Raw genomic sequence first — 144,179 nt, 5'->3', positions numbered from 1 at the left:
CGAGAGACCCGCATGGCAAGGAACTGACCAACTTCTGAGAAACCGATGCCTCAGCTGGACAACCTGCAAGGAGCTTGGTTCTGCGAGGACCCAGGGTGTGAGCTTGAGAGCAAGGTGTTTGCAGCACTGGTCACACCCTGACTGAGGTCCTGAAGAGGTCTCACTGCAGAGACATTGAGCCTGGCTGCATGGGACACTTGACCTGCAGAAGCAGGAAGATAACCAATGTTGTTTTAAATTGCCAGTTACAGGGAATAATGCTGGTACCCAGCAAAAAATAATTAATGCAAGAGAGCTTCTTGCAAAAATCTTTACCAGATTTCAAACACTTTGGCATATAACAGGGTATCTTGGTCATAGGGATTTCCACTCCCGTGGAACATACTATTTCTTGATATTTCAATAAAATATTACTGTGCAGTATAGAAGTGGGCATATTAGGGTTTAAACTAACTATGAGGTAAATGTAACACAAGACACAGATTAGATGATTAATAAACAGTAGAGCAAAATTAACAAATAGACCAAGGGTAACCAAGAGCCTTAAAGATGGAAAATGAAATTTCAAGGGGCTGGAGTTTTCAATCTTAGCAGGAACCAGAATCCCTTGGAGGCGGGGTGGGGTCATGTTTGAGCCACAGAATGCTGGGTTCATCTTTGCAGTTTCTCACTGAGTAGAACTGGGCTGAAAAGAGAGGATTTGGGTTCCAAGACATTTCCAGGCAGTGCTGATGCGGTGGTCCAGGGGCCGCCCTGGAAACCACTGTACTCAGTCACTTTCTGTAGCTTTGTGTCTCGGGAGTGACACAGGAACGGGGCTTCCAGAGCATGCACTGGTGCAGGAGGAAAAGACAGACATGCAGAGGGAGACAGACACACACCAATCGTGAGTCTCCTGGTGAGTAATTAGTGCTGGGGATCCAGGAGCTCCATGGCCAAAGGAAATCAAACAAGAACAGTTGAAGGGGCTGCTGATGTCACCAGTTCTCCTCTCGAAACTGCAATTTGAACAGTTGCTCTAGCTGGAGAGGGAGAATATAAAGTCACTGTCATTCCTAAGAAACAGCCGCCCAGCAAGGATCCCTGGGTATCTGCAAGTGAGATAAAGCACCGTTCAGCGCGGCTCCTCCGTGTCAGGTGCCCTGGGCTCCCTCCGATGCTGTCATTAATTCCACCCACTCTGCTCACCTGATAGAATTCGCTCTGGGTTTCCAGATGGCCCCGGTTTCCTCCTGGTTCATCAGCTGGAGGTCCTGAGAGTCACGCAACCTGTCAGATTTGTGCCTGGTCTGATTAATGGTACAGTTTTCTCTATGAGCATCCGTCTATGACTTCTAAGTCAAAAATGACACAAGTAGTCGAAAGACTATGTGATTGTATTTATTCTTGGTTTTGAATGCATTTATTTCTTTGATGTTTTAGAGGTGGTGATACTAATATAGTACTTTCCAAAACACCCAAGCACGTGGGGATGACCGTTTCCAGGTTTGTAGAATGCTTTAGCAGAAGTCATAAGCAACGGTAGTGTGGTAGTAAACAGAGAAAGCCTTTTAATCTGCACCTTGGCGTGCTCCCTTAAAGACTTGGTTACTTTTACATTTTCTTTGTAATTCCTTGCTAATTGTTCTCACGTAACTAGGATAATATCCAAATGACAATTTCAGACACCAGTTTATTTTTGCTGCCTGGGCCCTGGCTGCCTTTCCACAATTTTTAGTTCCCGTCCAATAGTTAGTTATAGGACCAGTGGCATCAAAGCACTTTTCATTTATTCATGGTTTGTTTGCAAGAAAAAGAGGGGGTAATGCACATGGAGGGTTAAGATGGCAGAAATTTACCCCAAGACGTTTCCAGTCCAGTCGGGTGGTGCATGCCTGTAATCCCTGCACTTGGGAGGCTAAAGGCAGGAAGATCACTTCGAGTTTGAGGCCAGCATTGGTTGCATAGTGAGTGCAGGCCGGCCTGGATTCCATACACAGTGAGACCTTGTCTCAAAAGAAATTTAAAAGAAGCTTCCAGTCTAGCAGAGAGAGAAGCATCTGTAAACCACCAAACAGGTGGGATGGCCTAAGGTTTCAGGGCTAAAATATGGCATCCCAAATAGAAAAATCATACAATTTTATTACTTTTTTTAAAAAATGCAATTATCTTAATTCATTTCCAGGATTATCAGTAGATGCGTGACAGAGATGAATAGACACCAAGTCTGAAAGGTAAGCAGGCAGCAAAGCGTTTTCTGCTTCCCTATCCTTCACTGACCCACCAGGCTTTTCCTGGAGCAAACACTTAACAAGCAAGTGCGCTGGCTGCCCTCCATCCCCGCTCTCCAGGCTTGGTGGTTCCTCTGTCCCTCCCCGAAGTGCTGTTGGAGTCTGATTGCCTGAGTGGGTGACAGCCTTCGTGGGTGCCGCCTTCCCGCTGGCTCTGTGACCTGGGGGTGAGTGCTTGGAGGGCTCCTGATGAAAGGAAAGGAGGAGCTGGCCAGTTTCCTCCCCAGGAGCCTCCCTACCTCACTGCCACTGTGACTTGGCACACCGTCAGCTTCCCAGGACACCAGAACAGCCACCCTAGGAACTTCCCTTCTTTATAAAACATGCTGTCCATCGTGTTCTGTTACAGCCGTGAAGACAAGGGAGAGGGTTCCAAGCGTCTATAATACAGGTTTTGTATGGTGAGCAAATCCACATACACAGATACAGCAACTACAATCTTCGTTCTGTTTTTCACCTTTTAAAATAAAACCTCTCATCCGGCACCAATGGGTACACTTTTAAGCTGAACTAAACTACTCTTTTAAATTTCAGTTTAAAACCCTTTTAGGCCTACACGATGGAAGGGGGTTCACTGGCAGAAGTGCCCTAGAGTAAAGGGTATTTTCGTCCCTCCATGCTGCTGCAGAGCTAATCCTGTGTTTCCTTTCTCTCTGCGTGGTCAGGATGAACCTGCTCTGGCTGTGTGGACTTGTTGTATCTGGGCCTACATTCTCTGCACGATGAAAAGGTTACAAACATGAAGATTCCAGCCAGGCGTGGGGATACACGCCTGTAATCCCAGGGCTCGGCAGGCTGAGGCAGGAGGATTGCCATAAGTTTGAGGCCTGCCTGGGCTACAAGGTGAGTTCAAGACCAGCCTAAACTGCATGGCAAGATCCTGTCTCAACAAAACAAAACAAAACAAACAAACAAACGGGGGTTCGTGCATCTGTGCAATATGATGTCTTTAATTCTTTTGGGAAGATACTTAGGAGGGGGGATGACTGAGTTGAATGAAATTCCCAGTCTTAGTTTTTTGAGAAATCTCCACATTGATCTCCACAGTGGTTGTACGAGCCTACATTCCCAGCAATGTATGTAAAAGGGTTCCTTTTCCTTGCCAGCATCTGCTATTGGTTGATTTCTTAATGACAGTCTTTTTTTCTGGAGTAAGATGGAATATCAATGTTGTTTTAATTTGCATCTCTTTAAGGGCCAGAAATATTGAACATTTTTCATGTGTTCGTTGGCCATGTGTACTTTTGCAAAGAAGTGCCTGTTCACTGTAGTTGCCTATTTTTTGGGGGGGGGGGAGAGGTTATATATTCTAGATATTAGTCTAGCTAAATCATGAAAGTGGTTATATGTCTATCAACAGCTGAATGGAAAATGAAAATGTATTTGTACACAGCAGAGTACTATTCTGCCATAACAAGGACAAACCTGAGTCATTTGTAGGAAAGTAAATGCCTTGAAAACCATAGTGTTATATAAAATAAATCAGACACGTGAGATTAAACATTGCGTGATTTCTCTTATATGAGAAGCTCAAAATATAAATAAAAAGCAAAGTAATAGGACAGGTAAGAGGAAATGGGGAGAAACAGCTTTTATAAATGGGCAGGGGATCAACAGATGGAGGAGTGGAGAGGTTAAGGGAAGAAAGGGGACAAAAAGTGAATTAAGATGTGTTCTGTACATGGGCCAAGCACCAACTAGGAATGTAATCATTTTGTACTGCAAGCATAATCTAATAAAACATACATATGAAAAAAGGTAATGTTTACAAACTGACAAACACCTTGCAAAGGCCTGGATTTCCCCGGGTCTTTTAGCTGTGTCCTGGGTCCACTTCCTCACACTCAGTCAGCCCTGGCGGTCCTGACCGTCAGGCTGTTTACAGCTGCGCGGAAGGTCTTCTCAGGGAGCCGTTTCCCTGACCCACCCTACAGTTTCCTCTGGCTTCTTACTTGGCAGACTTTCCAGATAATTGGCCTAAGTCGTTTTGCTTCCTTCCTACAAAGGCCTCTTGCTGCTACTGCCAGCCTCTTTCGGAAAGCTGCCGTTGTTTTGAGCAAGATTCTGAGGCTGAGGTTTGTGCAGCTTAAACTCTGCTGTGTGGTCCCAAATCAGGCTCAGAGTAAAAGCTTGTTATGAGCTACTTATTGGGAAATGGTGGCGGAAATAAATTACAAATTTAGCTACCATAGTGTAACATAATCAACGCACTTAGAATACTGAGATTTACAGCTAACAAAACATTTCAAGGAAATGGGCCTTCTGGGTCTGCTAGGATCAACAAGTAAACATCATTCATTTTGGTCAGTGTACCTCTTGTGTTTGGTTTTGTTTTTGTTTTTGTTTTTGTTTTTTTTTGGTTCCCGGGGATTGAACTCAATACCTCGAGTTTGCCAAGCAGGCACTTATGCTGCTGAGCTAAATCCCCAGCCCCATTTGGTTTGGTTTTTTGGCACCAGGAATCGAACTCACACCTCATGCTCACCAGCCAGGTGCTTATGCTGCTGGGCTAAGTCCTCAGCCTGTACCACTTGTTTCTGTGAAGAGTTTACTCTCTAACGTAGTTTCATTGTTTCTCTCTGACAACTCCTTTCAGTCAACTATTTAATAAATCTTATTCTCATCAAATGTGCAAAAGCAAAGTCAAATTAGTGGAGTCCCCACAGTAGTGAATTCCGAATCTGAGGGTCGGAACAAAGGAGATGGGATCTTACCGTAGGCTGTATTGCTGTGCTGCCTCATTGTCCTGACTCAATTCAAAAGATTTCTCTTTCGTGATCATTTTGACTTGGAGAAGAAACAGAACTTGCAGAGCCAAATCCAGTGACTAAGATGAGGACACACCCCAATGCTTTTACAGCTCTGTCTTTCTGTCGGATGGCACTTGCCAGCAGATTTCACTAGATTTTCTGGCACACCTCACAAAGACACTCACAAAAGAGGACTTCCAAAGCTGCTGCAGAAAGTGGGAAAGAAAATGAAATGTGTGTTTGAAGTACGGGAGAATATTTTCAGAGAGATTAATGTCATTGTGCCTTTTACCTTAATAAATTTTTAAACCTTTACCATATAGTTTTATCACACCTTGTATTCTGGCTCTGTCCAGGATCACCAAAGGCTTCCCAATCTCTCACTCCTAAGGCAAATCTAAAGCAATTTTTCCATATGTCATGACTCCTCTCTCTGGGCTCTAGCATTTATGATATTACTCACCATTTGCCCTTTTTGCCCCTGGGAATTCCCTAATGTTTAGTGCTTCTTTGTACCTTAACTGAGTTGGCTTCTCAAGTTAAGCTTGCTGAAGAATTTCCCAAATGTGAAAAAGGCACTGAGAAGTGTTTCAAAACTGGCAGATGAAACAAACCTTGGGAAATCACCGCCAGCTCTCCGAGCCAGGTCTCGTAAGGACCAGGCATGAATTTGGTAGATGACTGGATAATCTGAGATGCAATCTGGGCTAATAGACTAGAGTGCTAGGTCCTAAATGTCCAAACTGCCCACTATTCATACTTTCTGTCCCTGCTAATAATAGAAATACAAACTATTAGAGCCACTTTTGAGCTGTATGACAATAGGGTCTCAGCATGTGCTGAATGTCCTGAGATACGGCGATAGCCCTTGGTTCACCACTAATTATAATCTATATTACAGATCTATTTAGTGGAGTGGTTTTTTATGTCGGTTTGGTTTGATTTTTTTGTTTGTTTGGTGTTCTTTTTTTTTTTTTTTTTTTGGTCTTTTTCTTTTTTTATTGGTACCGGGGATCGAACTCACGACTGCACACTTGCAAGGCAGACACTTATGCCACTGAGCTAAACCCCCAGCCCCTGGTTTGGTTTTTTTAGACAGTGTCTTGCTATGTAGTTCAGACTGGCCTTGATTACTTTGTAGCCCAGGCTTACCTTGAATTCATGATGATTCTCCTGCCCCAGTTTACTGAGTGCTGGGACTACAGATATGGGCCACTATGACAGTTTATTCAGTGGAATGGTTTTATAAGTTATTGGAACTTTTTCAAAATCAGGTATGGGTGAAAAAGGATTAATTCTGCCAATTGTTATTCCCTCAGTAAGGGAATATTAAAAGTCATACTCCTTTTAATTTTGAAAACATTTATGTTTTGATGTACCTTGTATTGAAATGCAAATATTCCTTGAGGGTATTACACCAATCTTTATCAGTTATCAAAATGAATTATATTTACAAAATTGCTTTTGCTTGCCAATAGCCCTGTTGACTCTCTCTGGATCAAGCTTAGTGAACAAAAATCAAACTTCTCAGTTTAGATAACAAACAACATGCTTACCAGCTCCTTGCCTTAAGCCCTGGCATGTTTCTCTGCCACCCGTTGGTAAACAGATCCACATGTGCTTGGCTTTCACACAGCGGTCAGCATCCAGCTGAAATTTTTCACCTAGGACTTTCATTTATTGTACACAGAGAAGTACAAAACAAAACCCTGCTTACTTTTCTCTTTTCATAAGTATTGCTGGGGCTGGGGATTTAGCTCAGCGGCATAAGCGCCTGCCTTGCAAGCAGGCAGTCATGAGTTCAATCCCTGGTACCGATAAAAAGGAGAAAGACAAAAACAAAACAAAAAAAAAAAAGTATTGCTAAGACCAAAACTATCCCTAATGCTAGAATTGATAAACAGCTTCATTTTGGAAATGACAAAAGATAAGAAACTCTATTTTAAATTTTCTTCTTGGTAGTACAAAACGTCTAGCCCTACCACTAACTGAATTAACAGACAATGTGAATCCTAAAAGCTGAATTGATACAAAAAAAGTTATAAATACCAACTGTGACTCTGTGGTCAATTACAGAAACACAAGCTAAGCGGCCACCCATATTTTCTTCCTGATAATATCCAATGCCCCTGTTTGTTACTATTTCATCTAAGATGTGCTGGTGGTGGTTAATTTTAGAGTTTAATTATTAGGTTACAGCCTATCCAGGGGAGATTGTCTTTAAACTAGAATAATGCATTAAGCAGGGTCTAAGAAAGAACCTAAGGAAAGGGAACTTTTAAATTCTTCTGTTTCCATTGCTTTTATCATATTGTATCTTATTGGATTTTATTATATGTGATAGTATAAACAAAATTTTTTATAGGCCAAGAGATAATATAGATACCATTTTTTGTTTTCTATTAGCTGGTTCTAAATACCCTGTAATACTTTCATCCTCTTGAATGGTTTCACACTGTCTTGATATGTTTGATGTTATAGTACATGAAGTTATACTCAAATATTTCAAGGAAAGAGACACTATGGTAACTACTATTAAGTCGAGTTATCTTGTGGTGAAACACTATGTTGCTTAAATTGTTCTGTTCTGACCTGTATTGTTACATTGTTATGTCCTCTTTTATCTCAATCTCCCCCCTTTTTAAAAAATTTATTTATTTTATTTTTTTTAATTAAGGGAAAAAATTTTAAAAATTAGCAGGATATATTATAGTAACTTTTTTGATTTCCTATTAACTTAATTTGAAGCCCTGCATTGCTCTCACCATCTTGTTTTGACTGATTTTATTGTGTTCTGTTTGATAGTATCAAGTTTGAGGGTATAGGCAACTACTTTGAAGGCAATAAGATTGACCATGATGCCCATTCTGGTTTGACTATTATCTTCTTTTGAAGTTCAGTAATGTCTCCAATGTTTATGTTTTATTGGTTTTGTTCTGTACTGTTTTGTTCAATTTTATTATACCTGATGATATAGGCAATTCTTTTTAAGGTAGCAAGAGGCATTATGGTAATCATTGTTGATCACCTTGTATTCTGCTTTTACATCATGTACTATGTCCATCCTTTGTTTTGACTGACTGCTTTGTTTTGTTACATGTGGTTTTATTCTCTTTCAAAAAAAAAGTAATAAGAACTATGGGAGTAATAAAACCCAAAATGTGCAAATGTTATTGTAAAAAAATAGGAAAAGAAAGTGCTCTAAAGAACACAACTGCAAGTGTGTTTAGGTATGTAAGATAGATGACCAATTACTAAGTTTTTGTTGGATCATTGAACACAACTGTTTGCAGTCTCACTGTTTGAATGTTCTCTTTGTATGCTTAATTTTGTAACTTTAACAACTATTTCTAAGATGACAATATGTAATCTATTAATTAGTGATTTCTCACTGTTTACTTTTTTTTTCAAAATCTGTATTACCTGTATCCTTTTACTGTTTTGTTTTGTTTTTTCTTTAAATAAAAAAAATTCCACCTTTTGGAGTGATACTCAGAATGTTTTAATTTGCACAAAGGATCACTGCATTTTTTTAAAAGTAGAAGCATGTTTGGATTGCAACCATTTAGAAATAAAAGTACAGGTTAAAGGGGTGGACTGTGAGAGCTTTGATATTGCTCTTAGCACATATTCCAAACTCCTTCTAGAAGATCCTGTACTGCAGAAGCTGAAGAGTTAAACAGCACATTTCTGACTTCCTGACTTCTCAGTTAAGACAGTGGATTGAATATACACACCTAGCTTTGCTTCCTCATGAAAATTTTAATAGATTTTTTAAAAAAATAAACCTTTGGGACTGAAATCAGTAGATGAGAGCAATACTTTGTAAACTTCCCAGTGGCAGCAAAGAAAGAAACAAATTAGTTTACATTACAGAATTTTTTGTGGGTACCAGGGATCAAACTCATAACCTTGCACTCACCAGGCAGGTACTTATGCTGCTGAGCTAAATCCTTGGCCCACATTACAGAATTTTTTTTAAATTTTAAGAATTAATGGTACAGGCATTTAGCTCAGTGGCATAAGCACCTACCTGGCAAGTGTGAGGTCCTGAGTTTGATCCCTGGTACCAAAAAAAAAAAAAAAAAAAAAAAAAAGAATTAATGGCACTAAAAATAATGATACTGTACCAGGTAACACTGGGGCCAGGTAAAGGAAATATAATGCCAACAGAGAAAATAATTAATAAAAAACATTTGAGAAGCAGTGAGATCCTTCAAGCTACTTCCCCACTTCAGACTCCTGGGAAGCTGCCCCCTTCCATCCCAGCATAGTCCGTGGTCTGGTCCTTATGGATAGGAAAGAAAGCATAAGAACTTGGGGATGTTAGGTTCTGTACTAACACGTGGTCCACCCAAGTGTCCCAAACTTAAGTTTAAAGTTGATAATTAATTTCCACTATCTCAGCATCTCAAGTGTTTTTATCCTTCACTTTTAGTTTTGTAAAGTATTATCTTCCTGCTCAAAATTCCAGTGTTACCCTTCATTATTTGTTCTAGGTTTTTAAAAGTGTGGTTCTTTTTAAAGGTAACGCATAGACTCTAAGTGTACAGATCGAGCAGTTTTGACCAAGGCCACACCCATATAATTCACACCCCTATCAGGACTCAGAACTTTTCTGAGACTCCAGAGAATTAGTTTGATACCTATTTTTATTTATTTTATTTTATTTTATTTTATTTTATTTTATTTTTTGAGACAGAGTCTTGTTTTATAGTCCAGGGCAGCCTGAAACTTGCTAGGTATCCAAGCCTAATCTCAGACACACAATTTTCTCCCAAATACTGAAAGTACAGGTACTCCATGATACTCAGCTGGTCCCTTACTTGAAATCATGAACAGACACCCAAGATTTCCAGATATCTAAAGAGAGATCCTAACATGGAAGATAAAGATCACATAAACACAAAAAGCAGCTTAGAGGAAACAGTCTCCTCAGGAAAATAAGCCATATGTTACATATAATTTTATTAATATCTTCAGGAAGATACCATATTCCACATATTACTGCTATTTAAAAAATCAAGAAACAAGGAAGAGCTCTTAGAAATTAAAAAACAATCTGTCAGATTAAGAAGAACCTGGGTCCTACCTATCTGCAGGACACCAAGCATAAATGTTCCTGCTAGAAAAGCCTGAAGCTAAGCCCTATGGTAACTGTTATGGTTGATACATTGTGTCAACTTGAGCAGTTTAGAAGTCTAAGAGACTCAGCAGGGAGCAGGGTTCTTACTTTGTAAACATTCTCATCCTGTGCAGCAGGGCAAGGAGATTTTGTGAGTGCTACACCCTCTCTGGAGGTGGAGTGGTGGCCGGTGTACAATATAAGCCAGGAAAAGAGGCTTGTTTCCCTCTTTTGCTCTGGCTGCTGCCTTGAAGTTCCAGTGCCATGCCACCTTGCCTGGAAGCCAGATGATTATGGGCTGAAACCTCCAAAACTATCAGATAAATAAACCTTTCCTTCCCTAATTTTGGGTGTCAGGTATTTTGTCCCAGCAACGAGAGAAAAGCAACCAAGACAGAGACCCATATTCAGGCTTCCCTGGCATCCACAGTACCTTATATGCAGTGAATCTGCACATGAGCAATAAAGATGAGGTATTAAAAGAAGCTATTTCTAACACAAATGGTACACTGAGGCCTGGGGTAACTGTATATTTTGGCAAGACTTTCATAACTTCATACACCATAGTGAAAAACAAAACCTAAAAACCTCACCAAGGAAGAGCAATTCTCCTATAGTTAATTTATGTGTTCACAGAAGTGCAGGGTTAATGTAAGTGTGTATGCACGTATGTCTACATGTTTGCATATACACAGAATACCTCTGGATGGGTATAGAAGGGAGATATACTACTTTCTGTTTTTCTTTCTTTCTTTTATTTCTGGTACTGGAATAGTTCCACAGTTCTTCACGTGTTAAGACAAGTGCTTTACCATTAAGCTACACTCTAAAGCCTTTTAATTTCCTTTTATTCATTTTTTAACTCTGTGCTTGTGTTAGCTATTCAAAAAATGAATTACTGACTAAAACATTTTTTAAATGGTGAACAACATGCCCACCATCTGAGAAATTTTAGTTTTAGGAATTTATTCTATTCTATCTGCACACATGTGAAGCTATCTAAATAAAAGTCCACTCATGGCAACATTGTGTCACTGCAAAGGACTGAGAGCTGCCTGATGTCCCCTGGGAGGGACACGGTAAGATGAAATATGCACACTAAACTATGGGATAATTTGCAATCATTTTTAAAAAAGAACGCAGATTTCATTATGTATTATGTGACATGATATCTAAGATACACAATATCTAAGAATGAAAAAGGCAAGGCGTAGAAGAGAGTGTACTTTATTATAAAAGCAGAGAAGGGTGAATAATTAAAATGACTTTGAAAGAGAACAAAGTTGGAGGACTTGTATTTTCTGACTTCATAATTTACCACACAGCTACACTAATTGAAACAATATGCTTTGGCCACAAAAACAGCTATAAATACTAGTAAAGTATAATACAAAGTTCTGATGGAAACCCTCATCCATATGCTAAAATGACTGTGAAAAGGTGCTAGGACTATCCAGTGGGAACACTATGGGGGGCAGTGATGATCCTGAATGGGGTGTTTTTTATTTTTTGTTTTGTCTTTTTCCTTTTTATCGGTACCGGGGATCGAACTCATGACCGCCTGCTTGCAAGGCAGGTACTTATGCCGCTGAGCTAAATCTCCAGCCCCTGAATGTGGTGTTTTTTCCATTGTTTGCAATGTGAATTTGACAGCAAGTGAGCAACAGAAGTGAGATACAGGAAAACACAGCTTTGAGTACCACCGAGCACACATCTGATACACGCTTTGTTAGAGGTGGCTTTTTTATATTTATATTTTTATTTAATCTAGTAGCATTTTTGTACAGCGTTTAGAGGGAGATTATTGACGGATAAAAGGACGATTGACTGAGAAGTCACAGCCTTTTGAAAATGCAGCCACACAAATGTACCATTTCCTGGCAGAGAACAAACAGCAGCAAACATCCAGCTCTGAGTTTTCTGGGATTTACTCTACATTAGAGTGAGACAGAATTGCTTTGACTCTGGGCTTATTAAAGCCTAGTTGGAGCCTTGCAACTCTTGACCATACGTGAATTATCCACTTGGCAGATTAATGTTTATTTGAAATTCAGCCAGTGTAACCCTAAGTGACCTGTTCTGCCAGTTATATTTAGAAAATACTAACATATTTAAATACTAGACTATGCCTAAATTTAGGAAGTGAATATGTCTGAGATTTAAGAAATATATACGTACATTTTTAAAACTAAAGGGAAGTAGAAATGGATGATGCAAAGTTTAGGAATTAAAATTATTTAGAGCTGGCAAGTCCTTAAAACCCTTTTGCCCAATTGCTTCATTTTATAACTAAGAAAACGGGCACAGTGAGGGTTACTGACTTTTCAAGCCTAATGGTTCATTATGAAATTAATGATTTAAGACTTAGCTTCCCTTCCTGCACATGGGGAGTTTTTGGAAATATTTTAAGACGTGTCTGTGATTTAGGGGAAAGATCCCAAGCCAGACCCAGACTCTCTAAAAGCAGAGCTGGACCCCAGGGACAATGGGCTGATGTGTGGGAGAAGTGGCCAGAGACAGAGCCCGCCAGTTGCCCCTTTACCCATCTTTGTTAACCAGGGCTCCCAGAAAGTTTGGGGATCTGGCCTCTTTGTATTTGATGTTGTAATGGAGGTGTAATTGTCAGATGATATCGCTCTCCTGCAAGTACACCTCCGTTGTCTTTTGTGAACCATGGGCTCTCGGAAAAGAGCTGGACCCATAAGGAAGCTAGAGAGAACTCAGGCTCAGAGCAGGTGCCGGGGCTGCTGGAGGAGACGGGAGGGTAGGCCTCACTGTGTATACCCTGTGCTTCCGAGGGGCTAAATACCACGGGGCTGCTCAGTGTGGCTATGGGGCCCTGCTAAGAACCAGCTGGAGACCAGCAGAGGAGGAAGAGTTATGAAGCCCTCAAACAACAACCCAGAAGCTTGTCCCAGATCACTGGCTTTGTTTTCGGCCTGACACTTATTTTGAAGACTGGTATTTATTTGCAGTTGCATGTAGATTTTAAAAATATGTGCCACCTCATACTCATTAAGATGGGTAAAAATATCAAAACCAAACACAAACAAACAAAAAACCCAACAGAACAGAACAAGTGTTAGCAAGTATGTAGAGAAATTTTAACCTGCACTGCTATGGAATAAAATGGTGCTGCTCTTATGGAAAAAAGTTTGGCAGTTACTCAAGAAATTAAAAATAGAGCTATCATAGAATCCAGCAATTCCACTTTTGGGAATAGGCCCAAAATAATTGAAAGCAGGATCTCAAATAGCTACCCATACACTCATGTTCATGGCAATGTTATTCACAAAGCCAAAAGGTAGAAAAAAATCCAGTGTCCATCAACAGATGAGTGAATAAGATGTAGTGGGTACACACGATATAATGTTATTCAGCCTTAAAAAGGAACAAAATTCTGATACATTCTACTACAGGGACAACCCTTGTGGATACTATGCCAAGTAAAATAAATCAGTCACAAAAGAGGTTAGTGATGTATGATTCCACTGATACGAAGCACCTACAGTGGGGAAAATCACAGAAAACACGTAGAATAATGTATGCCAGGGCTGATGGAAGGAAGGAATCGGGAGCTGGGATTTTGGTTTTGGTTTTAGTTTTATTTGTTTATTTATTTTGAGACAGGGTCTCACCATGTAGCCTAGGCTGCCCTTGAACTCATGGGTGATCGATTCATTTCTCCCTTTGGTTCTTCCTTCCTTTCTTCCCCTTTTTCTTCTTCCGTCCTTCCAACAAATATCTGTCATCTACCTAATACATGCCAAATGCCACGTGAAACCCTGAAGAATATCCAATAAAAGGTACCAAGTCCAGCAGGGAGGTAAACAGGCGTGGTCATCTGAGATCTCACCAGCTTTAAATCCCGTGAGGCAACGCATTCTGCTTCTCATGGGCACCTGCAGAGGGACACCTAAGGCAGCCTTGGGGACCAAGGGAAAGTTGCTGAATTTAGGATGCGCAAATGAAGTCCTAAATGAAGGGCGGACAAAGGTCAGCAAGCTAAGGAAGGAAAGCTCTGAACTATCATGGTATCTTCTGTATAATAACTCTTACAGTGATAAAGTTGCAGGCCATGTATTCTTCATCAAGCAATACTTATTAAATTCTAGATTCTAAGTGCTAGAAATGGAGGTGAATAAGAAAGCCTTCCACCTGTGAAGCTTGGGGAAAACCATCAATATGTACACATACCAGTAAGCACTCAGTAGTATCCAGTTGTGGAGAAGAAGAGCTAGAGGGAGAGAAAAGGGGGGTTTTAGGCGAGAAAGAGGAGGTCTCGTGGACTCTCGTGGTGGCTGGGAAAGGTCTTGTTTCCAGAAGTTTCCGCAGGGGGAGAAAGGCAGAGAGGGAGAGAAGCCTGGAGAAAGAGGTAGTGTTCTCACATGGGAGTGTCAGGGCCCGAGGACTGTATGGTGGCAGTCAGAGAGGGTGGGAGAGGAAGTGGGTGAGGACGAAGGCAAGGCTCCCCTCAAATGGGGTCCATCTGAGGCCGTAGGGAGACACTGTCATGTATTATTTGTGAGACAGAAACCACTAGTTTTGAAGATAGGAATGACATAACCTGATTTGGATGTTTTGCTCTGTTTTGATATTGGGGATTGAAACTGAAAGCGTCACACTGAGTTACATCCACTGCCCTTTTTTATTTTGAATCAGAGTATCCCTAAGTTTCTAAATTGCCCAGTTGAGGCTTAAACTTATGATCCTCCTGCCTCAGCCTCCCAGAGAACTGGGATTACAGGCATGTGCCACTGCACCTAGCTGATTTGAGGGGTTTTGTTTTTGTTCTTTTTTGTTTTTTGTTTTTTTGAGACAGGGTTTCACTATGTAGTTCAGGCTGGCCTTGAACTCACTTTGTAGCCCAGACTGTCCTTGGACTCAAAGCAATCCTCCTGCCTCAGCCTCCAAAGAGCTGGGATTATAGGCATGCACTACCACAGTCAGCTGATTTGAGTCTTAAAGAGAACTTTTTTCCTGCTGTGTTCAGAAGACTGGAAGGGGCAAAGATGAATACAATGTCACCTATAGAAAGAATATTTCAATAATCTGGGGAAAGTCGGTGGTGGATTGGACTAGATATGAGGTTGTAGTATTCTAGATGTATATTAAAGTTGGAGCCAATAGGATTTCCTGATAGACTGGGTAGTAAATGTGGGCCACTTGCCTGCTCCCTGTCTGTCTTTTTAATGTTAAAATAACAAACATTGTTTTAAAAGTTTTGTTACTAATCTACATTAACTAAATGCTTTCTACATGGCCCAAGATAATTCTCCTTTCTTCAGGACAGCCCAGGCAAACCAAGAGTTTAGACGCGTCCAGCTGAAAGCCTAAATTAGAGGTTCCCTGCTTACCGTCCTTCAAAGTCATGCGGAGGAGCCCCCTGCAGGAGGAAATGCTAACAGATGATGTCACAGGGCTGAGCCTTAAGTACCTGGGCCACTTCAGTCCTCAAAGGTTAGGGAGAAGTGCAAATAGGAGAAGAGAAAAGACTGAGAAAGAACAGCCACAAACGTGAAAGGAGAACCAGGCAAGTCCTCAAAACCAAGAGCAGAAAGGTGCATCTGAGGAGGGCGTGTCCACCGCGTTGGGCTGAGACAGCCCGAACTGCATGCGCGGTGAAGGCTGGGACTGGGGCCCTGAGCCTGGCAGCACGAGGGTGGGGTCGGCGGTGACCTCTCAGAGCCGCTTCTGTGCAGGCGTAGGGCAGGTACCTGGGAGATGCTGCTGAGAGAAAATGCTTCCTAACTATTTGAATTTTCTAAGCTAGATCTCCTTATTATCAAATTATACCTTTCTCATAGAGTTTTAAAAATTAAAGGAAGTAACATACCTGAAGTGACTAGTAAAGTTTCAATACATGGAAAATCCTTCATCAGTATTAGTGATTTTTATGGTTTATAGTATTAGTTTTGTATTTTAACCATGGCGGGGAAATTGACATTATTTATCTATATTTAAGTTAATCACTTTTCAAAAGCTCAGAAAAGAACTGCCATGCTTAATCAGTTTGTTATATATTTCTTTCAATAAAGAAATAAAATGAAGGTCTATAGACAAATGCAAACAAACAAAAAAATGAGCCGGACATGGTGGCACATGCCTGTAATCCCAGCACTCAGGAGGCTGAGGCAGGAGGATTGTTGCAAGTTCAAGACCAGCCTGGGCTGCAAAGTGAGCTCAAGGCAGCCTGAACTGCTTAGCAAGACCCCCTCTCAAAAACACATATGAGGGGCTGGAGATTTAGCTCAGCGGCATAAGCACCTGCCTTGCAAGCAGGCAGTCGTGAGTTCGATCCCCAGTACCAATAAAAAAAGAAAAAAAAAGAAAAAAGAAATAAATAAAAAAACATATAAAAAAAGGGGAGAGATGAAAGAAAGAGATAAGACTGTTTTAAAAGGGATCAGAAGAATTGGGTATTGTTGGATGTATTTTTTGAAAGATGAGATAAATAACAATACATGGTATACAAAGTGACTCAGTCAAGAGACAAAAAAATGAATGCACAAGTTAGGAAAGGGGTGTGACTGACAGGGAAGAGGGGTGGAATCCGTGTCCACGTGTAGAAGTGGGCCTGGGGGATGCAGCCCATTTACCTCTGACCAAGGCAGGAGTGCAGAGGCACTGGGCGGGAGGTCCAGTAGCGGGCTTGTGTAGAATTTCTTATATTTGTTTTTCGTTTTTTCTTTTTTTGTACCAGGGATCGAACTCATAATCTTGCACTCACCAGGCAGGCACTTACAGCACTGAGCTAAATCCCCGGCCCTGGGATTTCTTATAAAGCAAGACCCTCAGCTGAGGGTGAGGAGGGTGAGAGGGGCTGGAGAAGTGAGGAAAGATGGCCAGGGTGGCCCAGTCATCAAGAAGAAGTCTACAAAGTGAGTGTGGACGTGTACTCAGCAGCTCTGCAGGGCGAGGTCAGCGGTGTTAGAAGGTGAGACCAGCAGGCGCGGTTTTCCAGGCGTGTTTACCCGTGTGGTTGGCTGTTCAGAAGAGGCGGACAGTTGGCATTGTGAGACCTGTTTTATCAGGCAAGCACGAGGTAAGGCAGGTGTACAAAGGGCGACCATAGAAAAGTGCCGTGCATGGCTCAGTAGGAAAGGGAGGAAGCGAGGCTGTGGGGAGGGATGGGGAACGGTGGATTCCCGCCAGGGCCGCGGAGGGGGGCCTGGGAAAGTCCGGAGGCGGGTCAGAGAGCGGGGCACAGGACACTGAGAGCAGAGAGAGGCGCCCTGGCTGCTGGGAATGACACGCCGTGGCTAAAGGCGTGGGTGGCCGTGGGGGGAGACACGGAGGTCAAGACTCCAGTAGCAGGTGTCATTTGATGTCATAGGAATTACCCGGAGTGAAGACAGGGCTGTCTTTGGAGAAAGTGACAGTGAGACAGGAGGCGACCTCTTCCAGGCATGCAAAGAGTAGTCCAAGATCTGCAGATGGCTGCAAGACATTCGCATTCAGTGGAGTGGACGGGGCTGGGGATCGAGACAGGGCGAGCTGAGGCGTGGGCAGTGGCCTGGATGTGGGACAGGTGGGGAAACAGCCACCACGGCCACAGAAGATGCCTGGTGCTCTGTCCAGCCAGAAGAAGGGCAGGTATCCTGCAGAGCAAGTTACTCCATTTCTATAAGCTGATTGCTACAGGGAGGGACAGCTGCCTCTTGTTAATGTGCCTGTGAGGTAGAGGTGAAATATGTACTTGGGAAGCGAGAGTCATGGTGAAGATTCTGGGCACTGGGAAGAGCAGAGTCTGAGCGCCATGGAGTGCTCGGTGCACCTGCGTGGTGAGGCCCGTCCGCCTTCCAGAGCAGAGGTCACTCTCACAGCTGTCTGAATCCTCCCCAGTCTCACCTGGGCTGGGAACACAGTCAGTGGCTCAGATCTGCCACCTGCCTGTGACCAGGAAAGCGCTTCCAAACCTTCACCTTCCTCAAAACACATGACTATAGACAGGGCGGGGAGAGCTGGGATTCAGTCCTGTCCGATAGCGATTTTTACTGAATGCCCATTAAAGTCTTCTCTGGTTAAGAAGAACGTGAGACAGGCTCTGGGACTTCGCCAGCTGCTTCACACGTGCCCACCACTGGCAAGGCCATTACTCCCTGTAGAATTTGGACCAAAGGTGGCAAGAAGAGCTGGACCAAGATGTCAGGGCTAATGTATTATTAGATTCTTCAGTTTACCAACGTTCACCTTACAAAACTAGACAGAACCAAAGCTTGTGGCCAGAGCCTGCCCATTGTTAAAAGAAAAACTTTAGAAAAATTAAACTTGGCAGAGTTTAATTGTGCAAAGAACATTCTGTGAGTAAAACAGAGCTAAAGCTGGGTGTGATGGCTCACACCTGTAATCTCAGCACTGGGAGGGCTGAGGCAGGAGGATCGCTGCAAAATCGAGCCCAGCCTGGGCTATAAATTGAGCTCAAGGACAGCCTGAACCACATAGCAAGATCTTTTCTCAAAAAGACAAAAAAAAAAAATTTTAAATGGAGCTGAGCTCAGAACAGCCCAGTGGTTGTAGCTTGTCACCTGCATTCCTGGAGACAGCTGACCATCTGGTCACTCAAGAGTGATGAACCCAGATACTGCATGTGGCCGGCTGTGACTGAACTCTCCTCACTGGAGTGCACTTGTAACTGGCTGTGAAGTCCTTTGTGTACTGTTAGGCTGCCATTCATCACCGAGGGGCTTTACAGAGGCCTCCTCAGGTCAAGTTTAGCTTCGCACTGTCAGATGGCCTCAGCAGTAACTCACATACCACAAGCTGTTAGCAAACCTGCGCATCTAGGGAGCACTTACGAAAGTCATCAAAAATGAAGTCTGCTTTCCAAACTCTGGAAATACGGGTGTAGCATTGAAGCTGGCAGGATCTTAGCGGTTAGCTACCATGGGATTTAAAACTTTATCCCGTATCTCTAACCAAGCATTTGTACTGGGGACCTCCCTGCATTTCTGGAAGAAGGGCCGTACCCCATGTTTCCTTCTCACTACCTCAGTGTTCATGTGATGGCTTCGGCACTGGCACTCAGCCTCCTGCTGGGATGTCACTATTGTAAAGAAAAAAGGAAGAATACTGAAGGAACACTCTGAAGTGGTGATTGATACGGATGGTATACGGACTAGACAGATGTACGAGTCTATCAAAGCTCTTGAGTGATACACTAAAAATCTGTGAATTCCCTTGTATGAAAATGTATCCAAATAAACTGTAAAAAATATGTTGAACTCCAATAAGTTACAGTCTTGCAAAAGTACAGACTATGAAACATGTTGATATCAGAAATATATCAAAACTATCATATGGACTGATGGGTGACAGAGGGATTGATAGATGGCCCATTATGTGAGTGACAATTATGATTTAATATTAATTGCAGAATCTGTATGTTCCCTATAAAATTCTTGTGATTTTCCTGAACATATAAATACTAAATTTAAATGATTTATAATGAATTATATATGATAAATGTCAGTACAAATAATATATATTTTTACCTAGTAACCAATAAAACATTTAAAAGTTTTCATAATAAAATACTGGAGGACAGAACAGTTCTCCTAGGCCAAATGCATCATTTCACAGATGAGGAAGCCAATGCTCAGAGAGTGTGTCTGATCCTGTTATTCCACTGCTGAAGGTCCCTGAAGGCTGCCAGTGCCCTTCCTAAGAGCAGTCCGGCTCCCTAGCTCTGCACACAAAGCCACTTGGTGGCCTGTGCTCTGACCCCTGCGCTGAGTACATCTCCAAGCCGCCAAGCAGAAGAGCAGAGCTGGAATGAGACCCAGGCAAATGAGCAGGCTCATAACTTGATGCCCTTTCAATATGATTTTATTTTTAACTAATTGTTTACTTACTAAAGGATCATATGCACATGTAAAAGAGCCGACCGTGCCAAAAAGCTTGGAACAAAAGCAACAGTATTTTTATGGAGCGGAACCCCCACCCTATCATCCTATTATATCCAAGGAGAGTTACTTCCAGCTTTTTAAACTATCTCTACTTGCTTCCAGGTTTTTGGGTTGGTGATTCTCTCTTCGAGTCAGACATTAGCTGTTGATTTCCTCTTATTGACTCTTACCCTTCCCTTGCTCCTTCCTGTATTTTTCTAACATGGTTGTGCCCATATTTTATTAATCCTAAAATCCAGTGTTAATACAACTGTAAACATTGTTTGCTGATGATCAAGAAGCGTGTTGTGATTATCTCTTATTCACTTTATTTTTCTCATGTAGAAGCCCTGTGTTGTAGCTACAGCTAGAGCCTGAGGCCTCTGGACAGAGACTCCGGTGTGGACTTTTACAAGATGGTCTGTCTGCAAATTCCTACTGGGAGACTTGGTGAACACAGTCTCTTTCCAGAGGTCAGGGGTTTGGCAGCTGGATGTCTTGGAGATGATATCAATGGTGGCCTTCGTGAAGCTTCCCAGAGGAGCTGTGCAGCCCCTGGCAGAGGTATGGCAGGCTTCAGTGCAGCCATCAGAGAGGCAGCCTGGGCATGGGGCTTAGATGCTGACAGAGACATAGCAGCCCCTCATCTTGCAAGGCACAGTACGGGGCTTGCTGGTCTTGTTCCCCCCGCAGCTTCTCTGCAAACAGACAATGGAGAGCTCAGCTAGAATCACTGCCCTTCAGAGGCCAGTGGCTACCTCTTTGGAGCACTTTACACCCAGACCAGCATGACCATTGGGGACCCTAGGAGAAACAAACACCTTGAGCCTGGTCTGCTGTCCAGCACAAATTTGATTCTGCAGGACTGGGATCATCTTTGAGGATGTAGCCAGGAAAAAATCAATAGTCTCAGACTCCTTGATGGGCAAGGTGAAAAGATAAATCTCCTCCAGAGACATATCTTCATAGTCTTGACTGGCCAGCCCTACTTGGTGGTGGGGATCCACTCTGTCCTGGACCTTTCCACCTCAAATTCACAGGCCCGGCCCCTAGTGCACCCACAACCTCGAGGCTGATGCTGAAGTCTCCAGAGACGCTCCTCTAGTGTCCCATGCCTGGCTCTCAGGTCCCTCCTGGGGCACTGGTGATATCCCCATACGGTATTTTCCTGAGGAAGATACGTAAGTTTCTTTCTTCTGTATCTTTTAGTTTCTCTTGAGATTGATAATTGTCTCTGAATTTTTCATTTGCTTAGATTTCATTAAACCAATTGTTAGTTTTCCACACTCATTAACAGCTCTGTACAATACTTCTCCTTAAAGATGTTCACATGAGCAAATCAACTTTTGCTCTTGCTGTTTTAGGGCAGAACCACCTTGACTCTGACATCTCATAAATGGAAGTCTTCCAAAAGGATCTTCTGTATGATTTGTTTAAGAAGTTTCTAGAAGAGATGTTTGAGCACTGTGTGGAGAAAGAGTGGAGCAAAGGACCACCATGGAAGAGAAGCCGAGCCCCTCCAATTCCCAAGTTGCTGTGTGTTCTCTGGCTTAACGTAGCTTTGGCCAGAAGGAAAAAGACTGGCTTGGTAACCAAGCTACTGAAACAACAAGACTGGGTCTCAAGGAAGGAGGCACACAGTCCCGTCAGGAGTCTCTCTGGAGACCCCCTGTTCTCCAGGTGGAGGAGGAACTTAGCTGCCACCTCGTCAGAGAGAAGAAAACCATTGTCATGCTGCCAGCGGAAGAAATAACCAGGGCAAGTGTTTCGGCTGACCCAGTTTACATCATGCTCCCACCACGGCGGCCTAGGAAGCTCCATTTGGACTACAAAGGTTACCACGTGGAATTCCCTAAAAGAAAGGAAAGGAGGTGTCACAGGGCACCATGGGTGTCCTGCACACTTACTTCATTAACTGCCAGCTCGGCACCACTGTACTTCTCCTTGGATGAGAGGGCTAGCAAGCATAATGTCACTCACTTCCCAGACACCAAAGCGCACCTGCTGTGCGCCACTGGGTACTGGGAATTTAAAGAAGAAGACCTAGTCCCTGACCTCTGGGAGCTCACAGTCTAATTGTCAAGAAAGCCTAGTAATACACAATTGCAGTTCAGTATTCTGAGAGCCAGACACTCCAGACAGAGAAAGAAGGCTATGCTTTCCTCTGTGGAAAGTGTTTTGGAGTGGTGATGCAACCTGGATCTTGACAAACACAAATATTAATTCATCAGGCAAATAAGAACTGGGGAGTATTCTAAACAAGAGATGAGAGGCTGCAACATCTCAATGTTTTCATTTGTTTACAAAAATTACTGAGCACACTAGACACTTTACCTTAAGGATGCACCAAGGATGCAGTTCTGAACAAAACAAAGTCTCTGTTCTTTAGTTTGGGGTTATGATAACAGTCAAATCATCAGACACATAATTGTGTAATTATGAACCTGGATAGTTGCCATAGAAACAAAGTCCTAAGAGAGGCAGCATAGGTTAGCAGGATGGAGGACACTGTGGACTATATGAGGGCCAAGTAAAGCTCCAGATGACCAGACAGAAACAGAAAATGCAAATGTCTTGGACAGGACAACAAGTCCCTCATCCTTGTCTGGGACTGTTCCATGTTTGTCAATAGTTCTTCAACCCCTGTGCAGAGAATTATGAGTTCTAGAGTCCCTTCCTGCTTTCAGCAAGTTTAGCTTATCTGAGAATTTAAAATTTCCTTTTAAACACCAGAGAGACTCAAGTCAGGCTTGCTGTCTACTGAAGCCAGCTACAGTGTTCCAGTGCATTGGGAGCTTCTCCAAACCCTTCAGTTCAAACAGTTTTGAACAGTTTAGAGTCATGAGTCACCTTCTTCAATTTAGACCTGAGCTTATCTAATGACATGTGTTGAGTGTCCTGAACAGTTGGAGACATTATTCATGGTTGACTTTGGATACACTTCTTTTTCTACTATAAAAATGACTAGTATTGTTGATTCTACTTTGCAAACCCAGATTGCCAAGTTTTGTTCTTGTGCGTGAAATCACTAAATTGTGGTGAGTCATGGGTTGTCCCAGAACTTCTGGCTTCCTAACTGTGTGGGTTGAGTTCTGCTGACTCATGAACTTTAACAGCTGCTATTTCCAGGTTCACATTTCCATGGGATGCCCACCTGAAGCAGCTTATGTTGTTATGCTTCCTCTGGTGATGTCCAAAGCCAACTATCAGGCATTTCTTAGTTATTTTTCTTATGACTGAAACAAAAATACCCAATATCCACAGTTAAAGAAGAAAGGTTTATTTTGACTCATAGTTTGTGAGGTTTCAGTCCACAGTCAGCGGGCTCCAAGGCAGGGTGGCATAGCACAGGGACATCACAGAGGGGAAGCACTGGATGGCAAAGCAAGTCAGGAAGAAAGCTGAAAGGCAGTAAAGTAATGAAGCAGGGACTGGGGGGATTTAGCTCAGCGGCATAAGCGCCTGCCTTGCAAGTACGCAGTCCTGAGTTCAATCCCTGGTACCAATCAAAAAAACAAAAGTAATGAAGCAGCAGCATCAGCAACAGCAGCTTCTGTTCTGTTATGGTTTGGGTCTGGATGTCTCCCGGAAGTTTCATGTAGTCATGGGGAGATGGGGTTTTTGAACGTGGATTAGCTACATCTGCCCTACGGCAGGTAACCTGCATACAATTTAAGGGAGGGAAAGAGAGTAAGTCTCTGTCTTCCCCTTTTTGCTCTTGTTGCTTCTGTCCACCACCATGATGTGTTGCTGTCCCTGTGCCATATCTCCCTGACTTGGAGCCAGCTGATTATGGCCTGAAACCTCCACAAACTGTAAGCTCAATAAACCTTTCCTTCCTTAATTTTGAGCAGCAGATATTTTGTCTCAGCAACAAATAAAAAAACTAATAAAATCTAAGACTTGTCTCTTACTCCCAGCACAACATCGTCAATCCCAGCATTGAAAAGTCTCATCTATGATCACATGAGGCTTTGGGGGACATCTAGACACAAAACATAACAAAGGGCAAGTAGCCAACTAGGTATGGTCTGTCTTTGGGACCTGCTCATACCTCACATCTTTGCCTCTCTCCATGTCTCTTCTCTTTAAACACAGCTTCTATGATCTTAGCTCTAGTAACAAACTCCCCTGGAGATCACATGGGAGACAGGTGAGAGATGCAAGGAGAGAACCATCCTGTAGTGACTGACAGAAGACAGCAAATGAGTCAGGGCATGCAGAATGTCTACATATCCACCCCAAACTCTTCTTACACGGCTTGAAGGAGAGAGTCTCCCAGGGAAAGAGAAGGGTACCTGTGGGGACGCAGAGAGGTCTGGAGAGGAGGAGATCTGTAGAGAGCAGACAAACAACCATCCTCAGCTCTGGGCACCAGATAAGGACTAAACTTGAGAACCAAGTAAAGTCTTTCAGAGACTTTTAAATTCCCTATGCTGTTGTTTCTATTGTTCCCTCTGTGTCCCTATATTAATTAGCCCTAAACAAAGCCCTTAAATTGAGGGGGCCTGTTTTGATGCACAGCAAGAGGGGGTGCATTCCATTACTCCACAACCATTCTTGGAGGAAAATGACAGCCTCAAACTTGAGAGGATTACTGGGGAGTTTTTGAGTTCCCCAACAATCTCTAGAGCTGTGCAGTCCTCCTCACCTCCAAGTGCTTCATGTTGAAAACTAACTTCTTTCCTTACCTTTAATCCAATCTCCCATTGGAACAAAATAGGGAGAGAGGGTGCCTGGACCACCAGAACAGAAACAAGGAAGACTTCCTTCAAGAGGGAGATATATGTGAGCTTTTCAATTTACCACTGGCATTATAGAATGCGTGTGTGAGTCCCATATATCAGCCACAGGGCCAGGGTCAGTCTCTGTGGGTTATCAGGGCAAGAGTTTTGCAAAAGGAATAGCTACTTTCTATTTAGTTTTTGGAAGAAGGTAAGGAGAGCAAGTCCCAAGAGAAAAAGCCACTGGAAGAATGTTTTAGCGTCTGCTAGACCTGCTTCAGAGCCCATGATTTCCTTGCATTTATTCCTGAATGTGATTCTATTAACCAGGCACAAAAGGCAAACCCTTCACATTAATGACTCTAATGTGTGCTTACGAAGGTGGCTTCTACAAGCTAACTGCCGGTGTTAGCAACTTGGTCTCCTTTACTGAGCAGTAGTGTTACCTTGAGCAAATATCTAAATTCCCAAAGCTGTAAAATGGGGATTATAAACCCCTGACATGGGCAGGCTGACAGCAGCACAAATGTGACCTCCAATGAAATAACAACTGACACAATCATCTCAAGTTGGGTTCCTCACTTGTACTGCAAAGACAGCTGGCAGCCCTAATCCTGGGTAGGCAGACACCCCACATCTAGCCAGACAGCACTTACGTAACAGCTGACAGGCAAAGCCAAATATTATCAGCCAACAGAGGCACTTCTAAGATTTTGTTTTCTTAATATGGAAGAGGACTAGTCTGTAATTTTCAGCTCTAAAAGATGTGGTAGCTGGCTAGACCTAGTGGCACACACCTGTAATTCCAGCACTTGGAAGGCTGAGACAGGAGAATTTCTGAGTTCAAGTCCAGCCTGCGCTACAAAGTGAGCAAAACTCTGTCTCAAAAAGACAAAAACAAAAGAAAAGGTGGTAGCCAACCCCAAGGTGGCCTCTCCATGAGCCACTGTTCCAGGCACCCTTGGATAAGTCTCTCTTGCCGTAGAGCAGAGTTGGTCTGTGTAATGGACAGGAGGTGGCAGAGTGACAGACTGTCACTTTGGGGCTTCTCCTTGGTCTCTCTTGGACTACTCTCTCTGGAGGATGTTGGCCGACATCCCATGGCATGAACTTGGGAGGAGACTTATGCAGCAGAAACCAGGTTTTTGTCTGGGTTTAGTTTAGTTTGGTTTTGGTTTGGGGGTATAGTTTGAAGATGGTGTGTTTTTTTTGTTTTTGAGTACTGGGGATGAACTCAGGGATACTCTATCACTGAGCTATATTCCTGTTGGGGCACAATTATATGATTAGTACAGGCACAGTTACAGAATAGCAAACTTAGAGGTAGTTCATATTAAAAGCTAGGGTTCAGCTAGAGCCTTGTGACCATGATCCTGCTCTCTGTCACATAATGCCCTGCTAGCTTCAGTCAGCCTTGACTGTCTGAGTCTAGCTGCTTTTCTTCTGATAATGTCCTGGGCCTATTTGACTATTTCCCTTAATTAAGAAAATATATTGCTTCTAAGTAACTTCAAGCTTTGATTGGAATGAAGAAACCCAAAGACACTGTTAAACTCTGCTTGCTCTGCTTGAACCCTCTGCCCTCATCTCCAGGCTGTTCCTATTTTATGCTACACAATTCCTTTTAAACGAATATATTTAGAGTTCATTTTCCTGACAATATATGACTACATTCAACCCATGTAACCAATCATACAAGGCCTTATATTTCCTGCTTGTAAACTGTATTTAAACTGAACCCCAAACTGCCTCAGTGCTGATGATTTGGCCTGAGATTCCCATCAGCCCACTGGTGTAATAAACAATTGCCTTCTAGATTCCTCAGTGCAAAGCATCTTCCATTCTGTTTGATACTGGTTTTTCTGTGACATTGCAACCCTTTTTAATTGTTGAGAAAGTGCTTCACTGAGTTGTCTAGTTTGGGCTCACACTTGTGATCCATCTGTCTCAGCCTCAGAGGAACTGGGATGACAGCCTCTGTGCTCTGTTCCAGAACTGGTATCTTCAGTCAACATCCAGCAAGGCAGATGCCGAGGCTCCTGATGAGAGCCCAGAGGGTCCGCCTTCTGGAAGTTGGTTCTCCAGCCCCATTCTGGTGCTGCAGCTGTGGCCACCATCTTGACTGCAACCGACAGGAGAGCTTGCATTTGGAACATACAGAAGCACAGCCCCAGCTTCCCAACCCTCAGAAGGTGGGAGAAAATACACACATATTGCTTTGAAGTGCTGAGTCAGAGGTAGCTTTGGGGGCTGCGTAGCAATGCTTGACACAAAAATGCTCTCTCTTTCTTAAACCTCAGCCCCCAAAGCCAAACTGCACTACATCCCTGCCTACACCGTGGTAATATCAGGACTTCCTCACTGGGTTGGGAGGATTGAACAGGACACTACACAGACAGTGCCTGGTTGAGCCTAGGGCAGCACAGCGTCATCCGGTGATTTCACCAGTGTTGTACAGGGCATAGCCCCATGGACGGTGTGAGTGGTTGCTCTGGGTCCTAGCACCTGGGAAGCTTAGGGCAAAATGAAATGAGTGAAGGCTGGAGTGGAGAAGGTAGGAAAAGAGACCCTTAAGCACCTCCCCTGTCCAAGCAGCTTGCAGGGCACAAGGCTCTAGGGTCTAGATGCTAGCGTCAGGCTCTCTTGCTCAGTACAAGAGGGACAGGTCACATGAGGAAGACCCCCTTTTCTTGGCTCCTAAAAGATGAAAGAAATATCCAAAGGAGTAGAAATACATCTTACCAAGTGAAGCAAAGGACAGAAACAGGAAACCAGAGTGGCGAAAGGCATCTTTATCTGCTTCTCAATTTTGCTCCAGGACTACCTTGTTTGTTTGTATTTTCCACGTGCCAGACCAGAGCCGCTGGCAGAGACAGCACAGCTGTGAACAGCCGTGCACTCTGTGACTCAAAACACAGCGTCTCTTGTCCAGTATAGAGCTCCCTTTCCTGTTCTCCACAGGGTCCAGGAAGTTTGTATGTGTAATCCCATGGAGAAGTTAGTGGAATTCTGGTGAGTTAATTCCAACCTACCACTTCCAGGGCAACCCAAGGCAAGAATAAAGACATGTATGCTGTGATGGGAGCCAAGCGGTCCTAAGTCCAGCCAAGATGGTGGTTCACGGGAACAAAGGCCATGATCCAGGGGCCAACCTGAGTTTTATTAATTCTCTTTAAGGGAATGGCTTGGGGACAGTGACAGTGAGAGTGGCGAGAAATACAGGACTGCAGTGAGCTGGGCTAGCTAGGAGACCTGAGATCACCTCTGCCATACTCAGAGGGCAAGAAATGCAGAGAGAGTAATCTGCATAACAACTGAGGTAGCAGCTAATGTTTTGGGGTCAGTGCTTCAGCTCTGATGCAAAATCTTTTTTGCCCTGGGAAGTCACAGTCTCTTTCTCAAGGCTCAGCTCCAACTGACAGCATGGAGCATGGCTCTTCATTCCGCCTGGTTCAACCACATGTTTGGGGAATCACTGAACAGGGTAACACTGACCTGTCGCCTTGCTTCAGAGATCATCCATCAGTTCCTCAGCCAGCCCAACTTACAGTGCTTAAAGCCAGCTGAAGGTACAAAGAGCCTGGCCACCTCTGTACACAGCAATAAATGGAGACAGGGCCAAGTTTATCCAAAGCGGATAAACTCTTCTTTTCAAGGAGAGTCACGGAGAATAGTCTGGGTGGTTTCCCACAGTCCAGTATCTGCTTGAGGCCCACATCAAAGAGGAGCTATCCAGGAATGCACTCAGCTTTAGGGGCCACAACCCAGGAGGTTTATTACTGGGTCGTTCATTCTCAAGGTGCCACAACAGATGGGAAATAGTTTTAGGGACACAAGGAACAAAGGGAAGAATCTGACCTGCAAGCGTGTCAGTCAGAATGCCAACTAAATCAATTATGCAGAAGCAAAACTAAAGAACAATGGAAGGCCAAGTGTGATTAGGTAGACTGAGGAAAAGCGGCTTACTGGAGCAATTGGGGACTATTGTGGTGAATGTAGTCATCTGCTGAAACATTATTCTTTTTTTTTTAATTTTATTTAAAAGGAAAAAGAGAAAAAACAAAACAAAACAAAGCGGTGTAAGGGTACAAGTAATACAGAACCACAAAAAAAAAAAAAAAAAAAAAACAGTAAGAAATCACCAGTTAATAGATTACATATTATCATCTTAGAGATAGTTGCTCAAGTCACAGTATCAAAGCATACAAAGTGGACATTCAAACAGGGAGACCACAAACAGTTGTGTTCAATGATCCAACCAAAAACATTAATATGGTCAGCTATTTAACACCCCTAAACATACTTGCTGTTGTATCCTTTAGAGCACTTTTTTTTCCCTCTCTTTTTTACAACAAAATTTACACATTTGGGGTTTTATTACTCTTTAGTTCTTATTGCTTTTTTTTTTTTTTTGGAAGAGAATAAAGTCAAATATGGCAAAACAAAGCTGTCAGTCAAAACCAAGGATAGACATAGTACATGATGTAAAAACAGAGTACAAGGTTATCAACAATGGTTACCATAATGCCTCTTGCTTCCTTAAAAAGAATTGTCTATCTCATTAGGTATTATAAAGTTGAACAAAACAGTAGAGAACAAGACCAATAAAACTTAAACATTATAAACATTACAGGACTTCCAAAGGAGATAATAGTCAAACCAGAATGGGCATCTTAGTGAATCTTACTGCCTTCAAAGTAGTTGTCTATACCCTCAAACTTGATACTATCATACAGAATGGAACAGAGTCTAATCAGTCAAAACAAGATAATGGGAGTATTACAGGACTTCAGATCAAGTTAATAGAAAATCAAAAAAAGTTACTATAATATATCCTGCTAATTTTTTAAATTTTCCCCTTAATTAAAAAACCATAAAAAATAACTAAATAATTTTTTTAACGAATAAGGGAGAGATTGAGATAAAAGAGGACATAACAACATAACAATACAGGTCAAAGCATGACTGTGAAACATTATTCTTAAATACATTAGATGAAAACATCACAATTTTTATGGTGTCATCCCAGTGCCTAAATCAGACCCTAACACATAGGAGGTACTTGCTACTCTTTTTTCATTTTAAAGAGCATAAAACCAAAAATAAAATAGAACGGAGTTTGAGAAGCCTGGAGTCACCATCTTAGCCCCCTACAAGAAGTGTCACTGATCTCTAAGAATGCTTGCTTGCTATGTGACTCGCTTCCCCATTTGTCCCTGATTTGGTCAATTTTACCTGAACAATTGAACTTACCATAGTTCTGTACCATCTAAAAAAATAAATAAATAAAATAGAATAAAGCCAATCAAAACAAACCAGTATAAGTGACGCAGGACTTCAGAACAATACTAAATCAACAATGGTTACCGTAATGTCTCTTGTTGTCTTCAAAATAGCTTCTCACACTTTCAGACATAGTACAAATCAAACAAAATAGTACAGAATAGAATCAGTAAAAGCAAAACAATGAATGCAACAAAGGACTTCAAAACAAGACAATAGTAAATCCAAAATGGCTACAATAACATATCTTGTTGTCTGTGAAATAGCTGCCCATGCCATTGGATACAACAAAATCATAAAATAAAACAATAAAACCCAACCCAACAATACAATGAAAATGATACAAGACTTTGAAACAAAATAATAGGGAATTAACAATGGTTACCACCTTCAGGAGATCCCCGAGATGATACACTGGGTACTATGGTCCTCTGAATAGATCAGGCCACCTGCAAGGTCGGTGAAATGCCAAACACCAAAGCATCAGATTGCATTTCACCGCAAAAGTTGCCATTGCAGCCCATGTTTCTTACTGGGGGTGGAGGTGGGGGTGGTGGCTCTTCTTGTTCACCAGCCTGTGTGCCGGAAGGGGCTGGTGTTTGGATGGCCCTCCAGCGGCCCACGCATAGTGCTGATTGGCAGGGAGGGCCTGCTTCTTGGTGACTTCTCATTCTCTTCCCCTCAGTCCATGAATGGTGCTGACTCAGGGGAAAAGGCTGGGGATCTGGCTGCCCCGCCCCCCAGCAGCGGTGGTCACACATGGTACTGATTGGTGCTTACTACTTTGAATGAGAATGAATGAATGAGAATGTGACTCAAAATAGCTCAAGAAGTGCTAGTATATTACAAGTATGGTGAAGTGTATCATCAATCAGGAGGCTGAGGCAGGAGGATGTGAGTTTAAGTCCAGCCTGGGCTACATAGTGAATTCAAGACCAGTCTGAGCTGCATGGTGAAACCCTGCCTAAAAAAAGAAGAAAGAAAGAGGAAAGCGAATTCCAAAAGGTGTGAATTAGGCACAGATTTATGATTCACACTTTTTGTTTTAGCAGTCGTCTCCCATATAACTCAATAGTCGATGTGTACCACGCATTCCACTTGGACCTTTGGGTTCTTTTTGTCTCAGAACTTTACGCTGCACTCATTTGTTAGACAAATTAGGAAATGTATTCTAGCTTTGTGGGCTGTGGAAATAAAAGAGAAAAAAAGCGGGCTATTTCAAATATGTTACAGGACGGAATTAGTGTTTAAATTCATAGGTCAGTATCAACATACTAACAGAAATAACTGTCTCTGAAGAGTTGGAAAACACTGTATCATTAAAGGATAGAAATACTAAACTGGCTCCCTAAAATATGGCTGGCTCCCTAAAACATTAAAGAAAATGTTTTGGTAAGATCAACTAGCTAGGGTGCAGTGGTACACATCCCTAATCCCAGCACTCAGGAGGCTGAGGCAGGAGGACTACACTGAGTTCAAGGCCAGCCTGGGCTACAAAGTGAGTTCAAGACCAGCCTCAACCATACAGTGAAACCCTGCCTCAAAAAAAAACCCAAAAAACAAAACAAAAGAAACAAATAAAAAAAACTGGCCAGCTCAGTTTAAAATTCAGCTGGATTGCTGCCTGTATGCTATTCTATTTCCGTGAAAAGTAAAAATATAAACAATTTTAATATTTTTTTCTGCCACGTGACCACTACTTGTTTGACTAAAATTCTTCAATCTCTGTCTTTAGGACTTTGAATGATTTTAAAAGTCTCATGCTCAGTAAAGAAATCTCCCTACACGAGGAGATTCTGCAGCATGACGCTCAGGTCAGAGTCAGCAAGGACAGCGCGGCAGTCCCCTATCCACCGTCTGTCCACTGCCAAGTGAGCTGGAGCTTCCTCTGAGCACGACTTGGGAGCAGCACCATTATCTGGAGCCATTCTGTGCCGAGTGGCAGCCATCTGCTCCCCATGTGCCCTCTCTTTTTGAACAAATAAAACAGTCACCCCTCACAAAACCCATGAATTCATTGTCCTTCTAATTCTCTTTGCTCACCTTGGAGCAGTGACCCCTTGGACAGCAATTCTTGGGCTGTTGAGACTGGGTCACCGTGAGCACACCTTGGAAGCATTAAACATTTGTACATTTCCAGCACACAAAACACTCCTAGTTCCTTTATTGGAAACTTTTATCTTCCCATCTGTCTGTAATTGAATTACTCAGACGACATGCCAAGAGTAAGTGAACCATTATTTACTTGAGCCCAAGCTTAAAACACTAAATTTTAAAATGCTGTGTGATTTGTTGTAATACTGTTATTTATAGTCATAACATGTCCTGTTATCTTCATAGACAATCTACTATCTAAGTGAGGAATTTGGGAATAACAACTAAAAGAAGTAAATTAAATCCATCCATTTAGCAGTTATTACTATGCCTACTATCGGTTGACTTCATACCAATAGGACACAGAAGTACTTTTACACTGATTGAGAGAAATCCTGGGACATTTTCCTCTACCAGAAGGCACCTGCATCATGTATCTGCAATTCACTGATTTCTAACATTATATGTAGCCTTATTCTGATTTGCACTATAATTAATTTTTTCTAAGACAGGTCTCACAATGTAGTTCAAGCTGCCCTCAAACTCACAATTCTCTGCCTCAGCGTCCTGAATGCTAGGGTTACAAATGCCCAGCTCTATACGATTACCTTTTGAAGATAAGGGTTTTATAATTCTTATACTATGTGCCTAGTCTAGGCAACTAGTCTAGGGCAAAAAGATTCAAAATTTTTGTAATGGAGTCTTACTGTGTTTCCCACTAGTCTCGAACTGCTAGACTCTGGTGATGTTCTTGCAGTGGCCTCCCAAGAGCTGGGGCTACAGGTACGCACCACCAGGCCTGGCTCATTAGCACCTCTTTGGTTCTCTTTTCCATCAAAATAAATAAATAAAACCATGAAAGCACAACCTTGGTGAATCAGTGTCACCGTAGTCACAGCACTATGGAATTTGCCACTTTGGTGCTACTCATGGAAGAGACAGCGAAGTTGGAGAAGGAATCAGAGTCTCAGGTGTTCACACAGCATAAAAAGAGCAGGTGGTAAGACGAGGCCAGCATCCAGAAAGAATTACAAAGACCAAGGTCGGCAGCTTGGCTCTGACCTACCTTTAAAAATATTTCCTTAGAGGGAGAACACTATTTGTGATTGCTGCTTCATGTGAAAGTCTTACAGGATGTGGTGGTGCACACCTGTATCCCAGCGCTCAGCAGGCCGAGGCAGGAGGATCCACATGCATTCAACACCAACCCGGGATAATCGTGAGTTCAAGGCCAGCCTGAATTGCATGGTGAGACCCTGTCTCAAAAAAAGATTCTTCCTACAACCGCTATGAACACAGAGAAGTGAAGCAGACCTCAATACACATACAGACATACATATAAAAACGTACACACACATGTGTGTGCATATATGTGAATACACACAAATGTACTTATATGCATCTCTAATAAATGAAATAGTGTACATCAGAAGGAAAGTAATGGGGAGAAGTAGGGAGCCAGAGGAAAGCTGAGGCTCCTCCCACCTTAGGTCTTTGAAAGGGTTTCCTTTGCTTTTTCCTCACTAGAGAGAGATGCACCTCTGTGAGCCTGTTCGACTTTGTTGTTAGTTTGCAGTTCACCAAGCAGGAGAAGGAGCCAGGAACTGTTGAACAAAGGGGAACCTAGCCCTGGCTGCTGCCAGCAAGCTAGTTATGGTAGTGTTCATAATATGGAAAAGAAAACAAAGCTGCCTTGGGAGCCAGGTACAGTGGTGCACACACCTGCACTTCCTGCACTTGGGGGCAAAGGCAGGAGGATTGTAGCTCCAGCCCAGCCTGGATTTGATAGTGAGACCCTAGTTCCAATGAAAAGAAAAAAGGAAAAGTACCCTGAGTTTTTCCTTATTCCAACCACTCAAGTGGAAATTTCCTGAGAGCCCAGACTTGCATGCAGCTGTAACCCCACAGCTAAATATTTGTGATTGAATAAATGGGTATAAATTGCAGGATCAATAACTGAAATCAGTCAATATTGTTTTCCATGTGTAATGGAGAATATCAGAAAGTATAAGATGTGGTCTCTGACTGCAAGAAAATTGTAGCCAGATAGAAACATAGCATTAACAATTACGAAGGAATTAGGCAGCGGTGTGCCACAGGAGCGGTGGTGATAATGAAAGCTCAGTGTAGAACACTCTTGAAATGCTTCGAGAGCAGAGAAACGATGCCCAGCCAAATAGCCCTGCCTAATTACTGACTCCATTCTTTGAAAGGCACAGCGAGGTTATGGGGCACATTTCCAAAACTCTGAAGCTAGTTCCATTCATAAAGAAAAATTTAAGAATTGGTTAAATCCATCTGTCAGATCCCACAGAACAGCACCAGCTTCATTAGGAATAAAAGAAAAACAAAAAATAATTTTGTAATATAAGCATGGTGATCATATATTTGGAGCTCCAATTCAAGTCTAACGATAGAGCATCATTCTGCAATCGAGACGGGGACATTCTGTGTGATAAACACCTGTAAGTCATCTGATGAGTACAAATCCCACTTGTCGCAGGTAAGAAGTTGCTGTGACTCACAGTGCGCTCCAGTTCTTTGCTTTAGTGAACACTTCAGGAAATCTCACCTTATGAGAGAGCTTTAACTGATGGTTTAAAGGCAGGTTGGGTCACACGTGGTGGAGCATTTCTGTATGCTAGCCGTGTAGGAAGGCAAGGCAAGAGGATTGTGAGTTTGAGGCTAGTCTGGGCTACATAGCAAAACCTGGTTTTCAAAAATCGACTGAATGAGGTTGCAGGCTGATCTCCACGGGGCCCTGAGCAGCTTAAATTCAAAAGATCAGGGGATGAATGGGTCAAAGCTGTTTGATTTGTCTACCTGAACAGAGCAAGGCTGTATACCTGAAGATACAGTAGGGCTTCTCTGACTTTGTGGCAGCATCCTAGCACAGCTGCCCTGTCTATCTCTACATTCCTAAACATTTGACATGATGTTGTTTTTTGGGTATTGGTTTGTGTTTTTTTTTAGAAATGTGCTTGAATGGCAGAACATATTTCTTTTCTGCTTTGCTGGTCTCTGGATTGCTTTCTTCCTATATTGTCCTTAGGCAAGTTGCAGAATGAATGTTTGTCTGATATCCTCAAAACAGGTTTTGCTAAATTCCCCAGAGAACCAGAGCCATGCTAGAACTTTCAGAAGACACTGACAAGTCTCTTCAGATGAAAGCAAAAAGTCTCTTCTAAAGCTTTTTGTGTACTGCACTTCCTTTAGAAAGACAACAACAATGAAAAAAAAAACACCCTTTTTTTAAATAAACTAAAATAAGTTCAGAAAAATAAAAGTGTAGTTTGAGTCATTACAAGACATACACCTTTGTCACCACCATTTAGGCCAACTGACATCCTACAGCAGCGTCTCCTCGTGCTTGTTCTGATGACAAAATCCTCTCTCCTCAAAGCAGCCCCTTCTGAGTTCTAAAGGAAGCCTCAAATCTAATAAAATATCCAAATGTGTCTTCCAAGAACATAGATTAGCCTTGTTTGCTAAAATTATTTTTCTAAAAGTCTTTTTTAAGCTATAGATTCTTCCTCCAATTCTTTCTCTTTGTTTCTTTCTCTCTCTCTTTCTTTTGTTTTTTTGAGACAGGGTCTCTCGTGCAGGTCAGGCTGGCCTTGAGCTCACTTTGTAGCCCAGCCTAGTCTTGAACTCCCAACAATCCTCCAGCCTCAGTTTCCCACGTGCTGGGATTACAGATGTGCACAACCACACCTGGCTTCCCCCTTCCAATTCTCCTAACACCTTACCTGTTGAAGAACCCGGGACCCTTGACCTGTGTAATCTCCCACACTCGGAAGTCACTGGTAGTGGATCCGTGGATCAGGTTAGTAAGTTTCTGCATATTGGCAGCTGGATCCAGAGGTCTGATCAGATTCACTCTGATTGCTCTGGGAAGTCCAGGTGATGCGTTTTCCTCTATGTATGTCAGACACGTGTGAAACACACATCTGTTCTCTTTCTTTCTGTGAGGTCAGCAGCTGTTGATGCTCATTGACTATATTGATTAATTGGGGGAAAATAACTAAATAAAAATTTAAAAAAGAACTCATTCAATTTTGGGGGGGTTAGAAAATGGCAATATTCTATCATTCCTTTTATTAGTTGGAATACTTTTATATAAAGAGGATCCCCCAATTATTACTTAGTGACACAACGGCACTGTGCATGTAAAAAGGCAGGATAATCAGTTGATTCTTTCCCATTACTCTGTTTTTTAAGACAATTAATTAGCTTTCTATTGTTCTCCGAAATAGAATAATTCAAAAGAAGCAGACAGCAACATTATGCGTATGTGTATATATGCATATATGTACAGACAGGTATAAATGCAGTTCTGAACACATGGATGGATTTAAACATAAGCCTGGAGACATGATTAGATCTGACAGCACCTCACTATCTAGGATGACAAGATATTTGAGGCCCATCTTGAATACTTACTGCCTGTATAGAATCAGTTGTATCCCCAAAACCTCATATGCTAAAATTTTAACCCCCAGGACCTCAGAATTTGAGCGTGTTTGGAAACAGGGCCTTTGTAAAGGTGATCATTAGAGCAAGTTCTAATCTACTGTGACTGATTTCATCATGAAAAGGAGGAATCTGTTCACAGAAGCACATGCAGAGGAGACAGTGTGAGGAACTTCAGCTCTGACTGGCATCTGGAACCATCCTTGACAGCGCCTTGATTCTGGGCTTCTAGTTTCCAGAGCCATGGAGCAATATATTTCCATTGTTTAAACCACTAAGTTTGTGGTAATTTTTTTAGAAGTACCTTCCTCAAATCCCGAAATCAACCATTTCTCCAGGAAGTCCTGGACTCTCTCAGTGAGAGGCAACGTCACCACATTTGAAGACCACACTCTGGCTTCTAGGGACACATACTACTACAGGGTTGGTCATTATTCCTTGGCCCCCTCACTGGACATAAATAAGAAAGCTGATGGGAAAATGATGGTCTGTTTTTCTATATACCTAAGTAATTTTTTTTCTTTTTTCTTTAAAGTTCAATAATTTTACTAAATTTTATGTCTTGGTTTTGGTTGTTCTGGGTAAATATTCTCAGATCTATGGTATGTGCTTTCAATTTAATTTAATTTTTTAATTTAAGGAAAATGTCCTAAAGTTACGGTTTTAGTGTTTGTTCTGTTTACACACTTGGACTTCTTTTGAGGGTTTTTTTTTTTTTTTTTCTGTCTTTTTGTGACAGGGTCTTGCTATGCAGCTCAGGCTGGCCTTGGGCTCACTTTGTAGCCCCAGCTGATCGCAAACTTGCAGAGATTCTCCTGCCTCAGCCTCCTGAGTGCTGAGATTACAGGTGTGCACTACCATGCCTGGCTTTTTGGGGGACATTCTTATCTGTATATTGGACTAGGCTTCAGTTTCTCTTGAATTATTTCTGTATCATACTTTTTTTATTTTTAAAATTCTTATTCTTTTCATTTCTCTTAAGACATTATTTGTGTGTTTATTCCCCTACCTCCTGCCCCTTGTGACAGGACCTTACTCTGCATTCTGGGCTGACCTTGAACTCACTATGTAGACCAGGCGTGGCTTGAATTCATGGCAATCCTCCCACCTCAGCCTCTTCAGTGCTGGGATTACAGTTTGTGCTACCATCACTGACTTTTTCTCCCCTTTGTTTGTTTGTTTCTTTCTTTCTTTGTCTTTTTTCCTTTCTTCCGTTCTTCTTCTCCTTCTCCTTCTCCTTCTCCTTCTTTTCCTGCTCCTTCCCCTTCCCCTTCCCCTTCTCCTTCTCCTTCTTCGGACAGGGTCTGCCTCAAATCCACTATGCAGCACAGGCTGATCTTGAGCTCGTGGAGATCCTCCAGCCTCAGCTTCTCAAGGGCTGGAATCACAGGCATGCATCACCACACCCTGCTCTTTCGTGTTTTTCTGTTACTTTTACCTAATTCCATTTATTTTATTCTCTAATCATATTTTTATCTCACTTTTCTTTTTTATCTTCCTTTTCTTTCTTTTTCAAATTTTCCTGTTTTCACTTACTTCTTCCCCATCCTCTACATGCCTGTTAGTATTATTAAGCTTTATTATTTTTAGCTATTCTATTGACTATGCTTTTTCTGCTGAATTCTTTTCTATTATTAGCGCTGCTACAGTTGTTGCTTTGGTAGCTGTTTACTGAATGTCAATATTTGGTTTGTATTTGTGACTACATTGTTTTGCAGATCTGTTTCCTTTGTTAAGGATGGTACAGCTGTAACTATTATCAGCCCCTACAGTATGTCAGTGACCAGTTTGTCTTTGACTCTGATTATGCTGATTTCCTTTCTATTGTTAATATTAGCATAATTATTGCTTTTAACTGGTTTTTACTGTGTGTCAATATCTGATCTGTCTTCGTATTATTGTCAATATCATTTCTTTTCTGTGTGTGGTATCAAGGGATGAAACCCCAGAAGACCAGACACTTAGAAGATCCTTAAATATTATTCTGAGTAGTTTGAAGGAGGGTATAAACACCAAAACATAACCAAGTCCAAGAACACATCACAGAGAGAACCTAACTAAAGAGATCCTCACAATAGTGAGAATTTCTCTGCTCTAGCTGATCTTACACCCACAGTGCAAAAATAATAGCAACATAAGAAAGCAAGGCACAAGATCGTCCCCATAATTGTTAACTCCCCAAAAGTTGATCTTACAGATACTGAAGCAGAGGAGGCCAGAGTCACAGACCGGAAAAACCAAATAGCCAAAATATTTGAGGAGATAAACAACATGTAAGTACATGCATAAGATGTTTAAAATGCCCAGAGGACTTAATAGACAGAGAAAAAAATTTAATCAATGAGTATTTGGTGAGCTTAAAGAAGAAATAAACAATAAACTAATTGAGTTAAGCAAGACAGCACATGAATGATCACTTAGAAAGTATGGAAGGAAAGCAAGAAGATAAATGATACAAAAATTCAATGAAAGCATGGATAACTGACTTGATCACTGTGAGGATGGCGTGTCAGAAACAGAAGACACAGAACTGAGTGTGATGGCCCGTGCCTAGAATCCCAGCTCTTGGGAGACTGAGGCAGGAGGATCACCATGAATTTGAGGCCAGCTTGAGCTACATAAGTGAGTTCAAGGCTAGCTTACACTGCACGGCGAGACCCTGTCTCAAATACATAAATAAATAAATAATCCAAAACTTCAACAAGAGGAGGGACTACTAAGAGCCGTTAGAGACAAGCATCAAGTCACCTATAACGGCAACGCCATCTGAATAACTGCAGATTTCTCAGCACAAACCTTAAATACCAAGAGAGCTTGGAAGAATTTTTCAAGCCCTAAAAGAAAAAAATTGTCAACCCAGACTTTTATATCTTCTAAAATTAGCCTTCAAAACTGACGGAGAAGTAAAGACTTTCCATAACGAAGAAATACGTAACCACTCAGCAGGATTGCAAGAAATACATAAGCAATTACCAGACGCAGACAGGGAGGTTGCCAGCACCAAAGATCGCAAATGAAAGTATAGTTATAAATGGGAGAGTTGTTAAACAAAAGGAAAAAATAGAAGAATCAGCTCTGAATAAATGATGTAATGACAGCATTTAATCAACACCTTACAATAATAACTCTTGATGTCAATGGCCTCAGCTCAATCAAAAATCATAGACCAGGCGATTAGATTAAAACGTAACCCTAGGGCCCAGGGAAAGCCTGGAAAGCATGAGGTCATGTGTTCGATCCCCGTACCCTCAAAAAATAAAATAAAATAAATTTTAAAAAATAAAACGTAACCATATATCGCCTACGAAGTACATAGACTTAAAATGAAAACATAGGAAATAATATTCTATTCAAACAGAGCCTGAAAACAAGCAGGAGTAGCTATCTTACCTTCAGATACAGCAGTCTAAAACTGCTCAAAAGCTCAAAAGAGACAAAGATGACTACTACATACTGCCACAGAGCATAATTCAACAGGAAGAGGTAACAATTACACACGTATATATATATAAACAGATAGACAGATAGATAGATATACATATAAATATATGTGAACTGAAAGTTGGTGCACCTAACTCCATAAAACAGAAACCACTCGATATGACAGACAGACAGATATCAATAAAATCCTAGCAGGGTTGTGTCTTTTCACTCTCCCACTCACAAATATTCAGGTAACCCAGACCAAAAAAAAAAATCAGTGAAAAGTGGTAAGAGTTAAACTCTGCCATTGAACAAGTGGACTTGCCAGATATCTAACAGAATACTCATTTTTCTGAACCACACATAAAACTTTATCCAAAATAGACTATATCTTAGGCCATAAAGCATGCTTACATAAAAGCAAAAGAAATTAAATAATCCCCAGAGAAAGCCAAAGTATACACAAACACATGGAGATTAAATGATACAGAGTCTGTCAAAAAATGTATACAGACTTCAGGAAAAGAAAAACAGTACGATGCTTTTTCAACAGCTGATATTACACTCATATGGGGACCGTGGAGAATGCTTTACATTTCAAAAAAAACCCCACTACACTGCCAGCCCTTGGAGGAGAAATTGAAAATGCATATGCAGCAATCTCAGTGACCAGAGTCACTAAGGCAGCAGTACTAATAAATGTTTGGAAGCCAATAGGCACCCGCTTGAGCATCTCTTGTAATTGTAAGGCCTGTATTAAGCTCATTATGTCTCAGTAAATTTATTATTAAGATATTTATATGTCTATCTTTTCCTGAAATGTGTATACGTTTGTTGGGCAGACTCTGTATGTTATTTAATAATTAGTGAATCACAGGGAAAATCAGGGAAGACTAAAAATGCTCCTAGAATTAAATGACAGTGAAAGCACAACATAACAAAACATGGTCCACAATGAAAGCAGTTCTAAGAGGGCCAATTACAGCTGTACATGCACAAAAAGCATGTAGTGATCCCAAATGGGAAAATCTAATCACGTATTGCAAGGTCCTAGAAAAACAAGAACAATCTAAACCTGAAACTCATTGAGGGAAAGAACTTATATTTTCATTCATTTTTTTATTTTAATCTGAGACAGGGTCTCTCTAGATTGCCTAGGCTGGGCTCACACTAAATCTTTCTGCCTCAGCCTCTTGAGTAGCTGGGTTTATGGGCATGTGCCCCCATACCTGGCTCGATTTGTTGTTACTTGGGGATTTGGAGAGACTAGAAAATGATATCGCTGTTGCCATGATCCCAGCATCTTCTCGATCCTAATGATATGTTCTTAAAAATTACAGCGGAGAGTATGGTCCTCATACATCCAGAAAGAAGATGGCTCCAGACGCAGCCCACTGTGTCGCAGCTCTTAGCAGATCATCTGCTGCAGCTCCCGGTGGTCAGGTATGAAAAGCACCCATTTGAAATTCAGAGTAGGTGGCAGCTCGCAGATATTAAGTAGGAAGTAGATCCAATTGTCTAGTAATATTTTTTTTTGAGACAAGATCTTACTATGCAGTTTGGGCTGGTCTTTAACTCACTAAAAGCCCAGGCTAACCTCAAATTTGCAATGATGCTCCTGTTTCAGCCTCCCAAGTGCTGGGAATTTAGTAATTTTTAATGCCTTCTTATAGGGTTTATATAATTAAATGTTTAAATATATCCCAGAATATTACTCATTCCAGTTAAAATAAGTAGCTCAAAAGTACAAATAGTGGGTTTATTTTACATTGAGTATGAATACAAATTAAAATTTCCACATTGATTATTATATTCAAGGATTAGAAATATTCATTGAAAATAGCTACTTTTTTAAACAAATCTGAAAATCAGCCAAAAGCAACATCCACTTCAACCAGCTTGTGAATAGCTTTTTGAGTGAGCCAAAATACTTGAGTGCAAATTCTTAATTAACCAAGGAATAAAATATCTGGCAAAATAATGCACTAACAATGTAGTGAACTAACAAATGATAGAATTTTAAAAAGAAAGAAAGACATCTTTCTATAGTGACAAAAAATAACTATAACACAAGATGAAAATAACCTAAAAGCAAACAGAACATGTCATTAATAGAGTCCTCCATTATCTAGTGCTGCCCGCAGTGAAGAACCCGGCAAGTGTAATTCTGTTATCTTACCATAGGCAGCGTGCACCCCCTGTAAAATCCATCTCTTCATTTTCTGGTTGAAAAGATTATTGTAGAAAAGGCCTGCCAGGGATTGGAGGTCATGCTGATTTATTGGCAATTAAACCTGCAGGATTTCTGCACTCCGTTCAAAACAAAGTATTTGCGCTATTCAGCCAGGATGATTACGTAGTGGGCTATCTACTGAAACCCAGGAGTCTTTCTGTTACTGCACAACAGATACAACTGACATGGCTGTATTTAGAAAATTACTGCTATTTCTGTGAGGATTCTTGTATCTTCTTCAAATCGCCTCGACCCAAAGAATTACCTGTTAGTCAATTTAACAAAGTAGAATCTTACCAAGTGGTATATAATTCAGCTCGGAAGCATAAGAACCTTAGTAAAAATATAAACATGAACTCAAGGAAAATGGATGCATTAGTGAGTCTATAGGCGGTGTCCACAGGGCCTCGGCCCCGCTGTCTGCACTGATGGCTGGCTTGGATTGGTGCGTTAGCACTAGATATTCATTTAAGTAGCTTTTATGTACGCCATGCCTCACCACAACCCAAGAATCTCAGCTTAGCTGTTTAGGTCGTGTATGTCATTTATACACAAACTGGTCCTACAGATTTCCTACAGATGGTGGCAGGCTTAGGGGGTCAGGATGATGGAATCTCGAAACACAGGGGGGTGGGAAGAGAAGAAATTGGAAACAGGTTGGGTAAGGATGGAGCAAAGGGACCGAGTCAGCAACCGCACCTGTCAGGATGAATGCGATCGCACCTGAGTTAGTCCTCCTTGGACGCAGGGATGTACCATGGCATCTGCGCCCCACTCCACAGGACCATCTGCCTCAGCACAGCCTGCCTGCCTCATTCCCAGCATTTCTCTCCTTCAGAGGCCGGTGTGGCTAAGAGCTCACTGACCCTCATGTCCACTGTTTCATTCACTAAATATTAATTGGGACTTTAGTATGTGCTGAGTAGTGTATATATGTATATATTTAACATGCGGTATTTTATGTCATTGCAATGGACTGGGTTTGTTTTTTGTTTTGTTGCTTTAATTTACAATTTTTTTTTTTTTTTTTTTTTTTTTTTTGGTATCGGGGATTGAACTCACAGCCTCGTGATTGCAAGGCAGGCGCTTATGCCGCTGAGCTAAATCCGCGGCCCAATTTACAAAATTTTAAACAGGACTGAGGATATAGCTCAGTGACACAGCACCTGCTTGGCAATACAAGGTTCTGAGTTATAAATAAATAAAATAAAATTTTAAGAAAAGATGATATATTTATTTTAGAAGATATCGAAAAGTGTATAGAAAAAATTTGAATCCACATGTAAACCCAAAAGTACTGCTTATCTTCTCAGTTTTTTAAAAAATCTCTTCTATTGTTTTTAAATTGAACTATTTCAGACACACAAAATATTACAAATCAATAAAACCAAATATCCAGTGCTGGGCATGGAGACATATGCCTGTAATTCCATTACAAAATTTTACATAAATACCTCTCACCGTCAGTAAGACCCAGTGTGACATCATTCTCCACATCAAGATAAACACTTACAGTGGCAAAGCTCTTGGGAAGGAATCAGTCCTTTCTGAGTTCCTCAACTGAAAAAATGATGGGAAGGCCTCAGTCATATTTTAAAAGATCAAAATACAGCCATCCTAGATCACGGCAGCACTTAAGTACCTAGAGACAAAGAAAAGAGGACTCATTCATTAGGAAGTGTGAGAAATGTCTTAGGGTTGATTTTATTTAAATGCCAACATGAGGTGATCATTAGCATCTGCGAGAGCTATGCAAATAACACCACCTGAGGGGCAAAACCAACAAGGGATTGTTTCAGAGCAATTAATTCACTTCCAAGCTCCTTGTATTAACACCACCTTATTTCCCTAGCGTAGCCAGACAATTTGTTTTAAAAATCAACCAAAAAACTGTGATATTCTGCCAACAAGATTACAGGGGTGAAAGAGCAACCCCCGGTCAAATGCAAATTGTAGCCATGTTAGTATGCTAATGAGGTCAGTGATAAACTGAGGGTCAAATTCCCCTTCTTCATTTTAAATAGCACTTGAAAGGACTCCATTTCTAAGTGTTTTCTAAACCTAGGAGCAGCAGCAATTAAGGCTTGTTATGCGCACCTTATCTGCACATAATCTGTTCAACAATATGAAAAATTAATAGACGGGACTGAGCTAAAATGAGGCGTAATTTTGCGTAGTAATTTACGAGTTATGGGGAAATGTGGCTTAAGAGAGACATATTTAACCATTCTAAATCGGGAGCAAAATCTTTTAGAAATTTCTTGCGTTGCAATTTCAAATGTTATGTCTAGTTGAAGAAAATTTAAGGGGGAAGCCATGGAGGAAAATAGTGGAATGATATATTTTCACAAGAAGGAAGTAGAGTGCTCGATTAGGCTGCACATGTACTAAAATTGGAATGAACCAGAGAAGATTAGCGTGGATCACGGCAAGGGTGACACGCAAATTTGTAAAGTATTCTATATTTAAAAAAAGGAAGTAGATGACACATTTAGGGATCTTTATTGACCACTTATCAGAGAAGGCTTTCTTTAATGAATCTTCTTGGGCTTCATGCTTGACATTTGTAAAACAGAGTTGATAGAGCTTGAAGTTCAAGGCTGTCGTTTCAACCTTGGCTGCAGGGCACAAACAGCTGAGATTCCAAGTGGTGGTGCATGCTTGTGCTCCCAGTGCTCAGGAGGTTGGGGCTGGAGGGTCTGAAGTTTGAGCCTAGACTGGACAATTTAGTGTTCCCCTATCTCAAAATAAAAAATTAAAAGGGCCCAGGATGTAGTTTGGTGTCACAAACAAAATAATAGAATTATGGGGGAACTTTGCACAAACAGATTATCATGCCTTTAAGTTTGTCACTGACAAGCACAGGGAATCTGAAACCTCAGGTGATTGTAGTATTTAGATGAGGTTAAGAACACATTTGTGGACAGCTTCTACGATCACTCCCAGGATCCCCACTGCCTGGGATCCATGCCCTTGTGTAACAGTCTCCTAGCGGAGGTAAGCTGGAGTATCTTCCTCCTTAATGACCAGAATGCCACAGAAGTGATGAGATGTCACTTCTGAGATCAGGTTATAGAAAGGCCAAGGGCCCCAACTTGGTTGTTCTCATTGATCTCATGGTTTCAAACCCCATTGCCCCATTTATAGGCAGCTCTATGAAGGGTCCATAGGGCAAGGAGCTGAAGTCTCTGGCCAGTGGGACCAGCACCTGAGGGCTCATAGGAAGCTGATGTCTTTCTGTGCCATCCAGGCTTCAGATGGAGCTGCAGCCCCAGTGGACACCTTGACTGCAACCTCAAGAGAGCCTGAGCCAGTGGCCCAGTGAAGCAGAATCCAATCCCCATTATGTTTTCTTGAGACAGGGTATTCCTGTATAGTTCAGGCTGGCCTTAAACTTACTATATAGCCTCAAACTTACTGAGATTGTTTTTTGAGACAGTTTTACTATGTAATTCAGACTAGTCTTGAACATTTTACATAGTCCAGGCTGACCTTGAACACTGTGCGTTTTATTTTAGTTTTTGATAGAGTCTCACTGTGTAGTTCCTGCTGGCCTTGAACTTACTAGGTAGTCCAGGATGGCCTTGGACTCATGAAGATTTTAGTGCCTCACCCCTCCAGTGTTAAAATTATAGACGCATGCCACCATGCTCAGCTGACCTTGAACTCTTGTTTGTTTCATCTTTCCTCTGCTCCCCAAAGTATGTGTCTTTAGAAAAAAAATTTCAATTTTCTAAACTTACACAATCGTCCCTGCATTCCTTAATTCTTATCTAATGGTGGAGTTACAGTAGATGCATCTCAGTCTTTCTGTGCTGCTATAATGAAATATTACACACTGGGTAATTCATGAGGAACAGAAATTTATTTCCCACAGTTCTGGAGGCTGGAGGCTCAGTTACTTTTCTCTTATTGCTGAGACAAAATACCTGCACCCAAAGGTAAAGGAGAGAGGGTTTATTTAGCACAGTTTGTGGGTGTCTGAGTCCATAATCAGCAGGCTCCAAGGCAGGGTGGCACATGGCAGAGGGGAACCTTTCATGGCAGTGGAAGGCAGCAAAAGCACCAAGCAAAGAGAGAAATGAGCCTCTTCCTGGCCCTTTTGTCTTATCCCAGCTGCTGGAGTAAAGGTACCAGTCTAACCAGTGGACTGGTCCAGCATTAAACCATGAACCCATCACAAACTCTAGATTCAGGTAACTCTGAAAAAAAGTCCCATTTATTTATTTCTTTTTAAAATTTTATTTTAAAGAGAAAAAAACAATAAAAACAAAAATACAGAATTTCAAAAACAAGATAATAGGAAATTTACAACAGTTAATATAATGAGCATTGTTATCTTCAAAGTAGTTGTTCAGATTACAAGATATAGGCATGCATAATTGATCAAACAATGTAAGCAAAACCGTTTTCTTCAATGAAATAAAGAGAAATTAGTAGTATAGTTACCTTAGTATCTTGTGTATATGTATATATTTTTTTCTTTCCCTTTTCTCCTTTCCTCCATCCCAATTGTTCTTTTCTTTTGAGCAGATTCTTCCCCTTTCACAATATCTATTAAGTATTTTGTATACTATTAACTCTTTGAGCTTCTTACACTAGGAAAACACATGCACATCTGATTTATTTCACTTATTGGTATGGTCTCTAGGTGCATCCATTTACCTATAAAAGCCTTGAGTTTATCCTTCTTTATAGCTGAGTAGTATTCCATAATATAGAAATACTACATCTTTTTATCTGTTCCTTGGTTGATGAGCATTTGAGTTGTTTCTAACATTTAGCTGTTATAAATCGTGCTGCTATAAATATGGATGCACATATATCACTGTGCTATGATGTTTTTAATTCATCTGGGAAAATACCCAGAAGAGAAATAGTTGGGTTGAATGAGACCTCTAATCCCAGTTGCTTGAGGAATCTCCACACTGATTTCCACAGTGGCTGCACCAATCTACACTCCCATCAATAGTGGAGAAGGATTCCTTTTTCCCCACAGTCCAGTATTTGTTATTGGTTGATTTCTTTCTTTCTTTCTTTTTTTGTCTTTTTCCTTTTAATCGGTACCGGGGACCGAACTCACGACTGTCTGCTTGCAAGGCAGGCGCTTATGCCACTGAGCTAAATTCCCCGCCCCCATTGGTTGATTTCTTGATAACAGCCGTTCTTTCTGGAGTAAGATGGAATCTCAGTGTTTTAATTTAAATGACCAGTGATGTCGAGCACTTTTTCACGTATTTATTTGCCACTTGTATTTTTTCATCCAAAAACTGTGTATTCATCTCAGATGTGCATTTTGGACTGAGTCATTGAGTTTTTAAAAGTCTTATTTTTTTTCAGTTTTTATATGTTCTACATAGAAGTCCTTTGTCTGACTTTTTAAAAGGAAAAATATTTTTAGAATTTTCCTTTTAGAGAAAGTTTCCTATTCAGATGAATTCACGTGTTCATTATATTATTGATCTTGAAGAATACTGGCCTGGCACTAGAGTCCATACCTGTAGTCCTGGCTCCTCAGAAGACAGAGGCAGGAGAATCATTTGAGCCCAGGATTTTCAGGCCACTCTAAGCAACATAGTAGGACCCTGTCTTTTAGAAGAAAGATATAGGACAGAGGGAGAGAGAGAAGGAGAATGAGATGAAGTGTGGGAGAGGCTGATCTCAAAGATTTCAGGGGGAAAAGTAAGAAAGGTGGATTAGCTTTAGCTTTCCTTTTTCTGGACACAATACTTGCAACTTAAAGCACGAGAGGTGTAATTTAGCTCATGATTTCAGGGTATTCAGTCCCTAGGATACTGACTCCAAGTCAGGAACCTCATGGCAGGAGGACATAGCAAAGCAAAGTTATTTAGAGCACAGAACTGGGAAACAGGGCAGAGGAACAGTACCAGAAAAAAAGGAGCCAAGGACCACATGTAGGGGTCACACCTCCATGACCTATCTGGACATTCCCAGAAATGTGCTCCTCTAATCTCCTGGCAGACCCCAAGCCAATCAAATTAATACAACCAAGCTCAACCATCCCCAAGGGAAATAGGGTAGTCACTCTTTGTGGTTTACCTGTGAAAATGACTTAGTTCCTCATTCCCTTGATTTCTGCATCTCCATCTCTAAAGTTCAACTAGGAGAATTTCCTTGGCTTGGATTTGCAATGGTGTACAACTCCACGGGCCAGCCAGTTGTCCATCCATGACCACCTTGCCTGAGTCCAGGGAAGGGTGGGGCTACATACTACAAAGAGCCACCCAAAGTTTCTGATACAACGGAACCAAGTGTCAGAACTCTTTGAAGAGTCCAGGCATGGTGGCACATGCCTGTGATCCTAGTACTTGGTAGGCTGAAACAGGAGTATTACTGAGAGTTTGTGGCCAGCCTGGGCTACACAGCAAGACCAAGGCCAGCCTGAACTGCATATGAGGACTCCGCCTCAAAAATGAGCAAAACAGGCTGGGGATTTAGCTCAGCGGCATAAGCACCTGCCTTGCAAGCCGGCGGTCATGAGTTCGATCCCCGGTACCGATAAAAAGGAAAAAGACCAAAAAAAAAAAAAAAAATGAACAAAACAATAACAACAAAAACAATCTTTCAGAAGAAAAGGTGGGTGAAATAATGCATCTCTAATACACTGGTTATGTTTTAAATCATGAATTAATGAATAGGCAAGAAGCATATGAGGCTGAGGATGGGCGCATGCTTGTTATCTGGGCACATGGGAGACTGAGGCTGGAGGGTCCAGACCAGCTTGGCCTATACAGGGAGTTCCACCCTGGCCTGGACTGCACAGCCAAACTCTGTCTCAAAAATGAAATAAAACTGAAATGTATTTAATTCCGTCACATATTTGCTGCTTAATGTGGTATTTGAACTTCTTTTGATTTTTTTTTTGTTTGTTTTTTGTTTATTGGCCTTTTTCTTTTTTAGAGAAAAGGTCTCACTGTGCAGTTCAGGCCGACCTTGAACTCACTTTGTAGTCCAGACGAGGCTTGATTTCATGGCAATCCTCCTGCCTCAGCCTCCTGAGTGATGGGATTACAGGCATGTGCCACCATGCCTGGCTTGAGCTTCTTAATTCATTTGGGGAAAGAAGAAAACATAGGTCTGCCCCTGGAGCAAAAGCCCCACGTGGAGCAGCAATTTGCAAGATACTCAATGTATTTCTCCATTAAAGTGTAACAAAGACACCCCAAAAGGCCAGATTAGCTGAATCAAGGTCAGTGTGTTTTCTTTTAGGGAAAAGTATATCTTTTGGTGAAAGTATATCTTAAAAGAATATTAAAATGTAGTGTGTGTTGGTAAGAAAATAAAGTCAATAATACTCTGGACTTGTTCAAGGTGACACCGCCATTGGCTGGATTATATACCTAGCTATTTCCCAAACAATTCAGAGCCTTTGGAAGAATCCTGCCTGGACCTTTCTCACCCAGGGCCATGTTTCTACTCTACCACATCCTCCCCAGCCATGGCAAACTGGATCAGAGGTGGACACGGCCAAGCAGAAATAAGCCATTCCTTCCAATCTCCATGCTTTATGATCCATCGTTATGAAAGGTAGCAGTACTTTTATTTTGTTTTGTTTTGTTATGGTGTATGGGATGTATGACTGAACCCAGGGCCCTCACGCTGAGCTACCTCTTTAGGCTCTTTTCTTTTCTTTTCAGTTTGAATTTTGATCAAGGTCTCACGGAGTTGCAGGGGCTGGGCTTGAATTTGTGATCCTTCTGCCTCAGCCTCTCAGAGTGCTGGATTTCAGGTTTCCGCCACCACACCCAGCTTAGTAGTCCTCATTCGCTCAATATAATGTGTCTGTGTATATGTTTAAAGTACATTATTCAGTGGGTGTGGTGGCACACTCCTGCAACCCCAGCACCCAGGAGGCTGAAGTAGGAGGATCATTGCAAGTTTGAGACCAGCCTGGGCTACAAAGTGAGCCCAAGCTCAGCCTGAACTGCATAGCAAGACCCCATCTCAAAAAGACAAAAAAAAATTTTTTTTAAAAGCTAAAGTCTGTTATTCAAATATCACTGAACTCTAAGATTAGAAGAAATCCTACTGATTTTCTAGTTAGTTGAAGATCATCATCTTAGGAAGAGAAATCAACAGCTAGCTCAGAATAATCTTAGGTTCTTTCTACCAAGCTGTGTCACTTCCCATACCCAAGAGTCTGCAATCATGTTAGCAAGAAATGCATGTTTCAAGAATTCAATTACTGTTAATGGTTAATTTATTCTTGGAAAACCTGACTGCCTCAGTGCTGAAAATAAATTATCTTATGTAATATAATCCACATATATTTGTATCATGATTGCTAGATATCAAGAACAGCCAGAAAAATTACTGCAATTTAAAATGTAACTTTACTGACAACTAAGAAATTTTCTTTCCTGCTTATTAATTTTAAATCATATAATAAAGCAAAGTTAATGATACAGTCTTATGAGTATGGGAAAAACTGCTTCCTCTTTTCTTAACCCATCAAATGTAATCGAAGATTAATAGTGCTATATATTATAAAAACTGGCTTATTTTCACTAACAGAAGACGTATCACTGCTTCTGATGCTATAATTAGTTACTTAGAAAGAAAAAAAGAAATGGAATGTCCACAGACAGATCCAGATACGTAATTTGCAAGGCCCACTAAAAAATGAATATATGGTCATCTTCCTCAGAAGACAGGGGGAAGCTGGACACGGCAGTGCATCAGCACTGGGGAGGTCGAGGAAGGAGATTTGTGAACTCAAGCCCTGCCTGGGCTTCACAGTGAGTCCGAAGCCACCCGGACTACGTAGTGAGACCTTGTCTCAAAAAACAGACAACAAAAAAGCAGGGGGAAAAGTGCTGTTAAACCTACTAAAAGACTCTGTTCCTGCTTGAAATATCTTTTCTGTTGTAGTTTTTGTGTGTTCCTCATTGTCGTGTCCACCCCCGCCATGGGATACTTGCAAGGGGAGGGGGCTTCCAGGTGCACCAGACCTCTATGCCAGGGTCACCAGACACAGATGAAGAGCCCGGCAAGGGTCAGGCACCAACCTCAGCTCCATGCCTCCACGGAAGACACACTGCTGGCCTCTCCCCCAGATGGCAACTTTCTTGCCAGGAGGCAGAGGGTGCCCAGGACTGTAGATGGGCGAGAGGGTCACAGCTGGCAGGACACCTGCCAAATGCTGGCAGTGCTGCCAGCCCAGAGCAGGGACAGCTGCTGTCGTGACCCCAGATAATGCCAGCTATGCATGGACCCTCCCACTCCGCCTCAGCTTCCAGCCCAAGCGAGCAGGTGCAGCCAAAATCTCCACCCTCTTCCTGACCTAGTTGTCACCTGAGTGGAGCAGAAAGGGAGTGTCCAGGAAGGGTCAGGGTGCCACGGCTGGGAAAGGCCGTGCTGAGATGGGGCAAGGATGCTGAGAGATGAGCTAGGTGTGGGCAAGGTTTTCATGCTCTCCTAGCCTCTGCACTGTGCCCTCAGCCTCCACGTACAACCCAGGAATACAAGGGACATTTATGAGGAAGCTGCAGTGCTCTAGCCCTAAAGACAGAGCCCTTCTGAGTGCCAGGCCCTTCGGGGCTGCTCCAGCCACACCCGTGAGGCCAGCTCTGACTCCACAGCCTGCCAAAAATGAATTCACAAATACCTGCATGCATTTGTGGGTACATGTTTATGTCTGTGTTGAAATGCCTTTTTAGATGAAAACATGCTTGCTGGCAGAATTCATGTCAAATCATGGTGCCAAGTAGTCAAAATAATAAAAGTAATCCTTTTAAAAACATTATACAGAAGCCAAGTGTGATGATACACACCTGTAATCTCAGCACTCAAGGAGCTGAGGCAGGAGGATCTTAAATTCTAGCCTAGTCTGGACTACACAGGGAATTAGAGGCCAGTCTGAGTATATAGTGAGCTCCTGTCTCACGAAACAAAACAAAACAAACTCAAAAAGAAAAGAAATGACATTATGTAGAGCTTTGATTTTAAATAATGAGGTACAAAATATTTTTCAAATTTTAAGGATTTTTAGCTACTCTATTAGTACAAGCAATGGTAGTATGTGTCTAAATTTTTTTTTTTTTTGTCTTTTTCATTTTTATCGGTACCAGGGATCAAACTCACAACTGCCTGCTTATAAGGCAGGTGCTTATGCTGCTGAGCTAAATCCCTAGACCCATATGGGTCTAAATTTTGGAGGCTTTCAGCCTTTACTGAGGAGAACTAGCTATCCCTTCTACTGCTTGAAATTTCTTTTTCTCTGCCACACTCCTTAAATTAATTATATCTACCCATCTTCATGCCTAATCCAATTACACCTCTTTCTTTTCTCTCTCTCTCTCTCTACTGTTTTATTGTTTATTATCTTTCATTAGTTATGTTTGTGTTAGATGCTGTTGTGTTTCCAAAGCAAAACTTGACTTTCTTTAAGAGGAATTCCCAGGGCCTCTGGTATTTCTTTCTTCTTTGTTTACCTCTCCACCTTAACAATCTAGCTTACATTTTGGATACCTAATCATATTTTGTAAAAATAGGGCTTCAAATTTTTTTTGTGAACTTACTTTTTTTTTTTTTTTTTTTTGTCTTTTTCATTTTTACTGGTACCAGGGATCGAACTCACGACTGCCTGCTTACAAGGCAGGTGCTTATGCCACTGAGATAAATCCCCAGAACTTACTTAAATGAGAGCAAAATTTTCATTGAAAAGAAGACAATGGGAGACAAGAAACACAGAACCTTAGGCTGGCTGAGTACAGTGGTGCACGCCTGTGATGCCAGCATTTGGGAGGCGGAGGCAGGAGGATCATTGTGTTTGAGGCCAGCCTGGGCTCCACAGTGAGTTCACAACCAGGCTGAACCACATACAGACCCTATTTAAAAAAACAAAACAAAAATCAAGAAACTCTTGTAAAACCTTAGGCTGAAATGATATGAGACCACATCTGATTGCAGAAATAGAACATGGTCCCACCTCTCACCCAAAGGTCTCCTCCGCCCATCACCAGGGGCTCACGCAGCACTGCAGGTGCTGCTGTTGGCTGTCTAACAGGGCTGTCAGATTATGCTGCCTCAGACACTCTGGAACCTCCTCTACCAGGGTAACTGCAAGGACTTTTCCTTTTTTCAAAGCCTTGTTTGTTGATAGAAGAAATAAACGACCTCCCCAAGTGTGCTAGTGGTAGATGGGACGGACTTGGCCATTTTCTTCCTTTTCAGATGACATTTATACATTAAAGGAGGAGGTCGGACCTCTAATCCAAAAGGAGGATTCAGTGTGAATTATTGTCACTTTCATCATCTCGCTCTGGCTAGCTTCAATAGGTCTGCGTTAGTTCTGCTGATCCTACGCCTGAAACTTTCTTGCACAACCCTGCTATGGAAAGCCTCCCTTTTGCCCCAGGCCAACCTTAAAGTAAGAATCAAAACATAGTCAAATCCCTTCAAAAGAAAATTCACCCTTCAAATATTCATAAGCAATGTAGATTTTACTGAAGAGTCTGTAAAGGAGCCAGGGGAGGGTTTTATAAGCCACGCCCTATAGCATACAGTGGGGTGAGGTTCAGCATTTTCCTATGGAGGTGAGGCTCCCATCTTCCTCTGCATGGCTCCTCCTAGTTTCTCATTTCTTTGCTGCAATACAGTTATTTCAACCTAGGCTTCTAGCCTGGCCGGAGGAAGAGGGCTTCCTGCTAAGGCAGAAGCGCAAGCAGCCTAACCAGCATAGACACTTACACATACAGATTCTTCTCTGTGTACATACTGGGTATGGTTGACGCCTAGAATGCAGCACCAAGGGACCAAGGACATAAGTGTTATGAAACGTGCACTTGTAGGAAACTTAACAACGGCTTACAGCAGAGTTAGAGCTGGACATAGGGCACATGTTTGTAATCCCAGCACTCCAGAAAGCTGAGGCAGGAGGATCACAGGTTTGAGCTCAGCCTGGGTAACCTAGGAAGACCTTGTCTCTAAATAAAAAATAAAAAGTCCTGGAAATATGGCTCAGTGTGAAGGCTCTGAGTTCAATCTCCTGTACTGGAGGAGGAGTAGAGTTCTGTTTAGGACACATGGGAATTTTTACTGCAGCACAAAGAAGAAATTAAAAACAAAGAGAAGCTGAAAGAAAACGGAAAGCTCCCAATTCATGCATTATTTGCATTGTTAAATCATTGTCATTTGGTTCAGTCTTTGTCAAAATAAGACACTGCAACAAGCACAAAAGTGTAACCATGAAACTAATTAATTAATGTAGCAAATATTTGTTCCCTGCCTGTGACGGGCCAACTGTGTTCGAGAGGCTTAAAATATGCAAGCAAACGAAACAAAGGCTGCTCGCCGCGTGAGGAGTGCATGGTAGTGGAGGAGACAGACTCACCCAAAGCAGAGTGAATAAGCCAGCTGGTGTGTTAGGTGATTGCTGCGGGGAGAATCAAGTACGGCAAGGCAGGAGGATTGGGAGTCCTCCCGTGTGGTCGGGGGTACTTGCAATATTAAATTAGGGGGCCAAGGCAACCCTCCCTGAGAAAATAAAATTTAAGCAAAGGCTTAAAGGAGTAAGAGCATTAGCGAAGCAGTTATCTGGGGAAAGACTGTTTCAGGCAGAGAGTGAAGGTCCTTGGGCAGGGTGTGGCTTATTGTTAAGGGCAGGGAGACCCATCAGGGCGGTGGGCGAGGGTAGACCTGGACAAGCGTGAAGACTTGGGTTATTCTCAGCAAAATGGGAATCATGGAGGAATTCTGAGCTAAGTGGCAGAAACTGAGAACTTTTAAGAGGATCCTTGGCTGCTGTGTTTAAAAGAGTCCTGCCTGTGGTCAAGGGTAGAGCCCTGGGACAGGGCTCTTGACTGGCAGGGCAAGGTTGTGTGGGGCCCTGAGTTCAGCCCTCCGTGCAGAAAAAAGAAAAGAAAAAGAAGAAAGTAAAAAGGAATGGAAGGGAGAGGGGAGGGAAAGGGTGGCTGAGCAGGGCGGTTCCAAGTTCAAGGGCAGCACAGAAAGAACCTGTTCTGCAAAAACCAAACACGTCTTGGGCCCCCAATTCTCCTGCCCGGTCTCAAAGAAGCAATTCCCCCTCCCCAAACCCCAAAGAGGAAAGAAGGAGCCCAGGGTAAGACAGGAAGAAGGGAGAAGGGAGAGTCTGCAGGTGGAAGATGGCTGTGCTTTGATCAGGGTCGGGGACCTCGGGCCGGGACAGAGGAGAGCAGATTCTGGCTGTAGTCTGAAGATACGAAAGGTAGAGGAGCCCATGTCTCCGAGGTTCGGGGCTTCCCCACCAAAAAAGGCAGTGGGCCATTGGCCACGTTACCAGAAATGCTTGGCTAAATCCAATACTACTGCAGAGCAAAAAGTTGCTATTTACAATGTAACCTGAAATAAGCATCATCTTTTTCCTCCTCCTCCTCCTCCTTCTCTTCTTCTTCTTCCTCTTCTTCTTCTTCTTCTTCTTCTTCTTCTTCTTCTTCTTCTTCTTCTTCTTCTTTTTCTTCTTCTTCCTCTTCTTCTTCTCGTTCTACTTTTCCTTCTCCTTCTCCTCCTCCTCCTTCTTTTTGCAATATTGTGAATTAAACTCAGGGCCTTCCTGTTTTGTTTTGTTTTTTTAAGAGAAATGTTTGAGACAGGGTCTTACCAACTTGCTGAGCTGCTCACTGGATTCTGGTTTGTAAACCTCCTATCCCAGCTCCCAGATGCTGGGATTACAGGCCTGTGCCACCACACCCAGATGAAATCTCTTTAGCATTCACTGCCTTCCCCAAACATACACAGTAAGTCATTTATCAAAACCCATTTTCACAATGGAAGGGTTTAATTTTGAATGAACTCTGATTGTTATATATAGTCAATTACTACAAATATAATTTATTTCACTCTCCTAGCAATAAAGAAACAACAGTCTTCTCTAGCATCATGCATACAATTGTTTTAGGTGATTTTTTAAAAATGGTAGTAGATTGGCTTTTTAGATGTTCCTTTAAAACTAACAGCAGCTACCTACCATCTATTGAGCGCTTATGCATCAGCCTATGTGCTAAATTTTGCACACATTTACTTCACAGCGCCTCTCTGAAACTGGAATTATGACCACCTGAAGCATGAAGAGGTTTGGAAAACACTTAAATATTTTGATGGATCTGTTCGGGACCAGAGGTCAAGGGCTTTTGAAATTGTGCATTTTGGGCTGGGGATATAGCTCAGCAGCCCAGCATCTGCCTGGCAAGCACAAGATTGTGAGTTCTATTCTAGCTACAAACAAAACACTGCACATGTTGTCTCTCAACTTGACTGCCAAAGAAACACAGACCAGGGGAGGGACTTGAAATTGTAATATTTTCTTCTTGTTATTGTTTGTTTTTCTCCTTCCTAAGATTACTGAGGCTTCAGTTTTTGCCTCCTTTGTTGGAAAACAGTGTAGTTTTATTTATTTATTTATTCTTTTTTTTTTTTTTTTTTCTTTTTATCGGTACCAGGGATCGAACTCACAACTGCCTGCTTGCAAGGCAGGTGCTTAATGCCGCTGAGCTAAATCCCCAGCCCCAGTTTTATTTATTATTTGTTCATTTGTTTGGAGCATTGGGGGTCAAATCCACGCATGCTAGATAACCACTATGCTGAAATCTATCATCTAATCTAGCATTTCTCAACCTTTAGTGTTTTTGTGAGCTAACAAAGGTTCTCTGCTTGACCAAACCTTAGTCAGGTTTTTTAACTCCAAGCTTCATCTGTGTACTTCCTTCTAAAACCAAGGTTTAGACATGGTACATGATGACAGCACTCAGGAGGCTGAGACAGGAGGATCACTGTGAGTTGGAGGTCAGACTGGCCTACACAGGGAGACACTGTCTCAAACAAAATAAAACACAGCCCTATCATGAAGAAAGATGATATTAAGGACTCTATTAAGCCAGGTTAACAAGAGCCGCCCACCCTCGATGTCTGACCATCCCATCTGATTGGTTTCTCACCCACCCCTACCCAGGTGAAGTCCTGTAACCTTGCTCACCTTCATCAAGAATCCTCCTGATTGGAGGAGCCAAATTCTCCCTCTTGCCTGCTGGTAAGTTTTCACCCAGTGACCTCCACCCTGTTGTACCATTCTATAAACCTTCCCTTGCCTGCACTGTATTTGGAGCTGACCCCAACCTCTTTCCTGATTGCAAAATACCACCGCAGTGGGCCTCACACCTGCTGTGATGGTCCCAGATAGTCTGTCATCTGTCCTACTGTGCTCTTACAAGCTTAGCTAAATGTTTTCTTTCATCAGCACACAGTTGAGTTGTTTTAAGGGAGATTCTTATTTGATCAGTGGGTCAGGATGGGGCCAGAGGTGTTTTTTGTTTGTTTTTGTTTTGTTTGTTTTAGACAAGATCAAGGCTGGCCTGGAATTTACTATGTGGCCCAGACTGGATTCAAACTTGATCTTCCTGCCTCAGCTTCTGGATAGCTGGGATTACAGGCATGCACCACTGTGCACCATGAAGGCCAGACACTGTGTTTCCAACAAGTTCCTGTTAACGCCATGGTTCTAAGTGCTCAGTCACACTTTTATTAGCAAGGAAGTAGAACGACCTTTGACCTTCTTTAAGCTTTAATAGCTTGTTCTACTCACCCCAAAAGGCTCCCCTTATGAAAGACTTTTCCCCTTGTACCCTTTTTGCCTTCCTTGGGGTGGAGGTTGGACCAAAGGCCTTGCACATGCTAGCTTAGCACTCTGTCCCTGAGCAAAAGTCATGATGATCTTTACTTTTCCAAATGGTGAATTCTAGATTTCATTTTACCCCCTCACCCCAAATCCTGGCCTCTGTTCTCCTATTTGTCTCATTTTCTCTGACCTACCTGTCTCTCTCCAGGAATATTTACAGTTCTGGGCGTTTAAAACTCTTTAGATGAACATTGAGCATGGTGCCTCAGTTAGATCATCTCTGCAAGAGCCAGCTGGAGGGGCTGGGAGATTTGCCACCAGGGAGTTATTTCAAGGTGGTGAGAGTGACACATGCTCCTAATTTTAGATCTTAATGAACTTCTCCTGATTAAGGAGTTACTGTCTTGCACCCTTCCACTCTTTGTGTAAAAATTTCAGCACATACTTGAGATTGATTATTTTCTTTCCTGTGTTAGACCTTTCAAACAGTTCCTTTCTCAAAGCAACCTTTTCCCCCACAGTATCCGGTTTCCGCAGAGGGGAGGGAGGCTGTCCACCCTCCGAGCTGTGATTTCCAGAGCCAACTTCTCCTTAAGTGTCTACACAGGCTCACATCTCCACATGTAGCTCTCTAATGCTGGCCTTGGTATACTTTTTCTTTTTTCTAAATATTTTCAGCTAACTCCGTGACACAAAGGCAATGAGACACCAAGTAAGTAAATCCGTGTAACTGTGTCCTCCCCCATCTTAACTTTATCTATGAAAGCAGAAAGCACACCAGGTTGGGTTGCCAGGCCACAGTTGGCTGACCTCTGACCTACAAGCATGAGAAGGCCACATCAGTCTGGTTATGGCTCCTGGGAATTTGGAACCAGAACCCCATGACTGTGTCAGGTGATACCTGGGGACTGCTGAGCAGCTGACTTGGGCAAACTGAGTGGGGCAGATGTGAGAGCTCAGAATGCTATGGAGACACCATACCGGGCCTTGTGTCAGCGGGCAAGTGCACAGCAAAGCCAGTCTGCAGAGAGAAGCAGACACATGAAGCCAGGACTGGAGACCAGATGCTGCCAGGGGAAGGAGGCCGGGGAGTTCTTGTTATGATAGCCGTGCTTCCCACAGTAATGTGTCTCAGAGAAGCCCTGCCTATTTTTATATTCCTGACTCCTTTACTTCAGCCAGCTGGCATGACGTTATGTTTCTTGCACCAGATAGGTTGTAACCTGAGCAACCTGCTATACGCCAGGCTCCCCAATGCCTGCCGCTCTCTGCCCCACACGGCCCTGCGTTCACAGCCCCCAGCTTTTTGCTCTGTCTGCTCCACATTACTGCCTCTCTTCATCTTTGCTCGGGCATCATGGGCACATCTGAGTTGGCTCTTGGTTCCTGGATTAGTCAGCTTCTCAGTACTAAACGAAATTCCTCAGGCTGGGGCTTAGCTCAGAGTAGCCAAAGTGCTCACCTAGCACATGCAAGGCCCTGGGTTCAATTCCTAGAACAATGGGTGGGGTGACTATAAAGGCTGCTTTTTAAAGTCAAGTGATTTATTGTGACTGGAGGTTTAAGGATGAGGGGCTGTGTTTAGAGACGGCCTTGTAGGCAGCCAGGGCAGTACAGGCAGGAGGCAGGAACAACGTGTTGTCTGTGCGCTTCTTGGTCTCTTCTTATATAGCCACCAGTATTCAGTCATGGTGGCTCTACCTTAAAGACCTTATCTAATTCAAGTCACCTCCCAAAGGTCAGAGTCAGATTAAGCTGGTGTTTACTATCTCCCAGTGGAGATTAAAGTCCACCAGGAGTTTGAAAGGACCAACTGTGTCAAACTAGGCCTGTATTGCTCTTTATACAAAGCCCGGTCACCGCATTTGTAATACCATATTGTGTTTTTGGTATAGTAATATAGACTATTTACCTGTAGTTTTGACTACAACTTTTATCTCTAGAGGGCCCAGAGGGACAGTACACAACGGTAAATAAATCTGTAAAACAGGGATAGATCCTGGTCAGCCTGAAGCTTCAAGGACCTTTTGATATTTTTTCCAGCTTCATAAACCAAAGCTAACATAACTATTGATCTTGTTCATAAGTGACAGACTATAGGAATGTACTGTATATGCCCTTTTTATGTTTTTGATTTGTTTTGATGTTTTGAGACAGGGTCTCACTGTGTAGTTCAGGCTGTCCTATGTAGCCCAGGCTGGCCTCAAACTCATGGCAATCCTCCTGACTCAGCCTTCCAAGTGCTGAGAGTACAGGTGCATGGCATACGCCCAGCTATATACCTTTTTGCAACTTCATTAATAGTTGTTACAATTTAGAACTAAAATGTCTCCTGTGTTCAGAGATAAGACTTTCAGAAAGTGACTGGATCACAGGGCTATGAATTCATGAATGGACTGGTCTAGTAATAAGATCTGAATCTGATGGCATTATTGGGAGGTGATAGAAATAGGGGGTTGGACCTAGTTGAAGGTGTAGGTCACTGGTGCGTGGTCCCTTTGTCCTGGCTGCCATGAGATGAGCAGCTTGCCTGGACCACACCCTCTCACAGCAATATTTCTGCTTTGGAACCAGTCGGTCTTGGATTGAGTCTTCTCGTGAGCCAAAATACATCTCCCCTCCCTTAAATTGTGTATGTCAATTATTTTGACATACAGTGTCACAAGGCTAGCACAATAGTTTTGTTCAAACTTATACTACTGAGCTGATTTGCCATCCACGTGATTAGTAATTGAATATGTTAACATCTTCTACTAAAATTGTTGGTTTCTTGCCGAATGAACTGTATTGTTATAAACAGCCTCTATCTCCAGTGGTGCTTTTTTTCTTAAAGTCTACTTAATCTGATATTAATAAAGTCGTGCCAGCCTGGTGTTTGGTAGTATTAAATGGGTTAGTTTTTTTCCATCCTTCTATTTTCAAACATTCTACATTTTTTATGTTCTGAGTATGTTTCTTCTAAACAGCACACAGTAGGGTTTTCATTATTTGTCCTGTCTGACACTTCCTGGTAGTAGGTTATATCAGTTTGGGGCCCCAGATTTACTCCATCTCTTAGTATTTATACCCTTAGGTAATTCATTCTCCTTGACTCAAGGATGGGCCTGTAATGTCTTATTTTGGACTTGAACTTGCTATGCAGCCCAGACGGGCCTCAAACACTCAGTGATCCTCTTGCCTCACCTTTCCTAGTGCTGGCATTACGGGTGTGTGGCATTCACCCTGGAAATGCACATCATCTGATAGAACTGCAGAAGTGAAAGCATGCTGGTTTAAAGCTTAATCATTTTTGAAAACCCCGGGAAAATAAGAAGTCAGCCTGTGCCCCCAGGAGACTGCGTGGGAAGGCCATCTGGAGACAAGTCTGGAATCTGCCTATAGAACAAGAATCCAGCTGACAGTGAGACCCAAGGTCCCACTCTGATCCCAACCAGGCTGTTACAGTCTACTCTCCGCTGCTAGAGCCGCCCTCGCTGAGGTTCCAGGCGTGAGGGCAGAGCAATCTGAACCCATTCCTCCTGGAGCCGTAGGTGTAGGCTGCCTGCCACTCAGGTACCAATGTTCACAAACCCAGCATTGGTAGAAAACAGTGAGGTTTATTGGAGACCAGCCTGGAAGAAGACAGGGCTGGCTCCTCCCAGCTCCTCCTTCCCCAGGCTCCGGGCATGGAAGGTTTCTGTGGGGAGGGGAGGAGGAGAGGAGGCTGCAGGCCAGGAGTGGAGCTTGCTCAGGAGGGCTCCTCTTCTCACAGCTGCTCCAGGGTTCCAGCCTCCAAGGTAGGATGTTACAGAGGTCATCTGGGTTCTGAGAATCCAACAGAGGCCTAGCAGTTAACCTCTCCATGGAGCCTTCTCTGCAGCCAAAAGATTAGAGGGGAGTTAAAGGGTAAAAGGGAAGGGAAAGTCCTTGTTACATCAGCCTTGCAGGTAGCTGGAAAAGCATGACACCATCTCCATTGTGTCCCATCTGGTGACCAACAGATTCGTGGAAAATAATAGAAGACAGTATCAACCTACGGTATTAACTACTAATTTATAGGTAGTTTGTTATGTAGCAATTGGTAATCAAAAGAATTGCCACTAACCAACGATCCGTTTTTGCTTAGTATAATTAATGATTCATTTGATTTAAAATACATTATTTGGCTACAGATGCAACTGAGTGGTAGAGAACTTTCCCAGCCCATGTACAAGGCTCTAGGTTCAATCTCCAGTACCACAAAACCAAATCAAACCAACAAATGAAATCTTAACTACTTTCTTTCACAGTGCTAGGGGATCAAACCAGGGCCTCACATACGTTAGGCAAGAGCTCTACTTGAGTTATACCAAGCCCCAAAAGTACTTTCTATTTGGCTCTCATAGGTGCTAATTTTTCTTGTATCTTATAGTTAGATTATGTTATTACTTGACTTTTTCTACCTCCTTCAGATTAAAAAGTGCTTAGTATGATGACCAACTTTATGCATCAATTTAGATGTGCTATGGTGCCCAGGTCAAACATTCTAGATGTTTCTGTGAAGGTGCCTCTTAGGTGAGATTAATGTTGAAGTCAGAGGGTAGCAAGGAAAAGCAGGTTGTCCTCTGTAATGTGGGTGAGCCTCATCTAGTCATGTGAGGGCCCGAGCAGAAAAGACCCTGACCTCCCAAAGCAGGAGGAGATTCTCTCAGGACTCGGCCTTTGGCCTTTACACCGAACAGCAGCTCTCCCTTGCAGCTCCTGCCTCCTGACCCACCCTAGGGACTTTGGACCTATGAACCCAGACTAACAATTCTCTAGTGATTGGCCTAGAGATTAAAAGATGTTTTTTCTTTCTATTTGGGGGGTGGTGGAGGGCAGGAGTACTGGGAATTGAATCCAGGGCCTTCACACTGTGCTACATTCCAGCCCTGTGTTCCTATTTTTTATTTTGAGACAGAAGCTTGTTAAATTGCTCAGGCTGAGCTCAAACTTTTAATCCTTATGCTTTAGCCTCCCAGAGTGCTGGGGTTACAGGTGTGTGCCACCATACACAGCAAAAGGATACATTTTTGATTTACCGGAATCTATAATTAACTTTCCCAAGCTTTTTGAGAATGCACTGATTTAGAACTCTTAATTAATTTATCTTCCCATGACATTGTGGCATGTTTCTCAATATAGAAGACAATATTGTTGTTGTATATAGTTGATGCCATTTATTTATACTTGCCCACAGATTTATCATCCCACTAATCTGTATTTCCTGCTCTACCTCTTGCTTTACAACTGGGATTATTTTCCTTCTGCCTATGAATGCCACAGTGAGAAAGCTGGTGACAAATACTGCTTTGTTTCTTTAAAAAATCCCTTTGTGTCATCTTTATTCTCTTAAAGCAAAAGATATTTGCTTTTGGCACATTAGCTAGTTTTCCAGCCAGGAGTGGTGGCACACACCTGCAGTCCCAGCACTCTGGGAAGCTGAGGCAGGAAAATCACAGATCTACGCCCAGCCTGGTCAATTTACAAACTTAGCAAGACTATTTTAAAATAAAAAGAGGGCTGGGAAGTAGCTTAGTGTGGAGGCTCTGAGTTCAATCCTCACACTGCGAAGGAAAATAAGTTACCATTGAGAGACAGGAAATTGGGGCACAGCTGAAACTACACCTCGTGCAGCACAGTTCCCGAAGCCCTGCACACAGACGTCAGCTCGAAGAGCGGGTGACTGGGAAAGGACGTCCACACTGAGCTTTGCAACATGCTCCCTCCTGCGCGGTGGCCGCCCTCACACTGCAGGGTGTGCTTTCTTTTCCTTCCGTTTCTTGGCCCAAACTTGTTTTGCAGAACCTGTTTCTTCTACTTTTAATAAAACTTTGCTACCAGTTCTGGTTGTCTTGACCAATTCTTTGCTTAGGACAGAACCCAGCACCACCCCCAGAAGGAGACCTCAGCACCCCTCAACCCCATTAATGATTCCATCATTTTCTGATTTTGATCATTTCTGTGAAAAAGTCAGTATTCAGCTGGGTGTGTTGATGCATGCTTATAATTCCAGCTTTGAGATCAACCTGGCCTACACGGTGAATTCAAGACCAGCCTGAAATACAGAGTAAGATCCTGTCTCAAAAAAACAAAATCAAAAAAGATGCTATTTTAAACTGTTAAAAATTTCTGGTTTTTCATTTCTCCAGAGGATTGCTCCAAACTTCTGTCAACTGCAGGATTTACAGAAATATAGATATTATTAGATGTAAATGGTTGTTTCAAAGAAGTACGTTGAAAAAGATCCCTCAGAGGGAAAATTAGACTTTTATTCATAATTCTATTTTTTTTTTTTTTAGCTGACAGGCCACTGCTTAAGAATATTGTACCCAGTCCAGATAGTAAATAATTTGAGAAAAGTTACTTCTTTTTTGGCAAATATTATTGTATATCCCCTCTGTACCAAAGCAACTCTAAGGAGTTAGAGTAATAGGTGCAGGCAGGCATAGGCGTACATGCCTACAATACCAGCACTCAAGAGACCGAGCCAGGAGCATTTCCAAGAGTTTAAGGCCATCCTGAAACACACAGCAAGACCCTGTCTCAAACAACAACAACAAAAGGAAAAATAAAACCTGGGTATGGTAGTCCATGCGTAGAACCCTCATTATTTGAGAGACCAAGGAATAAAAAAATTTAAGAATGGATAGGGAACTGAGCATGGTGGTATTGTTTGCATTCCCACAACCCTGGAGGCTGGGGAAGGAGGATATCTGTGAATCTGAGAATAGCCTAGGGCTACATAGTGAGTTTAAGGTCAGCCTGGACTGCATAGTGAGAACATGTCTCAGCAACAACAAAAAAGTTGGAGGATGGCAATGAAGCTTCAAGGTATAATGTCCCTGGGTTCTATTCCTAGTACAGCAAAAGCTTAAAAAAAGAAAAAAAAAAAATAAGGAAGAAAAAGAAAGAAAGAGGCAAAGCAAAAAAGTAAGTCTATAAAGATAAACAAAGACATGGTCCTGTCTTTAAAGGGCTTGAAGACAAGATTCCATATTAATGAACTCATCAATTCATGATCATGAAATTTTTGTTAAAAATGTCTTTCGTTATCTATATGTAGCATTATACAGTTGATATAGGGTGTGTGATATAGGGATGATACAGGACCTCCAAACAACGCAAACAATATAGAGGACATAGCTCCCATCTTGCTAGCCTGCCAGATGTCTGATGTGCTGATTTTATGTTCTCTAAAATCAAAGTATGAATTCTAGGAACAATGGTAGCTAAGAGTAGGAAATATTTATTGGGAGAATAAAATCATCCATCTAAGAGAGACAGAAGGAGGTCTGGGAAACCTGCTGCTCAAGGGAGTTGAATATTCTAAAACCATTAGGAGAGGTGTGTGTATGGTGAGACAAACTTATAGTGAATTAATAAGATTACAACTATAGTCACTTCGGTTATACTGATCCAATGGGAAGTCTCAAGGTGGGTGTGAGGTGGGACAAAACCATGTTTAACCAATAAAATTGCAACAAGCATAGTCCCCTAGGTAATGCTGATTAAATGAAGATCAAGTTGGAAGGTAAGTGGAGTAACAAGAGCAGATGGAATGGACAAGGATTTTCCTGCAAGCGGGTGGGTTAAGGAGGTTTGGTCCTCTACCCCAAGGTGATTGATGCTTATTTAGAACACATCAGTCACGGCTGTTTATCCCAGGGAAAGTGTATCGGTAATTCTTCTTCTTGAAGCCTGGCCTTTGGTGAATGTACCTCCAGCCACAGTTGTCTTCTGCACTGACCTCTTAGGACCCATCCCTGGCTGTCTGCCTGTAACATTTTTAAATCACTTAGCTGTCCATATTATAATGATAAATGCACTTACTGATACTGGGATGCTGGGGTTGTGTCTGTTGGTGATGACGAGTGAAACCATGGATAGAGGAGATAGGGTGTAAGCAAACTTATTTAAAAGCCACAAAGGTAGGAAAGTAAAGCTTGGAGGGGGTTCTAAGTAGGATCCCCACAAAGGCTCTCTGTCTAGGGGATTTTAGGGTTTACAAGGGAGCTCACGCCATTGTGTAAGTGATATGATCTCTAACCTATAGGGGACACACCTTTTAGGATCCACGTAGGGTCCATGAGCCCTCGAGCCAATAGCCTGCCTGGTCATGCTCTACAGAAGACCTAGTGAGCTGAAGGACACCTGGCAGATGTTTTGGAGAGGTCTTTGGAGAGTGGAGACTCAGCAGACTCCAATTTGGGCTTTCAACACCATTTTGGGACCGATATCTTTATAGCCTAGTAGAATCCTAACTCCTGCCTCACTAATTTATGTTACATGATAACATAAATGCATACATTTGAGTTCCTAGTATTTTTCAGCCTAAATAATGCTATCTTTTTTTTTTTAAATAATGCTATCTTAAGAAACGTATTTTTAATGTATTTGTCTTTCAGTTTAGTTTAACATTGAATATGGTCTTTTGAAATATTTTGGAAAAAGAACAAAGCTCCTCAAGAGATCTTGAATGCCAAGATCTTCTTTTTCCTAAAGAAATAACTTTTGATTTTCTACCTTTTTGCTTTTGTAAACTGGGAAAAGTTACTCAGTCGGAATCATCATTTTTGGTCAGAATTTTTCCTCGGTAGATATTCAAAGTCCTATGCAATAGCCTGTAGGTACACAAGTAGCCTGAACTTTAAAAGTGTAACAGATTTGCTAAGAGAATTGAGACTTACTCACTGAGATTATTTCATGTACCCATCTGTCTCTGTTGGATCCACCAGTAGAGAGGACTAACAGAGATAATTTAGCAGACGAGGGTGCAGTAGATTCACTATTTAAGTTGGATAAGTAATATTACTTTTTGGACTTATTTTCTCACCCGTGATAGATTGAGCTCCTGGATGATTTATCTGAAATATCTTTTAGTATCTCAAATTTCTGTGATTTGGGGCAATCCATATTCAGGGCCCCCTTTTGTCTCTCTTAGAAGCTTTTATTCCTTTCAATAAAATTTTACTACTCCTAACCTCTGTGGTTCCTAGAATTTATCCTTCAATTTTAGAGGACATGAACTTGGTGTTTCAAACATCTAGTAGGTTGAGAGTTTCTTTTTCCTGTATCATTTGGAGGTCTTCCACCTAGACAACTGGACAGAGAGGCTGCCGAACTCCAAGTGATCATACAGGCAGAACCAATGTTAGATGTGCTAAACACCTTTTACCAGGACCATCAGATCAACTTTGTAGATAGTTTATAACTGCTAAACCACAGCATGCCATTTCTCTGAGGCCCATTAGGGTTAGCTCTCTGAAGAAGGTCCCTGACTGCTGTGGTCAGTGTAACCCTTCTTATCTTGAAGCAACTAGATGAAAATTACACCCGTTCTCCTCTAAGTGCAGTTAGGGATGCTTCTTCAGAGGGGGGGAATATCATAGATAGCTAGGTTATTTAACATACTGTAGGCAATCAGACAGGACTAGGTCCTGAAGAGGTCAGTGCCGAAGACACTTGTGGCTGGAGGTGCATTCCCCAGGAGGCCAGGCTTCAAGAATTACTCACTAATACACTTCCCCTAGGGATTAACTTCAGTGATTGGTATTCTAAGTAGGCATTAATCATTTGGTGTGGAGAACTGAACCTTCTTACCTGTTCCCTCCAGGAAAGTCCTTGTCTGCCAGTGGGCACTTACTACAGGACTTGCTTCCCAATTTGATCCTCAATCAATATGCCTAAGTGACCATACTTGTAGTCTTATTGGTTAATCATAGTTTTGTCCCACCTTACACCCACCTACTTTGCTACTTTTCATTGGATCAATGTTACCTAATCTTATTGGTTACTTGTAATCTTCTTGGTTAGCCATAGCTTTGTCCCACATTATACCCACTTTATGACTTCTCATTGGATCAATGTTACCTAAACGACTATACTTGTAATCTTTTTAGTTGATTATAGTTTTTCCCACCTTGAACCTGCCTCACCTCAAGGCTTTGCTCAACAAAATACCCTTGAGAAGTGGAGTTGGCAGGCAACCCACTTTCCAGGCCCCCTCTGTCTCCCTTAGACAAAAGCTTACAATACATTCCTCATACTCTTAAAAGACATAAGCTTTCAATACATTCTTCGTACTCTTAAACAAGTTTTTTTTTTTTTTTTTCTGTGCTTCTTCTAGACTTGAGGAAGACCAGCCCCTTCAGTTAAAAAGAGAGGAGGAAGAATAATGATAGAGGAGGGTATTAAAGCTCAATATGTCAGGTATGAGATCAGATTAGTACAAACCTGTAAGGAGCTGGAGACTTAGATATTAGTGGCCACCATGGCAGTGACTAGCGATTCAAAAACAAAATGGAGGCCTGAGGAAGCCACTTTCAACTCTCCCTTCCTCCACTCCTCCCTCCCTCCTTATCTTCTAGGAAATTCTTTCGATTTGTCCACCTGAGGGGGCAGCAGTGGTCTCCCTGAGGGAGTCTGCAGCAGCTCTAGCCCAGCTGAAAAGCACTGTTCATTGGCCTTGTGTGTTTTATTCTGAATGCAGCTGTTAGACCTCCCGGACAGTGGCAGGAAGAACAAACAGAACCATAGATGACCTTGAATGTGTCACATAAGTGCAGGGTCTTCATTTGTGGAATGAAAAGTTCACGCACTGCTGTTTTTGGTTTTAGTTTTGTTTTTTTTTTTAAGACTGGGTCTCGCAATGTATTGTAGGCAGGCCTTGAACTATGGAGCCCAGACTGGCCCCTATCTCTCTAGTGATGAGATTAACAGGTGTGCCACTCTGCCACCCGCGCCCCTTAATCTTACTAAATTGATTTCAAAGTCCATTTTTCTCCCCAACACACTGCCCTAAGTTTCTACAAAATTTCAGCGGAGACTAGCATGACAGCACACACCTGTTAGCCCAGTCACCTGGGAGGCTGAGGCAGGCAGATGGCAAATTGGAGCCTAGCGTAGGCAATTTAGCAAATAAGCGAGATCCAAAATAAAAATTTAAGAGCCTTGGAGGGGCTAGAGGGCTAGGGGGCTAGGGGGCTAGGGAGCTAGGGAGCTAGGGAGCTAGGGAGGTGCATTCCTTATCCTTAAAGCGCCTTCCAAGCTCGACCAAGAGGGAGCGCTCTGGGAGAGGCCAGCAACACCGGCAGCTCCGCGGTCACTGCAGCCTGCACCCCAGTCCGCAGGGAGGCACGCAGCTCTCCCAGGACACCCGGGGGGACAGGCGAGGCCTCCACACCCTCCCTCCCCACTAACACAGTCCACAGCCCTCGCGCCCCGCCCTTCCGGGCGCCGCCTCCCCCACCCCGCCCGCACGCTCCGGCCTCCAGCGCTGGGAGGCGGGAGGGGAGGGGCCGGAAGGGGGCGGGGCCAATCTCCTTGGCGCCGCGTTGCCATGGTAGCGGGCCGGGAGGAGGGGGGAGAGGGGTGTGAGGTGCCGCCGCTGACTCTCGGCTGCTCCGCCGCCCGCTCGCGGCCGCGTCTTCCCCGAGGCGGCTGTGTGTGAGGCCGCGGCAGCCGCGGCGGCCCCTGCCATATTGTGTGCTCGCTCTCGGTGCTCCCTGCGGCCGCGCTCACGGTGAGTCCGGGCGGACGCGTGGCCGCCCCGTGACGCGCGCCGACATTTCTGCGCTGTGAGGAATGGGCGCGGGGAAGCCCGGAGCGCGGCGTGGGCCGGGGTGTGGAGGGCGCGTTCCAGCGCCGCCCGGAGGTGCCGGCCGCGTGCCCGCGAGCGCCGGGGGAAGTGGCCGAGCCTCTCGGGCGTCCTCGCTCGCTGCGTCCGGCGGGAAGCGAGGGGGTCCCGGGCCCCGGGCCCGGCGGCCGCCCGGCTGGAAGGGAACTGGGTAGCTGGGCTGCGGCCACCCCGCGCCCTCCCGCTCCGGCGGCGCCCGCGCCTGGGGCCAGCGGCCGCAGCGGGCCGGGAGCCGGCGTTTCCGCGCTGCGCGCTGAGACAGCGTCGCTTCCTGCTCGCTGCCGCCCCAGCCCGGGGTCCGACGCCCCAGCTGGGAGCGCCGGAAGAACCCCCGGGCTGGGCGCCCTGACTCCCCTGCCCCGCCGGACCCCGCGGGACCCCTCGGCCCCTCCGCGGCTCCCGGAGTCCGCCGCGAATCCGCGGACTGCCGCACTTTCGGGATCTTATTGAACTTTAGTGTCTCCCAGTACTTGGCTTCCCTCTGACGGGGTAAAAGTCTTAGCGTTCAAACAAGTGACACAGAGTTTCTTCCACCCCAACTCCGAGGTGCGGGAGGAGGGCGGGTATTTATTTCCAGGTTCCCAGTTGCAGCCGCTCCGGTGGTGACAGCCACGTGGCCGCCGAATGCTGCAGGCAGCGCTCCAGCGGCTCCTGGCTGGGGCTGCACTGGGGACCGGGGCTTTGCACCAGCCCAGTAGTTTAGCTCACAGACCCGGTGCATTCCGAGATGGGGAAGTGGAAGAGCTGAGCTGTTCATGTTCGCCGTAACCTTAGGACTAGTTTCTTTTCCCGTCTTGGTGAGGTACAGTTTTCCTTTTGCTGCCGCTTTGATGATTCATCTTTAAAATCTCAGCAGTGTTAGGTACCATCAAGGAGTGTTTGGGGAATAATTAGAATATTATAGAATTCCCACGCCCTAGAAAGTCATTTGAATTTCAAAACGGTTAATGAGATTTTAATACAGTATAACCAGAAACACATCTGGTGCATTTCTTCTAAAAGCTTTAAAAACCTCTCAATTTTCTATAAAATTATAATTGGAAAATTCATAGATTACCAGTGAAAATACTTAGGGGTAAAATAAATGCTAGTTTGATTTGGATTTGTGCACTTTCTTATGCTTTTTTAAAAATTGGCAGTTAGTATTGAATGTTGACATGAATAGATTTGTTTTAAAGGAATTAAATTTAATGTTTAGAATATGTAAATGTGAAATGTCAGAGAGATGAAGGTAAACTTCATGAGAGCTTGGAAAATTGTAGAATTTATCTGCATTTTTGAATAGAATAGAATTTTTTTTTTTTGGTATCTGCATTCACATTGTGTGTGTGTGTGTGTGTGTGTGTGTGTGTGTGTGTGTGTGTATTTGCAACCAGGAATTGAACTCACTTGTAAAGCAAGTGCTTATGCTGCAGAGTTGTGTGCCTGGCCCTAGAATTTAAATAGGACCCTTGGTTATTAACACCATTTAATGTACCATTTTGTGAATGCTTTGGTGGATTTGAATGATTTCTGTAGTACACGTTTTTACGTGAACCCACTTGGCTTGAGGAATGCTAAACCAGAAGAAACTGCTGACATCAAATAATTGTGTGAAGTCATACAGCACCATGTATTAAAATTTTAATTATGACAGCTGTGTTCAGTTACAGATTAATAGAGAACAATATTGAAGAGGCACTGTAGGCTTCAGAAAATACAGATGAAAAATGAATGTGTGCTGACCGTTTCGCAGTGTTTAGCTGAGAAAGAAAAGTAAATGAGATAACAAAATACTTCAAGAAGCACTGAAAACATACTGCAAGAGAAATTTAACATCAGTAGTTATGGGATCTGTAAAAATGAAACTTTTAAGATGTACCACTCAAACAAGACTTAATCTTGTACAGCTAATTGCTTAGGTATTCTTTGTATGTGTGTATTTTTAATGTGTTGTTTTTGTTTGCTTTTAGATAGTTATTTTAGTAACTGGGCTTTATATAAATTTAGAAGAATTTTGAGAGCCCAATGTTTGACTGATTTCCTAGGACAGAAAAATGTCTACATTTGATCTTAGGTTGAAGAGATTATTAACACAAGGAGATAAGTTTTGCAGTGTGAGGGGGTGTATAATTAAGTTGATGCAAGCAGGAGCTTACAGGGTTAAAAGGAGATAGAGCCCCTAGAAGTTTGAGTAGAAGGAAGACTGTTGTAGAAAGTAAGGCTTTTGCTTTCTAAGGTGGAGCCTTCTTGTTACCCCATTAATTTTTCTGTAAATTGGACCACTCACATGAACATATTTCTTGTATCACGTATAAATACCACATTTCTCAAGACCTTTCAAATTTTGGTTCTAGTCTTTTTCCATCTTAGTTTTCCACTGTTCTACAGAAATTGTCTTTATTCATACTTCAGTATTACAGAAACTCAGAACACAGATTTGAGCAAGACAAATTCCCATATACTTTAATGGGTAACTTTTTAGGCTTCATCCTCCCAGCTATATTATAAGGCCTTTGACTTTGTTTTCTCAAATACATAGTATTTGCTTAGTAAGAATTTTAATTGTTTTTTTGAATAAGAAAAAGTAGGAGTTAAAGTGTGAAGCAGAGTTGGATGGAAAAGGCTATCTTTACAAGTGAAGGGGAAGAAGAATAACCAATTATGGGTGGCTTTGTAGTACCACTTCTGAAGTTATTACCTAAGTTAAAAAAAAGACAGGTTGAGGATGATAAAACTTCCCTTTGAGGAGGGTTCTTATTACTTCATTCTACAGATGCCTTGTGGAAATGGAGAGGAATTGGAAAACAGCTATGAAAAGAAAAACTAGTAAGTGAGGGAGGCTTGGGAGGATACTGGTTGTTGAGAACATGGTTAACTGGGCAGAGCAAGAGCTCTGACAGTAAACATGACCTGTGTATAAATACCACATTGTTTCTCTGGTGTGAGAAACCGAAAGTGCAGATAAGTGTAGAATAGATCCTGGGAAATGGGAGGAAAATATTCAGATGAGAAGGGGAACAAGGGAAGGGGGCAAGGAAGGAAGGAAGGGACAAGAAACAAAAAAGATATACAGGTACAAATTCCCTATGATGAGTGTGATCATATATAGTGTAAAATGTACCAATAAAAAAAGAAGCACTAAAAAAGTTAACATGACACAGTGATCAGTGATCAAAATGTGGAATAGAATGGGTAAGGAGTAAGGTTAGAATTTTTATTTTTGGGGCTGGGGATTTAGCTCAGCGGCATAAGCACCTGCCTTGAAAGCAGGCAGTCATGAGTTTGATCCCCGGTACCGATAAAAAGGAAAAAGACAAAAAAAAAAAAAGAATTTTTATTTTTATCAGAGTTGAAGTTGAGCTAAGATGGTCCTCTGGAAAAGGAGCACTTAAGGACAGTTTAGGCATAATGTAACAATACCGTAGACTTGTATGCCTATGGATCGTTATATTAATATCTTTTTTTCTACTGTATAAGAAAGTTACTTTTGTCTTTCATTACATATAAAGGAGCCAAAAAGAATATTTGTCCTTACTCACTTTCAAAAGATCTTGATTTCTTGGATTCTGTATTTCTTTTATGCTAATTTTTTTACTTAAATATTTTTTTTTTTTTGGTACTGGGAATGAACTTACTACCTTGTGCTTGTGCTTGTGCTTGGCAAAAGCAGGCACTAATGCCTCTGAGCTAAATCCCCAGCCAAATCATTTATTTTAGAATAGAGTTTGGGGGGTTTGTTTGCTTTGTTTTGTGTTTTGACAGTCTCTATTTGTTCAGGCTGACACTAAACTCACTAGGTAGTCCAGACTTAGTCTAGAACTCATGATCTTCCTGCTTTAGCTTCCCAGGTGCTAGGATTACTGGCCTGCACCATAGTAGCTTAGAATAGTTTTATATTTACAGAAAAGTTACAAGATAGAGCACATATACAACTCACTGTTTTCCCTATTGCTTGCTCACTTTGTTGTTGTTGTTTTTGTTTTTGTTTTGGAGACAAGGGCTCCCTGTTAGTTCAGGCTGGTTTTGAATTTACTGTGTAGTCCAGGTTGGCTTCAAACTCAGCCTCCAGAGTGCTATGCTTATAGGCATGTGCTACCCCTCCCAGGGGTTCTCTGTTAAGTTCTTATATTACTGTTACACTTGTCAGGACTGTTACATTTGTCACAAGGAAACAAGGTTGCTGTTACAGTACTATTAACTGAATGATACAGGTTGTTTGGATGCCTTAGTTTTTCCATAAGATTTATTTTTCTTATTGAGACAGTGTCTCAATTTGTATGTTAGGCTGGCCTTGAACAAACACAGCAGTCCTGCTTCACCCTTGCCTGTGCTTACAGTGTGGATAGGTATGGGCCACCACTCCCAGGTCCCCTAATATCCTTTCCTAGTCCTGAATTCCAGGTGTTTGGACTTTTTTGATGACAGTTTTAAAAGTTGCATATACTAAATAAAAATTTCACTTCCTTGACAGTATTTCCATTTGTATGGCGTTTCTGTCATTTAGCAACTTTTTTTTTTCTCAGAAATGTTTGAAAGATGTGGTTGGGCAAAAGGAAAATTCATCAGGAAAAGAACAAGACCCTGACCTCTTTCAGGAGCCATGATTAGGGAGAAGGAATATGAGATTGAAGATATAAAAGAATGCTATCAAAGTTTTGAAAGTGATGAACATTTTTGTGGCGAGAAGTCACTTTGTATGCACTAGGAGAGTAGGAAATGATGCTGCTCTAACATTTGAAATGCCATTGATAACAATACTAATTTTATTGGAGAATAAAATTTTCTGCTTCATTCCAGATTTTTTGAATGAAGATTCCAGTTAATTTTTTTTCTAGTAAACTAAATTAACTGCAAACCACTCTTACTGAAATTCTAAAACTTTAAAAATTTAAGTTGTGGTGGTGCATGGCTAGGATCCCCACATTTGGAAGGCTGAGGCAAGAGGATTGCTGTGAGTTCGAGGCCAGCCTGGGGCCACATAGTGAGTTCAAGGACAGCCTGAACTATAAGGCAAGACTCTGTCTTAAAAGAAAGCAAAAAATTTAAAATTTTTTTCTAAAACTTTTAAAGTTTACATCCTACTGAGTGGAATTCAGCCTTAGATTTTGTACTACATAGGGTTTATGTAGTTACTTTTAAGTTTTATCCTTAGAGGTAAAGAGATGAAGAAATTGATAAACTTACATACTTGTCATTTTCTTGTCTTAAAAGAGAAAATACCAAAAAGAGTTGGAAAAGATTTCTTATAAATTAAGACCTTGAAGTTCTTTGTGCTTCCAACATGACTGTATTCTGTGGACCTGGTGGATATGCTGTAATTCCAGAGTCCAGGAAGCTGAGGCAGGAGGGTTGCAAGTGCCAAGATAGTGTGGGCAACATAGTGAAACATGGTCTCAAAATAAGATAAAAAGATCTGGAACTGAGTGTGGAGCACATGCTTGTAATCACAGCATTTAGGATGCTGAGGCAGGATTGCTGCAAGTTTTGAGCCGGCCTGTGCTACATAGTTCAAGGCCAGCCAAAACTACTTAAGGAGACCCTGCCTCAAAACAGGTCAAACAAAAAGAAAAAATGTGCTGGGAATGCTGCGCAGTGACAGAGCACTTGTCTAGCACTTGTGAGATCCTTCTCAGTACAAAACAAAGCAGGAGATGAAGAGGGGTTTGTACACACAACACTGAGTGTTTGAACCAAAGTCTATCATACTAAAAATCGGTATTTAACGAAGTGTGTGAGAAAATGGAGACCCTGTCTCAGAGTCAGAGTGCTGGGGTGCAGCTAAAAATGTGAAGGCTGTTAGGTTCAGTCCCACCATCGTGCAAACAAACCCTGAGTACTCACTAGGATGAGACTCCTTGAGGAGGGAGGGACAATACAAGGTTGGTTCCTTTCCACCGTGGAATGTTCACACCTGTTTGGGTAGGAAGGCGACCACCTTTTTTTGTTTTAGTGAATTAAATAAGTGGAATTATTCCCTGTAGTTCAAGGAGGTTCAGTCATTAGTCTAATAGTTTAAGTTGGTGGCTGATGAGTTAGCTTGACTTCTCATTTCTAATATGCTACATTGCATGCTGCTATATTTAATCATTCACTTAAATGTTTGATCACTACGATCTACACTAGAGCATAAAAATGAATCTTTCGCATCCTATCTGTAAGGGTTATATTCTAGTTGTAGTAGTTTTTAAATGGGTGCTAGATTCAATATAGTAGCTTGTGTCCAGAATTTCTTTAGAAAAGGCCGATGCAGGGTATGTACGTGTGTTTGTGTAAAATAAGGTAGAAGTACTATTTAATGAAAAGTTTGGGAACTACTGGTTTAATGGCAGAAATGGGAAAGCTAGCAAATAATTATAGATAATCAAATAGCAAATAGATCGTATAATAAATTTCTGTATGTGATGCTGAGGAGGGCTCTCAGAGAGATGACAGAGCAGTTTCAAAGCATTGAAGAGCAGGCCTTAAATACCTTTAAAATGTCAGTGCAGGGGAGCAGGTGAGATGCCCTTTTCATTTGACCTATTGTACATTGTACTTTACAAAGTGCTTAGTGTGTACTAAGTATTGCTATTACAGTGATACGTGTTACTTATCACTTCAGTAAATTATAAATACCTCATATGTGTGTTCACTGAATAAATGCTTGCTGAAATCAATCCCTCTACCTGCCTTCTTTCCTTCATTCCTGCCTACCTACTTTCCTTTCTTTTTTTCTTTCTGCTGGATCTTGTTATGTGTTCCTGGCTGATCTTGAACTCATGGAGCACAGGCTGGTGATGAACTTGCAGTGATCTTGCGTAGTAGGACGCTGACCCTCCAGCAGTTCCCCTCCCCCCAAAAGCTAATGTTTAGTATGTACACCTAGGGGCATTCTTAAATTCTGGAAGAAAACATTGGGTTTTATACCCTAGTTCTGACTGATTAGAATTTTTGGAGCTAATTGCGCCCCACCCTCTCCCTCCCTCCCTCCCCTTGAGATAGGATCTTGCTATGTAGTCTGGCTGATTTTGAACTCATGGTGTCATCCTGCTTCAGTTCCCACGTGCTGGATCATGCAGTACTGTAAAGATAGGTTAAATTGGGTGCTCCTTCTTGTACTCCCAGCTAAGACTTGGGAGGCTGAAGCAAGAGGATGATTAAGTCCAGGAGTTGGAGGCCATCCTGAGCACAGCAAAATCTGTCTTAGAAAAAATAACAAAACCGGGGCTGGGGATTTAGCTCATTAGCATAAGCGCCTGCCTTGCAAGCACTGGGTCATAAGTTCGATCCCTGGTACCAATTAAAAAAGAAAAGAAAAGAAAAAAAAAATAACAAAACAATCAAAACCCAAGAACAGACAAGGATGTAGAAATATTAATTAGCTAGTCAGAGAGCCTAATGGAATTTTGTTTGTTTGTTTGTTTTGGTACAGGGTCTTTCTATGCAGTTCAGGCTGGCCTTGAGCTCACTTTGTAGCCCAGGCTGGTCTTGAACTTGCAGGGATCTTCCTGCCTCAGTATCGAGTGCTGGGATTTTACAGGCATGTACCACCTTGCCCAGTTTTTGATGTTTTTCAGTTTTTGATTTTTTTTTTTTTTAAGACAGGATCTTGTTCTGTAATTTAGGCTCGCCTTGAACTCACTATGTAGCCCAAACTGGCCTCAAATACAGCAGTCCTCTTGCCTCAGCCTCCCAAATGCTGGGATTACAGGCATGTGCCACCAGACCTCAGAAAGAATTAACAATTTAAAGAGGAGTCACCAGCCATTAGCTGAGAAATGGTGAAGGCTGAGGGAAGTAAGTGCCTCTGTCCATTCCAGAAAGATTTGAGAGAATGCGTAGGGATGAGACTGAAGTAAGAGTTAAGTTGCCAACAGGGAAGAGGAGGGCCTTGTAGAAACCCACCTTGCTTTGGTCTAAGGCATCCAAATGTCCATAGCCTAAAAGTAAAAGGGCTACAGTTAGTTTCAAATCACCTCAACCTTGAACTTGGATAGGGTGAGTTTTTTTACCTAACACTTCAAGCACTTGGTAGATGCAAACTAAAATCCTTTAGATTTTAAATAACTTCTACAAAGAACTTTCCAGATACCATCTCTAGTATACAATGTAAAATAATTAGTCATGTAAGGATACAAGAAAAACAGCAGAAACAGCACAGTCCACACACACACAAAATAAAGTGACTCAGATAGTGAAATTATCACACATTTTATAAAGTAACAAGATTTAGTCAGGTCAAATAAATAAAACAATACTAAGTATTTAGACAGAAAAGTAGAAACTTGAAAAAAGACCAAAAATTTTACAACCAAAAAATTGGTGGATAAAGACTCGATGGTGGGGCTGGGCAAAGTGGTGTATTCCTGTAATCCCAGCACTACCCAGGCTAGCCTGGGCTACCTAGTGAGACCCTGTCTCAAAACAAAAACAGAAAAACCCCTCAGTGATGGGTGTAACAACATGTTGGATGCCAATAAAGACAGAATCAGTCAACTAGAAGATAAGTTAGAAGCTACTTAGAATAAACACCAAAAGGGAAAAGGTTAGACAATACAGAACATAGCGGGTCAAAGTGACACGGGCCTGAAATCCCAACCTGTAATCCCAGCACTTTGAGAGTGAGGCAAGAGGTTTGCTGCAAATTCAAGGCCAGCCTGAGCTACACAGTGAGTTCAAAGATGGACTGAACTGCATAGAGAGACCCGGTCTCAAAAAAAAAAAAAAAAAAATACAAAACATAGGGGAAACATCTAGAAAATATAGTGAGGAGGAATAATATGCACATAAATGGAATTCTAAAAGAAAAGCATGTTTGGCAGACATAGTATTTGGACCAGTGAGTCCTCAGCAGGATTTCTTTTTTCTTTTCTTTTTCTGTCTTCTTGAGACAGGGCCTGGCTGTGCAGTTCAGGCTGGCCTTAAGCTCACTTTGTAGCATAGGCTGGTCTCAAACTTGCAATGGTCCTCCTGCCTCAGTCTCCTGAGATTACAGGCGTGAGCCACCATGCCTGGCTCCAGGATTTCTTTTTTAAATTACACAATTGACACAAAAATATGTTGTGAAAGCTGTTGCTGTAATCAAAAGACAGAGAAAATGGCACAGTCTGAGAGAGATGCATTTAAACAAAGAACATTTAGACTTAATACTGACTTGGTGTTTTTTTTTGAAACAGGGTCTCACTATGCAGTTGAGGTGTCCTTGAACTCATTATGGAGCGTAGGCTGGCCTGAAATCCTCCTGTCCCAAATGCTGGGATTACTGGTGTATGCCATCACACTCAGATCGGTACTGACTTTTTAACAGAAATGATCAGAGTCAGAAAACAATAGGATTGTTCCTGAGTTTTGGAGTTCTAGTCTCCTTCTAGAGGTGGTACCTAGGTTCTTTCTGTGCTGAGCAAAGAATTGGTCGAGACAAGCAGAACCAGTAGCAAAGTTTTACTAAAAGTAGGAGAAGAAACAGGTTCTGCAGAGTGAATCAGAGCCAAGTAAACTAGGAAAAGAAGCACACCCTGCAGCGTGAGGGTGGCCACCGTGCAGAAGGTAGCACGATGCCAAAGCTCATTGTGGACATCCTTCCTGTGTCACCCGCTCCTTGGGCTGATGTCTGCATGCAGGGCTTCAGGAACTGTGCTGCACAATGTAACAAAACCCTGTCTCAAAAAGGAAGAAAAACTTTTTACTGGTAACATTCTTAAAACAATACCTGTTACCAGTAAGGCTATAATGAGTGTTTTTTTTTTTTATCTTGTTTTGCTTTTTTAGTGTTTGTGTGTATCATACACATAGGCGCATACACATAGAAACTGTACACATTGGAAATGTAGGACTTGCATGTGTTTATCTATAGGAAAGTAGTAATATTTAAATTTCAGCTGATTAGCGTTTAGATTCTTGTGGTACAAGTTCAGTCCCATTTTACAGATATCAAACTAAAGTAATAGTAGAATCAAGATCTGTCAGACAGATAACTGAAAAGCAAACAAAAAAGATGACTAGCTCTGACCTTAAATGGAGGTTCCCCCCCCCCAGAAAAGTGGATATTAAATCGTCTTGACTGTGATAAAAGTTATTAAAAATCTAGGCTTCTATGGAACAGTAGAACTGAGGTTGTTTCCTACTGTGTGTCTTAGAGAAGTCTCAAGGCTTTCAAGCTGAGATGTGAATGGAGAGCCAGGGTTGGGTGAAGTCTCCTAGGCAGAAGGTGTAACATCTGTGAAGGCTTGAAGGGAGGAGAAGGATAGCCTATTCTGATATGTAAATTCTAGTGAAGAACAAGGACACGGGTGGCAAAGGATTGGCTGAGAGACCAGACAGCAGCTAAATCACACAGGGTCTTGTAGCACCAAGTTAAAGATTTTCACTTAAAGGTGGCCTTGATGGATTGCGGGATGAGAATTCTACAAGATTGCTTTAGGGCTGTTGCAGGGAACAGGAAAGGCATGGATGCAGGAAGAGGTGTTTGGGTTGTCAGAGCCACCGTACAGTGGGGTTTGCTTTTATGCACACCCCTCTGCAGTGGTTTAGATAAAGGTGTTTACTTGGGCTGTCATCCTAACAGTGACAATAGGAATAGGCAGATTTCATAAATATTTCAGATCTAAGTACTCTAAACATTTATCTCCAGATCCCTTTCCAGAACTTCAGATCTTGTAAATCCCAAGTAGCTATTTTATTTGACTATCTCAAAAGCTTATCAAATTTAACAGGTTAGAAACAAGCAAAATACATGCACATGAACAAACAAAATAAAAAGGACACCTCAAATGGTGAACTGTCTCAGAAGAAAAGCAGCCATTTTTTTCTTCCAGTATTCCTTCTGGTATCAAATGGAGCCAATATCCACTTAGTTGCTGACCTTATCTATGAGTGGTGATCACTAGACTACTTAGCTATTTTCACCTGCAGTTCATGTGGCAACTTGGCTTTGTTGGAGACATATTTTATTAGTGCCTATCGTGTGGTGTCTTCATACATGTAACATATTCTGACCATATCTGTCCTTCCTTACTCTCTTGCACCCCACCCCTTACCCATTCTTTTCCTCTTACAGTCTCCTTGGTACTTTCATGTCATTCTTTTTATTTTAAGATTCCCAGTATTAGTGAAAACATGTCATACTTGTCTTTCTGAATCTGGCTTGTTTCTTTTAACATGTTGACCTTCAGTTCTATCCGTTTTCCTGCAAGTGACATAATTTTGTTCTTTTTTATGTCTCAACAATACTCCATTGTGTATCGTTACTGTATTTTCTTTATTCATCCATGGATGGGTACTTAGGTTGGTTCCATTTCTTGGCTATTGTGAATTGTGTTACAATAAACATAGATATTAAGTATCCCAATAATATGCAGACTTCATATGGCTAACTTGGATTTATATTCTATGTCAATTTATTTAGAAACTTAGATTTTTACTAGAATGTTCCTTTTACAGTATGCAATGTACTAACCATTGTTAGTCTCCTACAATCTTATTTTAAAATTTTGTACCATTGTTTTTGTTCTTTTTTTTTCTTTAAATAAAATACTCTGGACATATTATATATAGCAACATAAATATCTTTAATAATTTTTAGCATATTTTAAGTGTACATACAAGTTTCGTGTAGGCCTACTTAATTCTATGTTAAATTGGTTATTCTTTTGTTTTAAAATTTGCATAAAATCGGTATACTGTATCAGTATAGCATCCTTAGTTTTATTATGCTTGCTTTCCAAATGTGGCATCAAGGTGCTATTAGTAAAGTTTTATTGTCTGCCTTTATTAAATTTATTTCTAATCGAATGTATATGTACAAGAAAAAAATTTTTTTGAGACAAGGTTTTATTATGCAGTTTAGGTTGATCTTGAACTCACTTTGTAGTCCAGACTGGCATCAAATTTAGAGCAATCCTCCTCCCTCAGTCTCCTGAATGCTGGGATTACAGGCTTGTGCCACCATGCCTGGCCAGTGTTTAGTTTTTAAATTTTTTCTTTTATTAGTGCATGTTTGTAGCACATAATGATTATATTCATTTTGGGGAGTTGATACAGGAATATAACACATGATAATTCCTTTTACATCCTTTACCTGCTCTTCCTCCACTTTCCTCAATCTCTTGGTCTCCTTCACTTTTTTTTTTTTTGGTACCAGGGATCGAACTTGCAACCTTGCACTTGCCAGATAGGTGCTTGTGTTGCTGAGCTAAATCCCTGGCCCCTCTCCTTCACTTTTACAAAAGATCTCCCAGTTTCATGTTGTCTATCTTTTCCTGTGCTCTTGAAGATGTTTGCTTTTCAGTGGAGCAGTTTAGTTGGTTGCAACTATGGCTTATATTCAAGGCACTGAAATCATTGTACATAAATAAGTTTTGGTTATAGAGAATATCACTTGCTTTTTATTTGAGATAGGGTCTTGCTGTATATGTCAGGCTGGCCTTAAACTCACTGTGGAGCTTAGGCCGGCCTCAAACTAGAGGTGATCCTCTTGCCTCAGCTTCCTGAATGCTGGGACTGCAGGCACAAATCACCACACCCAGCTAATACCACTTGTAAATATTAAAATACCAACCACATTTGCCCTTGTACTTTAAGACACTGGATGTGTTGACTTATGAGTTTCTTGACTGTGTTCTTATTGAATATGACTTTCAGTATATTAGTGTAGGATGTCAAAAAATCAAAGTGCTAATTGGCTAGTCACCACGTATATAATTTACAGGATGGGTATTACTGCTAATTCTAGATGGTTTGTATTTTTGTATTGGCATTTATTTCTGTTATTTGACTTCTGTGCTGTCATCTTTTTCCTGCCTTTAACATATATTTGTTCACATACAGTATTGATTGCAATCTCAAAGTTCTGAGAAAGTAGCTAGATTTTTCTTAGCTAGATTCACTGAAAACTAGTAGTGTTAGTATTTTTTATTAACTCTATGTTTTAGATAATAGTAAAAGTCAATAAATTATTTTGTTACCAATTTTTTGTCATGTACTTGTAAAAAATATTTATTAGAAACAGCTGTTTCCTTATCTGAGGAGACATTTTTCACTCAATGTAGATCTTTGTGTGGTATTTTTTTTTAAGTTCAGTCTTTGTGTGAAAAGCAAGATTGTGTGTTCAATATACAGAAAATACTTGGTGTTTTTTTTTCTTTTTTTTTTGATGTTTAAAAGCAGAAATGTTTCTTTTCTTTTCTTTTCTTTTCTTTTCTTTTCTTTTCTTTTCTTTTTTTTTTTTTTGCAGCCAGAATCTCCCTATACATAGTTTAGGCTGGCCTTGAACTCATAGTGATCCTCTTGCTTTGGCTTCTGACTGCAGGGTTTACAGGGATGTGCAATCATGCTCAGCCATTATTTTTATTTTTTAATAAAAAGTTTTTCAGGGCCTTATTTTTAAAAAATTTATCAGATTAATCATTTCATTTTACTTTCCCCAGGAAATTGATGAACACCTGTTATGTTTCTCTTTGGAGATGAATGCTGCATCATTGTAAAGGGGAACTTTATGTTATACAAATGACACAAAATTATTTAGTTAGAAGTGGCCTATAAGCCGCACGTAGGGTGCATGCCTGTAATCCCAGCGCTCGTGAGGCTGAGGCAGGAGGATCAATATGCGTTTGAGACCAGCCTGGGCTACAAAGTGAGCGCAAGGCCAGCCTGAACTGCATAGTGAGGCCCTGTCTCAAAAAGATGAAAAAAAAAAAGTGGTCTATAAAATCGTGGTTTCCTGGCAAATTAGGGTAGGAGAAAAGTAGATTCAGTGTAAGTTCCCTCATAGATCCGCCCCTCCACCCGTTTTGGTGGTTTCTGCTTTTGGCATGGGGTTGAAGAATGGATTCCCTCTTGTCCCTGCTCCATGTTACTTCATGTTTTTAACATTTGTTTGATTAAGCAATTTTTCCATGAGATAAGTCTTTGACCCTTTTGTATTCTTCTCCCTCTCTCCTATAAAATGAAGCTGTACACATTTTGTTTGGAGACGGTGGATCACATGCTGTGTCACCTAAATCTATGATTGTTTTTATCCCTAAAAGGCTATATAAGGCATCAGTTGTCCTGATTACATGACATCATGTAGCATTATAGTAAAATATGCATCTTCTTACCATACATTGGGATTTGAATCTATCCTTTAGTTTCAGAGTTGGGTTCTTAGGATGGGTACTATTTATAATGGAGAATCTTAACCAAAACAAAGAATATTGTTAAATCAGTAGGAAAAGTTGGAAGTTCTTGTCTTATTTTTTTCCTTTCTTGAGGCTTACCAAAGTTTTAGATACTTGAGCTAATGGAACGTCTTTAAAGTTCTTGGTTTGTTAGGTCTGTTACATAGTGCTTTGCAAAAATTACGTCTTTAGTGAATGTTAGACTTTGCTTATGCTACCAACTCAGTAAATGAGCAGGAAGAAAATTAGTTTCCTTTTTTAAAGTGAAGCAGTCTTCAGCTTTAGAAAATAACAAATTATAAATTGAAAATATCTTAACATAAAGCTTTTAATATAAACTTATTATACTGTTAAATAAATCTAGTAAATACAGTTTTGTTTACTGATTAGAAGCAGTGTTTCACTTTCTGATAAAATTATTTCATTTTAACTTCTTTTGACCTTCTTGAGAAATGGCGCCTAATTATTATTCATAAGTGTGGCTCATTCCTAAGGAAATTGAGAGATGAGAAAAAAAGGGATGCAAGGAAAAATTTTCCTTTTACTATGTAGCTAATTTTAGTGGCAAAGCTTAAATTATAGTGAAGAATTGAGGTAATTGCCAGCTGGTTCAAAGAAAATTCATAAACATTTGAGTTTTTGTGTATGCTATTTAGCTCTGCAGATTTGTGGGGGTTTTTAATGAAAATAAACCTTAGTGTACTGATCTGAATTAAATGAATGACTGTTTTTTTTTGCTAGGGTTATTGTGGCCTAAGTCAAAATGTTTTTTATATTGGTTATAAAAGTAAGTGGATGAGAAAACAACAAATCTTAGATGGCACCTGCATTCCAGTTGCTCGTTTGACATTCAAGAGGTTGTTAGATTTTTCTGATGATGTTAAGTTCTTAGTTTACAGTGTAATGTTAGTCCATAAAGTTCCCAAATGTCTTATGACTACCTAAAAAGAATTAGAAACTGTATACTGATTATATGTAACCCCAAAATCCTGTTCACTTGTCACATGCTGCAGGACTCTGATGTTTAAGTATTTAATAGGACTGATTTTAAACAGGAAGCTAGAATAGTAAGGTCACAATAGTGAGAAGTAGGTTACATGTTGTCGTGCAGTTCTAAGGTTAATTGTGCCTGGCTTAAGTATAGGACTTCCTGCTTCAGGGTATTTCAAGTACAGTTGCTCAAGCACTGGTTTTTGACTACACCCAAGTTCAATTAGAATGTAACAGATGGCGTGGCTCTTTTTTTTTACTAGTGTAGGCTTATTAGAAACAGCAAAATTGACTTTCCCCACTATTCAAAGAAGTTAATAAGGAGAGAAATACTCAGTGACTCTGTTTGAGGGATATAAGGAAAAAGTAAGTGGATAAATTTACTTTGGGATATCAAGAGTTTACTGTCATAGTGTACTTTGATCTGAGTCTTTTTCAGTACTACATTTTATCTCCTAATAAATTTTTTTTTGGTCTTTTTTGAGATGGAGTCTTGCTATGCATTTCAGGCTGGCCTTAAGCTCTCTTTGTAGCCTAGGCTGGTCTCGAACTTGCAAGGACCCTCCCACCTCAGCCTCCTGAGTGCTGGCTAATAAAAATTCTTAAATTAAACTGTTTAAATGTAAAAATCTAACAATTAAGAAGCTATTTAGAAACAACATAGACTGGGCTTTTAGGAACTATAAATATAGGTAAGATTGAAACTTAATTAATATTGAAAATATAGCATGAAGAGACTCAGTATCACTTTTAAATCTTTAATATTGAACAGATGAATTGCGTTAAATGTAATTATTTGTTATTTGCTATTGGATCTATATACAGTAATTTACTAAAGTGTGTACTAGAAAACTTATGTTCATGAGAATTTCTGGGCTAAGAGCCTGGGGGTTACTTATTTATTTATTTATGTGCTGGGGATTCAACTGAGGGCTTTCCCACAAAGATACATTCCTAGCCCTTTTTATTTTGAGATGAATCTTGCAAAGTTGCTCCAGGCTGGGCTTGAATTTGGAGTCCTCTTGCATCAGCCTCCAAAAGTGCTGAGATTACAGGAATGTACCACCGTACCTGTCTTGAAATTCCATATTAATGAACACGTTTTTTGAAAGTCGTTAGGGGGATGGTTCAGTGGTAGAGTGTGTGAATAGCACACATAACCACTGAGTTTAAGAACAAGTGAATGAATAAATGCATGTCATAGACAGATGTGCTGAGATTCATGCCAGCTGTGGTGGTGCAACCTATAATCCCAGCACTGAAGGCTGAAGCCAGAGGGGTGTTGTGAGTGCAAGGCCATCTGGTTACAAAGCGAGTTCAAGGTCGGCCGGAACTGTGTAATGAAATCCTGTCTCAAAAAGATCCAAAAAGCAAACAAGCAAACAAAAAATGCTGAAATTCACTGTGGTGTAAGTAATATCTTGAAAGTAGATCGCAAATTACTGAGGGTTTTGATAAGAATTTTGAAATAGGATAGTAGATTCCAAATTAGCTATGAATGAATGTATACGTATTTATTCTTGTTTTGACAATACCATTTGGTGGGGGGCTGTCTTTTTTGTTACTCAAAATGGCATTAATAGTGAAAACTCAACACTTACTTTTCATGTATGAGCATTTGGCAACAGCACAGTTATTCAGAAAGGAATGTAGACCTTTGGGGCCATTGATAATAAAATACTGGAAGTATTTTTGAGACAGGGTCTTGCCAGACTTCCCAGGCTGGCCTTGAATTCGCTGTGCCCTTCTGCCTCAGTCTCTTGAGTGCTGGGATCACAGGAGTGCACCGCCACACCCATCTTAAAAATTCTAATTTTTTAATTCTTTTAGATTATTTAAATACAAAGATTTGAAGTAGTGTTCTGTCTTGTTGCATGACTGGCAAAAATATAGACAAAGTACATGGAAATAAATAGAATGAGGAAGCGAAAGTCACGTTGTCCGGAAATGATGAAACAACCGTTGCCGTGCTCTTCTGGCGAAGTCCTAATTCTGGCTGCCTTGTCAGTAAGCATCACTAATCATGAGGGAGAAAAAAGGTTTTTTAATTTCAAAACTTCAGAAGATTTTGTTACTGATTTTATTATTTGAGGACTATAACATAAATCTACAGCATACAAAGTTAATTTAAAAATTAACCCGTCATTACTATCTGCAGCAAGTATTCATTGTGAGTTTACCGTGTACTTCTGTTCTAAATGCTTTGTCTTCTCACTTTATGAAAGCAGGTGTAGTACTATTACAGTTTTACACTGAGGCAACTGGGGTTTGAACCAGGCAGTATCTGTACAGCTCACTCAGACTCTTTCCCTGTCTCTCACTGTCTTCAGATATGGTTAATATCAATTTCATGACTTGGATTTTTCTTTGGTGATGTTCTATTAATAAAAGTGTTATCCATCACATTTTAACTTCAACTTCCTTACATACAGCTTCCTTAGGTTTCTGTGCAGTACCTTTCACTTATGGTTGTATATAATTTATTACAAAATGAAACTACTATGATAACAGCCATGAGTATTGTAGAAGGTGGAGATTTCTTAAGGCTTAAAAAAGAAGCAGGACAGGATTTTTTTGCATAAGTGTATTTCTTAGGCTTCTCTTTCACTACCTTTTACTCATTGATAGACATAAAAGGACAAAAATCATAGTTTAATATAGCTAATAGCATAGCTTGAGAATGAATTCAAATTCCTGTAAGCATTTAAGTACTTTTGACATCTTAGTATCCTTGACTCCTAAGCCATACAGAAACACAAAGGGACTTCTGAGTAGAAGAGAAAAATCATAAAACTTATGTATTTATACATGTTAAGGTGAGGCCTTTGCTTTATTCAGATCAAATCCTAATGAAGTTTGTTTGACTTTTCAGTCTGCAACAGAGCATCTTTAAGTTCATTTGTATGATTTAGAAACTGAAAATGCTATGAAAATCAAAAAAATTTTAAGCTTTTTAAATGGGAGAACATGCTGGAAGCTGATAAAAGGTTATCGAAGATCTTTACCCTCCTCCTAGTGTGAATGTACATTTCTATAAGAATACAGAAAAATTTACATGCTCATGTGAGATGTAACATCACCTACATGTTATTTCTTCCTTTTTATTGGTATAGGGGATCGAACTCACAACTGCCTGCTTCCAAGGCAGGCGCTTATGCCGCTGAGCTAAACCTCCAGCCCCTACATGTTATTTCTTAAAAACAAAAAGGCTTTGAATCTTTTTCCTCTTTTTGTTTTTGTTTTTGAGACAGAGATTCTCCTATGCAGTTCAGGCTGGCCTTGAATTTACTATCTAGCCCACGCTGCCTCAAGCTCAAGGCAATCCTCCTGCCTCAGGTATATGCCAACACACCTAGTGATTTTGAAGTTTGGACTATGTCTAGCCTTGGAGCTTTCAATGAGGGACCATAAACTTGTACAAATACAGTACTACAAATGAACTCTTAAGATACAAAACTAATAATAATAATCCAGTTACTCAGTCCCAGCAGTGTGAGGCTTTTTAGTATAGAACAGTGTTTCTCAAGTTTGAAGAATGCATAGATCCCTCTTTAATTAATACCATTTTTTAAAATTGAAAATTAGTAGCCAGCTTACCAAGAAGTGCACTGAAGAATTCATGCCTTGTCTCTTCACCAACTTCATTCTGTCCCTGAATCGAACCGATTCCATCCGAGTGCTGTGCATTTGTTTAGTCCACCAAATGTTTTCCTCTTCTGCAAATTTGTTCCTTTTTGCATTTTTTTAAATAAAACTTCTCCTTACTATGAAATGGAATAGCCACATTGTTATTATTAGTTTACATGCACCCAGACTGTGTCCAGAACTCACTTGAAAACAGGTTGCCTGGGGGCTGGGGATTTAGCTCAGGGGTATGAGCGCCTGCCTTGCAAGCAGGCAGTCGTGAGTTCAATCCCCAGTACCGATAAAAAGGAAAAAGACAAAAAAAAAAAAAAAAAAAAAAAAAGAAAGAAAGAAAAGAAAACCGGTTTCCTGGAGATTGTCAGTATTGGAAAGAAGGGTGTCTTTACTTTTAGTTTGCATGGTAAGAAAGTGAATGTGCCAGAGATAGAAAGTAAAGCCCTCATGCAGTTTTACGTCTTTTTTATTCAGCTTTGGTAATTCATATGTTTCTAGGAATCTGTTCGTTTCTTCTGTGTTATCAAACCTATGAGAGTAGAGGTTTTTGAAGTGGGTATTGATGATCTCTATTTTCACAGGGTCTGTAGTAATTTCACTCCTTATTGCATGAATTTAAGTTTTTTCTTTCCTTTTTAAAATAAGATTTGCTAGGGACTTACCAATTTTATTTATTCTTTCAAAGAACCAACTCTGATTCATTGATTCTTTGTATTGTTTTCTTAGTCTCTATTGCATTGATTTTTGCTCGGATCTTTATAATTTCCTTCCTTCTTTTGGCTTTGGGCTTGACTTGCTCTTCTTTTTCTAGATATTTGAGGTGTAGTATCATGTTGTTTATTTGTGTTTCTCTGGATGTGGGAATTCACCATGATAAATTTTCCTCTGAGGACTGCTTTCATTGCATCCTACAAGTTCTAGTAAGTTGTATTTGTTATTTTCATTTGCTGATAGATATTGTTTAATTTCTTCTTTAATTTCCTCTGTGACTCACTGATTGCTTAGGAATATATTATTCTATTTCCAAGTGTTTTTGCAGTTTCTTTTGTCATTAATTTCTAGTTTCATGGCGCTGTGATCTGATAACATGCATGGGATAACTTCAGTTCTTTTGCATTTACTTAAGCATGTTCTGTGGGCTAGTATATAGTCTATTTTAGACAATGTCCTATGTGCTGTTGAGAAGAATGTATATTCTGATGTTGGGTGGAACACTCTGTACACGTCCACTAAGTCTATTTGTTCACAGATGTGATTGAATTCTGTTATTTCTTGGCTGATTTTTTTTTTTTTTGTCTAGTTGAGCTGTCTTTTTGTGTCAATGGGGTGTTAAGATCTCCCATTATAATTGTGTTATTGCATATTTGATTTTTTACTTCTGTTAATATTTGTTTTGTATAGATGGGTGCTCCCAGATTTGGTACATATATATTTAAGAGTGTTATCCCTTCCTCTTGAAGTTTTCTCCTAACTAGTATGTAGTGACTTTATCTCTTTTGATCCTTCTTGGTTTGAAGTTCACATTGTCTGCCAACAGAATAGCTCTACCACTGCTTTTTTTTTTTTTTTTTTTTTTTTTTTTGTTATTGTTGTTCCTGTGGCATAAAGTATTGTTTTCCATCCTTTGGCTTTCAGTCTATGAGTTTCCTTTTGGGTTAAATGGGTTTCTTGTATACAGCATATGGTTGGATACTGTTTCTTAATCCATTCTGCCAGTCTGTTTCTTTTAACTGGTGAATTAAGGCCATTTGCATTAATGGTTATAACTGATATATATTGGTTTATTTTTGACATGTTGTCTTTCTGCTGTTGATTCTTTACGTTTCCCCTCTGTCTAATTGTTTGCCTTGCTTAGTAGTTTTTTCCTATGTGTATCTAGAATGTCTTTCAGTATTCTTTGCAGGGTTGGTTTGGTGATCATGAAGTTCTTCAGCTGTTCTTTGTCATGGAGTATCTTATTTCTCCATCCATTTTGAAGGACAGTTTTGCAGAGTACATCAGTCTGGGTTGGAAGTCATGTTCCTTTAGGATGTGAAATACTTCACTCCATGTTCTTCTTGACTTCATGGTTTGTGTTGAGAAGTCTGCTGTGATTTTTCCTTTATAAGTGATCTGTCTCTTTTCTCTAGCAGCTTTTAATATTCTGTTCTCATGTTGGGTTTCTGGGATAGTGATTATTATATTTCTGGGTGTAGTTTTATTTTGGTTATGGTTATTTGAAGTTCTATATGCTTCATGGATCCGTATCTCACTTTCCATTATCATGTTTGGGGAATTTTCAGCTATTACTACTAAATAGCCTCTAGATGGTATTTGTGTTGTCACTTTCTTTTTCATTTATCCTTATCAACCTTATGTTGTTTCTCTTTGCATCATCTTGCAGCTGTTGAATTGTTATTTTCTGATTCCTTGTTACTTTTAAAAGATCTTTCCTTTCACTAGCTGCAGTCTTGTCTTCAGGGTCTCAAAGTCTATCTTCACTTTCTTTGAGGCAGTTTTGCCAACTTTTGATGGAATTTTTGATTTCCTGGATATATGTTTCATGTATTCTGTTTATTTCTTATATTGTTCATTCAAGGTTTCCATCTTTTAGCTGTGTTCCTCTAATTTTTTAACTATGTCTCCTTTAGGTGTGTTCATTATTTCTTTCATTACATTTATCATTTCTTCTTTTACCTGGGAAATATTTCTGATCTGCGTTCTTTTATAGGTTCCTGGATTTGTTTCTTTACTTTAGTCGCTGTCATTTCAGGAGTTTCAGGTGTATGGTTTACATCTTGTTTTATGTCCATGTCTCCTAGGCTTGCTTGAGACGGGCTGGAGGTTTGAGACTGCATTTTGCTCTTTCATTTTGTCATTTTCCTATATTCACTTAGGGAAGCTAACGGCAAGGTCTCAGTTGTTTCTTGGGTTGAGAAGATCTATCCTTATTGCAGGGAGTTTCCCCAGTTGAGTGGATGGAGGTTGTCACACAGGCCTTACCAGGTGGCTGCCGGCCACTTGGGGTCGCTGGGCGAGGCCCAGATAGGCCCGGAGAGACCTTCCTGTGGGTCCTCCAGTGATGGGGGATGCAGGTCCAGGTCCTACCAGTCTCAGAGTGATGCTGAGGCTTCCCTGTGAAATGGAAATCCTGCATGCACTTTTGGAGCTTGGAGCAGAGCGCAGAAGACTCTGGGCCACTTGGGGGTTGCTTTGTATTTATAAAGGAAATGGGGAGGAAGTCTCTTAAAAAATGTACACAGAGTTTTTGATATTTATCTTCTACCTCCAGGCATATGTCTTCTACCTACTTCTAACTGGTACTCACCATCATACTGAACAGTTCATTTTGGTTGGGAATATGTCAGCTTTATTTTTTGCTGCTTAAAAACTGGTGAGCTAAAATAAAGAATGATGTACTTTAGTGATGTTGCCATGAGAAACTAATTTCAGCGTTTGCTTCCCACAGCATGGTGAACTAAGTATCTAGACCAGCTTTCTGCTGAAAGCATCCTGAAATGCCAGATAAAGTAATCTTAAGTGCATCAGTGTTCTGGCACAAAAGCAAAGAATACCTAGGCCAAATATGAAGTGGAAATTATTGAGATAAGCTGTGTTCTGAAGCTGGGCATTGCCATGAGGTTATTTGCTTCTATTTTTGTGGCCTTTCTATGGCTCAGGGATTGGGAAGCAAAACCCAGACCTCGTCAAGATAGAGCATCTAGCAGGAATAGTCTTCCCTGTTAATTTGGAGGCCTGTATGGCTAAATCATTCAAGTGTTTCATGATCTAGACATTGTTTCCCTTCATGTTCTCAGAAAATTGTTTTTCAGAATATTGTTGCAAACAGGAAAAATAAAATCTTTACTGAAAATTTGCTGCCTTATACCAGCGCTCACACTGGTGTGCAACATAAATCCACACTAAAACATTTTAAATGGTCCGGGGCTGGTAATAGTACCAAGGGACTGCTAAAACCTAACATGATTATCATCATCCAGGACATATTGGTAAAATTATAATCAGAATAAGTAGTTTACAATAAAAATTACCAATCATCCAAAAGAACTGGCACCCAGTATAAGTGGAATCAGACCAGCAAATAGTTCACAATTGGAAATTGTCAGATACAAAAGTTAAGAGTATTTATGTTCAATTATGTTCTTTTAAGAAAAGAACAAATATTTTAAAAATAAGTTCTACAAGTGAATAGTTATTGGAAGTAAAATTCAATGACAAGGTATGGAAACAAATAGACTATTGAGGACAGTTGGTGTAATGAATGGTAAATCTGAAGAAATTAAGAATGTAGCACAGACAAAATAGAAAATGTAAAGAAGATTAAAAAAGAAAATTCATTTAAGAGGATAATTTAAGTAGAAGATCATGAAATGATATACTAGCTAAAATAGTCAATGTAGAATATTAGGTAGCACACATCTTCCAAAAGCAAGGGCAAACATAATGACATGCTGAGATGAACAAAATCTGAAAGTTATTAACAGGACCCTTACCCCTTGTGGTGCTGGGGATTGCACCCAAGTTATCTGGAATATTAAGCACACCTTCTGATACTAAGTTACATTGTCATCCCCATACCACTTTCTAAGTAGACAAAACATAGTTGTAGGTACAGTCATGACTTAAGATGAAATGATGATCAAAGAGAATGGCAAATAAGTTAATAAAATCGACAGGCTAAGCAATAATGATAGTATCTTCTAAGATTAAAAAGTAAAAAAGAACCAGGCATGGTTCTACACTTGGGAGGCTGAAGCAGGAAGATCAGAGTAAGTTCAAGGCCAAACTAAACTACATAGTGAAACCCTGTTTCAAAAACAAAGCACACCAAAACAAAATGAGAAGTGATCATTTTGAGAAATTCCAGTATATAATTTTATTTTTCTTGTCCTAGAGTAGAATATCACTATAATATTGAACATAATATGCAGATCTTGAAATAGATACCTTGGGAAATTCATGAGCTATAATACTGTGGGAAAAAATGGCATCTTGAATTTCCAAGCTCTGTCCAGATATAACCCTATGAAGCTCTAGACAGGGGACCCAGTGATTGTACAGTACCAAGTTTATTTGAACTCGAAGTAAAAAGGGTTCCTTCCTAAAATGTACAAGACTTAGAGTCTTAACAGAAATTTGTATTTTGCTAAATTGTCTTTTTGTATTTATCGACTTTTTTAAAGCAATTAGTTTAGAAATGGTTTAGTGGTTGTGTTAATTGCGTAGTAGTTAAGCTAGGCTCCTCCCCCGCCCCCACACGAATGACAGTACTGTATATTTTTCAAATCCTGTATTATACTCTCTATTATACTTTATTGACCTTAAATGCTTCTTTTGAGTAGTATTTATTATATGTGCCATTTCTATGTGCATTTTGTTTTGTTTTCTTTCTCAGTACTGGGGGTGGAATCTAGTGAGACTGAGCTATACCAGCACACCCCACCCCCACCCATAACGTAGTTGTCGCCCCCCGCCAGCCCTTTAATTTTTTTTTTTTTTTTTTTTTTTTTTTTAGTTGCCCAAGCTGAACTCAAACTTTCAGTCTTCCTTTTTCAGAATGCTGGGATTTTGGCATAGGCCACTATGGCTGGCTAAAACTTTGGTTCTTAAAAGATTAATAGCCCAGGTTTCCTTTTTGTTCTTTGCACATTTGCTTTATGAAGCAAACTGATAATGTATATTATCAGTGCTTTGCCAGTGAATGTTTTCAGTTTAAGACAAAGTTTCATGTAAAACTAGACTTTTCAAAATAAAACCTAGGGAAAAAAATGGCAACTTGCTAGGGGGCTGGATGCAGAGTCTTTGCAGAAAAATCAGATCAGAGCTAGAATATGACGACATGGAGAAGGCCAGACCAGTGGATAACGATTCTTATTAACCAAGGCAGTAACCAAAGGGAAAAATAAAACTAGGAAGAGGAAGGAAAAGCACGGGTGGAGAGCTGAAGCCTGACAGGCTCACTGAGACCCGTTCCACACTATACTAGGCACGCCAGGAGGATCCAAGGTCGCACTGAGACCGTGGCTGCTGGTAACAGGAGTTGGCGGATCCCGGGCCCTTAATGGAGGATGCGGCGCAGTGAGCAGTGGATCCAAGGGGAAGAGCTATATTGGCTCTTGGCAACTGCTGGAAATTGGGACCTGGGGCCCCACGAAGCAGGCAGAGCCACCTGGCTGCACCGGAGGAGACTGCGAGAAGCTCCTGGGCTCTGAAGGTGGACACTGTGCAGTTTTCTGATGGATCCGCGCTGTGCTGGGAACGCAGTGAAGACATGAGGTGCAGTGTGCAAAGGACCGAAGAGGAAGATCTGCATTGATTCCCACTGAGTGCGAGGGATTGGGTCTGCAGCTGCTGTTACTGGCTGGAGGACATCTTGGAATTGGGCAGAGCCCGGCGCCCCTGGTGCAGAGAAAACTGGTAGGGGTCAGCTGGGATTGAGCTATGCCTCTGGTTGGGCCCCAATAAGCAGATACAAAATTGTCACAACTCTGTGACGTCTACAAGGTACAGCCTAACTTGTGGATTGACTCGCACAGAGGCTTGAGGCTAGCCTGCACCATCCCTGCATCCCTGTGTGTACCTCAGATAACAGCAAATTGGGGAGGGCAGCAAAAACTCCAGTCAGCATACTTCGGAAAGACCCTAAACAATACAGAGAGGGCCAGAGATCCCCCAGGACACACAGTCTGAAAGAAACCAGAAACATGACAAGAGATAGAATTTTAAAAAAATCTCCAACAGCCGAACCTGGGAAAATAAGCCCAGGAGAAGTAAATACAGAAGAGAACCAGCGCAGTAACCATCCAATACTAGACACAGCATGAGTGGATATAAAGAAATACCTTCATGACATCATAGACGAATTTAAAACTGTACTTCTGATCCAAGTGAGGCAAGATATAAAAAGATTAATTAAAGAAATGATAAGCCTTTCCCAAGAGAACACAGATGGAAGAATGGAGGAAATCAGAAAAGAAAGAGAAACCTCTGATGAATTTAAACACAACGTAGAATACATGAAACAGATCCAAAGAGATTACCAGGAAACTAAAAACTCCATTGAAAACTGGCAAAATGCCTTGACAGAAACTAAAGTTAGCCTTTTGAAACTTGAAGAGAAATTTATGATATATGATCTCGAAAGAAAAGACCTCTTAAGAATAATAAGGAACCAGAAAGAAACAATTCAAAGGCTAGAAGACAACAAAAGGATACATAATTTAAGAATAAAGCAAGTAAGCGAGGAAGCAGGAGTAACCAAAAATGAAATACAAAGAATATTCACAGATATATTAAAGGAAAACTTCCCAAGCATAGGAAAAAGAAATGATATCCAGATAAATGAAGCATACAGAACTCCAGCCACCTACAAGCAAAACAGATCTACACCTAGACATATAATTAATAATCAAGATTCCAGAAATCCACCAAAAGAACAGAATATTAAGAATACTAAATACTAAATACAGACTACTAAAAGCAGCCAGGGACAAGAAGCAGATTACCTACAATGGGAACATTATCAAAATAACAACAGACTTACCAACACAAACTCTCAAATTGAGAGGGGCCTGGGGGGAAATAGTCCAAGCCCTGAAAGAAAATAATTTGCAACCAAGAATGATGTACCCAAAAAAACTCTCTCAAAATTAATGGAGAAATAAGATGTTTCTAAGACAAGGAGGAACTGTGGGAGTTCATGGCCACCAACCCAACCCTATAGAGAGTGCTGAAGGACATTCCAGAGACAGAGAGGAAGGGATACCAGGATTCCAGGAATAGTGGCAGAGAGGCCTCAATGAATGGGGCAGATTGTGGAATGAGGGAGTAAGGTGGACAAATAATAGCAATAAAGTGGAGTAACAGACATGAGGCAGGGATGGTAAGCTATAATCTTTAATACAGATAGACTTGATACACTAAAATTAAAAAAAAACAGGCAGAGTAGATTAAGAGACAGGCTTCATTAAGATGCTCTGAATGGGAAATACACTCAACTTGAAGGAGGGTTAATAAACTAAAAGTCAAAGATGAGAAAGCAAAATAGGGACAACTCATCCAGCAGCCGCAGATAGATTGGAAAGCTGTGACACTTTTGGGCAGTGTAGAACTACACAGTGGGAAGGAAGGAAAACCCTATGACTTTAGTGAGTAAAGGAGTATACAGCTCAAGATCAGTCTCAGGGGTAGAAAGGTTCAGCAACACTCAGATAGACATCGGGCTGGCCCCTTAATCTAAAACGTGAAGGGGCTAGTGAGACCCAAAACATACAAAGCATCCTGAGAAGGGGAAAGGTGAAAAATAGCCTAAAAAAGGAAGGCAGAGAACCTTGTTAATAGTGTATCAGGATTTCAAAGTCACAGTAGTCTTATCGCTCTGTTTAGTTTGATTTTATTATGTTCTGGTTATGGTTCCACTCCTAACAGATTTGAGGGCACAGATATCTAACTCAAAAATAGCAGGTTATACCATGGTAACTATCCTTAATTTCCTATTAAGTTGAGACCCTGTATTACTTACATTGTCTTATTATGACTGATCTTATTTGAATCCGGTTTGTTAGACCATGGTTTTGCCTAGGCTGATTTTATTCGAATTTGGTAGTATCGCTTGATAGTATCAAGTCTAAAAGTAGAGGCAACTACTCTGAAGATGACAAGATATAAAAGATATCCAAACCAGTTTTGATTATTAACAGCTCTCTAGTCCTACAATGTTTTTCAAAGTTGTGTTTTTATAAAAATAGCTATGTAACACTATGCTTAACTATATTAAGCCTGATGATGTGGACGAGTCTATTGAAAATAACAAGAGAAAGCATAGTAACTACAGTAGATCACCAATATTGTGGTCTTATGAGTCTTTTTTATTGCATGTTTTTCTAGGAATTTGTTTTGTTGTCTTGTTATGATATGTTTTTCCCTATAATACAGAAAGGATAGATAACGTAGAAATTCACATATGGGAAGAATTTTTTAAACTATTTATGGGAACAGATTATACAATGCAGGGGCTGGGGATTTAGCTCAGCGGCATAAGCGCCTGCCTTGCAAGCAGGCAGTCGTGAGTTCGATCCCTGGTACCGATAAAAAAGGAAAAAGACAAAAAAAAAAAAAAAAAAGATTATACAATGCAAGATGTAATGAACAGATACTCTGAAGAAGAGATACTAAGAAACCCAATGCTAATGCTGTAACATTATGATATAAAATCTAGCAATACTATTACTCACTGTTCAGAGTGATATTATAGTCTAGTCTCTTAAGTTCAATTTCAGCGTACGTAAAGATAAGGACAGTTACTACAAAGAGAATGAGAGACATTATGGTAGTAATTATTGACTTCCACAATGTCAGATCTTGAAGACCTAAAAAGCCTTCATCACCCTGTTATGAATTGATTAGTTCTATAATATGCAGTATGTATTCAGTGTGTGTGAAGATCGGGACAACTATTTGGAAGAAATCCAGAGACAATGAGACAGACAGTGAAGATCTCCAGTGGACTTGCTTTGAAATCTGTATTTCTTTAAATTGTTTTTTTATGAACTGTTTTGATATGTTTAATCTTACCCTCTTTAAGATAAAAAAACAAGTGTGTAAGACTGATAACCATATTACTAAGTTTTTGTTGGATCATTGAGCAGAACTGTTGGCAGTATCACTATTTGAATGTCACTTTATATGCTTTAATTTTGTAACCTGAACAACTATTTCTAAGATGACAATATGTAACTTATCAACTAGTGATTTCTTACTGTTTATTTTTCTGTAATTCTGTATTATTCTCCTTTTTTTCTCCATGTGTTTTTTTTTTTTGTTTTGTTTTTCTCTTTAAATAATAATAAAAAAATAAAACCTAAAATTTTCTTAAATTTTTTTGGTTGTGTATATGTACACCTTTTCCTAGCAGTATAGTATATTATTATAAATTCCTGAAAATGTTAAAATTGTGTACAGCTGCACAAGTTTTGGAGAGGGTTAACTCACCCAAAACATTGCAGCCTTGTATCAGAATGCTAATGAAAATAAATATTAGAACATTAAAATCTTTTAAAACATTGAGTTTGTCACAAACAGGGAAATACTATGGTCAATTCAGAATTTTAAAAAGCTGTGAAAGATGTGAAAAGGATGGTTGATGCTTCAGTAGTGTGGAGAGGGTGAAATGCATGAAGATTTGGGGAGGAGTCATTTAGCATTTCCAACATGAGCTGTGGCTGAGCTGTGCCTAGAAGGAGAGCCTGGATGGGTGCACTCAGCCTGTACTCCCAGTAGCTCACTGCTTTTCACGGAGTTACCTGCTTTGAGTTTCGCTGCTGGTAATTGACAGTACAAAAAGCATGGTCTAAACAGAGTCATGTACAAACTAGTGCGATTTTTATGTTATGCTAAAGCCCTTGCCGGTTTTTTTTTTTTTTTTTTTTTTTTGGTCTTTTTCCTTTTTATCAGTACCCGGGATCGAACTCACGACTGCCTGCTTACAAGGCAGGCACTTACGCCGCTGAGCTAAATCCCCAGCCCCCTGGTTGTTTTTTTGTTTTGTTTTGTTTTTTTAACCGATGAGCTAATATTGTTTTACGGAAAAGCTTTGTAATAGAATAGGCTATTCTAAGAATCTAAGAGGTGGCTTCTTTTTTGTCCTAAGCTTTCTAATAAGTCTGTGGACCTTTTCTGAACTGACTTGTGTGTGCGTATGTGTATCAGAGAGGGAGAAGGAGGGAGGAAAGGACAGGGGTGGGGATGGAAATACAACTAAAGATATTTTAGTGTTTTTTAAATAATCATTTTGAATGGCTACTGAATATTACACCAAATAGATGTAGTTTAGTTACCATTTCTCTGTTGAAGGATATGTAAGTTGCTAATAGTTTTTCATTATCTCTAATCAGTGATCATTTGGTGGAAGAAGAATAAAAGGACTTTTTCTGTATGGCATTGTTTTATTAAAGTGAGTTGTTGAAATTGGTGGATCAAAGATTGTGAAATACTTGATAACTTGATATATATTATCAGTGGACTTTCCAAAATGGTCCCAGGTCCTTGTTCAAGTGTGTATATTATATGGTGCATACTTAAGATCCAAGCACTCAGAAGGCTGAGGCAGGAGGATTATGAGTTAAAGACCAGCTTGGTACATAGCAAGATGCTGTCTCAAAACAAAACAAAAACAAAATTGTACATTACATATATTTTAAAATTGTCTCTAATTAGGCAAAAGCAAATATTGTTAGTACTAACACCTATGTTTACTACATTCCAGGGCCTAGGCTAAGTACAGTATATTTAATGTCACATTTCTGTTTGTCATTTTCTTGATCATTAGTGAAGCTAGATGTTTTCAAATACAGTATATTTATTGTTTGTATATAATGGATTTTATAAGAAAAGATCATTCGCCTCTATCCTTTGTGGCAGAATTAGTGCTCTGAGTAACATTCTGAAAGGATTGTTTAGGAGCAGTTCTTTTTTTTTTCTTCTTAAAAATACAATGACAGTTCACATCTTAGTAACAGAATGCTAGCTATACTTGATTTTTAGTATCCATACTTGATTTTTTTGTTTTGTTTGTTTTTGTGTTTTGAGACAGGGTCTCATTATAGAGCGTGGGCTGGCCTTGAAATCACTGTGTAGCGCAGGCTGACCTGGAGCTCAGGGCAGTCCTCTTGCCTCAGCCTCCTGAGTGCTGACTAGGATTATAAGATGTGCACCACCATGCCTGGCCATGTTTGATTATTAAACTTTTCTTGGATCTACACTTTGTGTAATTCTTTGGCAGTTTTGCTATAATACTATTGCTGTACACATTACAGTAATGGAACTTTATTATAAACTTACAATTAATCATCAGGCATGGTGGCTCATGCCTGTAATCCTAGCACTCAGGAGGCTGAGACAAGAGGATCACTGTGAGTTTGAGGCCAGCTACATAGGGAGTTGAAGACAGCCTGCACTGTATAGTGAGTCCCTGCCTAAAAACAAAAATGAATAATACCATATTTTCCACCATCTAAATTAGTTGCTGATAAGACTATGTAATCAGTAGTAGTTACTGAAACTGATTTGTGAATATAGTACCCTTTTTTAAGTACAACGATATTGCTAAAAATAGAAGTTTCTTAAAGAGATTTTGTACAGCTTTAATAGGCAAAAAGCTTAGATATTGAATTTAGGTGGGTTTATAATTTTGGCTGTACTTTTTATTAGCTTTAGAACCTTAGGTAGATGGCTTATGTTCTGTTCTCAGAGGTGGTTAATACAGCATTTGGTACAAAGTATATGTGGAAAGAAGAAAAAAATACATATATATATATATACATATATATGTATATATATATATGGAAAGGGTGAAGGAGGCACCACTGAAAACTATAGTAGGAAAAAAAAAACTTGTGTAAATATTTTAATACTAAATTTGTTAGATATCATGAGATTAATACATTACTTTGGCCTCTACAAGAGGTGCCCATAGTGGTGACCATTAGCCTCCAGGCATTTCCTGTATTGGTGTGGTGGCAAACTGCTGAAGTGTGTATGCAACATATATGTATAAATATAGAAAGAGAGTGTGTGAGCTTATTTCAATTTGAAATAATTACAGTTTTCCTTTGTTTTGTCACGCTGAGGATTAAACCCATGGCCTTTGAACTGAATTGCATCCCCATACATATGTATATACACAGTCATTCAATTCATTTAGAAACAGGGTCTCTCACTAAGTTGCCTAGGTTGGGTTAAGGGGAGGCTTAGGAATTTAGAAACAGGGCTTGAGTTTGTGATCCTGTCCTGCTTCAGCCTCCCAGAGTGCAGGGATTACAGGCATGCACAACCGTAGCTGGCCTTTGTTTTTCCGTTTTGTCAATGATGGCGGTGGTTTGGGAGGGGTTACTTATTTTGTTTTGTTGAGATGAGGTCTCATATATAGCCCATGCTGGCCTCAAACTTGGTGATCCTCCTACCTAAATTGCTAGGATTCCATGCCTGCCTTTAAAAGAATTATATTTTGACTGCCATCTCATATCTGACTTTTTTTTTTTTTTGTCTTTTTCATTTTTATCAGTACCAGGGATCAAACTCACAACTGCCTGCTTGCAAGGCAGGTGCTTATGCCGCTGAGCTAAATCCCCAGTCCCCATGTCTGACATTTTGATAAAATTAATTCAGACACTTGTACAAAGGTGAAAAACTTGTGCTTCATGGAATTGACAGGTGGAAAGAAAGGACATACATAGAACCTAGAAACAGAGTCAAAACAGGTGATCCCTTTTAAAACATAGCATAGTATCTGTAATACAGTAAAATCTCTGTCCATGTTGCCCCTTATATTGAATACTTTTTAATTTTTTTGTTTTCTGCTTTTATTTTCAGATAGGGTCTTGCTATATAGTTCAGGCTGGTCTTGAACTCACTATGTAACCCAGGCTGGCTTCGAACTCATGGTGATCCTTCTGCCTCAGCCTCCTGAGTGCTGAGATTACGGGCATGTGCTACTGCTCCATCATCACATTTTTAAGTCTCTGTGGATCCACGTGTGGTGGCGCACACCACCACCTATAATCCCAGCACTCAGGAGATTAAGTAAAGCAGAAACTGTCCCAAGTTGATGCCAGCCTAGATTACATAATGAGTCCAAGGCCAGGCTGAACTACATAGCAGACCCTGTCTCAATCAGTTAATCAAAAAATAAAGTCTCTATTGGTAGACAGACTTTGGTAATAAAAAAGAATAATTTGATCGATTACAAAGGACAGGATGTCAGTTGAAATATATCACATATATATGCGTGATTTTTTTTTTTTTTTTGTACTGAGGATTGAATTCAGGACTTTGTACTTGCCAGGCAGGCACTATGCATGAATTTTTATGTATGTGGTTTTGAAAATTTATTGACAAAAAAGCTACATTTATTATGGTTTGGTCTTTTTCCTTTTTAAACTGTGTCTTGATGTTTTAAGTTTCTGGTTTGCATGAGAGAATTAAAGATGACATTTAGAGAATGCTGTAGTATTTTAAATGAGTAAGGTTTAAGTCATTGTTCTGATAGAGACATGTTTTTAATTTGGTCAGAGTGTAAGCTGATTAGAGTTTGATTCTGAAATTAGTCTGCCTGGGTTTAAATTCCAGTGTTTCCACTAATAGCTAGGCAAAAGCAAAATGCTTAACCTTTCTGAGTTCCTTTTCTCATGTCTAAGTGGACTCATAATTGTGCCTGATTCATAGGGTTTAATTGATGGTTAATTGAGATATGGTATGTAAAACGTTTAACAGAACATCCAATTAGTAATTGCTGTTACTAATTGAGTATTTGGAGACTACATCTAGTAATAGCTACTAAAGTCCAGATAGACATCCAAAATTCCCCAGTTCTTAGAATTCTTAAAGTGACCTGCCAGGTATGTTAAGCAAAATAAAATTCTGAAGGTACATCTCCCTAGTTAATTACATAAGCATATGCAGAGTGAATAGAATAATAGAAGATTTTTTTTACAGAATTTGGAAGCAAGTTTTCTCTATGAGCCATTGAAAATTAATTTAAAATGGCACATTAATTCTGTTACTTTCCTCTGTGGTCAGTTATTTTCCTATGATAATTTTTTAATGTGTTTTTGAAAACAAAACTGAAAGGGTTGCTGGCCCAGGCCGGATACTGTAGCCGGTAAAGCCAAGGAGCTCCATCTCCCCCACCCTTAGGAATTACCTCTGGCGCCAAACTAAGACCAATGGGCTACCTGTGCAACCCTAATGCCCCTTAGGTTCCACCCCAGGCCGATGCTACTTATGTGCCTCACTCCATGTGTTCCACGGAGAGATCTCCGGCCCGGGGTGGAGATGTCACGCCCCAGGGGGTCGGGGGTGTCTCTCCCCGCATTCCCAAAATAAAGGTTACTTATATTTTATACTTCTTATCTTTTCAGCCGCCGCCAGTCCTCCTCCTCCTCCTCCCCCTTCCCTCCACAGTTCTATCAAAAACAATCATTTGAGAAAATAGGGTAGTTTTTTCCCTCTCTCCTTGACGATACAGTAATAGTTCAAACCTAAGAGAGTGTCAGCCTTGAAAATATATGTGAGTGCTTGATTGGATGGCACAGAACTCAGGTTTAAAGTACTGGAAGTTGCCGGTTCTGGTAGCACAGGTTTGTGATCCAGCACTGGTGGAGGCTGAACAGGACTGATGTGAGTTCAAGACTGGCCTAATCTCCATAGTGCATTCAAGGCCAGCCTGCACTGCATGAGACCTTGTCAAACAAACAAACACAGTGAAAAACAAAGAAAGAAAGAGAAGTAAGAAGTGTTGCTGTGTTGAAGTCATAGACACAGCACAGTGGTGGTTGCCAGTGCTGTGGGGGAGGGAGAGGACACTGAGACTGGATGGAAAGAGGAATGTTAGTCCAAGGCCCAAAGGCTTAGTGACACAGGCTGGGTGAGATGAGTGCTCTGTTGTACAGCATGGTGACTGCACTGGATGATTTCGGTGTTTCAGAGTTGCTGAAACTGTAAATTTCAGGTGTTCTCACCATAGGGAAGTAAAACGTATGTGGGATCTGGATATGTTCATTAACCTGATTTGATTATTGTGTAATGTGTATCATTATTTGTCAGCTTACAATAAAAATAAATAATTTGAAAACCAATACGTTTGTATACTATGCTTTAAAAATACTGGAAATGGTTTATCCTTTTTCTTCCTCCCCTTATGACACTAGGGATCAAACTCAGGGGGGCTGTTCCACTGAGTACTACACTATCAGTTCCTCTTTGAATTTTATTTGGAGGGCCCGAGGATTTAGCTCAGCAGCATAAGCACTTGCATGGCAATCTCAAGGTCCTGAGTTCAATCCTTGGTATAAAAAAAAAATTATTTGGAGACAGGGTCTTGCTAAGTTGGCCAGGCTGGCCTTGAACTCATGATCCTCCTGACTCAGCCTCACGAGTAACTGGATGGTTTATCTTTTTATAGTAAATATCTCAGATTTGAGGAGAGAATTTATTTGGAATTACTGTTTAAACTGTTTCAGATTCATTTATTTTCAGAATTAAACTATATGAATATTAGAGTAAAATATAGATCATTCAGGAATATAGATTATAAGGTCTTACCATTCAAAGACATACCCTATTTGACTTTAGTAATAATAATCATTATTGGGGCTGGGGATTTAGCTCAGCGGCATAAGCACCTGCCTTGTAAGCAGGCAGTCGTGAGTTTGATCTCCGGTACCAATAAAAAAAAAAATCGGGGGCTGGGGATTTAGCTCAGCGGCATAAGTGCCTGCCTTGCAAGCAGGCAGTCGTGAGTTCGATCCCCAGTACCGATAAAAAGCAAGAAGACAAAAAAAAAAAAAATCATTATTAGGTGGTTACCATAGGCTAGGTGCTTTACTGAGTATTTATTTATTTATATATTTTTTAAATCAGTGCCGAGAATCGAACTCACAATCGCCTACTTACAAGGCAGGTGCGTATGCCACTGAGCTAAATCCCCAGCCCCTTTTATTGAGTATTTAAACTGTATAATTTTGTTTACCATTCATACATATGGTATGCTAAAATTGCATTTTATTTGTAGCTGTTTCAAATAACAGGAATAAATTCTTTGTATTATAAGTATCAGTATCTCTATTATAAAAATATTATGCTTGAGTATTATATGTGATAACTAAAATTTTTCTGATTTGGGGATATCTATCTGTATCTAGATAGATAGAATTCCTGTTTATTCTATGTGACATCTACCTTATATAGATAGATAAATACAGATACATATAGTGTTTTCTTTTTCCAGAATTTGTGAGTCTTGGGTATTACATGTATTGATGATTCTTTTCTTTGTTGCAGACTAGGCAAGAGTAAATGGGTCCAGTAATTGGAATGACTCCAGATAAGAGAGCTGAAACCCCAGGAGCTGAAAGGGTGGCAGGACTAAGCCAGGTATACAAGATGGGAAGCTTACCCGAGGCTGTCGATGCTGCCCGGCCAAAGGCCACTCTCGTGGGCAGTGAGTCAGCAGATGATGAACTGACAAACTTGAACTGGCTTCATGAAAGCACTAATCTCCTTACGAACTTCAGCCTTGGCAGTGAGGACCTTCCAGTGGTTAGCCCGCTGTGCGACCTAGAAGGAGATGACGTGCCATCCCGTGGGCCATCCTGCTACCAGAACCCAGAGAAAAAATCAGCCACCTCGAAGCCCCCGTACTCCTTTAGTCTTCTCATTTATATGGCCATTGAGCACTCTCCAAATAAATGTTTGCCTGTAAAGGAAATTTATAGCTGGATTCTGGACCGATTCCCATATTTTGCTACTGCACCAACAGGGTGGAAGAATTCTGTTCGTCATAATCTGTCCTTGAATAAATGTTTTCAGAAAGTGGAGAGAAGCCACGGCAAGGTCAGTGTTTATGAGTATTGCTGTATTTAGTAGAGAAGCTAATATGGAATCCTTAGAACATGGGCAAATCAAGGAAGACCAAGTCGGGTTGCATTGCGGTTAGTATTAGCTCATCTGATTGTACTTGAGGTATTTTAAAATTTAAGTATTGATAGAAACCTAGCAGATTTATATTTAATATACTGTGGTTACCTACATTATGCTTTTAAGTTTTCCAATGTTTTATTCTTAGTTTTTAGTACTTTTGTAATTCCTGTTTATTCTATGTGACATTTGCCTTATAAAATGTAGACTGTTTCTGTTAATGTAAATGATATGATTGGGTTTGAATCTGAGTTTGCTGTGACAATATCCTGTGAAAAAAGTTTTCCATAGCCAGGAGCAGAAGTGTCCTCTGCCTGCAAGGAGCTTGCAATGGAGCGTGGCGGACAGGTGAAGTGCATATGAAGGCGTGGGAGCCATTAAGCATTGTCAGATTTCACTTTGAGGATGAGACAGAAAACCTTTTGTTTTATTTTGTTTTGGCTTGGTTTTTGTGACAGGGTCTCTGGTATGTAGTTCAGGCTGGCCATGAGCTCAGTGGTTAGCCAGGCTGGCCTCAAACTCTCTCAGTGATTCTCCTGCCTCAGACTCCTGAGTGCTGGAATTGTAGGTGTGGGCCACCACACTTGGCTAAGTCAGAAAACATTTTAAACAAGGAGACCTTCCTTTATGTCACCGGTGACACGGAATGGTCAAGCAATACTGTCTTAGGCAACATCAATTCCTTGCCAAAGGAAGAGCTAAGTAACTACAAAAGGAGTCAGTTCAGTGAAGGTACGGGATTTGGTAGCTGAGCTGCCTGCCTCAGCTCTAAGTCCGTGGACTTACTGAGAGTCTCATCCACCCATAGCCGCACCATGGGGCAAGATCGGCTTTAGAAATTCGTCTTTTCCTTGGTGTGTATTATTCTGCAATTCGATCTTGTTTTCCTGCACTCCATTTTTTTCTTCTCCTGTTAACCCTTTACACTTTAGTGTTCTTCACCACTTTGCCTTTTTTTTTTTAAAAAGGTATCTTTTTTTTTTTTGGTACCAGGAATTGAACTCAGGGCTTTGTTCTTGCCCCCAGGTGCTGTACCACCAAGCTACATACGTGGCTCTACTTTGCCTTTTTTATTGTTTCCGTGTTTTCATGAATAATCTCATCCATTCCCATGGCTTCACGTACTGTCTGGATCCTAGTGACTGCCAGATCTTTCTTAAAGGCCAAACCTAAATTTGTGACTAATTGTTGGATCTAGAGGTATCTTAAATTCAGTTTACGCGAAAGTGAACCTTCTGTGCTCTCTTATCTCCTAGGACAGTTGTGGTGAACCTGCACAGGCACACGTCATTTATTATCACTGAGAGCCCTTAAAAGGGTTCCCACCACTGTCCTAGGGTCTGTTCGGATTTTAAAGTAGAGTCTGAGTCATCGTGGGTATCTGCCTTTCACAGTTCACAGGACTTAAATGTTAAATTTGAAGGGAATTTAGAAATTATCCTGATGAGCTTTCCTATTTTATGAACAGGGAATTGAGACTCCAGATAGGAAATGTTAGTTGACTGTAGTCTGAAAAGCCAAAAGTAGAATCTAGAAAACACAGGATTTGGTGACACCCATACATATCTAAGAATTATTATTTGATTCTGGCCATTTCCTTCAGTTTCTGCTGTAGTGTTGGCCTAGTTCCGATCTTTGTGCTTTCTCATTAGATTGGACTGTAACATGGATATAGAAAAACCGATGGGTCAGGCTCGGCACGGGGGCACACACCTGTAAGTCTGGAAGCTGAAGTAGGAGGGTGACAAGTTTGATCCCAACCTTGATAATTTAGAAATTCTGATATCCCATCTCAGAATTTAAAACGTTTTAAAAGGGATTGGTAATGTAGTTCAGTGGTACATTGGTAGGAGAGGGTGGGTGGGTGGCTGGCTGAGTGGATGCCGGGGTCGAGTCAGCGCGGAGGATTAGAGTCAGAGGTTCGTATTTTAATGTCATTTTACTTCACTTTTTTGACTAGTGAACTTGATAACAGTATATTATATAATACTAAATAACAGCTAGACTTCTCAGTATAGTTTCCAAGGCTCCCCAGAGTCTGCAGCTCTTTTCATTGTTCCATGACCTGCCCTTCACTAGACTGCTAGCTGCTCCATTGCACTATAGATGGTCGTTGCTTATTGTGTCCCACCTAATCCTCTGTGGGGTTCCCCGCCCTGCAGAGCCCAGCTACCTCCCAAACACCGCCTTCATTTGCGCATCCAGTTTGTACTCCTGTAACGTTTTGTTACTTTATTGTAGTATGTGCTAGTTTTGTTCAAGTTTATGTCTCGCACCAGGGTAGGCGTGAACTATGTGTCACAAGCTATCGCGGATCCTTTTCTCAGTTATAATGGAAATTAAAACTGAGGCACCAGCACGGATTTATAGCCAAAAGCCTTAATTGGAGAGGAAGAGAAAATGGAAAGGGACTTGACACATAGCTCTCAGATCAGACTGGCCCCATAACAAAGGAAAGTAAATGAAAAATGGAAGGATTTTGGTTGAGGAGGCAAGGGGGGCAGAGGTTTGACAGATGTCCCTGGTCTGTTAATGAAGGGCAGGAGGCCATTTTCAAGGGTTGCTGAGGTGGATGAGGGTCTGGTTATGCTCATCTCAGTTCTAGTTTCCATGAGATCATTGTTTCTCTGTCTGTCGCTCTTTCTCACTTCCTGTCTGCGGTCTGTCTGTCCGTCTGTGTCGTCCCCCCACCCCGTCTGTGAGAGGAGTCTCCCTGTCGTGGAGGTTCTGCTGGAATCCCAGGCAGCTGCAGGGTGAGGGCAGTGCCTGCACACTCAGAGGTTCCCATCCCGAGGGGTAAGCATAGTAGGTGAACATCCCTGCAAGTCTTTTTATTGTGGTGTCCTCAGGCTTAAAGGGGTGAGCTAAGTTGTACGAATGTAGGATTAGTAAGCCATGTATTACCAGTTCTTGTGCAGATACTCCTTATAGTTAATATGCCGATAGGTGAAACTGAGCAGGGGTCTAACCCAAAGTTTAAGACAATAAAGCAGACAGATTCAAATAACTTTTAATTACCTGTTGGGCATCTCTAGGCCCCAGTGAGTAGTTACTGTTTTTAAGCAAAAGCAGCCAAGTCCCTGTCTCAGAAGAAAACAGAAATTGTGCTTTTAATTTGTAACAGATTAAAGGCTTGATAGTTGGTCCTCTGTGGTGATCCCTAACAATTGTATTTTCTTACAAAGTGCATTTTTGGAGTAACTTCAGCAAGGCCATTCTGGCTTTGGTGATGCACCTGGATTGTGAGGTAGATAAGATTGTTTGGGATGGTAGATAAGATTGTTTGGGATGGTGTGGGTGGGATCATGAGGAGGGGAAGGCACATCACACTTTTAATGAACGGCCAGTCCTGTGGCAGGGGCAGGGAGGGAACTGCCTTTAGTCCCTTTGGTGGCCACTCTCTCACATGACCAAAGAATTTATTGCAGTAGTCACTGGATTATCTTCCTGTTATCCCCTAACCCTGCGATGTGATCCCATCATGATGTGAAGATTCTACACCCCCTCCAAGCACAGCTGAATGTTCCCAGGTGGGCAAACACAGTTGGTCTCTCCCCCCTCCCACTTAGGTTGAGAGAGAGTATTCTGAGAAATCTACAACCTTTTCAACCTTTTTTAAATTTTAATGGTAAACTTGGCTACACATTAAAGTTTCTGATTTTTTGTTATAAATACTGTTGCAGTGAAAACAGTACATATATCTTTCTGCCTGCTTGTCTGATTTCTTCCTGAAGCTAAATTTCTAGTCAAATTGTAGGACTGGAGGTGAGTATGGTGGTGCCCACCTGTCATCCCAAGCACGTGGGAGACCGTGGCAGGAAAATGCAGTTGGAGGCTACATAGTGAGTTTCAGCCTGGTCTGAACGTAGCGGGCTGGAACTCACTGTACCTCTCCCCTTGTTTGCGGTAATGAATGTACACATTAAAATTTGTTTTTCTTTTTTTGGTGTTTTTAAGACAGGGTTTCACTATGCAGTTCAGGCTGGGCTTGAACTCACTTTGAGGCTCAGGTTAGCCTTGAACTTGTAGCCTTTCCTTACCTCAGCGCCCCCAGGACTGGGATTACTAGCGTGTGCCACCATGCCAAACCGTTTTTAAAATTTTTGATACATATTGACAGTTTGCCTTTCACATGATGTAACAATACATTCTGCCTAAAACTGTTTCCATGCCAGTTTTCTGCCAGGGATAGGCAGTGTCTTGTTTTAATCTTCAGTCTGCTGAAAAGTAATATGCCTTTATAATTCTCCTTCTTCTGTCCCCTCTCCTTCTGAGTTTTAACTTTCAGTTTCTTCTCTTTTTTCTCCCTCTTTTTCCAAGAAGGTTGAGCTATATCCTCATCACCCGCCCTTTTTTTTTACTTTGACCAGGGTGATTTTGAACTTGCAGATTTCCTGCCTCAGCCTCCCAAAGGCTGGGATTACACGTGTATGTCACCATACCTGGCTATAATTATATTTCTTTGTTTATTCAAATCAGACATATTTTCTATTGGCCTGTATTTCTTTTGTCATATAAATGAAGACATTATTTGTAGTCTGTATTTGTTAGGTAAGTAAATTGCTAAGTAATAGTAACAACTACACAGCAATCTGTGTGCTTAACTGTTTTACTATACTCTTCTAAGTATCTATTGAAGTATTGTGCCTTAGTTGTAATTCAGTAGTTGAGTTTTTAGTAATGCTACTAACTAGTAATAGCAACAGTAGCAAAGACTCAGTTTCTATGTGCTGTCTACTCTTTGAAATATTTTATATTTATTAATCCAGTACACATAATAACTCTGTGAGTTTAATACCACTGATGGCATTAAGATAGAGAAGAATCATGTATTTTGACCAGAATACAAAGGTTGGAATTTGAACCTAAGCAGTCTGATACTAGTCTGTGCTCTTGACCATTACACATTACAAATATAATACACAGGATCAACAGGGAAAAGTTGTCTTTAAAATAAATTTAATAAAAGTGATGAACCTCAGCAAAAATTAATAAAGACTAACAGTAAAAGGCATAGATAAATAGTATTAGGGATGCTAAGATTAGATACTGCTAAGACGATATTACAAAGAAGTTTATGAGGATATTTGAAAATTTTGATGCAGTTAATAATATCTAAGAAGAAAGAAAAATACGGAGGCACATGTAACTTTGTAAAACTGAAAGTAAAAAATGTAAATATCTTTAATAATTGAATAAACCAAATCAGTAGTCACAAATGAAACTCTCCCTCAAAGGATGCATCAAAGCCTTGTGATTTTGTGTCTGAGTTTTGCCTAACAATGACAAATTGGGGATTGAATCTAGGGCCTTTGTACTGACAGCCTCAGCATGCCCGACCCTCTCCCATTTGAGATAGGATTTGCTAAATTGTTCTGCTGAGCTCAGCTTGCAATCCTCCTGCATCAGCCTCCACTGATCTGGTGTTTTCCTTGTTTTTTTTTTTTTGTTTGTTTGTTTTTTTAAACAGAATCTCACTATGTAGTTCAGGCTCATCTCAAAGTTGCAGCGATTCTCCTGCCTTGACCTTCCAAGTGCTGGAATTACAGGCATGTGCCATCACTCCCAGCTTCATTAGCTCTTTAAACAGTATAATAAAAGAAAAACTATAAAAGTTGGAAAGGAAATGACAAAACCATTCACATATTGTAAGATTGTGTATATAGAAAATCCATTTTGGTCAAGATACTGGAAGTAATAGTTTAACAGATTATTAATTCAAAATCGGTGTCTAAAAATCAGTTGTATTAGTAGTCATCTGTTAGAAAATGAAAAAAATTGAATAATAACATTAAACAGGAATAACCAACAGATGTGTGAGGCCTTTATGAAGACACAGAAGACCAAGATGAATAGATACCACACGGAAAGACAGCAGCTCTGCCCCAGCCGCGGTGTGATGGTTACTTCCAGTAGGGTTTGCAGGGAGCAGTGTGGGAGCGTGGGGAGCTGATACATTAACAAACACAAAGATGCTGTAACTTTATAGAAGTGCAAAGCTTTGGAAAGACTTGTGAAGATGAATAAGATGGGACCATGCTGGTGTTATATTAAATAGCAAGATGAAACAATGTTAAGGTACTCAAGACAAAAGCTTTTTGTTGTTTTAGTTTTTGGGCTTTTTAAAGTTTAGTTGGTTTTTTTGTTTTGTTTCGCTTTTTGAGACAGGGTTTCACTGTGTAGTTCGGGCTGGCCTTGAACTCAGTATGGAGCCCAGACTGGCCTCGAACTCATAGTGACCCTCTTGCCTCAGCCTCCTAAGTGCTGGGGTTATAGGAGTATGCTGCCACCCCTGGCAAGACACGGTATTATAAATAAATAGACCCATGAAGTAGAATAGAGAGCCTAGAAATAAATCAGTGCATATGCAAGCACTTTGTCAGATAGATAGTAAAAATACTTTTTTCTACTTTTCTATTTTCAAAATTTATAAGAGACAGACTTTTTTTCTAATATTATGTAAAGCTATGTATTTCTTGATGGCTACTGCTTTAGTTGCATACTGAAAATTGTTTTTTTGTATTTTTATTATCAAAGTACTTTCTAATTTGCATTTCTTTTTCTTCTTTGAGCTGTAAGTTAAGAAACAATTATTAAACAGTTTAACAGATAGTGTTTTCAAGTTAATTTTTTGCTATTTTTTCAAATTAATAGGATTATAATATATTTATTACACTATATTAGTTATCTATTTCTATATAACAAATTAGTCCTAAACTTAGTGGCTTAAAACAAGTGTTTATTTTCTGGCTATTTTGACAGACACTGATCTTTGAGATTTGTTGAAGCCTTCTTTATGGCTTGCCACGTGTGTAGTTGGATTTCATGAGTATTCTATGTGTAGTAGAGAATATGCATTCTCTAGGTGTTGGATGCTATTGCTATGATTGTTAATCATTTTCAATTAATTTACCTTAATCCCTTCCTTGAAAGCTCTGTCAGTTAACACATAGAAGGACTTTCATACTTATAGTAAATAAGGACATACAAAGTAAAAGAAGAACATTTAGCAGCAGCCACCCCTAATTCATTTTTATCTATTGGAATGTAAAAATTTTAAATATCTTATAATACCAAATTAAGTCAGGATGTGAGGAGATGTGTAATTTGTCCCCCACCCCCCTTTTTTTCCTTTCTTTCCTCTGCAAGTGGAACTCAGGGCAATATGCAAAGCTAGGTATGCATTCCATCACTGAGCTATATATATCCCTTGGCTGGAGTGTAAATTAGGGTGACCAGTCTAGAGGGCAGAATTACACATGGACTTGTCTTCTGATCTAGCAGATTAGATGCTACGCATTCCCCAGAGTATCTTCATGTGTGTACCCAAGAAGATGAGTCAGAGCAGTCACTGTGGTGTCGTTTGTAGTGAAGATACAGAGCCATGTATCCAGTGCAGTACAGTCTGTGGTAGTGCTCAAAAAGAGACCTGGTCCTGTCCATAATTTTAAAGTATGCATTATTTATATAATTTGAAGACTTTTGAATGTTCAGAGAAAGAAATCAATTAAAGAAATAAGAGCTAATGAATGGGAAAGTGTACAGTTCACAATGTGGGTAGCATTTGATAAAGAAAAAATTATTTTGTTACTAAAACATAAGGATAAATACAGAAATTGTAATATATAGGAACAAAAATTGGCAAACTGCCCCCACCAGTCAGGATAGGGCTAAAGGAACTTTAGGTGATGGTGGTCATAAAAATCAGTAGACCACTTTGCTTAAATGTCTAAGAATCAGACAAAAAGAAATAGATTCAAGTACAATGGGAAATGCATATGGATTTTTTTTCTTAACTGATAAGACCTTTTTTTTAGTTAATACCTCAAAGTGACAGTACTTTTTTTCCCACTCCATGGAAGGCAATTAAGTTATATTTCCATTAAATGTTGAAATTGAATTTGGCAACCTTGATAGCACTTTTCTAATGAATTAGCTGCTATCTAGAGATGATAATCTCCAAACAAGGTAAGGCAGCAAGGTTTTGTTTTTGTTGGCTTGTTTTTTGTCTTTTTGAGACAGGGTCTCACCATGCAGTTCAGACTGACCTTGCGCTTACTAGGTAGCTCAGGCTGGTCTCAAATGCACTGTGATCCTCCTGCCTCAGCCTCCTGCGTGCTGGGATTACAGACATGTGCCGCCACAGGCAAGATTTAGATTAAGCTGTAAAATAGTAACCGTATCAGTACAAGATAAGAAGATTTTTTTTCTTTCATCATCCATTCCACAGTTACTTCTCAAAAGACAGATCCAAAAATCTTGGTTTGTTATTTGTCTCAGAATTTAAAAATTACAAAAGGTAGACATGGTAGTGTTTTTGGTTCGGTGTAGTTTTGGTTTTATGCTTTAAACATTAACACTTAACTTTTCTATCTAACTTTTTAAAATTTTTATAGGCCACCTGATAATACAGAAACACCTGTTAATACAGAAACATGTAATTAAATTTTGCTTGTTTTAGTACAACTTTGATCAGTTACTTTCTAACTTCATGGCTCTAAAAGCCATTGAAGCCAGCTGTGGCGGAACAGACCTGTTACCTCAGCGCTTGGGAGGCCGGGCAGGAGAGTCATAGAGAATTGGAGGCCAGCCTGGGCTGCGCAGAGCCTTCTCAGAAGGAAAGCCCCTGAAGAGAGAGGCAAGGAAAGGAACCTGCAAAACACTTCACATTCTCCAAGAGCATTCTCTGACACTTTCGTTAAGTCTTTTAAATTTTCAGTCCTAATATATTCCTCATATCTTCAAAACTTTCAGTGGTTCTTTTTGAAATTAAATCCAACCTACTTTCAAAATGCAAAATAGTAAAAGAAAATACGGATTTCTTGTTTCCATTGCACAAAAGATTTTTTTATAGGTGAATTTAGTTTAAAGACAATATTTGTAAAATTATTACCGGTGACCCATCATCTAAGCACAGTAATGTGGAGGCAGTTTTTAAGTAAGAACTAGTTAAAAATAAGTTCCTTTTTGCCTAGACTAGCAAATGCATGGTTTTGTCTCTTGTTACTGATAGTTCATGAACAGACTCAGAAAGGAAGTGCTGCCATGGTAACATAACCCAGACTGTTATTTGAGACCATTCTCAGGACACTTAACTGCCCTGAAACTGCAAGTTTTCGAAACCAGTTCTTGCAATTTGCTATTTCAAGGAAATGGCAATTCTGCTGTGATCAAAACGGTTTGCAGTCTTTTCACGATAGAATTTGAAAAGTAGACTTGAAGTCTAGGAGTGCAATGTCAGGGACACCAAGGTAGAATATGGCTAGAATTGTTAAAACAGTGTCTTGTTCATTGTATAAAAAAACTCACATATGTCTTTTCTATATGAAAGTGAATTGGTTTTGGAGCAAAAGATATGGGTGTTAATGTTTTGAACTTTTATTTCCCTACCATTCAAAAAACACTTACCATTTGGGCAAGAGACAACTATCTTAAGTTTTTTCATTTGATCCAAAAATACATTTGTAAAATTTTTCTCAGAAAAGGTTATCATGTCAGTTACTTTTTGAATATGATGAGATAGCTTACTGCTGAATTCCAGTGTGACAAGACATCCTGAGGTTTTCTCTTCCTACGAAGTAAAGTTGTTAGGGTATTTAACAATGTCTTATGTTCAGTTTTTCCACCTATTCACAGCTGAGGCTTGTTTTCCCCCCACATACACACACTTTTTTGTTTTTTGTGTTTTAGGCAGGGTCTCACCTATAGTTCAGGCTGGCCTTAAACCCATGGGAATCCTTTGACTCAGTGTCCCATGCCCCTTATTCTTTATCACCTAAATCTTTTTTCTTTTATTGTCAGTTGTTTTTTGTTGATAAACCTCTTCATTTCTTGGATTTAAGGGAATAAGAAGGTCCTGATTGTTATTCAGTAACTCTTACTTAATGCCTGTTACGATAACTCTTTGGTATTCATTTATTTTGCAACTGTGTTTCTTATATTTAAATTGCCTTATTGAATCTAGTAACAGTTCTGTGAAATGATGTGACTTGTTCTTTTTTTGTAGATAAAGTGAATGAAAGACAAGGCTCTGAGAGACCTAATGATTTGCCCAGGGTCAGGCAGAAGGTCAGGAAGCAGTGATTAAGATCAAGATCTGTTTTTAAACCTATGGAGTGATATTCTTTCCCTATGTCATTTTCTGTAAAAACTATAACACAATTTTCAGAGATAAAAAGTCTGGCTAGTAGACTAAATTGAAAAATTTTAGAAAGTAGAAGCACTGTGGAGATGACATTAACTCTTATATAGGATTTCAGACAAGCAGAAATGAGTGGGGGAAGAGGAAGCAAATACATTTTATTGGTTCTTTTGTAGTGGGGAAGGAGCAAACCAGGGACTGGCACATACTGTGCAAATGTTCTGCCACTGAGCTATATCCCCAGCGATACAGAAGCATCATATAAAACTTGATGTCAGTGAGTGTAAACCTCGGTACTCTCATGAGCAAGTAGAAATTTTACACATCACATGTTAGTTACCGTCATGCCTAGCAAGCTCATTTCAGTTTTGGTATAGTACTCAAAAGATACTGGAGGGTTTTCCCCAGCATTTATTAAAAACATTCGCATTCTATATGTATAAAAGTTTAGGTTGCTGGGTGTGGTGGCTCATCCCTGTAATCCCAGCACTTAGACTAAAGCAGGAAGATTGAGACCAACCTGGGTACAAAGTGAGTTCAAGGCCAGCCTGAACTACAAAATGTCTTTAAAAAACAAAGTTCCAGGTTACTAATTCTTGTGCATTTTGCTTTAGGTAAATGGAAAAGGTTCTTTGTGGTGTGTTGATCCAGAATATAAACCCAATCTCATGCAGGCACTGAAGAAACAACCTTTTTCCTCTCCACAAAGGTAAGGATTTGCCATGTATCTGTCCCCAGTGATCTAGATTTATGTGTGAGATGGAGCAACTTAGTGTTGTAGGTCTGAAGTTGTTTTAATTGTATAGAGAAGTATTTTAGCTCACTTTAGCTTAAGGTGTGTTTACTTACGGTTTAATTTGTATTAAAACCAAGATACTGGGCAGTTGAAACTTAAACCCTGAGCCAGGTGCTGCAGTACGCTGCAGTCATCCCAGCACTCCAGAGGCCAGGGCAAAGGGATGGCAAGGTTGGGGCCAGCTTGGTGTGACGTTTTCATAGAGTAAAAACGGCTGAAAATGTAGCTCGATACTAGAACACTTGCTTGGCACGAGCCCCTTGTGGACACACACACACACACACATACACACACTTTAGTCTTTACAGTGTATTATTTAAAAAGTTACAATTTCAATTACCAAAAAGTTAAATTTTAAAAATGATTTGCGGTACTAACGCTATGACTCCTTAAGTCATGGGAATTTTGTTTGTTTAGACGTTAGAGGCTACTGATAGCGTCCAGTGTTGCCTAGAGCTCAAGAGCTCTCCTGCATCAGCCTCCTCAGTGCTGGGATTATACACATGGGCCATCACCAGGGCTGTCTGACTTATTTAAAAATTTTACATGAGATGATGAATGGTATAAGATTTTTATATGTATTCTGTATTTACATTTATTTTGTAAGTTTTTGTCTTTCATTAATATTAAGTATGTTCATGTCTAAAGTTTCAGCTGGCAAGTAAAATAATGCTTTGAAGTCTTTTTGGTTTCTTTCTGGTAAATGTTATTATAGTATATATTCCTAAAACTTTGCTTGGCTCTTATTTTTAAACCCAATAGTTTCTTTTCATTTTCTAGCTTTCTCATTTTAAGTTAAATCTAAAAATTATGTGACCTCCTTACATTTGATTTAGTTTTCTTTTCCTAAGTGGTCTAAATCTTTAAAAATTCCTATTATAGCCATTCATTTGAGTTGAAAATGCCAAATTTTATTAAGATAACTTTTTTTTTTTGGTGATGCTGAGGATTGAATCCAGAATCTGTGCATGCAAAGCAAGAGCCCTACCACTGAGCCACACCTCAGCATCCCTCTTTTAAGATAATTTTAACTTGTTTTCTGTTACTTGTTTTTGAAAAATATAGCTGGGCCTGGTGCCACATGCCTCTAAATCCCAGCACTTGGGAGGCTGAGGCAGGAAGGTTGCTGTGAATTCAAGGCCAGGAAGAAGACTGTCTTTAAAAAAAACAAAAGTAGAAAAGAAAAGAACAAAGAAAAAATAAAGTGAGCTATTTCAGACATATTCAGAAGAGAAAATTGCAATTAACTTTCAACTGCAACAGTTATCAACGTTTCATGCAGTACTTTGTTTGAATTCTGTCCCCTTTTGGCACAGTTCTGGGGTTCATACCCAGAGCCTCTTCACTGAACTACATATCCCTTTATTATGAGAAAAAGTTTTGTCTAAGATGCTAAATTGCCTGGGCCGGGCTCTAACTTGTCCATCCTGCCTCAGCCTCCCCTGGAATTACAGGCATCTGAGTTCTTGTTATTAGAGAGCTTGTAAAGGACAAGTTGTAGCTGGTGTACAGTTAAAAAAACACAACAAACAAAAGACTGGGAAAGCTAAAGTTGAAATGTCAGTGGTATATATGACTGATAGCTAATTGAGAGCGTAAGTTGTTACCTTATTTGAAGATTAAATAGATCGTTGAAAATGAAACTACTGGGTGATTTCTCTTTGTGAAATGAAACTAAGATATTATCAGACTTAATGTCCTCATTTGGGAATTCTTGGTACTTATGAGGTGTTCTACTGAATAATAATTTAGAAATAACAGAAAGTTCTGTTTATGTTCACTTGTTTAATTTGGTTTGTTGTTTTGGTTTTTTGTGCTTTTAAGAGAAGGTCTCATGTATAGTTGAGCCTGACCTTCAACTTGCTTCAGCTTTCAGGGTGCAGGAATTACCACCGGCCTCACCCTGTTAGTTTTTCTTCTGTTTTTGTTTTTTGCCTTTTTGACACAAGTTCTTGCTATGCAGTTCAGGCTGGTCTTGAACTCACTTTGTGTCTCCAGCTGGCCTCGAACTCACAGCAATCCTCCCGCCTCAGCTTCCTGAGTGCTGGGATTCAAGGTTTGCACCACCATGCCTGGCTCTGTTCTAGGTATTTTAAGTGCGCTATTCTTACTTACTTAACAACCCTGTATGAGAGATTTAATTATTCCTATTTTACAGAGGAAGAAACTAGGAGATTAATTATTTTGTGTAGGACTGTCCAAATAATTACGATTTAGTCGTTGCCCTTGTGCACTTTCTGCTTTAGCAGACTCTCCCTAAACTGAGTATTATTAGCAAAGAAAACAAGATAAAAATAGTTTGTATTTTCAGTGGCACAGATTAGTTGTATTTGTGACTAAGTTCTACAAAAGTGAAATAAAGATGTTTTAAGCACATTTGTCTTTTCTGTTCATTTTTCAGTGGTTCTTTATCACCTCACTACTTAAGCTCTGTTCTCAAGCAAAACCAGGTACAAACCCTCAAAGGTATGTGTGAAGATTAGTCTTTTAAATCATAAACAGGTTTAATTGTAGGATTTTTGTTTAATTTTTCCTGTTATAAATTATACATTAGTTGTAGAAGACTTGAAATAAAATAGTTATCAGAAGAAAAGTGAGTCACCCCATTCTACTGTCAGCATTTTGATACAAGTTTATGCCACGTGTGTAATTCTGTGTTTGCACATATACATGCACATGCCTACGTGTACACACACAGGGATTGTTTCCAATAGCCCAGGCCCTTGAGCATGCCAGGCAAGCGCTCTGCCCTTGAAGTGCATTTCCAACCGTATTCTGTTTTTGTTTTTATTTTGATATAGGTTCTTGCTAAATTGTCCGAGCTTGACTTGAATTTGCATTATCCTCTTAAGTTGCTGGGATTATAGGCCAGTGCCACCATGCTTGGCTTCACTTACTTTTATTATTTCCTTGAAAATAGCATCTGATTTCTTAGTGATACTATCTGGTCCATGACTTTGTATTTGTAAAATGATTGGAGACATGGAGAAAGGTATCCGAATCACAATAATGTTTCAAGACATGAATCAAAAAAAAAGCTGAGTTAAGTAGCTATAAGAGACTTACATATTATATTATTTTTGTTTCCTGTCCTGAAAAGCATACAATATTTTTTCGCTGAAGAAATTTGCCATCTATTAGACTAAAATATAGTTTAAAATATTTCTAAGTTAACTGAAGAACCATAGTTTAGGAAGCTAATAAATTGATGTTGACAGAAATTTTTTCATGATTTTTTTTTTTTTTTTTTGAGACAGGGTCATAGTCTGTAGTTTAAGCTGATCTCAACAAGAGATCCTCCTGCCTCAGCTTTCTGAGTGCTGAGATTACAGGTATGTGTTACCACACCCAGCTTTTCATGCCTTTTTTTTAAAAAAAAGAATAAAACCAAGGATAATAAAACAGAAAAACCAATAAAATAAAATAGTATAAATGATACAGGACTTAAAAAACGTCATGAAATCAGCATAGTTACCATAATACCTTTTATTGCCTTCAAAATAACTTCAGATACCTTCAGACATAGTAAACATCGAACAGAATAGAATAGAAACAATAAAAACTAAACAATGAATGCAATAAAGGTCTTCAAAATAAGCTAGTAGTGAATCCAAAGTGGCTACCGTTAATATATCTTACTGTCTTTTAAATAGCTGTTCATGCCATCAGATTTAACATAAAGCAAAAGAGAATAAAACTCAACCCAAGAAAACAATGAAAATGAGATAGTTTCCAGGTGGAGATCAATCAGGACAACAGTGGTGTTGTTGGCGTACATTGCGCATTGCCATCCCCAAACCAGTCACCCAGAGCACAAGACATCTGCATTCAGTTGTCCAAATAGTACCAGCGCAGACCTTTCTTTTCAGTAAACTCAGAGGATCAGTAGTATAACTATCTTTAACTATAATCGTTGGACCTGACCTAAAGTGAAAAGCAATGTGTTGAAGCTGGGCATGGTAGCACACACCTGTAATCCCACACCTGGGAGGCTGTGGCAGGAGGATCACTGTGAGTTTAGGCCAGTTGCACTATACAGTGAAACGTTGTTTTTTTTTTTAAAAAAAAAGGCAATGGGTTGATGTTTGTAGAGAGAGAAAGAGTGTGAAAAAGCATTTGGAGAACTCTGCAAAACAAGTCTCTAGGGAACGGGATAATGTTCTGCCTTAACAAAGGCAGGTACACTAAATTTTTCTGTTTCTGCGTGGGTAAGCGTGGTTTCTCTTTGCATCTAGGTATTGCTGAAACGCCATGTTTTTATTGCCTCAGTAACTTGTGACTCACTCTTTGTGGATTCTCAAGTTTAATTAAATTAAAATCTCTTCTTGCACTAATTTTATTCCATCCAAATCTGGCTTCTTCCTCTGGGAAGGAGACAATTCCACAGATCTGTCCTGCTAGTTGCAGCCATGGTATTTCATAACTGGAGCATAGGTACTACTTCTTCATCTGATAACTTACATATTATACAGTATCTCTCTATTGCTAACACCTTCCTTCTTCCATCCGTTATACTCAGGAGCTTTGCTTAATCATAATTAACGAGATGGGCAAGGAGATTGGGATTTCAGGTTAAAACAACTGCAGGTCTGTTCTAGAATAGCATACAAAATTCTCATGTTTTAAGGAGAAAAATATGAGACCACCAAAAAATTTAAACAAATTTATGTTCAATTATATTATTCAATTGTACAATTCAATTATATTATTTTAGGATACATTTATAAACTGAGAAACTTAGCTTCTATATTTTTATTATTTGTAGAGAAAAGTGTGAAGAACACTAAGCAGATTAAATATCCATCAGAAGTAATTTTTTTTCTTTTTTGGGGTACTGGAAATGAATTTAAGATCTCACACTTGCCAGGCAGGCACTGCGCCACTGAGCTAAATCCCCAGCCCAAATTAGTGAGTTGTGCTATCTTTCCAGCACTGGAGCAGATGCTTTGCACTGTGCAGAGAGGCTGAGGCCCTGCCTTCAAGGAACAGTTCAATTGAAGAAGTATGGAAAATTAAGGTTAACGAGGGGCGTAAAAGGACTCAGAGAAAGAAGTGTGATGTTGGAGCTGGACTTCAAAAGCCGAGAATATACTAAACACCCAGAGGACAGGTTGGTGAAGAGCAGGCAGAGCACAGAATGCTGGCAAGAGACGAAGTTGGCAGTCGCTAGAGGTCTGTCTGGTGGGTTGACGAGCAGGACTGAAGCCTGGGCCAGTGCTGGCGAACCTCACAGTGTCTGTTGATACGCGCGGCCCACTGCGGCACGGATGCTGTAGGTCTGGCCTAGGCAGACAGAGGGCAGGCAGATGTGGTTACAGGGCGCGGGCAAAGGGAAGGAGGCGAGGTTGGAGCCACGCTTACTCAGCCCAGTAAGGAGTCTGAGCTTGTTTCTCTAAGGGTAGCTTAGTAAGCATATAGTTGCTTATTCAGTGTGTGTATCTCCTCATTCAGTCCTTACTGCAGTCATTGGAGGTATTATCACCTGTTTTTCACAAATAGGGAAACTGAACTTTGGAGAAATTAAGCAACCCAAAGTACACAGCTAGTAAATGGCCTGAATACTGTAATTAGGTCACAGTTAGTTCTGTGTTTTATATAGATTACTTATATGCACTTTGTAAAATCACCTTTTCTAATCATTATATTAGAGGTACAATTAGGCAGATTAAGGATTAATAGCAGAGAACTGCAGAAACCAGTATCACCCAAACCAGTGCAGCAGTTTGTTTAAAGTGCAACTGTCTCCTGCTCAGCTTGCTAACTTTGTGTTCCGCTGCCTATGCTGCAGCATTGGATGATGTTAGCAGGAGATACCAGACTTTCATCCTGAAAACACAGCATAACTTCTTGGTCAAAATTCTGATGTGGTGTGTTTAGGAAAAATTCATGTTTAAAACTACTACTCAGCTCTAAGATAATGTTCAAGGCCCTAGTCTGTGAGTAAGCAAAACAGACAAAAATGGAACTCAAATTCCAGTTACTAAATTTTCTCATTTATCCTAAATCACCTAGCATAAATAAATATAAAATTAAGGCAGTTGGCATGCGATGTTAGGGCCTAAGTGTACGTCTAAATTGAAATTTAAGATCATAGATTTTCTTAGGCTATATTTTATTAAAATGAAAGTGAGCCAGCCACCTTGAAGTATTGGCAGTTTAGTAAAATTGTTGTCCTACTCTCCAGAATTACAAGAGTGCATCTTCATTTGGATACTTTGTAAATATGGATGTTAGTTTTGATAGAGGGACAATGAATTTTTTGTGGTTATTACTGCGCTTAAATTTTGATTTAAATTTTGATTCTATGGTTATCATTCTTTAAACATAGAGACTAAGAATGCAATGACAGAAACATTTTTGTTTCACAATCTTTTACTGAGTTAAAACTGGTATCTTGATGTTTTTCTCGATTACTGTTAATCTTGTCCTGGGATCTTGACTAAGGAAAAATAAACCAGGAACTAGAAATGAACAAGTTTGATAGATCTTTATTATTTTTGAACTAATCGCATATTTTGAACTACCAAGGTTTTTGTTCCTGATGACCCAGACATGTTAGATAAAATAGCTAACAATGTTGTTATTTAGGGAGTAGATGCCTTTAAAATAGCGTAAGTACTTTTTCAGTGACAAAATAACTTGAATTGTTTTCAGTGTGACAGTAAACAAATGAGCCTTCAATTTAAATTTAATGCCAAAGCTGATTGGGTTGTACTATAAATAGAATTTGTTTATGGATTCTACCCAGAGGATTTTTGTTGCTTTTGATGCAAGAAGTTCAAGAGTATACTTCGTTCAAATCATTGATAATCGAGTGTTCTTGAATACCACAATGTTTTGAGTCATTTCTTTATTTTACTTACTACTTTCTTTTAATATTGAACTTAAACTTTCATTTAGAGTTAACTGACAAAAGTTAAAAGAAGTGTTTGTTTTCACAGAGTTAATTTCTTTTATTTTTGGACCACAGGATATTGCTGTATAGTTCAGGCTGGCCTGAAACTCACTGTGTGGCCCAGGCTTGCCTCAGACTTGCAGCGTGCTCCTGCCCTGGCCTTTGGAGTGCTAACCTTACCGTGTGCACCACCACTCCTTTTTATTTTGAGACAGGGTTTTCCTAAGTTACTAGTTTGTCCAGGCTGGCTCAGACTTCTGTTCTTCTTCCTCAGCCTCCCAGAGTGCTAGGATTAGATGTATGCAGCACCATGCCCAGCTAGGTATTGTTTCTGTAAAAATAGAATTATAGGAAAAATGCTCAATTATGAAGGCCCTAGTACTGCAAAAAAATTAATTTTTTAAAAAAGAGGCAATACCTAATTTTATCATTTTAAAAACTCAGAATTTGGCAGCCAAGTGATGTGGGATATACCTGTAATCTCAGCATTCAGGAGGCTGAGGCAAGACGATCTCATTCAGACTTGCCATGAGTTTGAAGACAGATGGACGGGGCTCTCTAGTGGGTTCAAGGCTGGCCTGAACTCTCAAAAAAAAATCAAGAACTAATAAAGCAGTGGTGTTCATGTAGGTTTACTAAGACATTTTCAGGATAAGCATCTTAACTAGTTTAATGTACACTTTATGTTTAATAAAATTTTATAGGTGTTTCTTTTATTAGAAATGAATTTCCTGTAATTTGTTCTTCATTATATTTTTCTATTTTAGATTCTCTGCCCTAATACCACCTCCCTCATTTACAAAATTGTAGACAATTTTTTTGACAATGTTAATCTTATATGAAACTAAAATTATTGCTGAGTATGACAACTCACATCTTAATCCCGGCACTGTGGAAGGCTGAGACAGGAGGATCAAAAGTTTGAGCCCAGCCTGGGCCACTTAGCAATTTTGCAAGACTTTGTCCTTAAAAAATGACAAAAGTCACGGAGATGTAGCTCCAAGCAGAGGCCCTGGGCTGAAATCCCAGCAGGGCTTCATTCATGCAGAGAGCAGGAACCCTTCTGCTAGGGCTTTTTCTTAATGCTGTGCACACTGGGCCAAGGCACAGTGGACTTGGACATTCAGCCCACACTGCCCTCCCCTAGCAGTGCCAGCCTTGATAGGGAAGCCCTCTGTGCAAGGTGAGTTGCCCGTCTCCGAGTCATGCAGAGAGGCAATATGCGCTGACAGATGTACTCCTTTTTTCCATAGAGTTTAAAATTCTGAGCACTGTCAAACTGTCTCCTCTCATTCTAAAAGAGAAATTGGAAAAGGCTGTTTTACCTGGCCTCTTGACTGTGACATGTGGGGGCATCATTGATTCAGTCCTTTATACCTAGTGTTCTCTCTGCGTGGAAGGCTGTTCCCTTACCTCACCTCCCTGAGGTTTTAGCTCAGCTCCTCTCTCCCCCTTGAGGACTTCCCTGACCTCTCTATTTAAAATTACTTTAAGATGTACCTATACTGGCTCCCCACAGTGAGTGTAGTTATGTACTGCAAACATGGAATAATAAAAATTAAAAAAAAAAACTTAAAAAAGTAAAGTTTTAGCCACATGTCGGGCGCTCCCCCTTTCTCTTTCTTTCCTCCCTTTTCATTTCCTCCCCAGTGCTCATCACTGCCTACCGTGTTTTAATTCTTTGTGTTCTGAGCGGTTAAGGGTTTTCCTGTTGTGTTTTCTGTCACATGTACATTCCCTAGAGTGGTGTTAGTGTCATAGTAGGACATTCAGTGTATTCAATCAATGACAGAACAGAACATTTCCCAACATACTGTCATTCCCCACTTCCAAAATTCTTGGATCCTCCTGTCTTTGCAGGCATTATGGTGACACAAGAAATAAGATACAGTCCTGTCCCAAAGAAATGACAGTGTAATTAGGGTGACAATAATGTAGACACACTTTGTTTCATGAGGGCACAGTTTATTCAAGGGAAAAAAAGAGTTGTGTGGGATTGTGTCTGTCTCATAGCAAACTATGAGAGATGGATTAGAACCTGATAATTAGAATCAAAAACAGTAACATTTTCTACCTAAAAGAAGTTTATTGACAAGTAAGGGAGCAAATAAGTCAGTATCATCTTGCCTTCTTTTTAAAATTCATAATAGTTATAATTAGATATTGCAAGTAAATTGGAAATCTATAGAGCAAATTCAGCTTTAAGATACAACTTCATATCTTATTTAAAATTTATTCTTTATATAAAACCTAGTATTTATACACATTTTAAAATTTTATCCCAACTTTCTGTCTTTCTTTCTTTATTTGTAGAGACAAAGGCTTGCCCTCTAATTCAGGCTGTTCTTGAACTCACTATGTAGTCCAGGCTGGCCTTGAACTCATATGTTTTTTTCTTCAGTTAATTATTCAGACTAATACTCTACTAACATGGAGAAAACCTTACAATAGTAGAAATGAGAAACGATGATAACAAGAATAGAATGTACTTCTATCAGCCCTTTAAAGCCTTTTTTCCTTCATGAAATAAACATAATTATGTCTGACCTTGTGAATATTATTTAAATATCTAGGGTTTATAAGCTTGTGAATAATTATAATGGAAACATAATATATTAGTAATATTTTTGTTCCCACAATAATTACTCATTTGTTGCTGGAGGTGGTGGCACGTACCTGTAATCCTAGCATTAAAGAGCCTGAAGCAGGAGGATTGTCATGAGTTTGAGGCCAGCCTGGGCTCCATAGTGAGTTGAAGGCTACCCTAGACTGCATAGTGAGACCCTGCCTCAAAGTAAACAGAAACAAAAACAAATTCAGTTAGCATTTATAGATTGAAATAACCTGAACTACCAGTTTCATACACTTTTTAATTTTTATTTTTATTAGTACATATTTATCTTACATGGTGATTATATTCATCCTGGGAGTTTTGTGTACACGACATGTCTTCGTCATACTTACATCCTCTCCCTCCATTCTTTCCCCTTCTTCTATCTCTTCATCCCCTTCACATTTGCCAAAGACCTATTTCTCTTTTCCCTATTATTGTTTATTTTACTCCTTATTTATACTTCAGGTTTCTCATGTAAGAGAAAGTGTGCAATATTTAAGCTCATTTGTCTGATTTATTCCACTTAACATTGTATCTTAGGATGCATCCATTTTCCTACAAATGACTTAAATGTACCCTTTATAGCAGAGTAATACACATTATACATAAATGCAACATTGTCTTTCTCCATTCACCTGTTGATGGACACATAGGTCCCTTCCAACATTTAGCTGTCATGAGTTGTGCTGCTATAAGCATGGATATCCATGTACCACTGAAATACAACGTCTTTAACTCTTTGGGGAAAATGCCTGGGTGTGGGCTGGGGTGGGGAGAAGTCAAGTCAAACGGAATTTGTACTTTTGTTTCTTGGGGGAACCTCCCTACTGATTTCCATGATGGTGTGCTAGCATACACTTCCATCGCTGATGTAGAAGCGTTCCTTTTTCCATGCAGCCTCACCAGCGTTTACTGTTTGGTGTATTTTTGGATGGTGGCCATTCTTTCCAGAGTAAGATGGAACCTCAGTGATGTTTTACGTTGCATTTCTTTAATGGTCGAGATGTTAAGCATTTTTTATGTGTATTTATTGGCCATCTGTACTTCTGTAGAAACGTGTCTGTTCATTTCAGTTGCCCATTTTTGAGTCTTTGGGGAAGGTCTCATTTGGGGTTTTTTTTTTAGTTTTTTATATATTCTAGATATTAATCCTCTTGTCTGAAGTGTAGCTGGCAAAAATATTTTCCCATTCTGTAGGTTGTCTTTTCATTCTTTTGGTTGCTTCTTTTGCTGTGCAGAAGCTTTTTAATTTGATATATCCCATTGGGTGATTCTTGATGTTGTTTTATTTCTTACGCGTTTTGAGGTTCCGAAGATCTTTGCCTCTGCCTTCAATGTATTTGCATAATATATCAGCAAATTCAGTGTTTCTGTTTTAAAATTTAGATCTTTGATTTATTTTGATCTAATTAGGACAGGGAGAGAGAGATGCATCTAGACTGAGTCTTCTGCATGTGTACATAGAGTCAGTTTTCCCAGCATTGTTTGTTGAAGAATCTGTCTTTCCTCCAGCAGGTTTTTGGCCCTTTTGTCAAAGATCAGATGGCTAAGTATGCCTTCTGCAACTAGCATGTGATTAATGTTGTATTTCTTAACTGCAGATATTCGTAGGATTTTTTTTTTTTTTTTTTTTTTTTTTTGTCTTTTTGAAATAGGGTTTTGTTATGTTACGTAGTTTAGGCTGGCCTTGAGCTCACTTTGTAGCCCCGGCTGGTCTCCAACTCACAGCAGTCCTACTGCCTCAGCCTTCCTAGTGCTGGGATTACAGGTGTGTGCCATCATGCCTGCCTCGCATAGGATATTATTTAAGGTAAAAATGCTGAAAATTAGAATGCTGTATACTTCTAGAAAATTTAGCAGTTTTAAGAATGAACCTTTTGAAATATGCAGCTCAGATGTTCATTTTTCATTATGCATCAGAGAACTTATATTTTCTCTAGTATCTCTCCATTCTTCTACACAATGCTATTCACAAAACTGTCCCATAATTAAATGAGCAGAAGCATACTGCAAAATAATACGTGTGGTGTCATATGATGTTTAACTTATGTCTTTGCCTTTTTCTAAAGTAGGAAAATTACAGCAGAGATCTTAGTGCTGGTCATCTTGGCCTGCATGCGGATCCTTTCACCAGCCTCTTGGAGAACATTAATGTTGCCACTCTTTTCCCTTTTCAGAATCTGATATCGATGCTGCCACTGCAATGATACTTTTAAATACTTCCATAGAACAAGGGATTTTAGAATGTAAGCAATCATGCTTTTCTTTTCAAATAAAATATTGAGTAGCTTTCCAAATATAATTTAGAATGCAGAATGCTTTAAGTGTCATGGTAAGTTATTTTCAGTTAAATTGTTTTAATCTGAATAACAGTTTCTGTTTTATATTTTCATTTATTTATATGAACAGTTGAAAGATTGAAATTAATTGGATTTGTGAGAAATTTGTTTACATTGACCAAGAAATGGATACCATAGCATACTTAGAAAATAAGCTTAAAAGAACTAAAAATGAAAATAAAAGGTATCTGTAAGAAAATATAGGAAAGTATATTTATATGTTAGAACAGGAAAAGCTTCTTTAAAATAGAAAACACAAATTCTATACAGGAAAAAGATGGCTAAATTTACAGTTATGATACAGAAAATACCTTTAGGGAAAGCGCCCCAGGAGGCTGTGGGCTAGCTCGGCGGCAGAGTACTTGCTCAGTGCGTGCATGTGTGTGAGGCCCCAGGTTCTAGCACTACTAAAATAAAGGAAGAAAATAACATGAACACAGTACTGGAGAACTTTTAAAACCATGTATTACAGACAGAAGGTTAGTACTGAGTTTCTGAAAGATTCTGCAAGTAAGAAATTACGCAGTTCAACAGAAAAATTGGCAAGATACTTGAATAAAGGGATCTCAGAAGAAGAAATAAATATGAATGGCACACGTGAAAAGATGAACTACTGTAAAAACTGAAGAAGCGCAAAATGAAACAGTATTGAGATACCTTTTTTTTTAAATCTTGGAGATTATAAAAAATGATGGCTAAGCTGTGTGAAGCAACTGATGCCTGTTTCTGGGAGGCTGAGACAAGAGAATCACAAATTAGATCTCAACCTGGGCAGTTTGACCCCCTAACAAAACCCTGTCTCAAAATTTAAAAAGTGATAACAAATAATAAAATAAAAAGGGCCGAGTATGTACCTCAGTACAAAGCCCCTGGACTCAATCTCCAGTATGTTTTTTAAAAAAGTTTGATAGTATGGGAGTAGGTTTTCTCATTTACTATTGGGTGTTAACTGGTGCAGCCACATTAGAGAGCAATTGAGAATACCACTAATTTAAAATGTATATATCCTCGTACTTAGCAGTTGTATTTCTTGGTATTCTTCCTACAAAAGTATGTGTGTATGTGTGAGGAAAGACAGAGAATTTTCATTGTTGTGTTATGTATAGTAGTAAAAAGTTGACAACAACCTAAATACCAACAAACGGTGAGCTAATCAAAGTGCTATATTCATACTGAGGCATTATTCGTGAGTAGTTCAAAATGATTTACATGTTCCATGGGAAGGTCAAAGCATATTTTTTAAAAGTTCTAAAATGTTTTGGGGTAATGAAAGGAAAAATCATATAAAGCATTATAACCTAAAGCACCTCATGCTCAGGAATGGTAACTAGTTTTCAGTGGTCTGTTTATAAAAACTCTCAAATGCATTTGACCTATTGATGGAAGTTCTGTTTTCCACAGGCGAGAAGCCTCTGCCTCTTAAAACATCATTGCAGAAAAAGAGGAGTTACGGCCATGCATTCAGTCATCCTAGTGCTGTGCGATTACAAGAGAGTGATTCCTTAGCCACCAGCATTGACCCAAAAGAAGATCACAACTACAGCGCCAGCAGCATGGTAGCACAGCGGTGTGCGTCCAGGTCGAGTGTGTCTTCCCTGTCCTCTGTAGAGGAGGTGTATGCGTTCATCCCAAAGAGTAGCCACGCAGGAAGTGATGGCAGTGAAGGGTTTCACAGTGAAGAAGACACAGATGGCGATTATGAAGAGGACCCACTTGGAAACAGTGGCTACGTGGCACAGGCTTGTGCAGATACCTCTCAAAAGGGGCAGCCAGGCAGAAAGATGCGGAAACAGTCATGTCAGGAAATTGACGAGGAGCTCAAGGAGGCCGCTGGATCTCTGCTCCACCTTGCTGGAATTCGTACGTGCCTAGGTTCCCTAATAAGTACTGCAAAAATACAAAACCAAAAGCAGCGGAAAAAATAGAAATAGTGGTTAGTGTGGAATTCTTTTAAAGTGTGGCAATACTCTTCTACTTAACCCTTTCAAGGGGTATCAAAGCCATAATGGACTTCTTTAGTTTTTAGGGTGGAGGAAGGGTGCCAGTTGCTTCTTTCTTTCAAAACATTTTTGATAACTTTTTTTTTTACATTTTTTATTAAATGATTGCTGTTAGGATCATGCCCAATCATAAATATATGATACAAAAACCTAAAAGCATAAGGTTTGTGCTAAGTGTCTCCAAGATTTGGAAATTTTTATGCAAGAAAATCCCCAGGCTCTTAAAGGGAAAACCTCTTCTGTTAATGCATCGAAATGGAAGACTTGGTGACTGTTTACCTCTTTTCGTTTTCCTTCCCACTCTGTAATTAACTGTAGTTACTGATGCAGGTAAAAGTTTTCTTGATATCTTTCTCACTCCTCTGACACACAATCTACATAAGATTAGGGGTTTTTTCCTTATTTTTTGTTTTAAATTTTTTTTTTTGTTGCAGCATGAGCAAAGTCGAATATAAATTGGAAAAGATCCTAGATGTCTAGAAAGTTCCTTTTGCTTAACATAAGTGGAGAATACAACAGAGTTCTAACATTCGGAAAAAGTAGTTTTGGGGGTGTGAGTTCATCTAAGTGCTTTAATTACTATTATGACACAAAAGTATCTTTGAAATGTTTTTATTTAACAGATACTGCATAGCCTTCATTGGGGCCCTTTTATTCCTCCCCCAAGTGCTTTGCAAACATTGTTCCAGTTTTAGCCACTAGCTATCTTTGTTGAATAGAAATTATCCAATAAGAGGATATAGCCATAGACTGTGTAATGGAGTAATACCCATTTTGATACTTTTGCAATAAGAGAACTTTTTATTTGCTTTCTAAGTACACTGCATTCTGGAGTCTTGGAATGGAGTGAATAAAACATTTTCTGTAATTACTACTTATCATAAGCTAAGGTAGGTCATTTAGGAAAAAATTGCTTTCCCAATTTTATATGGGTTATAATTGCTGAATTAACTTTTAAAAGACATAATGAAACTGTAAAGATAAAATACCTTCAGGGATTTAAAAATTAAATCTTACACAGTACTGTTTTAGGAAGCAGTATAGTGCTCATATGTGCCATTAATCCATGAGCAAAGGTTTTATATTCTAAAAGTGCATTGACTAAAGTATTTTAAGTATTTGAACAAAATCTGCTTGTAAGAGACAGTTTTTTTATATCATTTACATAGTTTGACCCTATTATTCAGAAAAAACAAGGGATACTAATGCTACAATTCATCATACATCTCTGTGTTTTTACAGTGATGGGAGCAGCTTTCCAACAGTTCAGTCTTATCTGATGGTGTGTCCTCTGTCACTTACAGACTATGAACCTGTTTTGATTTTTTTCTCATAATTTATATACACATACACACATACATTGTCAGGTTCATTTGCTTTCAGCTGTTTTCATGACAAAACATTTTCATGGAATTTTAAAATGGCTTATTTTAACTGGACAAAGCTGTCAAATGAGAACAAAAGCACCTTTTTCCATAAATGAGACTTTAAACCAAGGTTAATAGCATTGAAGTTCTCTGTTCTGTTTATGTTAACTTTAATTGAATCTGGATGCCACGTTAATAGAATTGGTGCTGTTGAAATTTAATAATTTTTAATTTGTTGATAATGTAGGATGAACTATAAGTAATGGTTTCCTTACAAATGTCTTATTTACAGAAAATAACTAATTCAATCTCTTTTACCATAGACAATGAATAAAAATTGAAAAAATTATTTACCACACTGTGAATAGTAAAGAGATTACAAATAATCAGTTTAATAACAATGTTTTGAAGTTGTTTACCATACCCTCTAGATAGAGCATAGCAGCACACTTCTATGATCTGGTCCCACTTCACCTCGTTCTGCTAGCCTTCTGTACTGCTGTACCTACAGGATCTGTCCATGGGAAAGTCCCTACAAATAAAGGGAAATGATCTAAGATGAGGAGAGAAGGACTTACTCTCAGCTGAAATAAGTATCTTCAAGGTTTTTGTCTCAGTATACATAAAAACCACTTTAATAAATTCTTTGATTTTTCTCTCCCTTTTCATGTACTCTTCCCACAAATTTAAATACTTAAGTTACATTTATCACATGTGAAGAAGTTACCTCTTGTGCACTAAAAGTTAACTGGGAGAAATTACAGTGTTTTACACTTGATTTTTATACAGAATTCAATACATCACTTTTCATTTACTAATATCGATGGCAGTTACTGTCTGTTTTCTTTTCCTTCTTTTTTGTTTGTTTGTTTGCTTGTTCAGTTTTTTGAGACCATCTCACTATGTAGTTCAGGCTGGGCTTGAACTCACTGTGTAGCCCACGCTGGCCTGAAACTTGAGATCTTTCTCCCTCAGCATCCCAAGTGTTGGGATGACAGGTGTGCACCGCCACACCCAGCCCCATGGCAGTTATTTTCGAGAGAACCAAAGTTTTAATGACAGTGCTTTTATGACTTGCATTGAGATGCTGAGCTACTTCTTCAGTTGTGTTGAGATGCAAACATAGCTCGGCATCACCCACTTACAGGAAGTCGTTCTAAGTCCTGTGGACTGGAAACCTATATCCAAGTCTAACAAATTTTGCAGTAATGAAAACAACTTAGGTTAGAGAGGTTACATATTTTCCAGCTTACTTTAAAATCGTAACTTAAGCTGGAAAATAACTTGCCTTACATCAAAATAATACAGATTTTGTTCAACCAGTATCAATTTATAATAGATTTCTAGTAAAACTTTTGTTTTGGCACAGTTAATCTCAATCTTTCATATCCCACATAAAATCAATGTTTCTTGAATATGTATTTTTGGAATTTATTTGTGCAATATATTACTAAAGCAGTTAATATATTTTAAAACCAGAGAGCAAAAATATCTGTATTCATGGAAAAACTACTGGTGGATCACCTCCCTTTTTCTGCCTTTGAGCTTTGCCTGTCCTCATAGCCAGTATGACTGCTTTAACTTAGAGTTCCTGTGTATCACAAAGCTTAGTAGATAGCTATTTTCTTTTGCTAATTTCTGAGGCATTATGTATAAGGTTCATACTAGATAACTAAATATACGTTAGCATTACTCAAAGCTAGAAAAAGTGTTAAGGAGGCAATGTATGTGTTTTGGTAGACCAGGTGGCCCTTCCCAGAAGTTTAAGCAACAGATGTATTCACAAAGCTATAAAACCTATCTTATCTGCTATAGTAACGTAACACCCTTTTATGGGGAGACTATAGTATTTAAGAATTGTTTTGAGATTTTTCTGGTTTACATATTTTATAATTTTTCTTAGTTTCAAATGTGTAATCTTTGATTTAAGGTTTATTCAATGTTAATGATGTAGTCAAGATATTTATTGAAAGGCAAAAATAATAGAGTATTTTAATGTTAAACCTGCCATTTTTCCTTTACATCTAACTGCCAGTGCCATTGTCAAAACTTGTTTTTAAAATTGTTGTACAATTTTATTAAAATGCTTCATTTTCAAGTATTATGTTGCCAACATATAGTGTATAAAAATGTATAATTGCCAATTCACTATAATATTATTTATTTTTAAATGAAAGTATAAGAAGGCTTTCCGATTCAAGAGATGTGTTAAACTGTTCTTTTTTAGCATAGAATAAAAATTGTCCTGGGTTTGAATTGAAACTGCCAGTAGGTGAACAGCCACAGTGAACCACTTCTCAGTTGCCAGTCTTTGCTCGTATTAAAAACAGCTTACGGATGTTTAGTTTTTGTATCTAATCTTTGATTATTAAAATGTTTATAAAGTTTATTTTTACCAAAGAGATGCAATTCATTATGATAAAGTATTGCAGAATAAACTTTGTTTTATAACATTCTCATGGTTTCTCTGTGCCTGGGTGGGATTAGAAGCGGCTGGAGTCGATGTTAGCTGGTTCATACTTCTGTATACTTGCGCTTTCATGTCATCGTTCTCTTACCACGTTGGAATCATGTGCATAAAAAGTTTAATTTAAGAATTTTAAAAAATCTGGTTGGGGGCAGCGGGTTTAGCTCAGGGTTTCAAACACTTGCTTGATTAAGTGCAAGGTCGTGAGTTTGATCTCCAGTACCAAAAAAAAAAAATCTGGTTGTGCAGTTTTTATAATTTTTAGATATGTTAATCATTGATAGCTAAAATACTATTAATTGTAAGTCTTTTCCTAAAGTTGAACTCTTTTCCTGTTCATTTACATATATACGAGACATTTTGAAATAAGGAAAAGTGGGGTATAATATGAAAGTTTCTAAGTACAATAATATTACTTCAAAAATTCTAATACTACTGTCTGAAAATTGCAACAGCTAATATAAAATACAATCTTTGGTTCCCAACCCCTTTGAACTTTTGTGGTAGTGATTTAGGTGGTATTTCCTCGATGGTATTATTTGAAATTAGTTAAGGCAGCTGTACTGATTCTAACTACTATTATTTTTCCCTCATCTCTGAAATGCAAAGTCATTTAAAAATCATAACCCACCAGGTATGGCTCACATGTCTGGCACGAAGGTCTCAGAGTTCAAGGCCATTCTGGGCTATAAAACCAAGACCCTGTTTCTCTCTCTCTCTCTCTCTCTCTCTCTCTCTCTCTCTCTCTCTCTTTCTCTCTCTCTCTCTCACATGAAAAAGTAAACAAAAATGCTGGAGGGGCATGTGTTTCTGAAAAAATCTTATTTTCACTATTGCATTCGTGCTATTCTGAAAGGGAAGGGAGTATTTACATAATTTTTTAGAAAAATAACAGACAACTTGGTGAAAAATCACTTGCCTACCATGATATATATAGATGATTAATCAGTGAGGAATAACAAAAAAATCTCCCATGCAGAAGAATCCAAATAAACGATGCATCTAATTCACCCTAAAGGGGTAGAGGCACAACAGCGTTTTTTAAAAATTTTAAAGAGATAAAAACCTACAGAATTTCAAAACAAGATAATAGGAGTTTAACAATGGTTAATATATTGCATATGGTTAACTTCAGAGTAGTTGCTTAGATTATAAGACGTATGCCTACAAAATTGATTCAAAAATATAAGCACAAACCATTTTTCAATGCAATAGTTAGTAGTATTATCTTAGCTATCTTTGTATATGAGTGTGTATATACATTTATTTTTTTTCCCTTTTCTGCTTTACTCTATCCTAATTGTTCTTTCTTTTTGAGCAGTTTATTCTCCTTTTACAATATTGTACTTTTTTTGAGACAAGGTCTCACTATGCAGTTCAGGCTGCCTTGAGCTCACTTTGTAACCCAGGCCGGTCTCAAACTTGCAGTGATCTTCCAGCCCCAGCCTCCGAGTGCTGGATTACAGGAATGTGCCACCACTATTGTATGTTTTGGATATTATTAACTCTTTGAGTTTCTTATGCTAGGGAGACAATACAGTGTTTACACATGCACGTCTTATTTGTTTCACTTGTAACTATGGTCTCTAGGTGCATCCATTTACTTATAAAAGCCTCGAGTTTATCCTTTGTAGTTGAATAGTACTCCATGGTATAAAATACATCTTTCTTTGTCCATTTCTTGGTTGATGGGCATTGGATTTTTTCCAAGAATTTAGCTATTACAGATTGTGCTACTATAAACATGGCTGCACATATGTTGCTATGGTATGAGCTTTTAATTCTGGGAAAATACCCATAAGGGGAATAGCTGGGTTGAATGGGACCTCTAATCCTAGTTTTTTGAGGAGTCTCCACACTGATTTCCACAGTGGTTGCACCAGCCTACATGCCCACAGTGGAGAAGGGGTCCTTTTTCCCGTAGCCCTGCCAGCCTTTGTTACTGGTTGATTTCTTGACAATAGCTGTTCTTTCTGGGGTGAGATGGAATCTCAGTGTTGTTTAAATTTGCCTTTCTCAAATGACCAGTCATGTATTTATTTGCCATTTGTATTTGTTCATCGAAGAAGTGTGTATTCATTTCAGATGCCCATTTTTGGATTGGTTCTTTGAATTTTGGGGCCTGCTTTTTTTCTTTTTTTCCAGTTCTTTACACATTCTAGATAGAAGTCCTTTGTCTGAGGAACAGTTGGCTAAGATTTTTTTTCCACTTTGGGTTTTCTTTTCACTCTTGTTAGTGATTTCTTTTTATATACAAAAGCTTTTTACTAAGATGACATCCCAGTTATTGATTCTTTGAAGAACTTCCTGTGCACTTTGGTTTTTGTGTATAAACTCTGCCTACACCTATGTCTTCAAGATTTCTGCCTTTTTCTGCCAATAGATTTAGTGTTTCTGCTTTAATATTTAGATCTTTGATCTATTTTTACTTAAGCACATGATGATAGACGTGTCTAGTTTTAGTCTTCGGCATATAGAAAGTTAGTTTTTCCAGCACCATTTATTAAAGAGGTTATCTTTCTTCCAGTGAACTTGTTTGGCCTCTTTGTCAAAAATAAGGTGTGTGAGTGTAGTTGTAGCTGCATCTTCTGATCCGTTCCATTGATTCTCAAGTCTCTTTTTTGCCAGTACCATGCTGATTTTGTCGCTGTAGCTTTGTTGAGTAATTTCAAGTCAGGGGTTGTGATGCCTCCTGCCTTGCCTTTGTGACCCAGGATTGCCTTTGCTATTTTAAGTCTCTTATGTTTCCAAATGAATTTCAGCAATATTTTCTCTAGATCTGTAAGGTGTGCTAATGGTATTTTAATTGGGTTTGCATTAAATCTGTAGAACACTTTTGGGAGAATGGCCATTTTCACAGTGTTCTTCCTGTCCATGAACAAGGGTTATCTTTCCATTTTCTGATACCCTCCTCAATCTCCTTTTTCAGAGCTCTATAATTTTCAATATGTAGATACTTTACTTTGTTAGGTTGATTCCTAAGTATTTCACGTTTTTGGACATTATTGTGTAGGGTATTACTTCCCTAAGTTATTTCTCAGCGAGTTTTTTTTGTGTACTGCAATGCTATTGATTTTTTGAGTGTTGCCTTTGTATCTAGCTATGCTGCTGAATTTGGTTATTAAATCTACAAATCTTTTTGTGGAGTTTTTGGGGTCTTCTATGTAGAGTATCACATCATCTGTAAATAATGATAATGTCACTCCTTTCTTTCTTATGCTTATTCCATTTCTGTTTCTTATCTAATTGTTCTGGCTAATGTTTCCAGAACTATATTAAATAGAAGTGGTGATAGTGGACATCCTTGTCTTGTTCCTGATTTTAGAGTGAACACTTTTAGTGTTTGTCCATTTAGTATGATACTGGCTGTTGGTCTTTCACAGATGGTTTTTATCAGATTGATGTAAAAACCATCTATTCTAATTTTCTTGGGTTTTTATCACAAATGAATGTTGGGCTTTATTAAAAGCTTTTTCTGCATCTGTTGAGATGGTCATGTGATATTCGTCTTTGGCTCTGTTGATTGGGTGTATCACATTTACTGATTTGTGTATGTTCAACTATCCCTGTCATGATGTATATAGAATGTTCTTAATGTTTTGCTGCATTCTGTTTGCTAGTATTTTATTGAGGATTTTTGTATCTGTGTTCATTAGTGAGACTGGCCTGAGGTTCTCTTTTTTGGTTGGGTCTTTCTCTGGTTTTGGTATGAGAATAATGCTTCCAGTGATGAGTTAGAGAATATTCCCTTTCAATTTCATTAAAGAGTTTGAGGAGTAGTGGCATTAAATCTTTACATTTTTTACTGAATTCAGCAGTGAATCCATCAAGACCTGGGCTTTAGCTTTTGTTGTAAGTTTTGATACTTTTTTTTTTGTACCAGGGATCAAACTCACTACCTCACGCTTGCCAGGCGAGCATTTATGCCACTGAGCTAAATCCCCAGCCCCAATACGTTTTTAATTTCATGACCTGATACTAGGTTATTCAGAATTTTTATATCTTCTTGATTCAGCTTTGACAATTCATACATTTCTAGGAATGTATCCATTTCTTCTGTTTTCCATCCTGTGCAAGTAAATATTTTTGAAGTAAGTATTGATCTGAATTTCCACAAGATCTATAGTGATTTCACCCTTTTCTTATTTCATGAATTTGAGGCTGGCGAGGGGCTTATCAATTTTGCTTATTCTTTCAAACCACCAACTCTTTGATTTGTTAATTCTTTGTGTTGTTTCCTTAGTCTCAATTGCATTAATTTCTGCTCTGATTTTTATAATTTTTTCCCTTGCATGGGCTTTGAGCTTCATTTGCTGTTCTTTTTCTAGAAGCTTGAGGTACAACATTAGGTTGTTTATTTGTGTTCGTTCTGCTTTCCTAATGTGAGAATTCACCACTATAAATTTCCCTCTCAGGACTTTCATGACATCCTGCAGGTCCCAGTAAGTTATATTTGCATTTGTGTTTGGTTGTAGATATTGTTTAATTTCATCTGTGACCCTTTGGTTGTTCAGGAGGATGTTGTTTATTTCCGTGTGTTCATGTGTTTTTGTCATTAATTTCGTATTTTATTTTACTGGTCAGATAATACACACGGGATAATTTCATTTCTTTTGCATTTACTGAAGCATGTTTTATGGCTAGAATATGGTCTGTTTTAAAGAATATCCCATGTACAACTGAGAAGAATGTGTATTCTGACGTTATTGGTTGAAGCTCTGTAAGTGACCACTAAGTCCATTTGTTCACAGGTTTGGTTCAGTTGGGTTTTTTGCTGAATTTTTTTTTTTTTTTTTGGTCTAGTTTAATCTATCACTTTGTGACAATGGGTTATCGAGGTCCTCCATTATAATTGTGTTATTGCTTATTTGATTTTTCATGTCTATTATTTGTCTTATATAGTTGGGTGGTTCTATATTTGGTGTATATATGTTTAGGGTTGTTATCTCTTCCTCTTGAATTTTTCTCATTACAAGTATATAGTGATCTTTATCTCCTTTGGTCATTTTTGATTTCAAGTTCACATTGTTTGTAAACAGAATAGCTACTCCTGGTTTTTTCTGGGTTCCTGTCACATAGAGTATTGTTTTCCATCCTTTGTCTTTTAGTGTATAAATTTCTTTTTTGTTTTGTTTTGTTTTTATCAGTACCGGGGGTCGAACTCACTACCATGTGCTTGCAAAACAGGCACTTACTCCGCTGAGCTAAATCCCCAGCCCCCATGAATTTCTTTTTGAGTTAAATGTGTTTCTTGTATAATGCATATTGTTGGATCTTGTTTCTTGATCCATTTTGCCAGTCTGTTTCTTTTGATTGGTGAATTGAGGCCATTTACATTGATAGTTATAACTGATATGTACTGGCTTGTCTGTATGTTACTTTCCTACTGTTGATTTCCCTGCTTTCATCCTCTGTTTAATTGCTTGACCTGCTTGGTGGTTTCTTTCTGTTGTTCTTTGACTTGTGGTCATTTTTATCTCTGTCTAAAATATCTTTGAGTACCCTTTGAAGTGTTGGTTTGATGGTCATGAATTTCTTCAGCTGTTCTTTATCATGGAGGTATCTTATTTTTCCATTAATTTTGAAGCACAATTTTTCAGAGTATATTAGGCTGGGTTAGAAGTTGTTTTCTTTCAGGACTTGAAATATTTCACTCTGAACTCTTCTTGAGTGTGATTCTGTGTGCTGTGATTCTGATGGGCTTTCCTTTTTAGGTGACTTTTATTTTCTCTAATAGCTTTTAGTATTGTGTTCTTGTGTTGAATTTCTGGGATCTTTATTGTATATCTGGGCATAGATTCATTTTGGTTATGGCTAAGTAGAGTCTACATGGCTCACCTATGTGCATGTCAGATTGTTTTCCCATGGTTGGGAAATTTTCTGCTATTCTGCAAATAATTTTTTATGTCATTTGTGTTGAATCCTGCTTTTTCATTGATACCTGTTATTCTATTACTTTTCTTTGCATCATCTTGCAGTTGTTGAGTTTGTTGTTTTTGCATTTGTTGTTTCTTGACCTTTTGTTCTCAAGAGATCTTTCCTTTCATGATTGCTAGCCGCAATCCTGTCTTCAAGATCTGAAAGTCTGTCTTTAGTTTTGTTCAAGGAGTTTGCCAGCTTACACTGGAAGTTTTAATTTCCTAGATATCTGTTTGAATCTGTTTCATGCATTGTGTTTCTGTCTTAGGTTGATTTTTCATGGTTTCCATCTTCCTCCTATCATCATCTATTTCTTTATCTGTCTACTCTGGATGTGCTGAGCATTTCCTTTGTAAATGTTGACATTTCTTTTTTTCTCTGTTGCCTGAAAGTATTATTTCTTTTCTGATTTCCTCTATAGCCTCATTAATTTGTTTCTTTGGTTGGTATGGTTTCAGAATTTCAAAGTGTCTTCCAATTTCTTCTATGTCAGTGATTCCTGAATTTGTTCTGGGTGGGCTAGAGATCTGAGATTGCATTTTGTGTTTTCATCTTGTCATCTTATATTGAAAAAAAATTTTACTTTGTTTTCTGTGATGAGCCCGTGAATTTTTATAGTAGGTATCCATATTAGTATCAGCACCTCTAGGAGAAGTCTGTTCTTTAGGGATATGTCCTGGCCTGCGGTTAAGTCCACAGAGACCCTAGAGGGGGAGTAGGGATGAGAGGGGACAAGAGACTCGAAGAATGGAGACAAATCAGAAATCTGATCAAGTCTCGTTTATTCAAGGAAAGAGTAACTAATATATAGGGTATTGGGGGAAAAGAGAGTTGGGTTCTGAGATGTCAGCAGGTAACTTAGCAATAGTGGCAAGACTGAGGGTTATAGGTTAATTCAAATTTTCAAATTTCTCACGTGCAGGCTGATTAACGTAATCCTTGAATGGGCCAAATAGGCTAGGCAAGGAGCTGTGTAACTACCCAGCTTAACTCCTAGAGGGGGTTAAGGTGGTGCTGCCTGCAGATATAAGTGGCAGCCAATTACAGGGCTTCCCACAGGGGTGTCTTCTGTGTGTAGTAGGAGTGTATTGGTTACTTTTCTATCATTGCTGAGACAAAATACTTGATACCCAAGATGAAGGAAGGAAATGTATGTTTAACTTACAGGTTTTTTTGTGTTTGTTTTGTTTTGTTGAGATTTCAGTCCATACTCAGCTGGCTCCAAGGCAAGGTGGCTTGGCTGAGGGGCAACCGTTCATGGTGGTCACAAGCAACAAGAGGGAAAAGGCAAAAAGGAGGAGCAAACCTCCTTCCCTCCTTACACTATGTGCAGGCTCCCCGCCCCAGGGTGGGTGCAGCACTCACACTGCCAAGTGCAGCGCCAGACAATGAACCAATCACAAACTCTGGATTTAGCCATCTTTGAAAGACCTGCCCCCCATGGCTGCATGAGGCTTTGAGGGAGACACCCAGACACAAGCAAGTTTCTTTCTTTCTTTCTTCTTCTTTCTTTCTTTCTTTCTTTCTTTCTTTCTTTCTTTCTCTCTTTCTTTCTTTCTTTCTCTCTTTCTTTCTCCTTTCGACAGGTTCTCACTATGCAGTTCACGCTAGTCTTGAACACTAACTCAGGCTGGCTCAGACTCACAGAAATCCTCCTGCTTTTGCATCCTGAGTGCTGGGATTACAGTCGTGTGCTAATACGCCTGGCTCTAGCATTTTCTTAAGTGTGGGCTGTTTTTGATGGCTCCAAGTTTTCCAAATGCTTCAGTGTCCAAAGGAAACACCTTTATAATGGAAAAACTTGACCGTCTCTCCTTTAGCCAAGCAGGCTAAGTCAATGCTGGCAGTTGTCAGTCATGCTGATAGCATCTACTATTGGTGGGGTATAAGAAGTGGACCTTATCTTGTAATCTTCCTCCCCAAGCACATGATCTTTTTGAGCTAGGCCTCAGGGGTAGGAAGACATGTTTCAGTAGTTGGGCATCCTACAGTATTCCTGACTGGTAACCCTCGAAACTTTCAAGATCTCCAAAAAAGCCCAAGAAGCTGGGACATAGTGGTACATGCCTATAAGCCCAGTATTCGGGAGGCTGAGGCAGGAGGATCTTGAATTTACAGCCTGAAAATAGCAAGACACTGTCTCTAAACAAATCCAAGAAACTTTGTCTTCCATGAAGGTGAGCCTAGAGAGACAGAATAATTACATGTGATATATCTTGGGGAGGGGGGTCCTAGAACAAAGAAAATGTTATTAGGTTAAAAAGCTAAGAATATCTGAATACAGTGCTGGGGATTTAGCTTAGCGGCATAAGCGCCTGCCTTGCAAGTGCAAGGTTGTGAGTTTGATCTCTGGCAGTACCCAAAATAAAACAAAACAAAACAAACAAAAAATATCTGAATACATTATATACTTTTATTAATAATACCAGTAGCAGTTCATTAATTGTAACAAATGCACTATACCAGTGTACTTGTTAAGAGGTTAAGGGAAACTATAGGGCAGAGGATTTATAAGCATAAAATTTGATCATTTTTCAGTAACTAAAACAAAATCTACAAAGGGCTGTTAGAACTAAATTTAGCAATGCCACGGGATATGAGATCAATATTTTTCAAATTCTATATATTAGCAACAAACTTTGGAGAAAATGCCATTTACAGTAGTTTATAGAAAAGAGGACAAATTTAGCAAAGTATATGCAAGACCTGTACCAAAAAAACTATTAAACATTACTGAAAGAACTTAAGATCCAAATAAATAGATAGATACATGGCATTCATACTTCAGAATTAATCATTAAGATGTCCGTTCTCTCCAAACCATACATTTAGTTCAACCTGAGTCAAAATTGTAGCAGGGAAAAAGATTACAAAAACAATAGCATCAAAATAATAAATACTTAGGTCTTAACATAAGGGAGTGAAAGACCTGTGCACAAATGAAAATTACATCAAATTGAAAAAAATTAAGATCAAAAAATTGGAAGAAGAAATAAAAGAAAATAGATCTTTGCACTTGGGAGACTGAGGCAGGAGGATCGCTGTGAGTTTGAGGCCACCTAGGCTACAAAGTGAGATGAAGGGCAGCCTGAACTGCATAGGAAAACCTTGTCTCAAAAAGACAAGTAAAGAAAAAATCCTGTTTCCAGTTAGGCAGAACCAGCATGATCAGAATGGCCATACTTCCAAAACTGAAACACAGAAGTAAAACATTTCAGGGATTTACAAAACTGCTTCAGAAAGTGGCAGAACAGCAGGATAAGTGTGTTCAGACCAAGCAGTATTTGAGGATGATTAATAGCAATGTGTCTTTTACTGTAATACAGTTTTAACATTCACTGTAATTTTTGATCACCTCCATAAATCATTCTGTTTGCAGAGAATATTTTTTATGTTTAAAATATATTTACGTATTTATTGAGATAGGACCTTACTCTATAGCTAGGTTAGCCTTAAACTCACTATGTAGCCCAGGCTGGTCTCGAACCCACAGTGATCCCCCTGCCTCAGCATCCCGAATGCTGTGCATAGGAAAAAAATTATTTGTCTTTTTGAGACAGGACGTCACTATGTGGTTCTGGCTGGCCTTGTGCTCACTTTGTAGCCCAGGCTGGTCTATTTAGAACTTTCAATGATCCTCCTGTCTCAGCACTCAGGAGGCTACACTACCATACCCTGACCTGTACAGAGATATTTTAAACAAACAAATCCAATCCTGTTTAGGACCACAGAAAGCAGACGGGTAACTGCCTCGGGCCAGGGATTGAGAGGGAGCTAGAGGCATTAAGGAACATACAGATACAGAAAGGAGAAATATTTACTTGTATTCTATTTTTGCAAAACAAAAATAATTTGTTCTGTTTGAATTACAGAATAAGAAATAATTAAAAAGTATTAGTAAGCTGCAGTTGGG

At 39.9% G+C, this 144,179-nt stretch overlaps 1 protein-coding gene, 1 non-coding gene and 1 pseudogene across 4 annotated transcripts; 2 read left to right on the top strand and 1 right to left on the bottom strand.

The window, feature by feature from the left end:
- Nucleotides 1-20,355: 20,355 nt before the first annotated feature.
- Nucleotides 20,356-35,977, bottom strand: LOC111757713 (small ribosomal subunit protein uS5-like; annotated as a pseudogene).
- Nucleotides 35,978-44,625: 8,648 nt separating this feature from the next.
- On the top strand, nt 44,626-44,731 carry LOC111757764 (U6 spliceosomal RNA). Its single transcript, XR_002792054.1, has one exon. It is a non-coding gene; the product is annotated as a U6 spliceosomal RNA (small nuclear RNA).
- A 24,499-nt stretch (nt 44,732-69,230) lies between these two features.
- Nucleotides 69,231-134,333, top strand: Foxn2 (forkhead box N2). 3 transcript variants are annotated; one of them, XM_063228968.1, is made up of 6 exons: nt 69,231-69,396; nt 105,093-105,644; nt 116,484-116,578; nt 119,067-119,131; nt 128,352-128,420; nt 129,915-134,333. In XM_063228968.1, exons 2-6 carry the CDS (start codon nt 105,108-105,110, stop codon nt 130,436-130,438), a joined length of 1,290 nt encoding a protein of 429 aa, XP_063085038.1. In that variant the 5' UTR covers nt 69,231-69,396; nt 105,093-105,107; the 3' UTR covers nt 130,439-134,333. The 3 variants fall into 3 exon arrangements, with proteins under 3 accessions (XP_063085038.1, XP_063085042.1, XP_003473126.1); XM_063228972.1 differs by lacking the exon at nt 69,231-69,396 and adding an exon at nt 69,963-70,312; XM_003473078.5 differs by lacking the exon at nt 69,231-69,396 and adding an exon at nt 84,355-84,983.
- The last annotated feature ends 9,846 nt before the right edge of the window (nt 134,334-144,179 follow it).

This window comes from Cavia porcellus, unplaced genomic scaffold (genome assembly GCF_034190915.1).
Source record: "Cavia porcellus strain 051 isolate PalLab524CR breed Dunkin Hartley unplaced genomic scaffold, mCavPor4.1 scaffold_1, whole genome shotgun sequence".
Classification (NCBI taxonomy): Eukaryota; Metazoa; Chordata; class Mammalia; order Rodentia; family Caviidae; genus Cavia; species Cavia porcellus.
This window is presented reverse-complemented; position numbering and strand designations above follow the sequence as displayed.

What these genes read in the sequence shown, in the direction of transcription:
- Foxn2 (XM_063228968.1), top strand. Translation starts at nt 105,108, where the DNA reads ATGGGTCCAGTAATTGGAATGACTCCAGATAAGAGAGCTGAAACCCCA. An exon ending in TGGAGAGAAGCCACGGCAAG is followed by an intron (nt 105,645 to 116,483) that starts GTCAGTGTTTAT and finishes ATTTTGCTTTAG; the next exon opens with GTAAATGGAAAAGGTTCTTT. An exon ending in CCTTTTTCCTCTCCACAAAG is followed by an intron (nt 116,579 to 119,066) that starts GTAAGGATTTGC and finishes TTCATTTTTCAG; the next exon opens with TGGTTCTTTATCACCTCACT.